Source organism: Siphateles boraxobius, unplaced genomic scaffold, assembly GCF_051911475.1.
Source record: "Siphateles boraxobius isolate OS27281-9 unplaced genomic scaffold, OSU_SipBor_1 20, whole genome shotgun sequence".
Lineage (NCBI taxonomy): Eukaryota > Metazoa > Chordata > Actinopteri > Cypriniformes > Leuciscidae > Siphateles > Siphateles boraxobius.
This window is the reverse complement of record NW_027508811.1, coordinates 333,236-477,414: the sequence shown is the minus strand read 5'-3', so window position 1 is coordinate 477,414 and position 144,179 is coordinate 333,236. Positions and strand designations below refer to the sequence as shown.

Below are 144,179 nucleotides of genomic sequence, written 5' to 3'. Positions count from 1 at the left end.
GGCAAACGCAGCGTCTCGTTCCCTATCAGGGAACCTGGGTTACATACGTAACCGAGACGTTCCCTTTCAAGGGAACTCGAGCTGCGTCAAACGCTGTGGGAACGCTAATACCCACGTCGCCATAGGACCAAGTGACCGCCATGTGAGAACTAGCGCACAGAGGACGAGAGCACGTGTGCCCCAGGGGTAGAACTTAAGTCTAGGTCGTAGAACTTAATGAAAGTATGCGTTGAAGACCATCCAGCCGCATCACAAACGTCACTGAGGGAAACTCCTGACAATAAGGCTTTAGAAGCCGCCATACTCCTGGTAGAGTGGGCTCGTACAGCCAAAGGTGAAGGCTGACCAGCCGACTCATAGGCAAGTGAGATAGCCTCGACCACCCACTTGCTCATTCTCTGTTTAGACGCGGGACACCCCTTTTTGGGTGGCCCAAAGCACACAAATAGTTGTTCTGACTTCCTCCACAGGGCAGTTCTGTGGATATAGGCGTCTAACGCCCTAACAGGGCAGAGTAAATTAAGTTTCTCCTGGTCAGACGACAGAAATGGAGGAGGACAAAAGGCCTGCAGAACTGTAGGTCTAACAACATTAGTAGGGACCTTGGGAACGTAACCTGGTCTAGGATGCAGAAAAGCCTTAACCATGACAGGCGAAAATTCCAGGCACGAGGGTGAAACCTACAGAACCTGCAAATCTCCGATTCTCTTTAGTGTCGAGAGCTGACTGGGCATGCTGCACTCCCAAACAAACAACACAAAGAACGTGTGTATCCCCACTCGTAAAATAACGCGAGCAGGGAGGGACACACTTCCTAAACTGCTGTTCGTTCGCCATATCTCTCTTAATATATATATATATAAATTGTTTGTGTGGTGCAGAGTATGTAAAGACAGACAATATTCACACAGCGACAGATTCACATATAGCGCGACTGAAGGCACAGAAAGCTGTTGCGCTTGTGTTTATGGGGTGCTTTATAGTTTCCTGGTCGATGACGTCACCCGCCTATGACGTTCCATCTCTTCATTGGGCTGATTCCATACGTGCTTCATGACGCACAACGCAGGGGCGTTCCCACAGCGTTTGACGCAGCTCGAGTTCCCTTGAAAGGGAACTTTCACAGGTCAGTTTGGGTCAGTTAACCCTTCCCTTAGAGTTTAACTAGGTCAATCTGATTTGTGAAAACTACCGTAGGTCAGTTTGGTCCAGTTAACCCTTCCCTGAGGGGTTAACTAGGTCATTCTTATTTGTGAAAACTTTCACAGATCAGTTTGGGTCAGTTAACCCTTCCCTGAGTGGTTAACTAGGTCAATCCGATTTGTGAAAACTTTCACAGATCAGTTTGGGTCAGTTAACCCTTTCCTGAGTGGCTAACTAGGTCAATCTGATTTGTGGAAACTTTCACAGATCAGTTTAGGTCAGTTAACCCTTCCCTGAGTGGTTAACTAGGTCAATCTGATTTGTGAAAACTTTCACAGGTCAGTTTGGGTCAGTTAACCGTTTCCCTGAGAGGTTAACTTGGTCATTCTGATTTGTGAAAACTAGGTCAATCTGATTTGTGAAAACTTTCACAGATCAGTTTGGGTCAGTTAACCCTTCCCTGAGTGGTTAACTTGGTCATTCTGATTTGTGAAATCTTGCACAGGTCAGTTTGAGTCAGTTAACCCTTTCCTGAGTGTTTAACTATGTCAATCTGATTTGTGAAAACTACCGTAGGTCAGTTTGGGTCAGTTTACCCTTCCCTGAGTGCTTAACTAGGTCATTCTGATTTGTGAAAACTTTCACAGATCAGTTTGGGTCAGTTAACCCTTCCCTGAGTGGTTAACTAGGTCAATCTGATTTGTGAAAATGTCTCAGGTTACGTATGTAACCCTGGTTTCCTGATAGGGAACGAGACGCTGCGTTTGAGACGCGGTGGGAACGCTCTGCGTGATTACGTCGTGAAGCACGTGTAAAATCAGTCCAATGGAAGCCCGCTACGACATAGGTGACGTCATAGACCAGGAAACTATAAAGCAACCCAGAAATCAGACCGCGACAGCTTCTGAAAAACCTGAAGCAAGTCGATCAGGGCATGCAGGAAGTATGGCAGGCAAACGCAGCGTCTCGTTCCCTATCAGGGAACCTGGGTTACATACGTAACCTGAGACGTTCCCTTTCAAGGGAACTCAAGCTGCGTTTGAGACGCTGTGGGAACCCCATACCCACTACGCCATAGTGACAAATGCCTGTTCTGTGTGAAAGTCCTGCGCACACTAGGAAGCAAGCAACCTCGCCCCCGGAGTGGAGAGGTCAAGGTCATAAAACCTGACAAATGTATGCGGAAAACAGCACTCTTGCTGATGTGATATTCTAATATAAGAACATAATATGATATATATATAAGACATAAACTAATTTGGGGACATAGCCTACCTATGAACCGCACACAGCAGTGAAAGGACGAGAGACAAATGCGATGTCAGCTTACCTCGTATACAGTTAAAACATTGATTACAATATCATAATAGACAGTACACATCGCACACCCGATACGCACATAAAGAATGAACTTGCAACTGAACTGACATTTATCAGCTTTTTCCTCTCCTCTCTCGCGTGCAGGAGACAGGCGTTATTCTGCCGCGATTCCCGCGAATGTGATGCGAATTGTCACGTTAACAAGCAAATCCACAAAGATAGAATACTAAAAAAAAATAATACGTGTACAACGATAACAACGATAGCAAAAAAACAGTTTTGTAAAAATTATTTCACACTCCACATTTAGGGGGGCCACAAGGGGGGCCAAGCTTGTTGTCACAGGGGCACGGGCCCCCCTGGCCCCCGCTCTAGAACCGCCACTGGCCATACTCCGAGTAGAATGGGCCTGCACAACCGTATGTGAAGGCTGTCCGCACGCTTCATAAGCCAATGAAATAGCCTCGACTATCCATTTACTCATAACCTGTTTAGATGCAGGGCATCCTCTCTTGAGTGACCCAAAACAGACAAATAGTTGCTCAGATTTAGGCCACAGGGCAGCTCTGTGAACGTAGGCATCTAAAGCCCGGACTGGACATAACAGGTTAAGCTGTTCCTGGTCTGGGGTAATAAAGGGTGGAGGATAGAAGGCCTGCAGCACTATTGGGCCCCCAACATTCAGTGAGACCTTAGGAATATAACCTCGGGTAGAGAAATGCTTTCACCATACCAGGTGCAAATTCCAGACATGAAGGAGCAACCGACAGAGCATGTAAATCACCAATTCTCTTGATAGATGAAATAGCAAGGATAAATAAAGTCTTTAGAGTGAGGAATTTCTCTGAAACCTCTTCGATGGGCTCAAAGGGAGCCAAAGCCAGACCCTCAAGTACAATGGCCAAGTCCCAAGCCGGTGCTCTAGAGTGCAGTGCAGGTCTCAACCTCAGTGTACCACGGAGAAAGCGAGTAATCAAAGGGTTTCTCCCGATAGAAGCACCCCCCAGAGGGGTGTGGTAGGCCTATATAGCCGCCACGTAAACCTTTAGGGTAGAAGGAGATAACCTAGCAGAGAAACGGTCTTGCAGAAAATCAAGAACTGAACCAACAGGGCAGTTAACAGGATCTATCTGACGTTCAACACACCAAGTGGTGAAAAGTTCCCATTTTAACGCATACAGCCTTCTTGTGGAAGGAGCTCTGGATTGAAGAATGGTTTCTACAACATCGGTCGAGAGACCGGTTTCCCTGAGCCGGGCCCCCTCAGAGGCCAGGCCCACAGTTTCCACAACTCTGGCCGAGGGTGAAATATCGTGCCCCCTGCCTGGGACAGCAGGTCCCTCCTGAGTGGAATCTCCATTGGAGAGCCGTCCAGAAGAGATACTAAGTCCGAGAACCAAACTCGGGTCGCACAGTAAGGGGCTACAAGTAGCAGACGAGCCCCCTCTCGGTGAACCCTCACCAGAACCCCCGGAAGCATAGATATCGGGGGAAAGGCGTACAGGTGGAGCCTCGGCCACACCTGCACCATCGCATCCAGACCGAGAGGAGCTGGGTGCTTTAAAGAGAACCACATGGAAAAATGGGTTGAATCTGACGATGCGAAAAGGTCTACCTGAGCACGACCGCACTCTTCCCACAGGAGCTCCACCACTTCGGGGTGAAGTCTCCACTCTCCTGGCCTCAGCCCCTGTCTCGACAGAATATCTGCTCCCACATTCTGACGCTCCGGGATATATACCGCCCTGAGCGACAATAACTTCCCCTTGGCCAATAGGAGGATCTGATGGGCCAATTTGCAAAGATGACGTGACCTCAGACCCCCCTGATGGTTGATATAGGAGACCACTGAAGTGTTGTCTGTGCGGACCAACACATGATGGCCTCCCAGGTCTGGCAAGAAATATTTGAGAGCCCGAAATACCGCCATCAACTCCAGATGATTTATGTGCCAGGAACGTTGGTGGTCCTGCCAAAGACCTTGCGCCGAGCGGCCACTCATGACCGCCCCCCAACCCGTGAGGGAAGCATCCGTCGAAAGCGTGACGGGTCGACAAGAAGTCCCCAAGTGAGGGCCCTGGGCGAGGAACCAAGGTTTCTTCCACATGACCAAGGCACGAAGGCCGCGTGACCTTGATCTTGCGGAACGGATTTCCCCTAGGAGAAAACCCCTTGGTTCTGAGCCACCACTGCAAGGGTCTCATGTACAGAAGGCCAAAAGTGATAACGTTGGACGCAGCTGCCATGAGACCCAACAGTCTCTGAAACTGTTTTACAGTGAGTGACTAGCCTAGTTTCACATTCTTTGCGGCTGTGAGAATCGCAGAAATACGAGCAGGAGACAGACGTGCCTGCATTGTGATCGAATCCCAAATCACACCTAGAAAAGTGGTCCTCTGACAGGGGAGGAGCACACTCTTTTTGGTGTTGAGCCGCAACCCCAAACTCCTTATGTGGGACAAAACAACATCTCGATGCTGAACTGCCAACTGCTCTGACTGAGCTAAAATCAATCAATCGTCGATGTAATTTAATACGTGGATGCCCTGGAGTCTCAACGGAGCCAGAGAAGCATCCACGCATTTCGTAAAGGTGCGGGGAGATAAACCTAGGCCAAATGGAAGAACCCGATATTGGTATGCTTCGCCCCCCGAAAGCGAAGCTCAGGAACCTCCTGTGATGAGGATGGATAGATCCATGGAAGTACGCGTCCTTCAAGTCTATTGTGACAAACCAGTCCTCGGACTGAATCTGTGATACAATCTGTTTGAGTGTAAGCATTCTGAACTTGAGTTTCTGAACTCTGCTGTTTAACTGGCGCAGATCTAGAATAGGACGCAACCTTCCATCCTTCTTTGGAACAACGAAGTAAAGGCTGTAAAACCATGACTCTCTGCTGGGAGGAGAAACCCTTTCTATAGCCCCTTTTCGAAGAAGTGTCAGTACTTCCTGTTCCATAACCAGAGCCTGCTGTGAGTCCACTACCGTGAGGAGGACCCCTAGAAATCTGGGCGGACGAGAACCGAACTGAATTCTGTAACCCTATTCTTTTATGTGCAGGACCCATAAGAAATATTTGGCAGAAGTTTCCACGCTGCCAGAAATTCCGATAAGGGAACCAGTCTCTTGAGACTGGCCTCTGGATTTGATTGAACAATAATTTCGGCGCCCTGAACCGGCGAACCGGCAGGGAACAACCGAACTGACCGTTCTACAACCCTCCTCAGAGGATTGCACGGGGACGCTGACACCTCGGCGCCCCCTGAAGCGGCGAACCGGCAGGGAACAACCGAAGTGGCAACGCTGCGGCTCTCCTCGGAGAGTCGCCCCCTGGAGGGTGCCAAGGAGGGACGGTTCCTCGGGAATCATTCCTTCCTGGAGGGGACCACCCTCAGAAGCCTGATAGTCTTGGCGTCAGGACTTCTTCTTCTTAGACCAAGCTCTCTTAGAGATAACAGCCCTCAGATCTTGTCTATCTCTAACAGGCCTGGGCTGCGACCGCCACTCCGGAACCTCAGATTGAGGAGGTGCCCGAGCGGCGACGCTCTGCTTTCGCTGGACTCTGTGAACGGAGCTCGTAGACGGACGAGGCTGCTCAGACTGTACACTACGAGCAGCCACTGGGACATTAGACCGGCGAGGAAGAAACCTCTGAAACGCAGCCGCTTGTTTCTTATTTTCTTGAAACCTATCGACTACACAATTTATAGCGTCGCCGAACAGACTTGTAGGTGACAGTGGTGCGTCCAGAAGAACAGATCTATCTTTATCCTTTATTTCTGATAAATTCAACCATAAGTGACGTTCCGTGGCCGGAGAGATAGATCTGTCGTATGAAGCAATTCTCGAGTTGCGTCTGCACTAACTTCCTCACAATCGTCTATGTCCCTCAGCAGGTCAGCCTGGTATGCTTGGAGAATTGACATAGTGTGCAAGCACGCCGCGGCCTGACCTGCTGCCGAATACGCTTTACCCACCAATAAAGATGTATTTTGTAAAGGTTTGGTGGGTAACGTCGGGGCTTTCAGAGGCGAAGATGACTCAGGGGAAAGATAACTCGCTAGTGTGTCTTCCGCGCGAGGCATAGATAAATAACCATAGTGCTCAATACCTTGAATTTTACTATAATTACTGGTCTGAGGGTTATGTACTCTGAAAGACGCCGGTTTAATCCATGATCTCGACACCTCAGTGTGGAGATCGGGAAAGAACGGGAGTTCCCGACGAGGAGGTCGTGATCTAGATGGTAGATAACGGTCATCTAACAGATTTTTTCTAGATACAACATCGACATCATCGGCTGGCCACTCAATATTTAATTTAGCTACAGCACGAGATAAAACCTCCATAAGCTCCTCATCAGCAGGGGTTTGAGCTGGCGAACACTCAAAATCCCCCATCACGCGACATCCAGATCCTCAGAACTGGATAGCCGCAATATTGGTGCCCCAGCCCGGGGAGGAGAAGCCGCAGAGCGGGCTCCTTCCTGGGTAGAGACACCGGATCCAGCATGTAAGGGCTGAGGAAGGGCAGGGCCCGTCTCAAACCCCGCTACTAGATCCATCTGCGAACCCCAAGATGAAAGTCGACGCTGAGCCTAAGCAGCAGCGGGACCCGCAACCCGGGAGCGCGAACCGAACCGTCCTCCTCGAAGAACGATCGGCGAGAGCGGAGCGTCCTCATAGATAAACTCATACAATGCTCACAATCAGCCCCCTCGAGGACTGACTGGGCATGCTCCACTCCCAAAAAAACAATACCCAGCTGATGTGTGTCCCCACCCATAATATAACGAGGGCAGGGAACAACACACCGTCTATAATCTTGCTTGCTCGCCATAGTGATAGATATATGTATATATATTGGGCTTGACAGACAACGATAAATAGACAAGGACAGATATACAGAGAGCGCTTGCTGAAGGTACAGAAGCTGTCGTGGTCTGATTTCTGGGTTGCTTTATAGTTTCCTGGTCTATGACGTCACCTTATGTCGTAGCGGGCTTCCATTGGACTGATTTTACACGTGCTTCACGACGTAATCACACAGAGCGTTCCCACCGTGTCTCAAACGCAGCTCGAGTTCCCTTGAAAGGGAACTTTCACGGATCAGTTTGGGTCAGTGAACCCTTCCCTGAGTGGTTAACTAGGTCAATCTGATTTGTGAAACCTTTCACACATCAGTTTGGGTCAGTTAACCCATCCCTGAGTGGTTAACTTGGTCATTTTGATTTGTGAAAACTTTCACAGGTCAGTTTGGGTCAGTTAACCCTTCCCTGAGTGTTTAACTAGGTCAATCTGATTTGTGAAAACTACCGTAGGTCAGTTTGGGTCAGTTAACCCTTCCCTGAGTGCTTAACTAGATCATTCTGATTTGTGAAAACTTTCACAGATCAGTTTGGGTCAGTTAACCCTTCCCTGAGTGGTTAACTAGGTCAATCTGATTTGTGAAACCTTTCACAGATTAGTTTGGGTCAGTTAACCCTTCCCTGAGTGGTTAACTAGGTCAATCTGATTTGTGAAAACTTTCACAGATCAGTTTGGGTCAGTTCCCTTTCAAGGGAACTCGAGCTGCGTCAAACGCTGTGGGAACGCCCCTGCGTTGTGCGTCATGAAGCACGTATGGAATCAGCCCAATGGAGAGATGGAACGTCATAGGCGGGTGACGTCATCGACCAGGAAACTATAAAGCACCCCATAAACACAAGCGCAACAGCTTTTTGTGCCTTCAGTCGCGCTATATGTGAATTTGTCCCTGTGTGAATATTGTCTGTCTTTACATACTCTGCACCACACAAACAATTTATTTATATATATATATATATATATATATATATATATATACACATTAAGAGAGATATGGCGAACGAACAGCAGTTTAGGAAGTCTGTCCCTCCCTGCTCGCGTTATTTTACGAGTGGGGATACACACGTTCTTTGTGTTGTTTGTTTGGGAGTGCAGCATGCCCAGTCAGCTCTCGAGGGAGCTGATTGTGAGCATTGCGAGCGTCTGCCATTAAGGACGCTCCGCTCCCGCCGGGCGCTCTTCGAGGAGAGCGGTTCGGTGCGCGCTCCCCCGCGGTTCGGGTCCCGCTCTTGCCGAGGCAGAGCGACGACGCGTATCGTGGGGATCGCAGATGGATCTCTCAGCGGGGTTAGAGACGGGCTCTGCCTTATCTCTCCCTTCACCTGTGAGATCCAGTGCCTCAGTCCCGTGTTCAGAAGCGCGCGCTGCGGTTTCTTCCGCTCGGGCTGAGGCACCAGTTATAAATGAGGGAGATGTAGAGGATTCGCCACCTTACACTCCCGAAAGTGATGAGCTAGTGGAGGTTTTAACAAGAGCTGTAGAAAAACTCAGCATTGTATGGCCAGTGACTAGACAGGAGTCTGTTTCTAAATCAAAATTAGATGAGAGATTTTTGCCGTCTCGAGTGCAACCTCCACGCCGGTGCTTGCCGTTTTTTCCCGATCCCCACACTGCGGTCTCGAAATCGTGGAAAAAAACCGGTGTCATATAGAGTGTTTAGTCCCCAGACTTTAACATTCTAATATTGTGGGGGCAAAATCATATGGTTATTCGGCTATGCATCGAGTGGAAGAGACGCTTGCGAGTTTTCTCTCCCTCGAGGCTGCGTCATCTGTTTAGGCACCGGCATTACCCACCAAGCCTCTTAGAAATATTTCGGTTTTTGTGGGTAAAGCGTATTCGACGTCAGGCTGCGTCATGTCTGCATACTATGTCTATTTTGCAGGCATACCAGGCTGACCTGCTGAGGGACGTGAGTGAGAGTGAGGAGGTCAGTGCTGACGTGGTTCGCGAACTGCGTCAGGCTGCTGATTTATCCCTGCGCGCAACCAAGCTCTGGTGGCCGCAGAAAGACATCTGTGGTTAAATCAGACAAATATAAAAGAAAAAGAAAAAGCTTTCCTTTTAGACACTCCTCTCTCCCCCCTGGGTTTATTTGGCGATGCTGTAAATTCTGTCATCGATAAATTCCAGAAGGAAAAGCAAACAACAGCTTTTAAGAAATTTCTCCCTTTAAAAATTCATGTCCCTGGGGCTGCCGGGCGGGAGCAGCCCCTGCCGTCTGCGAGCTCATCATATAGGGCGCTGAAGCAGAGTGTCGCGTCTCGTGCTCCCCCTGCTGGACAGTGGGCTCAGCCGCGGCAGTCTCAGCCGAAATCTCCCAGTAATAAAACTGATCTGAGGACAGTTATATTAGCTAAGAAGGCTTCGGCTAAGAAGAAGTCCTGGCGCCACGGCGCGCAGGACACTGAGGGTGGTCCCCACCGAGGCGGAAAGGTGTTCACCTCTTTCTACGGTGCCCATTCTTCCTCGGTGCCCTCAGGGGCCCGTTCTGCCAACCCCGCCTTCATGCCGGGGCGCAGGCGGTCCCAGCGAGCGATTTCCCGATTTCCCTCCCTCTGAGGAGGGTTTCAGAGCGGTTAGACCAGTTGTTCCCTGCCGGTGTGCCGTTACAGGGCGCTGTGTTTGCTGCTCAAGTTACACCAGAGGCCAGTCTCGAGAGACTGGTACCCTTAGTAGAATTTCTGGCAGAGTGGAAAAGCCTTCCAAAAATATCTCATTGGGTCCTGCAGACAATAGAAAGGGATTATGCTATCCAATTCAGGTGTCGTCCACCAAGATTCAGAGGGGTTCTGCCTACAGTGGTGGGCCCCGAGCAGGCTCTGGTTATGGAACAAGAGGTGAAAGCACTCCTTCAAAAGGAGGCTATAGAACGGGTTCCTCCTCCCAGTATGGAGTCAGGCTATTACAGCCGATATTTCATCGTTCCAAAATAGGATGGGGGGGTTGCGCCCAATTTTAGACCTGCGCCTATTGAATCGCTCGGTAGGGAAGCCAAAAATCAAGATGCTCACTATCAAGCAGATCGTGTCACAAATCAGATCCGAGGACTGGTCTGTCATGATAGATCAAAGGGACGCGTACTTCAGCATTTCCATCCTTCCACAACACAGGAAGTTCCTGAGGTTCGCCTTCGGGGCGAGGTGTACCAGCACAGGGTTCTTCCGTTTGGCCTAGCTTTATCTCCCCGCACTTTCACGAAATGCATGGACGCAGCACTAGTGCCCCTGAGGCTTCAGGGTGTTCGTGTCCTCAATTACATCAACGATTGGTTGTTTTTAGCTCAGACAGAGCAGATGACGGTTCGACATTGAGATGTCGTTCTCGTTCATATCAGGAAGTTGGGGTTGAGGCTGAACGCAAAGAAAAGTGTATTATCTCCTCAGAAGACCACTTTTCTGGGTGTCGTTTGGGTTTCGGTTTCGATGCAGGCGTGACTCGCTCCGACCCGCATCGTTTCGATTCTGTGAAACAAGTAAAGCTAGGCCAGCTACTTACTGTAAAACAGTTTTAGAGGCTGTCGGGTCTGATGGCAGCAGCGCCCGACGTTATACCTTCCGGCCTGTTGTACAAGAGATCGCTACAGTGGTGGCTCAGGACCAAGGGATTCTCCCCGAGGGGAAATCCGCTCCGCACAGTCAAAGTCACGCGGCGCTGCCTTCGTGCTCTGGTCATGTGGAAAGAAACTTGGTTCCTATTCAAAGGGCCTGTGTAGGGGGCTCTTTGTCGTCGCGTAACGCTAACGACGGATGCTTCCCTCACAGGGTGGGGGGCGGTCACGATTGGTCGTCCAGCCCAAGGGCTGTCGCAGGACCATCATCTATCACGGCTTATAAATTGTCTAGAGATGTTGGCGGCGTTCCAGGCTCTGAAACACTTCCTAGCAGACCTGAGAGGTCATCATGTGCTAGTTTAGTCAGACAACACGTCGGTGGTCTCTTATATAAATCATCAGGGGGGCCTTCGGTTTCGCCGGCTTTACAAGTTGGCCCGTCAGATCCTCCTGTGGTCCCAAGGGAGGTTACTATTTCTGAGAGCAATGTATCTTCCTGGGTATTTGAATGTGGTAGCAGACTCCCTGTCGAGACAGGGGCCGAGGCAACGGGGGATTGGTGACTCCATCCCGAGGTGGTGGATCTCCTTTGGTTGAGTTTCGGTCGCGCCGAGGTGGACCTATTCACTTCCAAGGAGACCACGCATTGTCATCTGTGGTTTTCCATCAGCCATCCAGTCCCTCTGGGGTTGGACGCTATGGTGCAGCCGTGGCCGAGGTCACGTCTGTTCGCCTTTCCCCCGATTGCTCTGCTACCTGGAGTTCTGGAGAGGGTTCGCCGGGACGGGGTCAGCCTACTATTAGTAGCCCCGTTCTGGCCGGCCCGAGTATGGTTTGCGGACCTGATTTCTCTCCTGGATGGCTCTCCCTTGGAGCTCCCGGTAAGGAGGGATCTACTCTCTCAGGCGGGCAGCATGATATTTCACCCCCGCCCAGTATTGTGGGCTTGGCCTCTGAGGAGGCCCAGCTCATGAACTCTGGTCTCTCAACCGAGGTTGTTGAGACCATTCTTCACTCCAGAGCTCCATCCACGAGGAAGCTTTATGCCTTGAAGTGGAAACTCTTCACTTCTTGGTGTGGAGAGCACCTGCAGGACCCAGTTAACTGCCCAGTGGGTGCAGTGCTGGAATTCCTGCAGGAGCGCTTCTCCACAGGGCTATTCCCCTCCACACTAAAGGTGTATGTGGCGGCACTGGCTGCTTACCACGTCCCTTTCAGTGGAGTTTCTCTTGGGAGACACCCGCTTATAACTCGTTTCCTTCGTGGCACACTGAGGCTGAGGCCAGCAGTTCGTACGAGGGTGCCGGCCTGGGATCTGGCCATCGTATTAGAAGGTCTTTCCCTAGCTCCTCTTGAACCTATCGAAGAAGTTCCTGAGAAGTTTCTCACGTTTAAGACTATCTTTCTTCTTGCTATCTCCTCACTTAAGAGAATCGGAGATTTGCAGGCTCTGTCGGTTTCACCCTCGTGCCTGGAATTTTCGCCTGGCATGGTTAAGGCTTTTCTGCATCCTAGACCAGGTTACGTTCCCAAGGTCCCTACTAATGTTGTTAAACCTACAGTTCTGCAGACCTATTTGTCCTCCTCCATTTCTGCCGTCTGACCAGGAGAAACTTAATTTACTCTGCCGTTAGGGCGTTAGACGCCTATGTCCACAGAACTGCCCAGTGGAGGAAATTTGGGCCACCCAAGAAGGGGTGTCCCGCGTCTAAACAGAGAATTAGCAAGTGGGTGGTCGAGGCTATCTCACTTGCCTATGAGTCGGCTGGTCAGCCTTCACCTTTGGCTGTACGAGCCCACTCTACCAGGAGTATGGCGGCTTCTAAAGCCTTACTGTCAGGAGTTTCCCTCAGTGACGTTTGTGATGCGGCTGGATGGTCTTCACCGCATACTTTCATTAAGTTCTACGACCTAGACTTAAGTTCTACCCCTGGGGCACAGGTGCTCTCGTCCTCTGTGTGCTAGTTCTCACATGGCGGTCACTTTGTCATATGGCGACATGGGTATTAGCGTTCCCACAGCGTTTGACGCAGCTCGAGTTCCCTTGAAAGGGAACGTCTCGGTTACGTATGTAACCCTAGTTCCCTGATAGGGAACGAGACGCTGCGTCATTCCGCCATACTTCCGGCAAACCCGCTAACTCTTCCTTCAGGCCTATCAGAAGCTGTTGCGCTTGTGTTTATGGGGTGCTTTATAGTTTCCTGGTCGATGACGTCACCCGCCTATGACGTTCCATCTCTCCATTGGGCTGATTCCATACGTGCTTCATGACACACAACGCAGGGGCGTTCCCACAGCGTTTGACGCAGCGTCTCGTTCCCTATCAGGGAAATAGGGTTACATACGTAACCGAGACGTTTTCACAAATCAGATTGACCTAGTTAAACACTCAGGGAAGGGTTAACTGACCCAAACTGACCTGTGGAAGTTTTCACAAATCAGATTGACCTAGTTAACCACTCAGGGAAGGGTTAACTGACCCAAACTGATATGTGAAAGTTTTCACAAATCAGAATGACCTAGTTAACCACTCAGGGAAGGGTTAACTGACCCAAACTGATCTGTGAAAGGTTTCACAAATCAGATTGACCAATTTAACCACTCAGGGAAGGGTTAACTGACCCAAACTGATCTGTGAAAGTTTTCACAAATCAGATTGATCAAGTTAACCACTCAGGGAAGGGTTAACTGACCCAAACTGACCTACGGTAGTTTTCACAAGTCAGAATGACCAAGTTAAACACTCATGGAAGGGTTAACTGACCTAAACTGACCTATGAAAGTTTTCACAAATCAGAATGACCAAGTTAACCTCTTAGGGAAACGGTTAACTGACCCAAACTGACCTGTGAAAGTTTTCACAAATCAGATTGACCTAGTTAACCACTCAGGGAAGGGTTAACTGACCCAAACTGATCTGTGAAAGTTTTCACAAATCAGAATTACCAAGTTAACCACTCAGGGAAACGGTTAACTGACCCAACCCTGACCTATGGTTGTTTTCACAAATCAGATTGACCTAGTTAAACACCCAGGGAAGGGTTAACTGACCCAAACTGACCTGTGAAAGTTTTCACAAATCAGAATGACCAAGTTAACCACTCAGGGAAGGGTTAACTGACCCAAACTGATCTGTGAAAGTTTTCACAAATCGGATTGACCTAGTTAACCACTCAGGGAAGGGTTAACTGACCCAAACTGATCTGTGAAAGGTTTCACAAATCAGATTGACCTAGTTAACCACTCAGGGTAGGGTTAACTGACCCAAACTGATCTGTGAAAGTTTGCACAAATCAGAATCACCAAGTTAACCACTCAGGGAAGGGTTAACTGACCCAAACTGATCTGTGAAAGTTTTCACAAATCAGGCTCAATCTAAAACAAGTGTTTTTGTAAACCAGCCGTTATTTTGTTTATTATAAATTGTTATTATATATTGTTAAACATTAAAAACGCCTATTTTCCACATTCCTGTCTAACCGGACTTAGCGACCGGTTTACAGACAAGAGCTTTGCTGTGAAAAAATTCACAAATCTAGCATGTCAAGATGACACTGGGTTCAGACTTCTAAGTGACCGACTTTTGGAGCTATACCCAATTTAAAATTAAAATTCAACAAAAAAAAATGATTTCGGACCGGAGTAACACCGTTACACGAATTCACAAATCATAAATAACGACATGAGATATTGTTTGCATGTCTACGACACCGCACTGCGGGACCACAGCGCAACGAAATCTGAAGATCAAACCGCAAACTATCTTTACTCCAAAAGCCTACCGAACAGCGCCTGGTTACTGGACTAAGTTATCTTTCGAGTCTTATTTCGCTAATACTCTCAAATACACACAAGGTTACACACAAATACATAAGGAAAGTTGGTTATGTCTAAACTGAAAGCAAACCGAGGAAACTGAGAGAAATCTGTCAAATGCGGGTATATTAGACGCGTCGCGTACAGGTCTTAAAGAGACAGTAGCCCTAATAATAAACATGCAGCCGCTTGTCCTTAAAGGGATAGTTCACCCAAAAATAAAAATTCTGTCATTATTTATTCACTGTAATGTTGTTCCAAACCTATATTAATTTATTTCTTGTGCTGAACTCAAAAGAAGATATTTTGAAGAATGTGGGTAACCAGACAGTTGCTGGTCCCCATTGACTTCTATAGCAAAAAATATACTATGGAAATCACTGGGGTACATCAACTGTTTGGTTACCCACATTCTTCCAAAGAAGAAGAAAGAAACTTATTCTGGTTTAAAACAACTTGAGAGAGTAAATGACGACAATTAAAATTTTTGGGAGAACTATCTTTTTTAATGTTAATAAAACAACATGATTTCCATTACACGAGAGTAGATGTTAAAACTTCATGCTGATTTGTACTCTGCTTTCGCCAAGATAATCACCAACTAAGACGTAGCTTTACAGTAACCTATGCTTCTCCATCCATTTACGCTTCTTTCCATCTGGTGACGTGAATCTTCTGTCTGGTGTTAATGCAGTGTATTGTGTAAAAGCCAGTGGAGAAATGGTGCATCCTGCCATTATTCCAACCTCTAAGCATTGCCATGTAGTGCTGAATTCTGGAGTTGAGAAACTAAATTGCAAATCTCCAAAATAGGCTTTCACTAAATTTGTTATCGACATCTGTACCCTGAAAAAATCAAATGATGCCCAAAGAAGCTCATGTGGCACTGAACCATATGCATTAGCCAAATCCAGGAATGTCACGTGGAGCTCCTTCCTCTCCTTTTTAGCTGATTGAATTCGTTGCCAGATAACACTGATGTGTTCTAAGCATCCTGAGAATCCTGGTATTGCCCGCTTTTTGAACTGAAGTGTCAATGAAGCCATTCTTTAATAGGTAGGTTGACAATCTCTGAGCAATAATGCTGAAGAAAATCTTTCCTTCGACGTTTAATAGTGAAATAGGGCGAAACTGACTGATGCTTGTAGCATCTTTTTCTTTGGGTATAAAGACTCCCCCTGCTCTGCGCCATGCTCTAGGTACAACCTGCTTTTCCCAAGCCACTTTTATCAATTTCCACAGAATTCGTAGAACTCCTGAAGCACTCTTGTACACTCTGTACGGAACTCCATTAGGCCCTGGAGATGATGAAGCCCTTGCCTTTCTCACAACCTGCTCTATCTCTTTCCACTTAGGTGCACAGACCTCAGTAGTTATATGATTCGGCTTATGTCAAAATGATTTATGACCCTATGATTGACAGGTGGGCGGGGCTAACCTTTGACCTTCCGGAGGATGTTCCGGAGGTCCTTTGATGTAGGGATTAACCTTTGACCTTCCGGAGGGGTTGTTCCGGAGGTCGCTTAATTTAGGGATTAACCTTTGACCTATCGATCGATCAAGTTGACAGTTGTCTTTACCCTATTGACCTTTGTATGATATATGAAGTTGCCAGTTGTCTTTGCCAGTTGTCTTTGCCCCATTGATTTTGACCTATTGACCCCGGGGGGAAATAACTTCTTGGTGTGGGAAATCCCCTCCGTGTCGGGGTGAGAAAATAATTTTTCTAATGTCGCATATAGATTAGAATAGATTAGAATTACAAAAGTAAAATCATTTTACCGTTTCACTATGGTGAAGAATTGGATTAAAGTTGACAGTCTCCGCACTGTGTGTGTGTGTACGTCTGTCTGTGAGTGTGTGCGTGTCATCCGATATCCTGGCATTCCTGAGCACGCTATATAAATGGGGATAGTGAGAAAATATCTTCCAGTAACTAAAGTTGAAACACATTCTGTTCTTTAAAAGTATATAAATGAAATGTACATTTAGTCATTTACAAATACCTTACACTAAAGTAGATTTGAAAAACATTCATTCCTTTAAAATAAATATCTTACTGATCCAAGTATTTAAAAAATAAAATCATCTCACCATTTCACTATGGTGAAAAAAGCCCCCATGTGCGTTTCTCTCACACCCCTTGCATTTTGACAGTCTTTGAGTTAAATGTGTGTCTGTGTGACACCTGATATCCTGGCATTCCTGAGCACGCTATATAAATGGGTATAGTGAGAAAAATATATTTTTTCTAATAATGCCAAATACCTTACACTAAAGTTGAAAAACATGTAGCCTACATTTAGAAATATAATATTTTTCATAACTAAAGTTGAAAAATCATACTGTTCTTTAAAAGTATATAAATGAAATGTACATTTAGTCATTTACAAATACCTTACACTAAAGTAGATTTGAAAAACATTCATTCCTTTAAAATAAATATCTTACTGATCCAAGTATTTAAAAAATAAAATCATCTCACCATTTCACTATGGTGAAAAAAGCCCCCATGTGCGTTTCTCTCACACCCCTTGCATTTTGACAGTCTTTGAGTTAAATGTGTGTCTGTGTGACACCTGATATCCTGGCATTCCTGAGCACGCTATATATATGGGTATAGTGAGAAAAATATATTTTTTCTAATAATGCCAAATACCTTACACTAAAGTTGAAAAACATGTAGCCTACATTTACAAATATTTTTTCATACTAACTAAAGTTGAAAAATCATACTGTTCTTTAAAAGTATATAAATGAAATGTACATTTAGTCATTCACAAATATCTTACACTAAAGTTGAAACACATTCTATTCTTTAAAAGTATAGAAAATATTTTTTTTTCAAAATAAAAATCATCCTCCATGTTTTTTAGAGATACATACAGGTTATGAATGGGTTTACAAAAATAAAATCATCTTACTGTTTCAGAGAATTGGGTTAAAGTTGAAAAGTTGAAAAGTTCCCCGAGTGATTCCCTCTCACACCCCTTGCATTTTGACAGTCTTTGAGTTAAATGTGTGTCTGTGTGACACCGGATATCCTGGCATTCCTGAGCACGCTATATAAATGGGTATAGTGAGAAAAAGTTTTTCTAATAATTTCACATATTTTACACTAGAGTTGAAAAACATTGATCTTTAAAATGGTTATAAATTTTAGTCATTTACAAATATCTTACACTAAAGTTGAACACATTCTGTTCTTTAAAAAGTATATAAATGATTATAAAAAATCTTTTAAAAACAAAAATAAAATCATCTTACATTTTAGAGAGTTGAAGAAGTAAATCCCAACACATCATTGTCCATATAACGTATGAATGTATTTACAAAGATGCAATAAGTTTAAAGTTTTGATACAAAATATCCCCGAGTGTTTTTCTCCCACACCAGCGTTTTGACACACTGTGATTCAGAGTGGAGGAGGAATGTGTGTGTGTGTGTGTGTGTGTGTGTGTGTGTGCGTGTGCGTGTGCGTGTGCGTGTGTGTGTGTGTGTGTGTGTGTGTGTGTGTGTGTGTGTGTGTGTGTGTGCGTGTGCGTGTGCGTGTGTGTGTGTGTGTGCGTGTGTGTGTGTGTGTGTGTGTCAGGCCAGCAGCAGTATGAGACGTTGAGGATGTTTTGTTAGTATTAATCTTAAAAGTTAATCTTAAAAGTTTAAAAATAAAAGATAATTTAAATTCAATTCAATTAATTATTTAAAGTCTTAATAAAAACGTTTTAATACAGTCGAATCTTCTATTTATCTTTTGAAGATTACTGTAATGATTTTGTTTAACGGAGACCTAAAGTATAATGTTTATTAATTTAGTCATAGCCATAATGATTTTTGTACTGTAACAGCATATTCTATCCCGTACACCTAAACACGACCATCAAAGAAAATTGTATCTTTACATTGTTTTTTACATACTGTTTTACTCACACACACACACACACACACACACTAACCCGGCTCCATAAAATTAACCAATCTCTATTTTTAAATTAAATGATTATAAATAAAGTATATAACTCAATGAATATTAACAAGTATGTTACTAAAATGAATTCAAACAATTTAAACATAGTTTTAGCTAAATTAATTTATATATAAATACAAAAGTATATAAATATAAAAATACCTTACATTTCCACAGTGCTTAAGATGTAGTTCTTTATGCAATGATAAAAACAGTCCAAAGTCATAAACAAAATTGTATTCCTTTTTTATTCCTTCAGTGATAAACTACAGGGTGAAATGAATGCATGACCCCCTCACAGAGACAAGAGGAGTTACAGGACAGATGAGCCTCTGGGATGTGCCAATGTCATAGCATATGTAAAGTTAGTCTGCTTTCCAGAGTTTTATTCATACTAAATTCATTTGAAATATTAAAAGTTTAAATTAGATCTTTTAAAATTAAAAGACTGTTTAAATCAAAGCTTTAACGTTTTTTTTAAAGTCGTATCTTCTATTTATCTTCTTAGAAGACTTCTGTATGATATAAATGATTTTACATAAATTTAACCTAAGGTATTATTTTTACTAAAGCGTCTGTTCAAAAAATAAAGCAAAAACTGTACTTTGGTATCTTAGATATTATACAAATTATTTCAAACAGTATTTTTGTCCATGCCGCATGAAATATGTTGTCAAAGTTTGTCACAATGTTTTTTTTTGTAGTTGTTGTTTTTTTGTTTTTAAGAAATCCCAGGACTCTACATTGCTCTTATTTAGATTAAGTTGTATCATTTAGAAAACCACCGTACATTTTCAGAGACGCGATGTACCTTTTTGGTCCATCACACAGCATATTTAATTTTACTCCTCTTAATTCAAAGCATGATCTTACTTTTTCTATGGTAGCTACATGATCTATTGCACGTATAAGGTGTATATCATTTTTTACTTTTCTTGTATCTCCCAAACTATCCTTAATCAGTGTGGAAACACACAGGCTGAAACCCTTTACTGAGAATATACTATCGGTTATCTACTCAAAATATATGTAGAACTTTAAAATGTTAGCATTTGTTGATGCGACAGTTTGTCTGTAGGCTGCATGAACAGCCTTTGGGAGAGCAGCTGATGATACTATATAGCAGGAAAACATGCCCTTTGACCTCCTCCATTTTGGAGGGTTTTTGTTAAAGACCCAACAATTTAGTCCTTAAGCGGCTATAGTAATTTATTGGCATGTGTAACCTGAAAAAAAAAAAAAAAAAACTGAAAGAACATTGTGGACACGCAGCTCTGACGTTTTCCAAGAGTATTTTGCCCAGCCTCTTCTTTATAAAAAGTCAAGACAAATCATTTCTGGACCAAAAACTTTTGCACCCTCACTCCTCTTACCACCTCATCAAAAGACATGTCTAAAAGTGAGTATTGTCTCTATAATTCATTTATGCTACGGTGTTTTATTTAAAAAGATTGTTTATACATAAGGAAAAGACGGTATAATTCATTAGTGTTTTAAACGTACTATTGCTGTTTAGCTTACCCTCTAGCATGCTTTGTTGCTCTTACACATTGTTATATGTTCTATATCAAATGTTTTTGGCATCATATATGTTTCAGAAATATATATATATATATATATATATATATATATATATATATATATATATATTTCCCCCCCATCCAAGCACATTTTACTGTAGTTGGCCGCTGCGGGGTTTCCATAAAGGACTTTTAAAATAAATGTTTTGGTTTTTATTCAGTTTTAAATCTTATTTAGATTATTTGAGTCAAACATGGTTATATGTGCATAGGCCTATTTAATTATTTAATCTGTATTTTATTCCTCTTCAGTTACTTACTTTTTAAATTTCGGTAGGCTACTTTTTAATTCTTCCTTTACTTTGTCTTTGATTTTAACTTTTAGCACTTTGCATGATAAAATTGTTTAAAATGTAAGCTGTAAATATGAATGGCACAATGTGATAACCAAAATATATAAAAGTTAAGTCAAAGCTATTTATATAGCCTAGCGTTTTTCACATTCTCATAATTTAGTTATACATTCTGACGCTGGGACACTGTCAAGCGTCTTCTTTCAGATGGTTCAATATTTATGATATTATGCTCCCCTGAATGGAAAAGAACTGTAAACTTCATCATTGTACTGTAATGAACTGCGTTACTGCCTATAGGATGATTGCATGATTTTTTCCATTTAAAATAACATGGTCTTTCCTTTTCTCTCTCTCTCTAGAGACAGCAAACACTGCAGGACAACCGGACATCCAAGTAACATGTTAGTGTGGTTTATATTTATTTTTAATGAGAAACATTATAGAGTGCAACAGGCGTTTTCTGGAAGTAAAAACACTTCCGGTAACCAGCGACTGTGAAAAAGGGGGCAGGTACTCTATTGGGTGTATAATGAACAATTAACAGATGAAATGACAGATATTTTATGTAAACAGGCAAAATCTCTTCATCTGATGGTGGCCATGTGTTTTCGCCTATCATAACTGGTTTAACTCATGGCTCCTCCTTTGAGATCAACATAACTTCTGACGAATCAAGTGTACCGGCACATTGTAAGTGTAATAAAACAGTTTCGCCTATGTATTAAATTAATCTTAATTAAGCAGTCCGAGTTAACTATTTGGGACCAATTGGAAATTTACATTCTGATCTAACAGCGTCATGTACAAATTTGTCATGCTCCTGGATTATTTTACTATACTACATTAGCCTTTTATTTACTGATGATTTTATCAAAGCGACGAATTAACTCAATTCATGGTTGCAATAATAAAATAAATGAACAATTGACAGATGAACTGACAGATATTTTATGTAAACAGGCAAAATCTCTTCATCTGATGGCGGCCATGTGTTTTCGCCTATCATAACTGATTTAACTCATGGCTCCCCCTTTGAGATCAACATAACTTCTGACGAATCAAATGTACCGGCAAATTGTAAGTGTGATGCATGAAAAACTATTAAAACAGTTTTTCGCCTATGTAATGTATAAAATTAATCTTAATTAAGCAGTCCGAGTTAACTATTAAGTTGAATCAGCGGTACAATCTTTTATTTCAACAGTATTTTTCTTTACAAAATGATGATAGACCGACATTAAATATACATAAAGTAGACAATAACTCCATTTACTTAAGTAATTTTTTTTGGTTTACTTAACTGAAACAGGTTCTTTCAACATGACTTTGAATGAGAAATAAAATATAACGGTGTTCAATGAAAAATATTTTTTAAATAAACTGAATAGTATCGTAAAATAATTTTCGGCTGAATTCTCTCGGACGATATGCAGGACATGGTTATTTACGGTGTCCTGATGACGACCCCCACCGTACACACCAGGGGTGCGAGGGCGGACCACAATCGCAGGGCTGATAAACTCTACACAGAGTTTCGACGTTTTCGACGAAACCCCGTTTCAACGCTACGGACGGATGCTTCAACGACGTCGGATTCGATATCGTAAAAAACGCGACTGCGGGGGTACTACAACATCTCATTGATCAAAAGTGGAAGGAATTGATCAGATGTTCCTGTTTGTCTGAGCATTTGGCATTTGTCAAAAACACAAGCTTCCGAGCGTTAAAGCACTAGGCCTGGACGATTGTGCTGCAAGGACTCGCTCAAGAGATTCCGGGGACTTTCACCATCAAACAGTTTCCTATTTGAAAATCTAAAAACCTCTGAGATGGCGACGCAAAAGCTGACGGAGAACAACTGCCCGTCGAGTTCCGGCGATGCGGGACACAAGTATCATCCGGTGTGTGAGTGCTCCACGGGGAAAGAGTGTCGTTTAAGGGCCACGTTAGACTCTATGTTTAAAGATCATTTTAGAGACCAGATGGTTTACTTGATGGACAGTATCATCGATGCTGCGTGCGATAGGAAAACCGATTGTGAGCGGGACACCAAACGTGTCACAAATCTCAAAAAAGAAATGGATGTCATAAGAGGGTTGGTGGGGACATGGACCGATGTGACGCCCATGTTTTTTAACACCCTAGAGCCGACAGGCGTAATCCTCAGAAAAGTTCTGGATGTGATGTATGCATCTAGTCACGAATTCGCGGTCGATGAACTACTCGTTATGTTTACGTTTGTAACAGATCTCTGTGCGTCACTGGCATCAAAAAATGCCAAAACAGATCTTGGCGAAATAGTTGAAGGCCTCGTCAACTATACCCTAGACCAAGACATGGTAGCGTGCCGAGACTTTCTATTCTGGTTGGATCATAAATAAATGGAGTTATTGTCTACTTTATGTATATTTAATGTCGGTCTATCATCATTTTGTAAAGAAAAATACTGTTGAAATAAAAGATTGTACCGCTTAACTCATCATTCTTTGCGACCGTGTCGGAGCTTTGGAGTTTCACAATTTTATAATAAAATGGTATTATAAGTCTTGATTCTTGCGCATTAATAATTTAATGAATAAATACTAGATGAGAATATTTCAGAGATTAAATATTTCAGTGAGCCTGTGGATTTCCCCATCCCATCATGCTGTATAGGGGTGTACATTTGAAATAAAACGTTATTTATGTGTTTTAACAGCAAGATAAAAACATGTTAATGTTTATATTTAAAAGAGTTTCTGATATGTTAGTGTTTTACCATAAAGTGTAGACCATGATAATAATAATGAAAGCGGTTTTAATCATTATAAAAACAACTACTTTGGGGATGCATTGGATGCGACAAAACCAATAAGAGTCTTTACCGAGTAAAGATTTTGTAAAAGGTTATCTTATTAGATATATTTGTAAAGGTTGTTGAACACTATCCCTAAATAAACGAAACAATTGGATTATTTGAACTTAATAGTTTTGGACTAAATTAAGAATGTTAACCTGATTCAACTAAACTCATTCTTTGTTTCGGTGTATTTTTAAAAACATAGATAGATCTACATAGATGTTTTACACAAAAAACATTTCAGAGATCCTTGTGCGGTGTTCTGTAGCCGCATAAAGGGGTAAAATATACATTTAAGCGCTATTTAAAACTAGGATGGTATAATATACTGTAAAATACTGTAAAATATACTGTAAACCATAAAATATAATGTAAATGTCTCAAGCGAAGATGATGGTTTAAACCGTCATTTTATTAAATCACGCCAATTCATGCGAATACTGTCAAATATGAACAAAGAGAAGACATAGAGTTGACTAACATTACCGCTAACTGTAGGAACCAGATATCCAGGAGAAAGTGTAAAGAAAAACACCATACAAAACATTACAATCACACCCGGCGATACGATAAGTGTTACGATAGTGTTGTTCAAAATGAAACCGCGGTAAACAATTTAAGAACCCTAGAGCTGTTAAACATGCGGTTCAATATAAACAAGAATCCATCTCTAATGCGACTGAGCTCGTTTCACATATAACTGCTGATAGATAGGTATAATCGTTAGATAATTTATCAAACAATTGAAATTTACGATATGTTAAAACATTTTGATGATGGGCTTGCACAAAGCATTGACCAGCTCCTTGGCAATGCTTTCACAATTCACACAGTCAAGCAGTTCCCTCATCTTCATCACACAGTCCAGCAGTTCCCTCATCTTCATCCGGCGTGTTGGATTCGCTCACACATTTGCAACTGATTCATTGTGCAAGTCAAGATCGTCAATGATTGGATCAATGTTCTTCATATTTTCAACCAACTGACTGGTGTTTGCTTTCAGAAACCCTTGATGATCTGAGAATATAAAAATAGAAAAATTAAAACAGGAAAAGGAAAATGAAGGCAAAATGGGGAAAGAATATAAAGATTGAATCTAACCTTGTATTGACCTGTTTCTCTTCTTTCCCAGTCGCCCCTTTTGGACAGTATTTGGCTTTGATAAAATCTGTAGTAAAATAAATAAGTGCCGTAAAATAAAAGGCTATAGTTACAATTCTGAATAATCCAGGAGCATGACACCAGATAAGATAAATTCATCATGACTTAACTTGATTCAATAGTACCAAAATATTTCAAATTTGTACATGATACTGTTAGATCAGAATGTAACTTTCCTTAAAATTGGTCCCAAATAGTTAACTCGGACTGCTTAATTAAGATTAATTTTATACATTATATAGGCGAAAAACTGTTTTAATAGTTTTTCATGCATCACACTTACAATTTGCCGGTACATTTGATTCGTCAGAAGTTATGTTGATCTCAAAGGGGGAGCCATGAGTTAAATCAGTTATGATAGGCGAAAACACATGGCCGCCATTAGATGAAGAGATTTTGCCTGTTTACATAAAATATCTGTCAGTTCATCTGTCAATTGTTCATTTATTTTATTATTGCAACCATGAATTGAGTTAATTCGTCGCTTTGATAAAATCATCAGTAAATAAAAGGCTAATGTAGTATAGTAAAATAATCCAGGAGCATGACAAATTTGTACATGACGCTGTTAGATCAGAATGTAAATTTCCAATTGGTCCCAAATAGTTAACTCGGACTGCTTAATTAAGATTAATTTAATACATAGGCGAAACTGTTTTATTACACTTACAATGTGCCGGTACACTTGATTCGTCAGAAGTTATGTTGATCTCAAAGGAGGAGCCATGAGTTAAACCAGTTATGATAGGCGAAAACACATGGCCACCATCAGATGAAGAGATTTTGCCTGTTTACATAAAATATCTGTCATTTCATCTGTTAATTGTTCATTATACACCCAATAGAGTACCTGCCCCCTTTTTCACAGTCGCTGGTTACCGGAAGTGTTTTTACTTCCAGAAAACGCCTGTTGCACTCTATAATGTTTCTCATTAAAAATAAATATAAACCACACTAACATGTTACTTGGATGTCCGGTTGTCCTGCAGTGTTTGCTGTCTCTAGAGAGAGAGAGAAAAGGAAAGACCATGTTATTTTAAATGGAAAAAATCATGCAATCATCCTATAGGCAGTAACGCAGTTCATTACAGTACAATGATGAAGTTTACAGTTCTTTTCCATTCAGGGGAGCATAATATCATAAATATTGAACCATCTGAAAGAAGACGCTTGACAGTGTCCCAGCGTCAGAATGTATAACTAAATTATGAGAATGTGAAAAACGCTAGGCTATATAAATAGCTTTGACTTAACTTTTATATATTTTGGTTATCACATTGTGCCATTCATATTTACAGCTTACATTTTAAACAATTTTATCATGCAAAGTGCTAAAAGTTAAAATCAAAGACAAAGTAAAGGAAGAATTAAAAAGTAGCCTACCGAAATTTAAAAAGTAAGTAACTGAAGTGGAATAAAATACAGATTAAATAATTAAATAGGCCTATGCACATATAACCATGTTTGACTCAAATAATCTAAATAAGATTTAAAACTGAATAAAAACCAAAACATTTATTTTAAAAGTCCTTTATGGAAACCCCGCAGCGGCCAACTACAGTAAAATGTGCTTGGATGGGGGGGAAATATATATATATATTTCTGAAACATATATGATGCCAAAAACATTTGATATAGAACATATAACAATGTGTAAGAGCAACAAAGCATGCTAGAGGGTAAGCTAAACAGCAATAGTACGTTTAAAACACTAATGAATTATACCGTCTTTTCCTTATGTATAAACAATCTTTTTAAATAAAACACCGTAGCATAAATGAATTATAGAGACAATACTCACTTTTAGACATGTCTTTTGATGACGTGGTAAGAGGAGTGAGGGTGCAAAAGTTTTTGGTCCAGAAATGATTTGTCTTGGCTGTTTATAAAGAAGAGGCTGGGCAAAATACTCTTGGAAAACGTCAGAGCTGTGTGTCCACAATGTTCTTTCAGTAGGGAATGGAGTCCTCTCACAGCCGTAGCCATGAGGTCATCGTTAACATTTTTTATCACCTCTTGTTTTTTCAGGTTACACATGGCAATAAATTACTGTAGCCGCTTAAGGACTAAATTGTTGGGTCTTTAACAAAAACCCTCCAAAATGGAGGAGGTCAAAGGGCATGCCTCCTACTATATAGATAACCGATAGTATATTCTCAGTAAAGGGTTTCAGCCTGTGTGTTTCCACACTGATTAAGGATAGTTTGGGAGATACAAGAAAAGTAAAAAATGATATACACCTTATACGTGCAATAGATCATGTAGCTACCATAGAAAAAGTAAGATCATGCTTTGAATTAAGAGGAGTAAAATTAAATATGCTGTGTGATGGACCAAAAAGGTACATCGCGTCTCTGAAAATGTACGGTGGTTTTCTAAATGATACAACTTAATCTAAATAAGAGCAATGTAGAGTCCTGGGATTTCTTAAAAACAAAAAAACAACAACTACAAAAAAAACATTGTGACAAACTTTGACAACATATTTCATGCGGCATGGACAAAAATACTGTTTGAAATAATTTGTATAATATCTAAGATACCAAAGTACAGTTTTTGCTTTATTTTTTGAACAGACGCTTTAGTAAAAATAATACCTTAGGTTAAATTTATGTAAAATCATTTATATCATACAGAAGTCTTCTAAGAAGATAAATAGAAGATACGACTTTAAAAAAAACGTTAAAGCTTTGATTTAAACAGTCTTTTAATTTTAAAAGATCTAATTTAAACTTTTAATATTTCAAATGAATTTAGTATGAATAAAACTCTGGAAAGCAGACTAACTTTACATATGCTATGACATTGGCACATCCCAGAGGCTCATCTGTCCTGTAACTCCTCTTGTCTCTGTGAGGGGGTCATGCATTCATTTCACCCTGTAGTTTATCACTGAAGGAATAAAAAAGGAATACAATTTTGTTTATGACTTTGGACTGTTTTTATCATTGCATAAAGAACTACATCTTAAGCACTGTGGAAATGTAAGGTATTTTTATATTTATATACTTTTGTATTTATATATAAATTAATTTAGCTAAAACTATGTTTAAATTGTTTGAATTCATTTTAGTAACATACTTGTTAATATTCATTGAGTTATATACTTTATTTATAATCATTTAATTTAAAAATAGAGATTGGTTAATTTTATGGAGCCGGGTTAGTGTGTGTGTGTGTGTGTGTGAGTAAAACAGTATGTAAAAAACAATGTAAAGATACAATTTTCTTTGATGGTCGTGTTTAGGTGTACGGGATAGAATATGCTGTTACAGTACAAAAATCATTATGGCTATGACTAAATTAATAAACATTATACTTTAGGTCTCCGTTAAACAAAATCATTACAGTAATCTTCAAAAGATAAATAGAAGATTCGACTGTATTAAAACGTTTTTATTAAGACTTTAAATAATTAATTGAATTGAATTTAAATTATCTTTTATTTTTAAACTTTTAAGATTAACTTTTAAGATTAATACTAACAAAACATCCTCAACGTCTCATACTGCTGCTGGCCTGACACACACACACACACACACACGCACACACACACACACACGCACACGCACACGCACACGCACACACACACACACACACACACACACACACACACGCACACGCACACGCACACGCACACGCACACACACACACACACACACACACACACACACACACACACATTCCTCCTCCACTCTGAATCACAGTGTGTCAAAACGCTGGTGTGGGAGAAAAACACTCGGGGATATTTTGTATCAAAACTTTAAACTTATTGCATCTTTGTAAATACATTCATACGTTATATGGACAATGATGTGTTGGGATTTACTTCTTCAACTCTCTAAAATGTAAGATGATTTTATTTTTGTTTTTAAAAGATTTTTTATAATCATTTATATACTTTTTAAAGAACAGAATGTGTTCAACTTTAGTGTAAGATATTTGTAAATGACTAAAATTTATAACCATTTTAAAGATCAATGTTTTTCAACTCTAGTGTAAAATATGTGAAATTATTAGAAAAACTTTTTCTCACTATACCCATTTATATAGCGTGCTCAGGAATGCCAGGATATCCGGTGTCACACAGACACACATTTAACTCAAAGACTGTCAAAATGCAAGGGGTGTGAGAGGGAATCACTCGGGGAACTTTTCAACTTTTCAACTTTAACCCAATTCTCTGAAACAGTAAGATGATTTTATTTTTGTAAACCCATTCATAACCTGTATGTATCTCTAAAAAACATGGAGGATGATTTTTATTTTGATAAAAAAATATTTTCTATACTTTTAAAGAATAGAATGTGTTTCAACTTTAGTGTAAGATATTTGTGAATGACTAAATGTACATTTCATTTATATACTTTTAAAGAACAGTATGATTTTTCAACTTTAGTTAGTATGAAAAAATATTTGTAAATGTAGGCTACATGTTTTTCAACTTTAGTGTAAGGTATTTGGCATTATTAGAAAAAATATATTTTTCTCACTATACCCATTTATATAGCATACCCAGGAATGCCAGGATATCATGTGTCACACAGACACACATTTAGCTCAAAGACTGTCAAAATGCAAGGAGTGTGAGAGAAACGCACATGGGGGCTTTTTTCACCATAGTGAAACGGTGAGATGATTTTATTTTTTAAATACTTGGATCAGTAAGATATTTATTTTAAAGGAATGAATGTTTTTCAAATCTACTTTAGTGTAAGGTATTTGTAAATGACTAAATGTACATTTCATTTATATACTTTTAAAGAACAGAATGTGTTTCAACTTTAGTTACTGGAAGATATTTTCTCACTATCCCCATTTATATAGCGTGCTCAGGAATGCCAGGATATCGGATGACACGCACACACTCACAGACAGACGTACACACACACACAGTGCGGAGACTGTCAACTTTAATCCAATTCTTCACCATAGTGAAACGGTAAGATGATTTTACTTTTGTAATTCTAATCTATTCTAATCTATATGCGACATTAGAAAAATTATTTTCTCACCCCGACACGGAGGGGATTTCCCACACCAAGAAGTTATTTCCCCCCGGGGTCAATAGGTCAAAATCAATGGGGCAAAGACAACTGGCAAAGACAACTGGCAACTTCATATATCATACAAAAGTCAATAGGGCAAAGACAACTGTCAACTTGATCGATCGATAGGTCAAAGGTTAATCCCTACATTAAAGGACCTCCGGAACATCCTCCGGAATGTACTGTCAACTTGATCGATCGATAGGTCAAAGGTTAATCCCTAAATTAAGCGACCTCCGGAACAACCCCTCCGGAAGGTCAAAGGTTAATCCCTACATCAAAGGACCTCCGGAACATCCTCCGGAAGGTCAAAGGTTAGCCCCGCCCACCTGTCAATCATAGGGTCATAAATCATTTTGACATAAGCCGAATCGTAATACTACTACTGACCTCCATTTGGTATTCTGGTGGATTGACTGGTGGGATGTCTGACGGAATAGACATAGGCTTATGCCTTTTTGCATCTGTATGTGTTTCCTCCAAATATCTCTCTAGCTCAACCCTAGATGCTTTTAAAGTGCCGTTCTTCTCACTGGTGAATAACTTCTTTGCGAATTTGAATGGATCTTTATAGAAATTAGCCCTCGCACGCTCCTTTTTGTAGCGTTTCCGTAGGCGCTCAGCTCTGCGTAATGTTGCAAGCTTATCTTTTATGGCCCTTTGTAAGAGATTGAGTCCCTCCTTCTGACTTTGTTCCGCTCTTTTCCATTGCTTCCCCAAATGTATGTCCGTAAATGATGTCCCCAAATTTATCCAGCTTCTTTTCAACTGTACCAGTTAATCTTTCTAATGCAAAGCATAGATCTGTGTTTACCGTGTCCCATGCAGTTTTCTCACAAGCTCTTGGCCATCTAACTCCAGGCCTATGCCCGTTGAGGTTCTTTTCTCTCTTATGCTGGTTAGTCTGACCGGGTTCACAAGAATCAATGTGTTCATCACTAACTGTGCAAACCCTCCTCTCCTCTATGACAGGGGTGCTGATATCCTGCGAACTGTGGTTTGCTTCCTGTCGCTGGATTTCATTCGACTGACTTGACTGACTTCGTAAGAAGTACTGATCAATGCGAGGCCCTTGTCCCTTCTCCCTCAAGCATTTCATTTTCCCTTGATGAATCTTCAAACCCCTGACCGTTGTCGCCTTGCTCCAGCCACAGACACAAGCTTGGAGTTCAATGGCTTTGCTAACTGCAGAACCTGAACTAGTCTTTTGTGAAGTACTCTCTATACTCATATCCGTTTCCATTCCAAAGTCGTTAACCATGTTGTCCACCATTGAGTCATCTTCCGCCCCTGCTCTCGCAGACTCTAGGGGTATTTTCCTCTTTAATTTTTCAGAAGCCTTGGGCGGGTGTCTCCAGCATCCTGTAAACACAGAGCTGGATACTGCCGACAAGGGTAGCAAACCCTTACCAGCCCCATTGGGGTCTCTTTCCTCCTGTCAGCTGTCTCTCCAGGCTGTCACAAGGTCTTTCCCTTGTTGCCAGCAGCACTATTCACCGCAGTCACTGGACGTATCCAGATCTTCATGATTTCCATTACACGAGAGTAGATGTTAAAACTTCATGCTGATTTGTTCTCGGCTTTCGCCAAGATAATCACCAACTAAGACGTAGCTTTACAGTAACCTATGCTTCTCCATCCATTTACGCTTCTTTCCATCTGGTGACGTGAATCTTCTGTCTGGTGTTAATACAGTGTATTGCGCGTCAGCACACACAACGGCTGCAACCACAGTCCGGTCCCCCATAACAACCCTCTGGATTGAGCGGAGTAGGGAACATCTCTAGGGTCTTCAAGTGGGCACCTTCCGTCCTCAGTGTTTCGTCGACTAGCCCACGACACCTCAAGAGGGCTCGACAGTGACTCTGGCGTCCCAGAGTCACCCCCCTCCGTCCCCCACTCAACTCAGCCCAGCTTACTGACCTCTACTTCCCTCTTGCTGCTGAGACCTAACCACAATCTCTCCGCAACCCAACCATACGCGCCAACCCGTTTGACTAAGGCTGTCGAGCCCCACTGGTGCGTTAATATGCAGTTTCAGTGGCAACGATTCCGTATGGCATACCACCTACCACAAAACAAAATATCTGCCCAACCACCCGTCATTCACGCAATATACACAGGAACGTAATGACTGTAAATACTATACAACCTATACAAATAAACCAACAGTTGCTGCTGAGACCTAACCACAATCTCACCGCAACCCAACCATACGCGCCAACCCGTTTGACTAAGGCTGTCGAGCCCCACTGGTGCGTTAATATGCAGTTTCAGTGGCAACGGTTCCGTATGGCATACCACCTACCACAAAACACAATATCTGCCCAACCACCCGTCATTCACGCAATATATACAGGAACGTAATGACTAAATACTATACAACCTATACAAATAAACCAACAGTTGCTGCTGAGACCTAACCACAATCTCACAATCTCTCCGCAACCCAACCATACGTGCCAACCCGTTTGACTAAGGCTGTCGAGCCCCACTGGTGCGTTAATATGCAGTTTCAGTGGCAACGGTTCCGTATGGCATACCACCTACCGCAAAACACAATATCTGCCCAACCACCCGTCATTCACGCAATATACACAGGAACATAATGACTGTAAATACTATACAACCTATACAAATAAACCAACAGACCTTTCAAGTTTTCAAGAATTCTACGAAACCGTAGCATGGCGGCCTGTACACAGCCAGCTAGAATCTTTCCGTCTCAACCACAGCCATTTGCTGCTCCTTTCTGCTGCTTCAGATAAGTTCTTTACTGTACGACGCAACTCTTGGCCACTGAATCCGACGTCTCTGAGGAACCGGGTTGTAGAGTGTGCCACAAAACCACGACAACCCACTTCCACTGGATAAACCTGGACTCTCCATCCTCGCTGTTCTGCTTCAGTGGCCAGATGAGCATACCGCAGTTTCTTCCTCTCATATGCCTCATCTACCGCATCCTCCCATGGCACTGTTAACTCTATCAGTTGAACAATGCGTGCTGATCCAGACCACAAAACAATATCTGGTCGTAGGTTAGTGGTGGCAATCTCAGGTGGAAAAATAAGCCGTTGATCAAGATCAACCAGCATCTTCCAGTCCCTAGCAGCTTCCAGTTGTCCTGGGCGAGAATTGGTGTTAGCACCTTTTCTTGGTGGTTGCTCGCCTGGGCGGAGGAATATTGTCTTCTGCGTGTAATGTTTTGCTAGAACAGGCGGCAATTTATTGGTCATACTACGCTTGCCTTCCAATGCTAAAGCCAAACATCGCAATACTTGATCATGGCGCCAAGTAAACCGACCCTGGCTAAGAGCCACCTTACATCCTGTCAAAATGTGCCTTAATGTGGCAGGTGATGAACACAAAGGACAAGATGGATCCTCTCCTACCCAGAGGTTTAGGTTCTGCGGTGATGGGAGAACATCATATGTTGACCTAATAAGGAAACTGATCCTACTCTCTTCCATTGACCAAAGGTCTTGCCAGCCCATTTTGCGTTGTTCCACACTCTCCCATCTCATCCACTCTCCCTGCTTGGCCTGGGAAATGGCCTTTATACATCTCATCCTCTCCTCCTGCTTTCGCACCTCGTTGACTACACGCTTCCTCCTTTGGGCTGGGCCTGCCTTGTGCCATTTAGGAGGAGCTAAACTGAGCCCAAAACCCCCTCTTCCATGCTGTACCTGTCCCACGATATCCCCAATTTGAAGGTCAGCCTTTGCCTCTACTACAGATTTCTTTGCTGAACACTTTCTACCAGTTTTTACCACAGGGGCTGTCTCCCTTACACATTTGTCACGTGACTCTGCTAAAGTCATTTCCAGTCTGACCTTGGCACACTTAAACTCCTCGGTTAAAGCAGAGACTGGCAGCTGCAATACTCCTTTACTATAAAGTCCCACTCTGCTGAGGCAGCGTGGAACTCCCAACCATTTCCTGATGTATGAACTTATTAACGCTTCCAGCTTATCCACTGTTGTCAAAGAAACCTCATACACAGTCAGTGGCCACAGCAACCTTGGCAGTAGACCAAACTGAAAGCACCAGAGTTTCAGTTTGCCTGGTAGAGCACAGCTGTTTATGCTCTTCAACCCTTCCACTGCTTGTCGTCTAACTTCTCCCACTCGAACTGTGTCCTTTAGATCCCCATCGTACCATCTCCCTAGACTCTTCACTGGCTTCTGAGAAACTGTTGGTATTGCCTCACCATTAATGAAGAATGTTTTATCTACTACCTTGCCTTTAATTATGGAGATGTTCCTTGATTTAGAGGGCTTAAATTGCATTCGTGCCCATTCAATATTATCTGTTAACTTCCCCAATAACCGATTAGTGCAGGCTACCGTTGTAGTCATGGTTGTCATGTCATCCATGTATGCTCTGATTGATGGTAGTCGCATCCCAGAAGCCAAGCGCTCTCCTCCTACTACCCATTTTGATGCCCTAATGATTATTTCCATTGCCATGGTAAAAGCCAGTGGAGAAATGGTGCATCCTGCCATTATTCCAACCTCTAAGCATTGCCATGTAGTGCTGAATTCTGGAGTTGAGAAACTAAATTGCAAATCTCCAAAATAGGCTTTCACTAAATTTGTTATCGACATCGGTACCCTGAAAAAATCAAATGATGCCCAAAGAAGCTCATGTGGCACTGAACCATATGCATTAGCCAAATCCAGGAATGTCACGTGGAGCTCCTTCCTCTCCTTTTTAGCTGATTGAATTCGTTGCCAGATAACACTGATGTGTTCTAAGCATCCTGAGAATCCTGGAATGCCCGCTTTTTGAACTGAAGTGTCAATGAAGCCATTCTTTAATAGGTAGGTTGACAATCTCTGAGCAATAATGCTGAAGAAAATCTTTCCTTCGACGTTTAATAGTGAAATAGGGCGAAACTGACTGATGCTTGTAGCATCTTTTTCTTTGGGTATAAAGACTCCCCCTGCTCTGCGCCATGCTCTAGGTACAACCTGCTTTTCCCAAGACACTTTTATCAATTTCCACAGAATTCGTAGAACTCCTGAAGCACTCTTGTACACTCTGTACGGAACTCCATTAGGCCCTGGAGATGATGAAGCCCTTGCCTTTCTCACAACCTGCTCTATCTCTTTCCACTTAGGTGCACAGACCTCCATTTGGTATTCTGGTGGATTGACTGGTGGGATGTCTGACGGAATAGACATAGGCTTATGCCTTTTTGCATCTGTATGTGTTTCCTCCAAATATCTCTCTAGCTCAACCCTAGATGCTTTTAAAGTGCCGTTCTTCTCACTGGCGAATAACTTCTTTGCGAATTTGAATGGATCTTTATAGAAATTAGCCCTCGCACGCTCCTTTTTGTAGCGTTTCCGTAGGCGCTCAGCTCTGCGTAATGTTGCAAGCTTATCTTTTATGGCCCTTTGTAAGAGATTGAGTCCCTCCTTCTGACTTTGTTCCGCTCTTTTCCATTGCTTCCTCAGCTGTCTCCTTTCTCTAACTAACCCTTCAATTTTCTGCTGCCGTCTAGACAATCCAGGAGTAGTTTGTACTTTTTCCTTCCTTTTTTCCACACCAAACCTCTCACTTCCATATGCGTAAATGATGTCCCCAAATTTATCCAGCTTCTTTTCAACTGTACCAGTTAATCTTTCTAATGCAAAGCATAGATCTGTGTTTACCGTGTCCCATGCAGTTTTCTCACAAGCTCTTGGCCATCTAACTCCAGGCCTATGCCCGTTGAGGTTCTTTTCTCTCTTATGCTGGTTAGTCTGACCGGGTTCACAAGAATCAATGTGTTCATCACTAACTGTGCAAACCCTCCTCTCCTCTATGACAGGGGTGCTGATATCCTGCGAACTGTGGTTTGCTTCCTGTCGCTGGATTTCATTCGACTGACTTGACTGACTTCGTAAGAAGTACTGATCAATGCGAGGCCCTTGTCCCTTCTCCCTCAAGCTTTTCATTTTCCCTTGATGAATCTTCAAACCCCTGTCCATTGTCGCCTTGCTCCAGCCACAGACACAAGCTTGGAGTTCAATGGCTTTGCTAACTGCAGAACCTGAACTAGTCTTTTGTGAAGTACTCTCTATACTCATATCCGTTTCCATTCCAAAGTCTTTAACCATGTTGTCCACCATTGAGTCATCTTCCGCCCCTGCTCTCGCAGACTCTAGGGGTATTTTCCTCTTTAATTTTTCAGAAGCCTTGGGCGGGTGTCTCCAGCATCCTGTAAACACAGAGCTGGATACTGCCGACAAGGGTAGCTAACCCTTACCAGCCCCATCAGTATTTTTTCCTGCTTTTTTGTCCTTAGCCAATCACATGCCTAATTCTTCTGGATGTGTAGTAAATCGGTCAGCATCAGCCCGCCCCTTTTCCCTAATATGGTGTCTGTGTATATCAAATCAGCGCTCTAGAATCTTTGCAGTGTATGTTCAAGCAACTCACTCGTATCGCACGTTGAGCTGGCAATGTTTTACAGATGGTCTTGAAGTGGTTAGTGGGCAAAGCAACAAATCGGCATTGAATTAGTTATCGGATGATATTAAAAGGTAGTGGGATTATTTGTGGTTGACCTGGAAATTTTAAATTGATCAAAAAGTTATGGATTTGATATTAGCTGCGAATTCAGAGCATTAACTTAAGTTGTGTCAGTGTAACGTTATCGATAGCTAGCCTAGTCTAACCGTCAGAAAACAATTGCCTCAGATTGTGCCCCCCCAGAATTTTGGCTTGCATGACGCCCCTGGAAATGTTCACCGGTTTACATCAATAGACCATGAATGGGCCAGTTCGCCTCGCCTGACATTAGTCAAAGACTGTAAATCGGTGTTTACAAGGCAATACAAATTTTGATATGCATCTTATCAGCCTTCTCTAAAACTTAACCAAATTCTACCTTGACATGGTTGTAAAATAGGCTTCATAAAACACAATTTTAGATATCATCCTCAGATTTGAAATGAAGCATGACCACAATTGTGGCTACACTTTAGTTGTGCTTATAAGTTGCAATCTTACATTCACATACTATTTCAATACATTTAATAAATATATTATTAATTTTTGTCGTTTTTGTTTTTATGTTTGAGCTTATATATCTCAATATTAATAACAGTCTGTTTAATTTTGAGTCTTGAACTGGAAACTATCAAGGGTTGGCTTTCTAAATATATGAGTGTTATGTGTCTATTCAGAATGACTTATGAGCAGAAACCTTTTTATTTTGGGTATGTCATGAATTCATCACTTGCCAAAATTGGGGCTGATTTGTAAGGGGCTTTAAAAAAACATGCATACAATACAGTTTTGTGAGAATCACCCTTCACTCTGATGGTTTACTTTGTTGGATATAGCAATGATGACAAAGTGATTTTTTTAATCAAGACAAATGGTGTATGCTTAATTTCACGATAAGTGTGAGATTAATCGCGATTAAAAAAAAAAAAATCTATTGACAGTCCTATTTGGTTCATTGATTTGTAGTAGTGGGTAGGCTTATCTTAGGCCCAAAATCAAAACTATTTTTATTCACATATGTCAGGTCTTCAATGTCTAATGGTAAAGCCCTTTATTCTGAGTCATTTAAATGCAAATGTGCATTATTTATATCACATAAAAACCTGTAAAACAATGGTCTCTACATTGAAATCCAGGTTTATGCTGCAGTGTCCGCAATGAAAGGTTACTGCTGTGTAAACATGGATTTCAACCTCACAGTCACATACTGCATACATGAGCACCACCCCTATTACTCATTAACTCAAAGGTTTGTCATAAATTCTCTGATGTAGTGATTCACTGCTCAAAAAGTTGCTGCCTACCCAGACAGATTAATTCAAGCATCTCGCTGCATTCCCAAATTAGAGAGAAAGATGACCAACCAATCTCTTCATGTAAACATTGACAAGTGGATTGCTGAGAATGAAAGTTCATTTTCACCACCTGTTTGCAACAAATTAATGTAAGTTTAAATGATATTTGATCAACAAACAAAAAATCTGTTTTTATATATTTACATTTACAAACAATAACCCCTATCTTTACATGGTTCTTTAGGTTCTTTTATCAGCTGAATATTATGTATGTTGGTGGTCCAAACGTGAGAAAGGATTACCACATTGAGGAAGGGGAAGAGGTAAGGTGCTATTCATGTACTACCGAATAAGATTAAATTACAAATTTACATGACATGACACGACAAGACTAGCTGGCTTGATTTTCTCTTGATTAACTGATCTGCATTTTGGGAATCAGACTGCACCAAGAATGTTAACAGTTGATTAGAACAGAATTAGTCATGAGATATACAAAAGGTTAGTGCTTGAGACTCAGAAGAGAAAATGGACAAGGGGGCAAAACTCACAACAAAAGATGATCTGAATATTGATAGTGTTTTTTTGCAGATTTTCTACAATTGTTTACAAAGAGTTTGACTGCTCTCCACTTTTTAATTATTGCTAGTCAGTATTTACAGCACAAACGTGCACTACATTGCAGCACTTCTACTACTACTCTTCCAGACTGGAATAGTTTTCCAAATACAATTTGCATTTTTTTAATGGGGAAAGAGTCTATGTGAAGATGCAATCACCTGCTTTTAGAGCATGTTTGTATCTGATATATTTTAGTGTCACTCACACTTTATTGTCTTTCTCGATTTTACCATTTTTGGCTACAACACCCAGTTAACTATAATTTTTATTTAGTTGCGAGTTTTAGTTAACGCCACTAAAGTAAAGTACATAACAACCAGCTTAATAATAACATTAAGGCACTGAAAGTGCAATATAATAAATCACTATGTGTGCTATTATGTTGGTGTTGTGAGCAATTATAGGAATTTAGTTTGAAAAAATTATAATTTATTTTTATCTTTAACTATTTTTCTGTCTTCACCCACTCATCACCTCTCCAAAGCCCCACCCTTCAAAGAAATGTCAGCCAACCTTATGTCAGCATTTCCAAACACACAAAATGATTTACAAGCATTTCTGATTGGCTAGTTTTAAGGGTGGCAAAAAGAGCACCTGACTTGTATATTATTACTGTTATTTTTTATTTTATTTTTTTTGACAAATCTCAAGACAATCCTGTCTCAACTATTTCTATAGAAAAATGAAACTCATTATTTCACTAATGTCTCAAACCTTCCTTTTATCTTTCACCTTGTCAGGATTCCACCAGCTTCATCCACTCCTTCCACTCATTCACTCACTCCTCCCTCTCGTTCATTATCACCGGAGTACTTGATCACCATCACCTGGACATCATCATTACACCTCCCTTTATATTCAGCTCCCCTTCACACACTCATTTGTCTGGTCTCCTCGATACATGACTCACAGACTCTCTCATGCTACTTACCCGCTACTTACCTGCCTTCTACTGGACTTCATGCAACCCTCGCCCTCAGAACTCTTCCTATGTCTTCAGCGAACCGTCTGCATCCGTCCCAGGGATCTATCACCTGCATCTGCAAAAGAGACTCTAGTTATTCACCAGCTAAGTTACCATTCAAGTATCATCTCTCTATATACTCACCATATCTCCGACTGCTTCTGCAAAACCTGTAAAGTAAACTATATCACTTACCACCAGTCTGACTCCTGTTCCATCCTTGACAGAAGAGCAGACCAAACATGCAGAAATCAGCGGAGCCCGTGGAGAATCCATCACGCGATTCATTCACCGAACTAGTTCTGGCTGTTCGCCAATCGCTACTTTCTTCACCAATCCACCCTCCGTTCCCGAAGATATCATCCACTCTGCACGTCAGTGCTCACTTCCGCAAACATCCACTGCTTCGTCAGCTGCCTCTGCGAGTCCCATGGCCCGACCAGCGACGTTCACCGGTGAGGCGGAGGACTGCAGCGGGTTTCTACTTCAAACCTCACTGTACTTCCAGATACAAGCACACCAGTTTTCAAATGATTCAGCCCGAGTGGCCTTTGTTGTCTCCCTGTTATCCGGTCGTGCGCTCCAATGGGCACAATCTTTATGGAACTCTAGTTCTCCTGTGGTAAAATCTCTCTCGAACTTTTTGCAACATTTCAAGGAAGTGTTTGGTCAGACAGTATCCGATCTCTCCGTTCACGATCAGCTGTTCAACCTCCATCAGGGTCACTCATCGGTGAGCAATTATCCACTTCAATTTCGCACATTAGCGGTTTCGAGTGGCTGGAATGAAACCGCCCTGATTACTGCCTTTCGACATGGTCTCAACCCCGACATCCGTCCGCTGATTGTACTATTTGAGGACTCGCTAGGAATCGAGAGCCTCATTCAGAGAACCATTCGGGTGTCACAACCCTTATCTGCCTGCAACAACCCTGCTTCCGCTGTATGTCCTCCATGCTTCACCTCTGCTTGTACTGTGGGGGTGATGAACACCTCATTAGCACCTGCCCCGTTCGACCTCAACGTCCAGCGGTAAGCACAATTCAAATTCCTCCCAAGATTGCACCATTGAATCGTACTACTGTCCATGTGTTAACCTATCATGTATGTGTCTCAGCACAACCCCTCTGCTCGACTCTGCTTCCCCAGGGAACTTCATTTCCACGCAACTCCTACAGAAGCTGAACATCCGTAAACGCCGAAACGTTCAAGACCTCCGAGTTCAAACTATTCAGGGCAAACCGCTGGGTCGAGGTCGAATTCGCTGCGTCACCCCCACACTGAAGCTCTGCGTCGGCTGCCTACACACTGAGGAGATTTCCTTTATGGTGCTGGAGGTGTCCACTGCTGAGCTCATCCTGGGACGCCCTTGGATGGTCCAACACCAGCCCACCTTCGACTGGATGTCCGGGGAGCTCCTTCGTTGGGGTGAGAACTGTTTCCCCTCCTGTCTATTGGCGGTTAAAAAGATTCTTAAAATGTCCTCGTCTAGTTCTTCATCTTCAGAGGGAAGCTCAGAGTTTCCCGTTTGTTCTACGTCCATTGAGAGTCCTGAGGTCGAACTCCAGGTGGAGATCCCAGCAGAGTACAGGGCGTTCCAGGATGTGTTCAGCAAGCAGCTAGCAACCAAACTACCACCTCATCGGCCATGGGACTGCGCTATCGACCTGCTACCTGGAACCACTTTGTCTAAGGGCCGCGTCTATCCTCTGTCAGTCCCGGAGCAGAAGACCATGGAGGAGTATGTGGAGGAAGCCCTTAAGCAAGAATACATTCGTCCATCCACATCCCCTGCCGCTTCTAGCTTCTTCGTGGCTAAGAAGGACGGAGGCTTGAGGTCGTGCATAGATTATCGTCACCTCAACTCTCAAACTGTGAAGTTTAGCTATCCCATTCTTGTGGTCCCAGCAGCTTTGGAACAGTTGCGTGGAGCCCGCATCTTCTCAACTTGATTTACACAGTGCGTATAACCTGATCCGAATTCGTCGAGGCGATGAGTGGAAGACGGCTTTCATCACGCCCTCCGGCCATTATGAGTACCGAGTCATGCCCTTCGGATTGTCCAACGCTCCAGCCGTCTTCCAGGGTTACATGAACGAGGTTTTCAGAGAGTATCTCAACAAATTTGTGGTCGCCTACATTGACGATATTCTCATCTACTCTTCTTCTCTCGCTGAACATCATTGTCACGTCTCTCTTGTCCTGGAGAAACTGAGAGCCCATCAACTCTACCTCAAGCTGGAAAAATGTGAGTTTCAGACCACCTCAGTTCAATTTCTGGGCTACATCATTGACCAACTTGGAGTTCAGATGGACCAGAGGAAGGTGGAAACTATCCGGAACTGGCCCCAGCCAACAACCGTAAAAGATCTTCAGCGATTCCTAGTATTCGCCAACTTATATAGAAGATTCATCAAGAACTACAGTCAAATCAGTGCTCCTTTAACATCTTCTCTCCAGGGTTGGCCCAAGTCTCTGTCCTTATCTCCCGAAGCTACCACCGCCTTTCAACACCTCAAGGAGACCTTCCAAACCGCTCCAATCTTGGTTCATCCTGAGATTCCATTTGTCGTCGAGGTGGACGCATCCTCTACCTGGGTTGGAGCGGTACTCTCCCTGCGGCACGGTGATCCTCCCAAACTCCATCCACCTGCCTTCTCTAAGAAGCTATCCCCGGTGGAGCGGAACTACGATATCGGCAATCGTGAGCTGCTTGCCATCAAGTTGGCTTTAGAGGAGTGTAGGCATTGGCTGGAGGGAGCTAACCACCAGTTTCATGTCATTACAGATCATCGCAACTTAGAGTACCTCAGAGAGGCTAAGAGACTTAACCCACGCCAAGCTCGGTGGGCCCTCTTCTTTACTCGCTTTGATTTCCTTGTGTCTTACCGACCTGGCAGTAAGAATTGTAGAGCTGATGCTCTCTCCCGTATTCATAGTCCTCCCAGTGAAGATTCATCACCTGAACCCATTCTCCCTCCAGCAATGTTCGTCATCCCTATCGTCTGGAACATTGACGAGCAGCTGGCCGAAGAGAACCGTCGTCATCCAGCTCCGCCGGGAGGTCCAGAGGGGCGTGTCTTCGTACCTCACCACCTTCGCACCACCCTTCTGGACTCCGCTCATTCCACTCCGGGCTCTGGACATCCAGGTAGCAGGCGTACCCTCTCGCTCCTCAGTAACCGGTACTGGTCGCCATCCATCTCCCAGGATGTATCCAGGTACGTCAAAGGATGCTCAGTCTGCGCAGTTACCAACACTCCCAGAAGACTCCCGTAGGGCAAGCTCGTGCCACCTCCAATCCCTCAGCGACCGTGGTCTCATATTGGAGTGGACTTCATGACTGACCTGCCCCGATCCATCGACCACACGTGCATCTTCGTTGTTGTGGATCGGTTTTCGAAAGCCTGCAAGCTGATTCCATTACCAGGACTACCAACTGCTTTTGAGGCCGCGGAGGCCCTCTTCAATCATGTGTTTCGGAACTTTGGTATTCCCGAAGATATTGTCTCGGACAGAGGTCCGCAATTCATCTCTAGAGTGTGGCAAGCGTTCTTCAGACTCCTAGGGGTTACGCTCAGCTTGTCTTCTGGATACCACCCTCAGACTAACGGCCAGACTGAGCGGAAGATCCAGGAGATCGGACGGTACCTGAGGACCTACTGCCACCAGTACCAGAACAGCTGGAGTCCAGTGTTTCCCCTAGAAATTTTTCCAGCAGCGGTGCTGTTACGTGCCCGAGGTTGTTACCAAGCCGCGCGTGGTGGGGTCCGGGGGCATGCACCCTGGAAGATTTTTTTTTTTAAAAACCCTTAAACCATGACTTCTGGCAAGTTTTGTGGATAGAAATGGACATTTTAAGAAAAACAAATATGACATACCATCAACTGATTCAAGGCATGATTATTGCAGCACGTACCTTGAACTGCAGTCACAAACAGAAACCTTAATTTTATAATTTTAGACAGGATTATTCATGTTTTTCTTTTGTGTTCATTTTCAGCTTGGTAGAAATTGTTTAGGGGAAAAATGAAACAGCACAACCCAGAAAAAGATTATTTACAATTTATTGAAAATTTTATGTTAATGGAAAGGCCACACCCAATCTGTGAGCACTTAATTTTTCTGGGCTTTTCATAGAAGATCTCTAAGGCTCTTTGGTAATTGAATGATTGTGGGGGTATTTTTTGTTTTTGCAAGAAGTCTTATGCTCATCTAGCCTGCATTTATTTAATAAAAAAAAAAACAGAAAAAACAGTAGCCTAATATTGTGAAATATTATTACATGATGTTCTTTTTAACTTTTTATTAATCAAAGAATCTTTGAAAAAAAAAGAAAAGAGCATCACATATCATGTTAGAATGATTTCTGAAGGACACCAACAAGTTTAGTAGACTCATCTGAAAAATTAAATATGATTTAACGTTAACTATTAGGACTATGAGCAGTAGGTGATACTTCCTCGTCCTCATGGAGAGCGCAGTTCGTACCGCTTTCTCCTTTCCATAAGCGCTTGCTCTCCCTTGGCGTCTGTCGTTGCTATGCAACCATGAACAGAGGCGCGCTTGGGAAAAAGAGCGCCCCGGCCGCATTTGAAATAATGAATTTGCACGCGCAAAAAATGCGCTATGTGAACGGCCCCTTATGGCAACGTGACATTAGCCTAATCGAAAATATTTCCATATGTGGCTCTTTCCTCCTTGTTTACAAGTGGATTCAGAGCCACCGCATGCAGCGCCGCCGGTCGCCATGTCTGAGTGTTTTTAGGTGTGTACGTGAATGAAGAGAATGTCGTGATATTACTGATCATGGAAAGATTTTACAGCGGCACTGAAAATCCAGCGGCGGCGCTGCGCCGCTGCTGAATACATTGTAGGGGAAACACTGGGAGTCAGTTCCTTCCCTGGGCTGAATACGCCCAGAACTCCCTTTGGCAGTCTACCACTGGGCTAACCCCCTTCCAGTGTGTCCTGGGTTTTCAACCTCCTCTCTTCCCTTGGTCGGGTGAGCCCTTAGAGGTTCCAGCTGTCGATTACTGGTTCCATCAGAGCGAGAGGGTATGGGACTCGGCTCACGTGCATCTCCAGCAGGCAGTGCGGAGGCACAAAGACCAAGCAGATCGTCGTACGCGGAACCTCCGCAGTATCAGCCAGGACAGAAGGTGTGGCTGTCGACCCGGGACATTCGCCTCCAACTGCCTTGCCGTAAGCTGGCATCCTCGATACATTGGTCCATTCACCGTACAGAGGCAGCTGAACGAGGTCACCTACCTCCTCCTTCCACAGAATCTGTTCCAGCCGACGTACCTCCTCCTCCGGTTCCCATCGTGGAAGAGCCCATCTACCAGGTCCGCACCATCTTGGACTCATGGCGGCGAGGTCCAAGGCTGGAGTACCTGGTCGACTGGGAGGACTATGGCCCAGAGGAGCGGTCGTGGGTCCCTCGTGAAGACATCTTGGATCCAGCCTTACTCACCCAGTTCCACGCCGACCATCCTGATCGCCCGGCTCCCAGGCCCCGGGGTAGGCCTCGTCACCGTCCTCGCCCCTCTTCTCAGTCGTCAAGAGCCGCCTCGGAGGAGGGGGGAACTGTCAGGATTCCACCAGCTTCATTCGCTCACTCCTCCCACTCATTCACTCACTCCTCCCTCTCGTTCATTATCACCGGAGTACTGATCACCATCACCTGCACATCATCATTACACCTCCCTTTATATTCAGCTCCCCTTCACACATTCATTTTCTGGTCTCGTTGATACATGACTCACAGACTTACCTGTCTTCTACTTACCTGCCTTCTACTGGACTTCATGCAACCCTCGCCCTCAGAACTCTTGCTCTGTCTTCAGCCATCCGTCTGCATCCATCCCAGGGATCTATCACCTGCATCTGCAAAAGAGACTCTAGTTATTCATCAGCTAAGTTACCATTCAAGTATCATCTGTCTATATACTCACCATATCGCCGACTGCTTCTGAAAAACCTGTAAAATAAACTATATCACTTACCACCAGTCTGACTCCTGTTCCATCCGTGACATACCTCTGCTCTGGTCTACTTTGAGCAATTTTGAAACTTTAAATTGCAGCATTTCTTATGTTCCGTAGGATAAATATCTAATGGATTTCTCATCTGTAAGTCACTTTGGATAAAAGCATCTGCTAAGTGAATAGATTTAAATGTGTAAATGACACCTAATAATAATAATACTAATAATAATAAATTTTATTTGTAAAAGCACTTTACATTTTAAGAAAAAACCTCAAAGTGCTACAGGTCTGATTCTAAGAACAATATCTAGACATTGTTAAAATCCATAAGATCTGCTAAAAAGTAATGTCTTTAGTCCCTTTTTAAAAGTCTTGGTGGTCTGTGGTTACCTCAGATGGTCCGGGAGGGCATTCCACATCCGGGGAGCGGCAGAGCAAAAAGCACGATCGCCCATTGTGCAGAGTTTAGTTTTTGGTATTAAAAGGCGGTTTGAGTTTTGTGATCGGAGGGATCGTGCTGTAGAAACAGGGGTAAGTAGTTCTTTCAGGTAGGGGGGTGCGTTTCCATAGATGCATTGGTGAGTGAGAAGTGAAACCTTATATTCGATCCTAGCAGACACGGGAAGCCAGTGAAGTGTGTGGAGGATGGGAGTGATGTGTTCATACTTTCGCACTCTCATCAGAAAACCTAATTCCTTAGTATCTTTCAGGAAGTAGAGAAATTTTCTCAATCGCAATTTTTTTACAGCACCTTTACAGTGGCCAGCTGTCAAATCAAATTTTAACAGGAATTGAATAGAGTTCTGTCTCTTGCTGAGTCCCTGTCCCTTTCAAAAAATGACCTAGTTTAGTGAGCAAGTCAGTACTCTGTTCTTTAGTTAATGTTTTAATTTTGATCACCAGAGGTCAGTGCAAATCATCCAACTGAGCCATGGCTATATTTTCTCTAAATATTACAGACATGATAAGAGTGCACTTTACCCCTTTCTTTCAAATAAAGGCATACAGGCTAAAAGATTTGTTATCCACAGTTCACAGAACACTAATATTCCTCTCACTTCCTGTTTCACTTGTTTTTGTGTCTCAGCTCTTTTATCAGGTGAGGGGTGACATGGTTTTGAAAGTGGTAGAGAATGGCAAGCATAAAGAAGTACATATTCGAGAAGGAGAGGTGAGAATAATCCAGATTTGTGTGAGCTTCCTCTTAAATGGCTTTGCTATTGTTATTGTCTGACAGGCTGAATTAATGTAGCAAAAGCCAATTTAGTCTATAAACACATTTTATAGACTAGCTCAAAAGCCTGCTTATTGCTGCTGTATTCAGATGTTCCTGCTTCCAGCACGGATTCCCCACTCCCCTCAGAGACAGGCAAACACAGTAGGGCTGGTGGTGGAGAGGAGGAGGCTTCCTTCAGAGACAGATGGCCTCAGGTACCATGGGATACTTCTCCCAGTCACATCCATTCTATATTACGTCTTCCATTCTCTTGTGACCTTATCTGAACCATGATACTATTGGATGCTAGATCAGGGAATAAAAGATAAAAAATGTGTGTAATATTTGGTTCCCTTTTACTTTACTCTAGGTACTTTGTGGTTAATAGTACAGATGTCTTGTTTGAACGTTGGTTCTACTGTGAGAACCTTGGAACCCAACTAGTTCCCACCATTAAAGAGTAAGTCACCAGTGTTTCTCTCTCTCTGTTTATATATGTAATAAAAAAATAATTAAAAAAAGATATATAACATATGTAACTATATATTAAAATATAACAGTATCTGCAATCTAAAGAAATGGCAAAATGATTTGTTTAAATTACATGGAAAACGTCCCAGGTTACGAATGTAACCCTGGTTCCCTGAGAGCAGGGAACGAAGCACTGCGTCCTGAGACACTATTGGGGAACAACTCTTCAACAATAAAACTATGAAGCTACAGGGAACTGAGATCTCACTACTGGGTAAAATGACTCTCACTACTGGGAAGAGATCTAACAAAGCTCACACCTGTTGTTTGGAGAGCGGAAGCTGAAGACATGTCAAATCTGGACTAAAAACACATATCTTTGGCTTAGCATACACATAACACATTATAGACTTCTATAATTCAATGTTAGGCTGCATAGTTTAGATCAGCCGGAACCGGGAACACTTCCCATACATCCTGATGTAAAAGGGGTCTTAAAGCCAGAAGAGCACTGGCTGCTGGACCAGAAGCGCACTTCTTAAAGCGCTTGTCACTTACCATATTCAGTACTCAGCAAAACAGTCCCTGAAGACGAAGAAGAGGATGACATGTTCTCTAGGCAACCCTTTTAAACTTCCTGATCACACTAGTAGTAAAGTCATGGCTGTCGCTGGCTAATACAATTGTCATAATTTTCGAAGTGCTTCATTCATCAGTCACGCTGAGGCGTTCCCCAATAGTGTCTCATGATGCAGTGCGAGGTCCCTTTCGAAAGGGAACTCATTTTAAATGTTATTCTGTATTTTAATATAGTAATTTGCCAAAAGGTGTCACTGTTGTATTATTGTCATCTGTCACTACAGTTCTGTTTTCATTCTTTTTCGTAGTATGTAATAAAAAGCATGTCAAAACTCAATATTCTGTTCCTTAGTTACAGAAAATATACACACATATAACAAATATACCTTGCATATAGGGATGTACCAAATACCTTATAATTACATATGCATGTAAGCACAAATAATGACTTGCTTTTGTATATATCAGGTTTATGGATTCCAAACAGCATAAAACAGGAAACCCTGATCCAGGTAAATAGAGCAGTTCCCTTTACTGTTTGTTGTGTGTCATGCACGATGAGACAATGTGAAATATATTTACATTTAACATGCCATTATTGTATAGTGCTATTGTTCAGGGGTCTCCTGATGACTTGTTCTTCTCTATTTCTGAAGATTTTGTGTAATATTAAAGGGTTGGTTCACCACAAAATGAACATTCTGTCATTAAGTATTTCATGTCATTCCAAACCTGTTAGACCTTCATTCATCTTCTCTTCCGTGTCAGTCTCTGACGCTGTTCTCATTGCAAACACAGTGCAGCGCTTCCGGATTCATGTCAGAATGCCGGCTCAGTATTGACATTCGTCGTGGTGCTCACGTGAACAGTGTTGGAGACTCACTTGGAAGAGAAGAAATTGTTGAATAAAGTTGTTATTTTTGTTTGTTTGTTTTTTGCGCACAAAAAGTATTCTTGTCGCTTCATAAAATTAAGTTTGAACCACTGTAGTCACATGGACTATTTTAATACTGTCTTTACTACCTTTCTGGTCCTTGAAAGAGGTGCAGTCTTTGGGGGGGGGGGGGGTTGGGGGTAAACTCCTGTTACTGTTTGATTTGTTTTGGTTTGTTATTTTAAACTCTATTAATTTATTTTTAAGTTTTTAGTCTTGTCTTTAGTGCTGTAACGATTGCGATGTGGCGGTGCCATCTTATATACTTTGGATCGTATTTTTAAGTTCTGTGCTCCACCTGGAATAACCTGCAGTGTGTCTCCGGATCGCTTCGGTTCAGCTGTTTGTGTGGATTGTATGACTTTGTGCTCGCAATTTGCTTTGTGCTTGCAGTGTGCTGCGGAGTTTCATTCACTCTGGCCTTGCGAGTGTGCGCCACTGACCATGGCACTAAGGTACACTAAACGCATGATGTTGAATTTAAAACAGAACTGTTATTGCTTAGCTAAAGACTCCTACAATCTCTATCGAGATGCTGGACTGCTACGCCCTAAGCGATATATTCATTGGGGTTTGAGCCTTGCTGTCTCATTCTTTTCTAACATCTATGTCCCTAGCTGTCGACGTAAGACCAACAAACTGCTCCATACTGGTGTTGTTCACAGTGATTTAATATCGGTTCCCCGGATGGAGATTAAACCTCTGTCATCTCTGTCTCAGAGCCAGGCTTATGTCGCTTTATTTAATGCGCGGTCTGTGAACAACAAAGCGCTGCTTTTATCGGACTTTCTTATAGATAAAAAGCTGGACTTGTTGTTCTTAACTGAAACCTGGCACAAAGAAAATGATGGGCTCCTGTTTATTAGATAATAACATTAGATCTCCCGAGGCTATCTGGCAGAGGTGGAGGTATTATTGTGGTTTACAACCTGAAGTTGCACACAAGCTCTGTGACTCTGTTCCCCAGTTTTCTCCTTTTGAATGTCTGGTCATGAGTATTTCCGCTCCTGTGTCCACCATCATCGCTACAGTCTATAAACCACCTAAGGCTAAGACACATGCAGCTTTTTTGTCTGAGTTTGCGGACTTCTTGTCAATGCTGACTATGAAGTTTGAAAGAATTATAATTGTGGGAGACTTCAACTTTCATGTTGCCAGAGTGAGTCAGTTGCGGCAAACAAATTTTTGTTGTTAATTGATTGTTTTAGCTTCACACAGTTTGTAACTGACACAACCAATAATAAGGGTCATACGCTGGATCTTGGGATCGCTAATGGCTCATTTGTATCAGCGTTTTCATCTATTGACATTGGACTGTCTGATCACTCAGCTGTCTTTTTTAAGCTCGAACTGTATCATTCAAATGAGCCTACCATCCGAACAGTAACCTTCCGGAAGTGAAAGTCTATCGATCAGACAGCTTTCTCCAATTCTGTGGTTTCCATCCTAAGCGATCTTCATCCCTTATCACTGGAGGACAAAGTTTTGCAGCTAAATTCCACTCATGCTGCTAATCTTGACACTTTTGATCCTCTAAGGTCACGTAAGGTCACATTCGCCCACTCTGCTCCCTGGTATAATGACAATCTGCGCTGTACCAATGGTACGCCTGTACCAAAGAAAGATAATGTTTCTGTGGATGATTTTAACAATTTTCGTCCCATTTCTAATCTTCCCTTTTTGGCAAAAAGACTTTAGCATGTTGTTGCCTCTCAACTCTGTAATCATCTTACAACCAAAAACCTTTTTGAACCCCTTCAGTCAGGTTTTCGTAAATTTCACAGCACTGAAACGGCGTTGGTCCAAGTAACCAATGACTTGTTGATGGCCTCTAATTCTGGAGCAACCTCACTTCTCATTCTCCTTGACCTTAGAGCTGCCTTCGATACTGTGGATCATGGTCTATTACTTATCCGTCTTGAAAGTGTTTTTGGTGTGTCCGGGACAGTTTTAAACTGGTTTAAATCCTATTTTACTGATCGTTCCCATTTTATTTCTGTGTGGCTTTAGGTCTGGCACTTGCGCAGTGCTCACTGGTGTTCCTCAGGGATCAGTTCTGGGCCCTCTACTCTTCAATATTTATCTATCTCCACTTAGGCACCGGCTGCGATCGCTTGGCCTCCACTATCACTTTTATGCTGAAGATACCCAAATCTAAATCCATTCTACATCTGGTGAAGACATCGATGCTTGTTATCTTTCTGGCTGTATCTCTGAGATAAAAGCATGGTGAACAATAACTTTCTTTGCCTGAACAGCGGGAAAACTGAGGTTATGCTTATAGGTTCCCATCATCGAATTCGCAAAGCAGCTCCACTGTCCCTGTCTGTTGATGGCTCTGTTTTAGAGACCCAAAGTAAGATGAGGAACCTTGGTGTAATTTTTGACACGCACCTCACTTTTGATTTTTTTGTTCAGAGCACTGTGAAGGCATCCTTTTTCCATCTCAGAAATATTGCCAGACTATGCCCAATGCTAAACTTATCTGTCACCGAAAAGCTGATAAATTAATTTGTGTTCTCACCGCTGGATTATTGTAATACGGTTCTAGCTGGAGTTTCTAAAACCATAATTAACAAATTGCAATATGTCCAGAACTCTGGAACCATATTACTCCAGTTTTGAAGTCCTTACACTGGCTCCCGGTCAGGTTCTGTGTTGATTTTAAGATCATGATGCTGACATACAAGGTTTCACACGGCTTAGCTCTGCAGTACTTATCTGGCTTATTAACCAGTTATACTCCAAATCACAGACTCCGTTCCTCACAGTGTAATCTATTAACTGTTCCACAAACTCATCTAAAATCTACAGGTGACAGGGCTTTTTCTGTTAATGCTCCTAACTCTCTCCCTCCTGAACTAAGGGAAGCACAGACTCTTGGCATTTTTAAAGCTCTTCTCAAGACACATTTTTTTAAACTTACATTTGATTGCTGATGTCTCTTCGTGATTACTTTACAGCTATTTTTTATTATTAATGCTGCTGCTTTTGTTTTTATTAATTTTTATTTGCATCTTTTCCAGTGGATTGTGATTTTATGTACAGCGCTTTGAGAAGCTGCTATTAAAGGTGCTCTATAAAATAAAGTTAATTACTATTATTATTTAATCAAAATATTTTAATTTGTGTTTCGAAGTCTCACAGGTTTGGAACAAGTGATGTGTGTTCCAGGCCTGACTCACATGGTACCTCAAACAAAATCAGACAAAAACAAAACAAAATTAAAGCTGCAAGCAGCATTCAGCAGTGTTCAAGCAGTTAAGCCCTTTAAGGCCGTTAAGCACAAAAGCATCAAAAGACATTAAGTTTTATTTAGCATAAATTTAACCACTGACAAATTAGATGGAAAAGACCATTTACAGCCAATACAGTCAATTAAACCATAGGAAATGTATGGTTTTAAAGCTTTTTAACAGTTATAGCGCCACCTATGGTCCGATCTCTATAGAATTTTGCATGCTTCTTCACCATGTTATGTCACATATGCTCACCAATTTTTGTGAAGTTCTGAGTTGTTATTTAGGATTTACAGGCTTTTGAGTTTATTTAGCCTCACCCATTTTCTAAATGACCCGGTTATAGTGAACCAAAGGGCAAAGTTCAACTTTTTTTGATAATTATTGATCTAGAGAGTCCAGAGAATTGTCCTGGACGGGTCTGGTTCCGATCGGGTGAAAAACCAGGAAATAGTTTGCAAAAGTACGTTTTTAACATATTTGTGAATATTTAATGAACGATTTGATTCACAGCAATGGTTCTAGAGGCAAAGTTGTTCAGCATGAGGAGATCTATCAAATGATATGCATATTGTGATTACAAAGCCGTAAAAAACTCGTTAGCGCCAACTAGTGGCCCTCCGCCCACAACATTCATTCTGCACCCCCTAGCGACCCTGAATCAAAATTTCAACTTTTTTTGCTAATTATTGATATTCAGACTCCAGAGAACATTTCTGCACTGGTTTGGTTCCGATTGGGCGTAAAACCAGGGACTAGTTTGCAAAAGTAGTTTTTTGACAAAATTCAAAATGGCGGAAAATCTATCATGGCAGAAATGAAACCGGAGATATACGTTTTATTCGTCAGGCGTCCAGCTTTCCAATGATATAAGACACTTGAGTCTACGACATACGGTCTAGGAGTTATGAGCAGTTTTGCGCTTTTGGTTCTTATAGCGCCACCTATGGGCCAATCGGGCTCATAATTTGATAACCTCTCCTCGATTTTTGTACTACCATCTGACAAAGTTTCAAGTCTCTAGCACTTATGGTTTGGCCTGCACGATGCGTTTTACTGCAGAAGAATAATAATAATTAAAGCTGCAAGCAGCATTTATCGGGTTCTAGCAGTTAAGGCCTTTATGTGCTAATGTGCTAATAAGCATGTAAGACATTAAGTTTTATTTAACATACATTTAACCACTGGCATAATAGATGGAAAAGACCATTTACAGCCAATACAGGCATTTTATCATAGGAAATTCAACAGAGTCCAGAGAATTGTCCTAGACTGGTTTGGTTACGATCGAGCGAAAAAGGTAGGACTAGTTCGCAAAAGTAGGTTTTTAACATTTTCGTTAATAACTAGATCTATCAAACGATATGCATATTGTGTGGATGTGTGCTTCACCACGTGATTACAGAGCTGTAAAACTCGTTAGCGCCAACTAGTGGCCGATTTCTTTCAAAATTCTTACAGACCTCTAGGGCCACGAGTTGAACATGCCCATCGAGTTTCGTTCTGATCGGCCTCCGTTAACCTTGGTGCTCAAACTTCAGTGGTCAATCGCGGCCATGTTTTTTTTAGATACGCCATTATCCTTTTACACATACATGGTACCATGTACACTGCACACCAAATTTCAGGTCAATCGGACTAACGGTCAAGTGGTCATTGGCATTTTTATGTTTTTTCCATGTTATAGCGCCACCTACTGTTCAATCATCGCATTTTTTTTACTGTGACCTCAGATTAAACTCATTCACATGTGTACCAAGTTTGGTGAAGATATCATTTACTTCGAGTTATAGCCATTTTAGAAAAATAGGCTCCTCCCAAAACGTTCATTTTGCGCCTCTTGACCCTAACCAGTGACATAATAGATGGAAACAACAATTTACAGCCAATACAGGCAATTTACCATAGGAAATATATGGTTTTAAAGCTTTTGAACAGTTATAGCGCCACCTATGGTCCGATCTCCATAAAAATGTTGCGTGTTTGTTAACGTCTCAGGTTACGTATGTAACCCTGGTTCCCTGATAGGGAACGAGATGCTGCGTTTGAGACGCGGTGGGAACGCTCTGCATGATTACGTGTGAAGCACGTGTAAAATCAGTCCAATGGAAGCCCGCTACGACATAGGTGACGTCATAGACCAGGAAACTATAAAGCAACCCTGAAATCGCGACAGCTTCTGAAAAACCTGAAGCAAGTCGATCAGGGCATGCAGGAAGTATGGCAGGCAAACGCAGCGTCTCGTTCCCTATCAGGGAATCAGGGTTACATACGTAACCTGAGACGTTCCCTTTCAAGGGAACTCGAGCTGCGTTTGAGACGCGGTGGGAACCCTATACCCACTACGCCATAGTGACAAATGCCCGTTCTGTGTGAGGTCCTGCGCACACTAAGAAGCAAGCAACCTCGCCCCAGGAGTGGAGAGGTCAAGGTCTTAAAACCTGACAAATGTATGCGGAGAGGACCATCCTGCCGCATTACACACGTCAAGAAGGGAAACTCCCGAAATTAAGGCCATAGAGGCCGCCATACTCCGAGTAGAATGGGCCTGCACAGCCATAGGTGAAGGCTGTCTGGCCGCTTCATAAGCCAATGAAATAGCCTCGACTATCCATTTACTCACAACCTGCTTAGATGCAGGGCATCCTCTCTTGAGTGACCCAAAACAAACAAATAGTTGCTCAGATTTACACCACAGGGCAGCTCTGTGAACGTAGGCATCTAAAGCCCGGACAGGACATAACAGGTTAAGCTGTTCCTGGTCAGGGGTATTAAAGGGTGGAGGATAGAAGGCCTGCAGCACTATTGGGCCCCCAACATTCAGTGGGACCTTAGGAATATAACCCGGCCTGTGGTAGAGAAATGCCTTCACCATACCAGGTGCAAATTCCAGACATGAAGGAGCAACCGACAAAGCATGTAAATCACCAATTCTCTTGATAGATGAGATAGCAAGGAGAAATAAAGTCTTTAGAGTGAGGAACTTTTCAGAAACCTCCTCGATGGGCTCGAAGGGAGCTAAAGCCAGACCCTCGAGTACAATGGCCAAGTCCCAAGCCGGTGCTCTAGCGTGCAGTGCAGGTCTCAACCTCAATGTACCACGGAGAAAGCGAGTAATTAGAGGGTTTCTCCCAATAGAAGTACCCCCCAGAGAGGTGTGGTAGGCAGATATAGCCGCCACGTAAACCTTTAGGGTGGAAGGAGATAACCTCGCCGAGAAACGGTCTTGCAGAAAATCAAGAACTGAACCAACAGGGCAGTTAACAGGATCTAACTGACGTTCAACACACCACGTGGTGAAAAGTTTCCATTTTAGCGCATACAGCCTTCTCGTGGAAGGAGCTCTGGATTGAAGAATGGTTTCTACAACATCGGTCGAAAGACCGGTCTCCCTGAGCCTGGACCCCACAGAGGCCAGGCCCACAGTTTCCACAACTCCGGCCGAGGGTGAAATATTGCCTGAGACAGGAGGTCCACCCTGATTGAGATCTCCAAGGGGGAGCCGTCCAGAAGAGACACCAAGTCCGAGAACCAAACTCGGGTCGGCCAATAAGGGGCTACTAGAAGCAGACGAGCCCCTTCTCGGCGAACCCTCTCCAGAACCCCCGGAAGCAAAGATATCGGGGGAAAGCGGTACAGGTGCAGCCTCGGCCACACCTGCACCATAGCATCCAGACCGAGAGGAGCTGGGTGCGTTAGAGAGAACCACACGGGACAATGGGTTGAATCTGATGATGCGAAAAGGTCTACCTGAGCACGACCGAACTTTTCCCACAGGAACTCCATCACTTCTGGGTGAAGTCTCCACTCCCCGGGCCTCAGCCCCTGTCTCGACAGAATATCTGCTCCCACATTCTGACGCCCCGGAATATATACCGCCTTGAGCGACAGTAACTTCCCCTGGGCCCATAGGAGGATCTGATGGGCCAATTTGCAAAGGTGACGTGACCTCCGACCCCCCTGATGGTTGATATAGGAGACCACCGAAGTGTTGTCTGTGCGGACCAACACGTGATGGCCTCTCAGGTCTGGCAGGAAATATTTGAGTGCTAGAAATACCGCCATCAACTCTAAACAATTTATGTGCCAGGAACATTGATGGTCCTGCCACAGACCTTGCGCCGAGCGGCCACTCATGACCGCCCCCCATCCCGTGAGGGAAATATCCGTCGAAAGCGTGACGAGTCGACAAGGAGCCCCCAACACTGGGCCCTGGGCGAGGAACCAAGGTTTCTTCCACAAGGCCAAGGCACGAAGGCATAGCCGCGTGACATTGATGTTGCGGAACGGATTTCCCCTCGGAGAAAACCCCTTGGTCCTGAGCCACCACTGCAGGGGTCTCATGTACAGAAGGCCAAAAGTAATAACGTTGGACGCAGCTGCCATGAGACCCAACAGTCTCTGAAACTGTTTCACAGTGAGTGACTGGCCTAGTTTCACATTCTTTGCGGCTGTGAGAATCGCAGAAATACGAGCAGGAGACAGGCGTGCCTGCATTGTGGTCGAATCCCAAATTACACCTAGAAAAGTGGTCCTATGAGCAGGGAGGAGCACACTCTTTTTGGTGTTTAGCCGCAACCCCAAACTCTTTATGTGGGACAGAACAGCATCTCGATGCTGAACTGCCACCTGCTCTGACTGAGCTAAAATCAACCAATCGTCGATGTAATTTAATACGCGGATGCCCTGGAGTCTCAACGGAGCCAGAGCTGCATCCACGCATATTGTAAAAGTGCGGGGAGATAAACCTAGGCCAAATGGAAGAACCCGATATTGGTATGCTTCGCCCCCGAAAGCGAACCTCAGGAACCTCCTGTGATGAGGATGGATAGATACATGGAAGTACGCGTCCTTCAAGTCTATTGTGACAAACCAGTCCTCGGACTGAATCTGTGATACAATCTGTTTGAGTGTAAGCATTCTGAACTTGAGTTTCTGAACCCTGCTGTTTAACTGGCGCAGGTCTAGAATAGGACGCAGCCCTCCATCCTTCTTTGGAACAATGAAGTAACGGCTGTAAAACCCTGACTCTCTGCTGGGAGGAGAAACCCTTTCTATAGCTCCCTTTCGAAGAAGTGTCAGTACTTCTTGCTCCATTACCAGAGCCTGCTGTGAGTCCACCACCGTGGGGAGGACTCCTTGAAATCTGGGCGGACGAGAACCGAGCTGAATTCTGTAACCCTTTTCTATTATGTGCAGGACCCATAGAGAAATATTTGGCAGAAGTTTCCACGCTGCCAGAAATTCCGATAAGGGAACCAGTCTCTCGAGACTGGCCTCTGGATTTGATTGAACAACCATTTCGGTGCCCTGAAGCGGCGAACCGGCAGGGAACAACCGAACTGACCATTCTACAACCCTCCTCAGAGGATTGCACGGGGACGCTGACACCTCGGCGCCCTGAAGCGGCGAACCGGCAGGGAACAACCGAACTGGCAGCGCTGCGACCCTCCTCAGAGAGTCGCACCCCAGAGGGCGCCGTTAGGAGAAACGATTTCTCAAAACCGTCCCTCTTTTTTTTTTTTTTTTTCATTCGACAGGACTTCTTGTCTAAGCTTTATTAGAGATGACGACAGTCCTCAGATCTTGCCTACCTCTAACTAGCTTAGTTCCTACGACCCTCCTCGGAGGATCCTAGGAAAAAGCAGGCACCTCGGCACCCTGAAACGGCGAACCGGCAGGGAGACCGAACTGACTGCTCTACGACCCTCCTCGGAGGATCGTATGGGGACGCTGACACCTCGGTGCCCTGAACGGCGAACCGGCAGGGAACAACCGAACTGGCAGCGCTGCGACCCTCCTCAGAGAGTCGCACCCCAGAGGGCGCCGAGGAGAAACGATTTCTCAAAACCGTCCCTACCCCGGAGGGGACCACCCTTAGAAGCCTGATAGCCTCGGCATCAGGTCTTCTTCTTTGTACTCTATGCCAGTTTCAGGAACATAGATTGGTGAGGAAGAAACCTCTGGAACGCCGCTGAAAGGTTTAGTTTTCTTGAAAGCGGAGCGTCCAGAAGAACAGACATTTTCATCTTTCTTTTTCTTTATTTTTATATCAGAAAAACGTATACATATAAACATATATATATATATATATATTCTCGAATAGAGTCAATGCTGACATCCTCACATTCATCTATGTCCTTAAATACTTTACCCACCAGTACTGCCTAATAAAATTTATTTATTATTAAAGATGGCTGGTGGGTAACGTCGGGGTTAAAAATGATGACGCCGACTCGGGAGAGAGAAAGCTCGCAAGCGTCTCTATAATCCAAGGCACTGTCATACCATGATACTTAATACCCATAACATTACTCTAGTTAGACGTTTGGGTATTAAACACATAAAATAGAAACCGGTTTATTCCACGATCTCGACACCTCAGTGTGGAGATAGGGAAAAACCAGTAGTCCCCGACGAGGAGGCTGAGATACAGAGTTTTCCTGTTTTTTTAGATATATTTCATCTAATAAACTCTTTTTATTTTCACTCTCATAATGTTCAGCTGTCCAGTAAATATTTAACTAGCAACAGCATTAGAAAAGCCTCCTTTTAAAAGCTCCTCTTTATTCAACAGAGTTATGAGCTGCCTATTTATTGAAAAATCAAACATCTGCCTTTTTCTTAATATTTTTATTTGTTTTGTTCACTTTTTCTTAACAAAACCCTAACGATACCAATTCCTCAGAACTGGAAATCGCAGCACACTGGATCTGCAGGTGAAAGCTGAGATAGGGCGGGGCCCGTCCCAACCCACGCTGTCAGATCCGATTTCGAACCCCAAAATGCGAGTCGCCGCCGTGTCTAGGCAACAGCGGGACCCGCGCGGGGAGCGCAAACCGTACCGTCCTCCTCAAAGAACGATCGGCGAGAGCGGAGCGTCTTCATAGATAGACTCATACAATGCTCACAATCAGCCCCCTCGAGGACTGACTGAGCATGCTCCACTCCCAAACAAGCAACACAAAGCTGATGTGTGTGTCCCCACCCGTATATAACGAGGGCAGGGAACAACACACCGTCTATAATCTTGCTTGCTCGCCATAATAATGATAGATATATTGGGCTTGACAGACAACAATAAATAGACAAGGACAGATATACAGAGAGCGCTTGCTGAAGGTGCAGAAGCTGTCGCGGTCTGATTTCAGGGTTGCATTATAGTTTCCTGGTCTATGACGTCACCTATGTCGTAGCGGGCTTCCATTGGACTGATTTTACACGTGCTTCACGACGTAATCACGCAGAGCGTTCCCACCGCGTCTCAAACGCAGCTCGAGTTCCCTTGAAAGGGAACTATGTTGTCACATGCTCACCAATTTGTGAAGTTCTGAATTTTTATTTATGATGATTTATAGGCTTTTGATTTATTGCCACTCCCCTTTTCTAAATCATCCTGTTATAACAGCATATGAAAAATACAAAAGTTCAACTTTTTTGATAATTATTGACCTAGAGAGTCCAGAGAATTGTCTTAGACTGGTCTGGTCCCGTTTGGGCAAAAAACCAGGGACTAGTTCGCAAAATATATGAAATTGACTTTTACTCTTATTTTGTACATAAGGTGCGGTGTGGTTCGGACATGGTGTTTGTCGAATATTCCCTAGGCGCCTATCTTTAGGGAAGCGGCGTGGAGAGACGCTTCTGAAATCAAATGCTGCGTTGTGGAACATTGCGCTCCCCAACTCGCGAAAGGTCGGATTTGCTCCATGTTTTGATAATGTTTGTTTAGAAAACCATGAATCCATGTAAGACACAAATGTCATTAGACACAATCCATGTCATTACAATCAATGAATCCATGTTATTCGACACAATGTTAACATGTAAAGGTTTTTTTTGTTTTGTTTTTTGCAGTGATGACAGTGACGAGCTCAGACCTGTGGTAGGCGTCATGTGACAGTGGTATTGCTATCAAATAGAAAATTATATTTATTTCCTTATAAAAATGAAATAGTTCTCTTTGTAGTTTGTTTCAGAAAGATGAGTGACAAATATAAACAATTTATAACAGTCAATAAATCAAAACAGACATCACTGACTAGTAGGGCTGTCAACTTTAGTCGTTTAGTCGACTAATCAGTTGATGCCGTCTTTGTTGACATTCTCATTGGTCGAACAGTTGCATATTATTTTACCAACAGAAATAAATTAATTGATTTACTATTTGATGTTTATTCCTTTATACGCAGTTATATATTACTGTATTTTTAATATAATTAGCCTATGTTTTATCCCCAAATTTAAATGTTTTAATTTAGGCTATTTTGCACCAGTTTGGCGCACCACGTAGAACACTCGGGAACCACACCTGCGGCTGGAACGCCGCTGAAAGGTTTAGTTTTCTTTAAAGCGGAGCGTCCAGAAGAACAGACATTTTCATCTTTCTTTTTCTTTATTTTTATATCAGAAAAACGTATACATATAAACATATATATATATATATATATATATATATATATATATATATATATATATATATATATATATATATTCTCGAATAGAGTCAATGCTGACATCCTCACATTCATCTATGTCCTTAAATACTTTACCCACCAGTACTGCCTAATAAAATTTATTTATTATTAAAGATGGCTGGTGGGTAACGTCGGGGTTAAAAATGATGACGCCGACTCGGGAGAGAGAAAGCTCGCAAGCGTCTCTATAATCCAAGGCACTGTCATACCATGATACTTAATACCCATAACATTACTCTAGTTAGACGTTTGGGTATTAAACACATAAAATAGAAACCGGTTTATTCCACGATCTCGACACCTCAGTGTGGAGATAGGGAAAAACCAGTAGTCCCCGACGAGGAGGCTGAGATACAGAGTTTTCCTGTTTTTTTAGATATATTTCATCTAATAAACTCTTTTTATTTTCACTCTCATAATGTTCAGCTGTCCAGTAAATATTTAACTAGCAACAGCATTAGAAAAGCCTCCTTTTAAAAGCTCCTCTTTATTCAACAGAGTTATGAGCTGCCTATTTATTGAAAAATCAAACATCTGCCTTTTTCTTAATATTTTTATTTGTTTTGTTCACTTTTTCTTAACAAAACACTAACGATACCAATTCCTCAGAACTGGAAATCGCAGCACACTGGATCTGCAGGTGAAAGCTGAGATAGGGTGGGGCCCGTCCCAACCCACGCTGTCAGATCCGATTTCGAACCCCAAAATGCGAGTCGCCGCCGTGTCTAGGCAACAGCGGGACCCGCGCGGGGAGCGCAAACCATACCGTCCTCCTCAAAGAACGATCGGCGAGAGCGGAGCGTCTTCATAGATAGACTCATACAATGCTAACAATCAGCCCCCTCGAGGACTGACTGAGCATGCTCCACTCCCAAACAAGCAACACAAAGCTGATGTGTGTGTCCCCACCCGTATATAACGAGGGCAGGGAACAACACACCGTCTATAATCTTGCTTGCTCGCCATAATAATGATAGATATATTGGGCTTGACAGACAACAATAAATAGACAAGGACAGATATACAGAGAGCGCTTGCTGAAGGTGCAGAAGCTGTCGCGGTCTGATTTCAGGGTTGCTTTATAGTTTCCTGGTCTATGACGTCACCTATGTCGTAGCGGGCTGATTTTACACGTGCTTCACGACATAATCACGCAGAGCGTTCCCACCGCGTCTCAAACGCAGCTCGAGTTCCCTTGAAAGGGAACTATGTTGTCACATGCTCACCAATTTGTGAAGTTCTGAATTTTTATTTATGATGATTTATAGGCTTTTGATTTATTGCCACTCCCCTTTTCTAAATCATCCTGTTATAACAGCATATGAAAAATGCAAAAGTTCAACTTTTTTGATAATTATTGACCTAGAGAGTCCAGAGAATTGTCTTAGACTGGTCTGGTCCCGTTTGGGCAAAAAACCAGGGACTAGTTCGCAAAATATATGAAATTGACTTTTACTCTTATTTGTACATAAGGTGCGGTGTGGTTCGGACATGGTGTTTGTCGAATATTCCCTAGGCGCCTATCTTTAGGGAAGCGGCGTGGAGAGACGCTTCTGAAATCAAATGCTGCGTTGTGGAACATTGCGCTCCCCAACTCGCGAAAGGTCGGATTTGCTCCATGTTTTGATAATGTTTGTTTAGAAAACCATGAATCCATGTAAGACACAAATGTCATTAAACTGAATCCATGTTATTCGACAAAATGTTAACATGTAAAGGTTTTTTTTGTTTTGTTTTTTGCAGTGATGACAGTGACGAGCTCAGACCTGTGGTAGGCGTCATGTGACAGTGGTATTGCTATCAAATAGAAAATTATATTTATTTCCTTATAAAAATGAAATAGTTCTCTTTGTAGTTTGTTTCAGAAAGATGAGTGACAAATATAAACAATTTATAACAGTCAATAAATCAAAACAGACATCACTGACTAGTAGGGCTGTCAACTTTAGTCGTTTAGTCGACTAATCAGTTGATGCCGTCTTTGTTGACATTCTCATTGGTCGAACAGTTGCATATTATTTTACCAACAGAAATAAATTAATTGATTTACTATTTGATGTTTATTCCTTTATACGCAGTTATATATTACTGTATTTTAAATATAATTAGCCTATGTTTTATCCCCAAATTTAAATGTTTTAATTTAGGCTATTTTGCACCAGTTTGGCGCACCACGTAGAACACTCGGGAACCACACCTGCGGCTGGCTGCACTGCTGCTTCGCGCTCAGTAAGGAATATAGGTAGTTTGGCTGTATTCATTCAGTTAGAATGCTATTTGTTTTGGCTTTTGTCGACAAAATCTCCAAGAAATATAAATCTTTTGTCTGGCTGCATTTTACAAAAAAAGACAAGACTGCGGAGAGCAAGCTGTGCTGCTGCGCCATTCACATATAGGCGTAGAAAACGCTAGTCGCGCCGCGTTCTCCTTTTTCCAAAGCGCTAGGGCGGTTGCGCTCCGGAGGAGTCTGTCGTTTCTAAGCTTGTTGTTTCTGTTAAGGTTCTTGTCACGTGACCTACGGTGCGCTTGCAGCATTCTGAAAAGTTGAGATGTTTTTATCTCGATGCGGCGCGGACGCGCTTGGAAAAAATGAGCATGTGGCACCGCGACCGCGTCGCTTCCATTAAGAGCTTGCATGCCGCACGCCTACATTTGAAATGACAAACTTGAGCACGCGAAAGACGCCTGCTCTGTATCCCTGCAACCTCTACTCCTGCAGAGCACATATTTTCCAAAGCAGGATTTATTGTTAAGTCGAGGAGCTGTCTTTTACCCAAGAATGTGGACATGTTAGTGTTTTTGGCCCACAACATAAAAAAGGTGGACTAGGCCTGGAAATCTGTAAGAAGCCTTAACGGCTTTATTAGACTGACTCAATAGATTGTGTTTTATGTTTTTGTTTTTATTTGTACACTTGACGCGTTCGAAAATAGCCTAAATAATGTAACAAAACGAAAATAAACCTATATGCCTTCCTACTATACAGCCTATAATTATTAGGATTGTTTTTTAGGCTATTTGGGTTTGTGTGTTTTAAAATGCCTTGATCGGCTGAACAAAAGTTAACCCAAAGCTTTGAAAGTAAAGAAGAATATACACCAGTATAAACGAGAGCTTTTGTTATGATTTTTCATTATTTGGCAGTTTTAGCAGTTATATTTTTTGTAGCGTGTGGTGTGGTCAGGTGCAGGATTGTGATGGTCACTATAGATCTAGGACAGAGCTTCTCACTTTGCAGTTAAAAAAAAATCACTTATTTTTCAACTAATTTTATTATTATAGTTTTATGTAGTATTGATTTTTTTGTTGTTGTTTTATAAATGCTCTATGACAATTGTTTAATAAATGTTCAATAAAAATGCAAAACATCGCTTTTTTTTTTTTTGACTGATCGTTGTGCAGGACAGGACTTTGGACGACTATGGATTTATCTGGTTGACTAACGTTACAGCCTTAACGACTAGTCATTTCTTTTGGGATGAATGAATGATGAAATGTACAAAAAGAAATGTAATCAGATATTGGATTCAACTCAAAACACAATGATTCAGAATTCCTTCCAATAAACACATTTACTGCCAATAGTAGACAGTATGTTCAACAATATGAATTGGAAATGCTGGAAAGATGAAAAGATTCAGTTGAACAAAGTTTATGAATAAAACGACTCAGTTGAACAAAGTTCGTGAATCAAAGGATTCAGTTTAAAGAGTTGTTCAAACTTCTCCGATCAGTTCAAGTACAAAAAACAAAGTCTGTCCATTTCAGAAGCAAAAATAAACCAATGAATCACTAAATCCCATGAATCAAAGTCTTTTGAGTCCGAAAAACAAAAGAAAATTGTAAACATCTTACCAGTTGATAGGCCTAGTTTCAAAACAGGATACTTGCGGATCACGTTCACATATGAAACAACTGAGAACAAGGAAACACAGCGTTGCAAAACACAAGACAAACGTACAATAATTAAGTATGCGCATCTCAAATGACACATTAATCTAACTTCTCGACATTTATAGAACAGATCAACACTCATAAATCACTCAGTCTCAACTCATGATACAATAAGCATCGTTACACCTGGTAGCTTTAGCTAACTTTAGTGCGGCCTACTCATATCAAATCAATTCTGAAATTGACATATCTATATCTTTCATATGTCTTTTTATATTCAGATTTAATAATTTAAAAAAATCACTCACCAAAACCAAATTCAATACAGATTTCCACTTCACTTTTCTCTCTATGACAACACACCAGCCTGACGCATCCAAAGTTTCCAAGTGCACTCATTCATAGTTCCCGTTCGATTATGATTTTGTGAAAGAAGTTTGTGGAGAAATGCTCCGTGTGCTGCTGCCTGTCTGACCTGTTCTCATCTGATTCCGTCTGTTGAATGCTGACTGACGACGGCGCCGACGCGAACTGTGGGCGGGCCTAATGAATATGCCGCTACTGTTGGTTCTCAGGGCTGTCAGTCACTGCAGCACAATCAGTGATTGGATGAATCGCGTTTCTTTGTAGAACACTTTAATTCTTGATATTTCTTAACTTTTTCCAACTCTCAAGTCATTTACTTGTGGCCTGGGTTACCCGGGTTACAACTGTATTTCTAAAACAATGGTTCTAGCTTAGATTATTGCAGTTGTTTGGTCGAGTGCATATAGACAAAAAATGTACAGGCGAAAGATTGTCTCTGCTTTGTTTTATAAGAAATATTTCTGTGTCTAGAATTCCTAATTTCCTGTACTCTCAATTTTTGTACAGTAGTGCTAGTAGGGGTGGGAATCTCTAGGCACCTCACGATTCGATTCGATTACGATTCAGAGGCCTGCGATTCGATTCAAAAGCGATTATCGATTATCTGAATCTTTTGTGTGTGTGTGTGTGTGTGTGTGTGTGAATATAAATACTTTGCTTTAAAAGTACAAAGTAATGACCCATAAAGAATTAACGTACAATATATTTTATTAACATTGCAAAGAACCAACAGGAAAATAAATGTGTGCCTGAACTAGCAGCATACTTGTAGTAAATTAATAATATAACAACAACAGGTGTTCTGACGATTCATGCTACCCATCGAGATGTGCTACTTACTGGTGCATGTGCAGACTCATTTTTCTTCTGCTTACCACGCACATAAATCTATGCATCCTTGCTGTGGATACTTGTAGGAAACTTTGACAGGTCAAAGATGAATATTTGATGATAATTTTTACTTTTCACACCGTTTTAAAAATAAAAACAGTAGGCCTACATTATACTGTACTCTTAACTTCGAATTTTATTATAATTTTATTTCATATAATAATATCATTTTTACTTGTTATATCAAATGTGATAATTGCTAGTTCATTTAAAATATCCAAATATGCTCCCCATACACTTACCCTGATTAAAATGAAATAACGATGTTATAATATTGTGAGATTTACACCATTATGGAAACAATAGAGAATGAATCAACATTATCTATGATCGATTTGCGTTTGGGTAGCATTTTTCGACAAGGCAGCAGAAATCGTCTGAACACCGGTACAGCCCAGAGCCATAGAGAGAAACGGCTCTGGTACAGCCGAGTGTTTTTCCTCCTCTGGGTGGAAACGTGTCATATGGCTTCTCATATTTGTCGTGTTGCCGAAATATTTTAGTTTTATTCTACAAAGCTTACAACTAGTGTGGCTCTTGTCCAGCTCCTTTCCCCCTTCAACTTCATAGAAGCCAAAATATTTCCACACGTCAGCTTTTAACGAGGAGGGTGTTTGGATTTCGCGCTCAGCCATCGCGTCTCTGTTATGTGCACACGCCACAGACAGACGGTCCGGGCACTGCACTTCCGCGCTTCAGAGTTCCGTCTTTTGCGTTCCGTCAATATTACGTCATTATAAATAGGCTACATATCTAAAAAAAAAAATTTTTTTTTTTTGAAAATCGATTTTTGACATTTGTGAATCGATTCAGAATCGTCCACGTCCGCATCGCGATGCATCTAAGAATCGATTTTTTCCCCCACCCCTAAGTGCTAGTCATGATTTTAACAGCGGGCATGCATAAAAGGGATTTTTATTTTATTTCGAAAACCACTGCAAAACATCGGACTGTATAATGTAAAGAAGAATGAAACTATGGAAGGATTTATCCATTGATATTACACATTTTGGCAAGAAGCACTCTACACAAGAAAAATTAGTTTTAAAAAATATTTTAAGGAACATTTAATTGCACTATATATAGTAAATTGTTGATTTGGATATTTGGAATGAATGTTATAGGTTCATTGACTTAACTTTTTATTTTTTTGATTAAATGTAGTATTTGTATTTAATTGTTGGGACCTCAGGAAGAGAAGTCTCTGCCTCTGTACTGGCTAATGGGGATCCAAATAAATAAATAAATAATCTTAGATCATAGGAAAGACCATTTACAGCCAATACAGGCAATTTACTAAGGAACAATATATTTTTTAAGTTTTTTTTGACAGCTATAGCAGCTTGACCTGCCTGATCTCCACCACTTTTATTAGTAGTCCTCAAAGTGTGCCCATATACATGTCTCAAATTTGTTGTAAATATCTAATTTTGTTTTGAAGTTGAGACACTTTTATTTATGAGAGCATTAAAATGATGCATGGGTGATATTGATTGGATTTTTTTTCAGTTCCTATCATAATTTGACAATTGGGCATTATTGTTTAGCTATTTACTTATGTTTTTTGTTTTTTTTTTGTCTCAATCGGACTAACGAAGATTAACAGTAATTTTTTTTTAAGCTCTAAATGACACGTTACAAAACCAAAAGGCATAACCTGGCATGTTTGGTATTGTTGGACTCGGCAAGGATTCAGGAGTATAAGGAGGTCACTCCCGTGAAAAAAACGTTGGCTTGAAAAGTTTCAGGCTCCTTCAGGGCATTATGCTGATGACGTAGACTGAGTTTTTTGAGATACACCAATGTTCTCATAGACTATCAAGGTACCCTGGACAAAGACACTGCATGCCATCTTTCATTAGACTAACGTTTGGATGCGGTTATAACCATTGTCATGAATGTTTTCCTTGTTATAGCGCCACCAAGTGGCCAATCATCGCAATTTTTTTCATGTGACCTCAAATTGAGCTCATGAACATGTGTCCCAAGTTTAGTGAAAATATCTCTTTCCGTTCACAAGTTATAGCCGTTTTAGTAAAAGTGGCTCTGGTCCCATCAAACTTTTGGTTCCCCTTAGTGACGACAATTGAAATTTAGAATTTAGTTTTATTGATTGTTGGCCGTCAGACTCCAGAGAATATTTCTGCAGTGGTTTGGTTCTGATCAGGCCAAAAACCTAAGAGTTGTGCGCAAAAGTAGGTTTTACACAAAAACGCGATTTACTCAAAATTGGAGCCCGAAGGGCAAGCCAATCCGAGGCATCTTGTCCGGCTTGAGCCAAGGATTCCAACGATGTAAGAAACTTGAGCCTACGCCTAACGGTTGAGGAGTTATGAGCCGTTTTGTGCTTTTGGCCGCTGTAGCGCCACCTATGGGCCAATCGGGGCATGCCTTGGTGACGTTGTAGGCGGTGTGAGTACTACCAGCCCCCAAAGAGACGCTTCTGAAATCAAATGCTGCGTTGTGGAACATTGCGCTCCCCAACTCGCGAAAGGTCGGATTTGCTCCATGTTTTGATAATGTTTGTTTAGAAAACCATGAATCCATGTAAGACACAAATGTCATTAGACACAATCCATGTCATTACAATCAATGAATCCATGTTATTCGACACAATGTTAACATGTAAAGGTTTTTTTTGTTTTGTTTTTTGCAGTGATGACAGTGACGAGCTAAGACCTGTGGTAGGCGTCATGTGACAGTGGTATTGCTATCAAATAGAAAATTATATTTATTTCCTTATAAAAATGAAATAGTTCTCTTTGTAGTTTGTTTCAGAAAGATGAGTGACAAATATAAACAATTTATAACAGTCAATAAATCAAAACAGACATCACTGACTAGTAGGGCTGTCAACTTTAGTCGTTTAGTCGACTAATCAGTTGATGCCGTCTTTGTTGACATTCTCATTGGTCGAACAGTTGCATATTATTTTACCAACAGAAATAAATTAATTGATTTACTATTTGATGTTTATTCCTTTATACGCAGTTATATATTACTGTATTTTAAATATAATTAGCCTATGTTTTATCCCCAAATTTAAATGTTTTAATTTAGGCTATTTTGCACCAGTTTGGCGCACCACGTAGAACACTCGGGAACCACACCTGCGGCTGGCTGCACTGCTGCTTCGCGCTCAGTAAGGAATATAGGTAGTTTGGCTGTATTCATTCAGTTAGAATGCTATTTGTTTTGGCTTTTGTCGACAAAATCTCCAAGAAATATAAATCTTTTGTCTGGCTGCATTTTACAAAAAAAGACAAGACTGCGGAGAGCAAGCTGTGCTGCTGCGCCATTCACATATAGGCGTAGAAAACGCTAGTCGCGCCGCGTTCTCCTTTTTCCAAAGCGCTAGGGCGGTTGCGCTCCGGAGGAGTCTGTCGTTTCTAAGCTTGTTGTTTCTGTTAAGGTTCTTGTCACGTGACCTACGGTGCGCTTGCAGCATTCTGAAAAGTTGAGATGTTTTTATCTCGATGCGGCGCGGACGCGCTTGGAAAAAATGAGCATGTGGCACCGCGACCGCGTCGCTTCCATTTAGAGCTTGCATGCCGCACGCCTACATTTGAAATGACAAACTTGAGCACGCAAAAGACGCCTGCTCTGTATCCCTGCAACCTCTACTCCTGCAGAGCACATATTTTCCAAAGCAGGATTTATTGTTAAGTCGAGGAGCTGTCTTTTACCGAAGAATGTGGACATGTTAGTGTTTTTGGCCCACAACATAAAAAAGGTGGACTAGGCCTGCAAATCTGTAAGAAGCCTTAACGGCTTTATTAGACTGACTCAATAGATTGTGTTTTATGTTTTTGTTTTTATTTGTACACTTGACGCGTTCGAAAATAGCCTAAATAATGTAACAAAACGAAAATAAACCTATATGCCTTCCTACTATACAGCCTATAATTATTAGGATTGTTTTTTAGGCTATTTGGGTTTGTGTGTTTTAAAATGCCTTGATCGGCTGAACAAAAGTTAACCCAAAGCTTTGAAAGTAAAGAAGAATATACACCAGTATAAACGAGAGCTTTTGTTATGATTTTTCATTATTTGGCAGTTTTAGCAGTTATATTTTTTGTAGCGTGTGGTGTGGTCAGGTGCAGGATTGTGATGGTCACTATAGATCTAGGACAGAACTTATCACTTTGCAGTTAAAAAAAAATCACTTATTTTTCAACTAATTTTATTATTATAGTTTTATGTAGTATTGATTTTTTGTTGTTGTTTTATAAATGCTCTATGACAATTGTTTAATAAATGTTCAATAAAAATGCAAAACATCGCTTTTTTTTTTTTTTTGACTGATCGTTGTGCAGGACAGGACTTTGGACGACTATGGATTTATCTGGTTGACTAACGTTACAGCCTTAACGACTAGTCATTTCTTTTGGGATGAATGAATGATGAAATGTACAAAAAGAAATGTAATCAGATATTGGATTCAACTCAAAACACAATGATTCAGAATTCCTTCCAATAAACACATTTACTGCCAATAGTAGACAGTATGTTCAACAATATGAATTGGAAATGCTGGAAAGATGAAAAGATTCAGTTGAACAAAGTTTATGAATAAAACGACTCAGTTGAACAAAGTTCGTGAATCAAAGGATTCAGTTTAAAGAGTTGTTCAAACTTCTCCGATCAGTTCAAGTACAAAAAACAAAGTCTGTCCATTTCAGAAGCAAAAATAAACCAATGAATCACTAAATCCCATGAATCAAAGTCCTTTGAGTCCGAAAAACAAAAGAAAATTGTAAACATCTTACCAGTTGATAGGCCTAGTTTCAAAACAGGATACTTGCGGATCACGTTCACATATGAAACAACTGAGAACAAGGAAACACAGCGTTGCAAAACACAAGACAAACGTACAATAATTAAGTATGCGCATCTCAAATGACACATTAATCTAACTTCTCGACATTTATAGAACAGATCAACACTCATAAATCACTCAGTCTCAACTCATGATACAATAAGCATCGTTATACGTGGTAGCTTTAGCTAACTTTAGTGTGGCCTACTCATATCAAATCAATTCTGAAATTGACATATCTATATCTTTCATATGTCTTTTTATATTCAGATTTAATAATTTAAAAAAATCACTCACCAAAACCAAATTCAATACAGATTTCCACTTCACTTTTCTCTCTATGACAACACACCAGCCTGACGCATCCAAAGTTTCCAAGTGCACTCATTCATAGTTCCCGTTCGATTATGATTTTGTGAAAGAAGTTTGTGGAGAAATGCTCCGTGTGCTGCTGCCTGTCTGACCTGTTCTCATCTGATTCCGTCTGTTGAATGCTGACTGACGACGGCGCCGACGCGAACTGTGGGCGGGCCTAATGAATATGCCGCTACTGTTGGTTCTCAGGGCTGTCAGTCACTGCAGCACAATCAGTGATTGGATGAATCGCGTTTCTTTGTAGAACACTTTAATTCTTGATATTTCTTAACTTTTTCCAACTCTCAAGTCATTTACTTGTGGCCTGGGTTACCCGGGTTACAACTGTATTTCTAAAACAATGGTTCTAGCTTAGATTATTGCAGTTGTTTGGTCGAGTGCATATAGACAAAAAATGTACAGGCGAAAGATTGTCTCTGCTTTGTTTTATAAGAAATATTTCTGTGTCTAGAATTCCTAATTTCCTGTACTCTCAATTTTTGTACAGTAGTGCTAGTGTCACCGGGCGACGAACCAAAAGGAACTATTATTCCCGGAAATGTTTCCTAGTGGGAGCGGATTTAGTGAGACACCAAGCCGGTTCCGGGGTTTTCCCCATGTATTGCGTCCGGGCGTAACTTCTAAATGACGAGACAAGCGTCAGCTGTGCGGGAGGAGGAAAGCGGACAGCGATTGGGACACGTATCTATTACAGGGATTATAAAAAGGCCAATCTGGCGTGAAGGAAGTGTAACAGAGCGGGAGAGAGTAACAGAGCGGGAAGGCAGTCCTTAATGTTCGGCATTCCGGGGAATTGGAATAATGGATTCATAACGTGAGAGTGACAAGGATTAACGAGTGGCTGAGCATCCACACGGCCCAAGCAGCAGTTAAGTGTCTCTCAGATATTCTTTTGTGAAGTCCCTGTATCTTCAATCTTCGTTTGGGTGTATCAACCAGTGGACAGTGGCTCTAAATTAGTCAAGATATTGACCGTAATGGCTGTGCAGTTGTAATCCTAACTGTGCTGTGTATTAGATCCATCAATGGGAGAGGACGCCGGCCGGGGCCGCGAGTGGGAGCCTTATTCACTGTGAGTTGATGTGAACTGCAGTGCTTAGTGTGAAGTGAACACGTGTGATTCTTTGAAGTGACTTACTGCATGCACAAGTGTGGGTGTATAATTCTGCTTCCACCCGTTAGCCCCAGTGGGCAGGTTTGTGAGGTTTGAGCTGGAGAAACCCATCTAACCATTGTTGATACAGCGTGTGTTGTGTAGGAACTATTGTGAAGATCTCTTACCAACGTCTGTTCCATTATCCGCTAACTGCTCCACTGTCTGCCCTGAAGTTAAGCGGTTGTATGAACGTTTCTTACCACAGTTTGTTGCTGTCTGCTTTGAAGAGGAGCCGCTGGGTGAAGATCTCTTAATAACATCTGTCCCATCGTCCGCTGACTGCTCCACTGCCTGCTTTGAAGTTAAGCTGTTGTGTGAAGGTGTCTAACCACAGTCTCTACTGCCTGCTCTGAAGTTAAGCTGCTGTATAAACGTTCTTACCACGGTCTGTTGCTGTCTGTTCTGAAGAGTCGCTGGGCGAAGATCTCTTACCAACGTCTGTTCCATTATCCGCTAACTGCTCCACTGTCTGCTCTGAAGTTAAGCGGTTGTATGAGCGTTTCTTACCACAGTTTGTTGCTGTCTGCTTTGAAGAGGAGCCGCTGGGTGAAGATCTCTTAATAACATCTGTCCCATCGTCCGCTGACTGCTCCACTGCCTGCTTTGAAGTTAAGCTGTTGTGTGAAGGTGACTAACCACAGTCTCTACTGCCTGCTCTGAAGTTAAGCTGCTGTATAAACGTTCTTACCACGGTCTGTTGCTGTCTGTTCTGAAGAGTCGCTGGGCGAAGATCTCTTACCAACGTCTGTTCCATTATCCGCTAACTGCTCCACTGTCTGCTCTGAAGTTAAGCGGTTGTATGAGCGTTTCTTACCACAGTTTGTTGCTGTCTGCTTTGAAGAGGAGCCGCTGGGTGAAGATCTCTTAATAACATCTGTCCCATCGTCCGCTGACTGCTCCACTGCCTGCTTTGAAGTTAAGCTGTTGTGTGAAGGTGTCTAACCACAGTCTCTACTGCCTGCTCTGAAGTTAAGCTGCTGTATAAACGTTCTTACCACGGTCTGTTGCTGTCTGTTCTGAAGAGTCGCTGGGCGAAGATCTCTTACCAACGTCTGTTCCATTATCCGCTAACTGCTCCACTGTCTGCTCTGAAGTTAAGCGGTTGTATGAGCGTTTCTTACCACAGTTTGTTGCTGTCTGCTTTGAAGAGGAGCCGCTGGGTGAAGATCCCTTAATAACATCTGTCCCATCGTCCGCTGACGTCTCCACTGCCTGCTCTGAAGTTAAGCTGCTGTGTGAAAGTGTCTTACCACAGTCTCCAATGCCTGCTCTGAAGTTAAGCTGCTATGTGAAAGTGTCTTACCACAGTCTCCATTGCCTGCTCTGAAGTTAAGCGGTTGTATAAACGTTCTCACCACAGTCTGTTGCTGTCTGTTCTGAAGAGTCGCTGGGTGAAGATCTCTTACCAACGTCTGTTCCGTTATCTGTTGTCTGCTGCTGTCTGCTCCGAAGAGAAGCCGCTGTACGAAAGTCGCTTGCCACAGCCTGTTGCATTGTCTGCCGTGCTCATTCGGAGAAGGACCGTTGTGAACTCTGGTGTGGCTACTTACCAGTATTGACCGCAGAAGAACAATCGAGTCGACGTCCCGGCTCCGTTACCCGTTGGGTTGCGACTGTTGCGCCAAGTCCTCCCCACCTTTGCTGGATAGAGGAAAGCATAGCTGGAATTCTTCCACCAAGTGTTTTAGTACATAGGATTTTAATTCAATAAAATTGAACTTTTGTTACTTACCCTGTTGTCCGTCTGTGGTGTCTCTGGATAAACTCCTCGAGGTGGTACGTTAACAAGGGGCCCGTTCCGGCCCGGTGACACTAGTCATGATTTTAACAGCAGGCATGCATAAAAGGGATTTTTATTTTATTTCGAAAACCACTGCAAAACATCGGACTGTATAATGTAAAGAAGAATGAAACTATGGAAGGATTTACCATTGATATTACACATTTTGGCAAGAAGCACTCTACACAAGAAAAATGAGTTTTAAAAAATATTTTAAGGAACATTTAATTGCACTATATATAGTAAATTGTTGATTTGGATATTTGGAATGAATGTTATAGGTTCATTGACTTAACTTTTTATTTTTTTGATTAAATGTAGTATTTGTATTTAATTGTTGGGACCTCAGGAAGAGAAGTCTCTGCCTCTGTACTGGCTAATGGGGATCCAAATAAATAAATAAATAATCTTAGATCATAGGAAAGACCATTTACAGCCAATACAGGCAATTAACTAAGGAACAATATATTTTTTAAGTTTTTTTTGACAGCTATAGCAGCTTGACCTGCCTGATCTCCACCACTTTTATTAGTAGTCCTCAAAGTGTGCCCATATACATGTCTCAAATTTGTTGTAAATATCTAATTTTGTTTTGAAGTTGAGACACTTTTATTTATGAGAGCATTAAAATGATGCATGGGTGATATTGATTGGATTTTTTTTTCAGTTCCTATCATAATTTGACAATTGGGCTTTATTGTTTAGCTATTTACTTATGTTTTCAAATTGCCTGTTTTTTTTTTTTTTTGTCTCAATCGGACTAACGAAGATAACAGTAATTTTTTTTTTAAGCTCTAAATGACACGTTACAAAACCAAAAGGCATAACCTGGCATGTTTGGTATTGTTGGACTCGGCAAGGATTCAGGAGTATAAGGAGGTCACTCCCGTGAAAAAAACGTTGGCTTGAAAAGTTTCAGGCTCCTTCAGGGCATTATGCTGATGACGTAGACTGAGTTTTTTGAGATACACCAATGTTCTCATAGACTATCAAGGTACCCTGGACAAAGACACTGCATGCCATCTTTCATTAGACTAACGTTTGGATGCGGTTATAACCATTGTCATGAATGTTTTCCTTGTTATAGCGCCACCAAGTGGCCAATCATCGCAATTTTTTTCATGTGACCTCAAATTGAGCTCATGAACATGTGTCCCAAGTTTAGTGAAAATATCTCTTTCCGTTCACAAGTTAAAGCCGTTTTAGTAAAAGTGGCTCTGGTCCCATCAAACTTTTGGTTCCCCTTAGTGACGACAATTGAAATTTAGAATTTAGTTTTATTGATTGTTGACCGTCAGACTCCAGAGAATATTTCTGCAGTGGTTTGGTTCTGATCAGGCCAAAAACCTAAGAGTTGTGCGCAAAAGTAGGTTTTACACAAAAACGCGATTTACTCAAAATTGGAGCCCGAAGGGCAAGCCAATCCGAGGCATCTTGTCCGGCTTGTCCGGATTCCAAAGATGTAAGAAACTTGAGCCTACGCCTAACGGTTGAGGAGTTATGAGCCGTTTTGTGCTTTTGGCCGCTGTAGCGCCACCTATGGGCCAATCGGGGCATGCCTTGGTGACGTTGTAGGCGGTGTGAGTACTACCAGCCCCCAAAGTTTCAAAGCTCTACGACTTACGGTTCGTTCTGCCCGATCAGTTACCTTTCAAGGGAACTCGAGCTGCGTTGAGACGCAGTGGGAACGCTCTGCGTGATTGCGTCGTGAAGCACGTGTATAATCAGTCCAATGGAAGAGCGAGACGTCATAGGCGGTGACGTCATAGACCAGGAAGCTATAAAGCACACCAGAAAACAGACCGCGACTGCTTCTGTTGCCTTCAGCAAGCGATCTGTGTATTCTGTCCTTGTCATATTTATTGTTGTCTGTCAAGTTGCAATATATATATATATTATGGCAAAAGAGAGCAAGCAGCTTTTGTGTTGTTCCCTGCCCACGTTATATCACGGGTGGGGACACACACATCAGCTTTTTGTTACTATTTGGGAGTGGAGCATGCCACAGTCAGTTCTCGAGGGGGCTGACTGTGAGCATTGCGAGAAGCTGTCCGTGAGGACGCTCCGCTCCCGCCGGGCGTTCTTCGAGGAGGACGGTTCGGTTCGCGCTCCCCGCGCGGGTCCCGCTGTTGCCGATGCACGGCGGCGACTCGCATTTTGGGGTTCGCAAACGGATCTGACAGCGGGGGTTGGGACGGGCTCTGCCCTATCTCAGCTTTCACCTGCCAGATCCAGTGCTGGCGATTTCCAGTTCCGAGGAATTGGTATCGTTAGTGTTTTGTTTAGAAAAAGAGAACAAAACAAATAAAGATATTAAGAAAAGGCAGATGTTTGAGTTTTCAATAAATGAATAAATAAGTCAGCTCATAACTCTGTTGAATAAAGAGGAGCTTTAAAAGGAGGTTTATTTAGTGTTGTTGCTAGTTAAATATTTTCTGGCCAGCTGAACTTTATGAGAGTGAAAATAAGGAGTTTATTAGATGAAATAAATCTAAAAACAGAAAAACTCTGTATCTCAGCCTCCTCGTCGGGGACTGCCGTTTTTCCCTATCTCCACACCACACTGAGGTGTCAAGATCGTGGAATAACTCGGTTTCTATTTTATGTGTTTAAAGCCCTACGTCTAACTATAGTAATGCTATGGGTATTAAGTATCATGGTATGACAGTGCCTCGGGTTAAAGAGACGCTTGCTAGCTTTCTCTCTCCCGAGTCGGCGTCATAATTTTTAACCCCGACGTTACCCACCAGCCATCTAAATAAAAAATTTTTTTAGGCAACGCTGGTGGGTAAATTATAAAGACATGGATGAATGTGAGGTTGTCAGCACTGACGCTATTCGAGAATTGCGTCGTGCAAAAACAGATAAACTATACTGGGGAGGGACGGTTTCGAGAAATCGTTTCTCCTCTGCGTCCTCTGGGTGGCGACTCTCTGAGGAGGGTCGCACACGGCCAGTTCGGTTGTTTTCCTGCTGGTGGCCACGGACTGATATATATATATATATATATATATATATATATATATATATATATATATATATACGTTTTTCTGATTTAAAAGTAAAGGAAAATAAGATAAAATTATGTCTGTTCTTCTGGATGCTCCGCTTTCAAGAAACTAAGAATAAACCGTTCATCGGCGTTCCAGAGGTTTCTTCCTCACCAATCTATGTTCCTGAGACTGCTGGGCGGAGCAGTCTCAGTCTACTAAGCTCCTCGCAGCACAGCGAGCATCGCCATTTGGGCTCCTCCACAATCAAAGGGGACTTGGGTGGCGGTAGCAGTCTAGCCAGTTAGAGATATGCAAGATCTGAGGACTATTTTATCTCTAAAAAAGCTTGGACAATAGGAAGCCCTGATGCCGAGGCTATCAGGCTTCTAAAGGGTGGTCCCCTCCGGGGTAGGGATGGTTTTTGAGAAAATCGTTTCTCCTCGGCGCCCTCTGGGGTGCGACTCTCTGAGGAGGGTCGCAGCGCTGCCAGTTCGGTTTTCCTGCCGGTTCGCCGTTCAGGACACCAAGGTGTCAGTGTCCCCAAACGATCCTCCGAGGGGGGTCGTAGAGCAGTCAGTTCGGTTTCCCTGCCGGTTCGCCGTTTCAGGGTGCCGAGGTGCCTGCTTTTTCCAATGATCCTCCGAGGAGGGTCATTGGAACGAAGTTATTTAAAGGGAGGCAAGATCTGAGGACCGTCATCTCTAATAAAGCTTCTGAGGGCTCCTCCGGGGCAGGGACGGTTTTGAGAAATCGTTTCTCCTCGGCGCCCTCTGGGGTGCGACTCTCTGAGGAGGGTCGCAGCGCTGCCAGTTCGGTTGTTCCCTGCCGGTTCGCCGTTCAGGGCACCGAGGTGTCAGCGTCCCCATACGATCCTCCGAGGAGGGTCGTAGAACGGTCAGTTCGGTTGTTCCCTGCCGGTTCGCCGCTTCAGGGCACCGTACTGACTGTTCAACCAAATCCAGAGGCCAGTCTTGTGAGACTGGTTCCCCTAGTAGAATTTCTGGCAGCGTGGAAACTACTGCCACATATTTCTCGGTGGGTCCTGCACACTATAGGAAAGGGTTCAGAATTCGGTTCTTGTCCGCCCAGATTTCTAGGGGTCCTCCCCACTGTGGTTGACCCCGAGCAGGCTTTGGTTATGGAGCAGGAAGTACTGACACTTCTGCAAAAGGAGCTGTAGAAGGGGTTCCTCCTCCCGGCAGACAGTCAGGGTTTTACTGCCATTACTTCATTGTTCCGAAAGAGGATGAGGGGTTGCGTCCTACTCTAGACCTGCGTCAATTAAACAGCATATTATGCTTACGCTAAATATGATTGTGTCACAGATTCAGTCCGAGGACTGGTTTGTCACAATAGACTTAAAGGACGCTTACTTATCTATCCATCCTCATCACAGGAGGTTCCTGAGGTTTGCTTTCAGGGGCGAAGCATACCAGTATCGGGTTCTTCCATTCGGCCTAGGTTATCACCCCACACCTTTTACAATATGCGTGGATGCAGCTCTGGCTTCTCTGAGATTCCAGGGCATTCGCGTATTAAATTATATCGACGATTGGTTGATTTTTAGCTCAGTCCGAGCTTTTGGCAGTTCAACATCGAGATGTCGTTCTGTCCCACATAAGGAGGTTGGGGTTGCGGCTCAACACCAAAAGAGTGTACTCCTTCCAGCTTGAGGACCACTTTCTATGTGTATTATGGGATTCGACAACAATGCAAGCACGTCTGTCTCCTGCACGTATTTCTGCGATTCTCACAGCCGTAAAGAATGTAAAACTAGGTCAGTCACTCACTGCAAACAGTCTCTGAGACTGTTGGGGCTCATGGTAGTTGCGTCTAACGTAGTTACTTTTGGCCTTCTGTACATGAGACCCCTGCAGTGGTGGCTCGGGACCAAGGGGTTTTCTCCGAGGGGAAATCCGTTTTTCGCATGATCAAGGTCACGCGGCTATGCCTTCGTGCCTCGGTCATGTGGAAGAAACCTTGGTTCCTCACCCAGGGCCCAGTGCTGGGTGCTTCTTGTCGACGCGTCACGCTATCGACGGATGCTTTCCTAACAGGATGGGGGGCGGTCATGAGTGGCCGCTCGGTAAACGGTCTTTGGCTGGGGCTCATGGCAGTTGCGTCCAACGTAGTTACTTTTGGCCTTCTGTACATGAGACCCCTGCAGTGGTGGCTCGGGACCAAGGGGTTTTTCTCCGAGGGGAAATCCGTTTTCGCATGATCAAGGTCACGCGGCTATGCCTTCGTGCCTCGGTCATGTGGAAGAACCTTGGTTCCTCGCCCAGGCCCAGTGTTGGGGGCTTCTTGTCGACGCATAATGCTATCGACGGATGTTTCCCTCACAAGTCGGGGGCAATCATGAGTGGTTGGTCGGCGAAGGGTCCGGACAACACACTGATGGTCTCGTATATCAGAGTAGATATCCTGTTGAGGCAGGGGCTGTGGCCCGGGGAATGGAGACTTCACCCCGAGGTGGTGGAGCTTCTTAGGGAGAACTTCGGTCAAACTACAAGTCGACCTTTCGCATCGCTTGTACAATGCATTGCCCTTGTGTTTCTCCCTCACGCATCCAGCTCCGCTTGGACTGGATGTAATATAATAGGTGTGGTTGCCACTACACCTATACGCTTTTCCTGATATCTTTGCTCCTGGGAGCTCTGGAGTTGTGGATACTGTGGGCTCGGCCTCTGAGGGGGCCCAGCTCATAGATTCAGGTTTCTCGACCGAGGTCGTGGAGACCATACTCCAGTCTAGAGCTCCCTCCACGAGAAGACTAATATGCTGTTCTCTGCCTGGTGCAGAGAACGCCTTCTGAATCTCGTTTCTGCCCTTTTGGTACAGTACTTGATTTCTGTAATGAATGTTTCTTTGCTGGGCTATCTCTGAGGAGAGATCCTTAATTTCGTCTTCTCCGTGGTACATGAGGCTGAGGCCTGCACGTACTTGGATTTGCACCTGGTTGGTGGTAGTATTTCTTCACCCCAGATCGGGTTGTATTTCTAGGTCCCTACTAAATGTGCGGGTCATTTGTGCTCCAGGCCTTCTGTCCTCCACCTTTAATACCCCAGATCAGGAAAATCTTAAATCTGTTATGCCCTGTCCGGGCTTTGGATGCTTAGGTCCACAGAGCTGCTCAGTGGCGTTTATCAGAACAATTATTTGTCTGCTTCGGGTAACCTAAGATAGGTTGCCCTGCATCTAAACAGATAATGAGCAAGTGGGTAGTTGAGGCTATCTCACTTGCTTATGAAGCGGCCAGACAGCGTTCACCTGTGGCTGTTCAGGCCCATTCTACTAGGAGTATGGCTGCCTCTAGGCTTTAATTTCGGGTGTTTCCCTTCAGGATATTTGTAATGCGGCAGGCTGGTCCTCACCTCATACATTTGTCAGATTTTATGACCTACACCTCTCCACTCCCGGGGCTAGGTTGCTTGCTTCTAGTGTGCGCAAGGACTTCACACAGAACGGGCATTTGTCTTATGGCGTAGTGGGTATGGGGTTCCCACCGCGTCTCAACGCAGCTCGAGTTCGCTTGAAAGGGAACGTCTCAGGTTACGTATGTAACCCTGGTTCCCTGAGAGGGAACGAGACGCTGCGTTCTCCCGCCATACTTCCTGCATGCCCTGATCGACTTGCTTCAGGCTTTTTCAGAAGCTGTTGCGGTCTGTTTTCTGGTGTGCTTTATAGCTTCCTGGTCTATGACGTCACCGCCTATGACGTCTCGCTCTTCCATTGGACTGATTATACACGTGCTTCACGACGCAATCACACAGAGCGTTCCCACCGCGTCTCAACGCAGCGTCTCGTTCCCTCTCAGGGAACCAGGGTTACATACGTAACCTGAGACGTTTTATGTCTGAATGTTCTATCATGGGAAAATTAACAATAACAATAGGGTTTCAGCACTGAAGTGCTTGAACCCCTAATAAGGGCCTAAAAAAGGGCCACAAAAAGGCCTCTAAAAAAAACCATAGGTTCTAGGCACTTGCCGCTTGCGCTGCCTTGCTCCAAAAACTTTATCAAGCCTTTTAACATGTGCCTCGGAGAGGAGAAAGTACGTTTTTTGCCCTTTTAGCTCATTTATCATGGAAATGTGGTGAATTTTTTTTTTACCTTTTAAACTGTGACACCTCCACTGATGGCCCGATCTCCATAAAAGTTTGCATGCTTCTTTAGAATAATATGGCGCACGTGCTCAGCTCATTTGGTGAAGTTCTGAGCAGAGCAGACCATTTTTCAGTCATTTAAATGTCATTTTGCATAGGATATTATAGAGCATTTTTCACCTTTATAGCAGTTAAAGCGCCACCGATGGCCCGACGTCCATAAAAGTTTCCAAGCCTCTTTAGGATCAGGTGACGCATGTGCACGCCCGGTTTTGTGAGGTTGTATGCAAATCAGGCAGGAAGAGGGCCGCTTTTAGCCATTTCATGGGATTTGCCATAGAAAAACATCATTTTGACACCTTTTTAACAGTTATAGCGCCACCAAGTGGCCAGTCGCCGCGTCCTTTTTCAGGCGACCACAGAATGAGCTCTTACACAGGTGCGCTGAGTTTGGTGAAAATATCTCGTTCCATTCACGAGTTATAGCCAATTTAGTAAAAGGGGCTCCTCCCACTTGGAACGTTTTGGCGGCCCTTAGGGACCGTGAACCCAAATTTCCACTTTTTTTTTGATAATTATTGACATTCAGACTCCATAGAATCTTGCTGCACTGGTTTGGTTCTGGGCGGGCCAAAAACCTAGGACTAGTTCGCAAAAGTAGGTTTTTGGAAAAACCCAAAATACCTAAAAAAATGTACCCAGGGTGACGAGCCAATCCGAGGCATGCATCTTGTCCGGCTTGAGCCAAGGATTCCAACGATGTAAGACATTTGAGCCTACGCCTAACGGTTGAGGAGTTATGAGCCGTTTCGTACTTTTGGCCGCTGTAGCGCCACCTATGGGCCAATCGGGGCGTGCCTTGGTGACGTTGTAGGCGGTGTGAGTACTACCAGGCCCCAAAGTTTCAAAGCTCTACGACTTACGGTTCGTTCTGCCCGATCAGTTTTATGTCTGAATGTTGCATCATGGGAAAATTAACAATAACAATAGGGTTTCAGCACTGAAGTGCTTGAACCCCTAATAAGGGCCTAAAAAAGGGCCACAAAAACCTCTAAAAAAAAAAATAGGTTCTAGGCACTTGCTGCTTGCGCTGCCTTGCTCCAAAAACTTTATCAAGCCTTTTAACATGTGCCTCGGAGAGGAGAAAGTACGTTTTTTGCCCTTTTAGCTCATTTATCATGGAAATATGGTGAATTTTTTTTTTTACCTTTTAAACTGTGACACCTCCACTGATGGCCCGATCTCCATAAAAGTTTGCATGCTTCTTTAGAATAATATGGCGCACGTGCTCAGCTCATTTGGTGAAGTTCATAGCAGAGCAGACCATTTTTCAGTCATTTAAATGCCATTTTGCATAGGATATTATAGAGCATTTTTCACCTTTATAGCAGTTAAAGCGCCACCGATGGCTCGAGGCCCATAAACGTTTCCAAGCCTCTTTAGGATCAGGTGACGCATATGCACGCCCGGTTTTGTGAGGTTGTATGCAAATCAGGCAGGAAGAGGGCCGCTTTTAGCCATTTCATGGGATTTGCCATAGAAAAACATCATTTTGACACCTTTTTAACAGTTATAGCGCCACCAAGTGGCCAGTCGCCGCATCCTTTTTCAGGTGACCACAGAATGAGCTCTTACACAGGTGCGCTGAGTTTGGTGAAAATATCTCGTTCCGTTCATGAGTTATAGCCAATTTAGTAAAAGGGGCTCCTCCCACTTGGAACGTTTTGGCGGCCCTTAGGGACCGTGAACCCAAATTTCCACTTCTTTTTGATAATTATTGACTGTCAGACTCCATAGAATCTTGCTGCACTGGTTTGGTTCTGGCCGGGCCAAAAACCTAGGACTAGTTCGCAAAAGTAGGTTTTTGGAAAAACCCAAAATACCCGATAATGTACCCAGGTTGACGAGCCAATCCGAGGCGTGCATCTTGTCCGGCTTGAGCCAAGGATTCCAACGATGTAAGACACTTGAGCCTACGCCTAACGGTTGATGAGTTATGAGCCGTTTCGTTCTTTTGGCCGCTGTAGCGCCACCTATGGGCCAATCGGGGCGTGCCTTGGTGACGTTGTAGGCGGTGTGAGTACTACCAGCCCCCAAAGTTTCAAAGCCCTACGACTTACGGTTCGTTCTGCCCGATCAGTTTTATGTCTGAATGTTGCATCATGGGAAAATTAACAATAACAATAGAGTTTCAGCACTGAAGTGCTTGAACCCCTAATAAGGGCCTAAAAAAGGGCCACAAAAAGGCCTCTAAAAAAAAAAAACAGTAGGTTCTAGGCACTTGCTGCTTGCGCTGCCTTGCTCCAAAAACTTTATCAAGCCTTTTAACATGTGCCTCGGGGAGGACAAAGTACGTTTTTTGCCCTTTTAGCTCATTTATCATGGAAATGTGGTGAATTTTTTTTTACCTTTTAAACTGTGACACCTCCACTGATGGCCCGATCTCCATAAAAGTTTGCATGCTCCTTTAGAATAATATGGCGCACGTGCTCAGCTCATTTGGTGAAGTTCTGAGCAGAGCAGACCATTTTTCAGTCATTTAAATGTCATTTTGCATAGGATATTATAGAGCATTTTTCACCTTTATAGCAGTTAAAGCGCCACCGATGGCCCGACGTCCATAAAAGTTTCCAAGCCTCTTTAGGATCAGGTGACGCATGTGCACGCCCGGTTTTGTGAGGTTGTATGCAAATCAGGCAGGAAGAGGGCCGCTTTTAGCCATTTCATGGGATTTGCCATAGAAAAACATCATTTTGACACCTTTTTAACAGTTATAGCGCCACCAAGTGGCCAGTCGCCGCGTCCTTTTTCAGGCGACCACAGAATGAGCTCTTACACAGGTGCGCTGAGTTTGGTGAAAATATCTCGTTCCGTTCACGAGTTATAGCCAATTTAGTAAAAGGGGCTCCTCCCACTTGGAACGTTTTGGCGGCCCTTAGGGACCGTGAACCCAAATTTCCACTTTTTTTTGATAATTATTGACATTCAGACTCCATAGAATCTTGCTGCACTGGTTTGGTTCTGGGCGGGCCAAAAACCTAGGACTAGTTCGCAAAAGTAGGTTTTTGGAAAAACCCAAAATACCTAAAAAAATGTACCCAGGGTGACGAGCCAATCCTAGGCATGCATCTTGTCCGGCTTGAGCCAAGGATTCCAACGATGTAAGACATTTGAGCCTACGCCTAACGGTTGAGGAGTTATGAGCCGTTTCGTACTTTTGGCTGCTGTAGCGCCACCTATGGGCCAATCGGGGCGTGCCTTGGTGACGTTGTAGGCGGTGTGAGTACTACCAGGCCCCAAAGTTTCAAAGCTCTACGACTTACGGTTCGTTCTGCCCGATCATATGTCTGAATGTTGCATCATGGGAAAATTAACAATAACAATAGGGTTTCAGCACTGAAGTGCTTGAACCCCTAATAAGGGCCTAAAAAAGGGCCACAAAAACCTCTAAAAAAAAAAAAAATAGGTTCTAGGCACTTGCTGCTTGCGCTGCCTTGCTCCAAAAACTTTATCAAGCCTTTTAACATGTGCCTCGGAGAGGAGAAAGTACGTTTTTTGCCCTTTTAGCTCATTTATCATGGAAATGTGGTGAATTTTTTTTTTTACCTTTTAAACTGTGACACCTCCACTGATGGCCCGATCTCCATAAAAGTTTGCATGCTTCTTTAGAATAATATGGCGCACGTACTCAGCTCATTTGGTGAAGTTCTGAGCAGAGCAGACCATTTTTCAGTCATTTAAATGTCATTTTGCATAGGATATTATAGAGCATTTTTCACCTTTATAGCAGTTAAAGCGCCACCGATGGCCCGACGTCCATAAAAGTTTCCAAGCCTCTTTAGGATCAGGTGACGCATGTGCACGCCCAGTTTTGTGAGGTTGTATGCAATCAGGCAGGAAGAGGGACGCTTTTAGCCATTTCATGGGATTTGCCATAGAAAAACATCATTTTGACACCTTTTTAACAGTTATAGCGCCACAAAGTGGCCAGTCGCCGCGTCCTTTTTCAGGCGACCACAAAACGAGCTCTTACACAGGTGCGCTGAGTTTGGTGAAAATATCTCGTTCCGTTCACGAGTTATAGCCAATTTAGTAAAAGGGGCTCCTCCCACTTGGAACGTTTTGGCGGCCCTTAGGGACCGTGAACCCAAATTTCCACTTTTTTTTGATAATTATTGACATTCAGACTCCATAGAATCTTGCTGCACTGGTTTGGTTCTGGCCGGGCCAAAAACCTAGGACTAGTTCGCAAAAGTAGGTTTTTGGAACAACCCAAAATACCCGAAAATGTACCCAGGGTGACGAGCCAATTCGAGGCGTGCATCTTGTCTGGCTTGAGCCAAGGATTCCAACGATGTAAGACACTTGAGCCTACGCCTAACGGTTGAGGAGTTATGAGCAGTTTTGTATTTTTGGCCGCTGTAGCGCCACCTATGGGCCAATCGGGGCGTGCCTTGGTGATGTTGTAGGCGGTGTGAGTACTACCAGCCCCCAAAGTTTCAAAGCTCTACGACTTACCGTTCGTTCTGCCCGATCAGTTTTATGTCTGAATGTTGCATCAAGGGGAAAATTAACAATAACAATAGGGTTTCAGCACTGAAGTGCTTGAACCCCTAAAAATCAGTACAAAAACCATAGGTTTTCAGCACTTCGTGCTTGAACACCTAATAATTAAAGCTGCAAGCAGCATTTAGCGGTATTCAAGCAGTTAAGGCAGTTAAGGCAGTTAAGCTCAAAATCATCAAAAGACATTAAGTTTCATGTAGCAAGCATTTAACCACTGACATCATAGATGGAATAGATCTTATTTTAGCATGATTTACCATGATATACCAAGTTCTAGTATGATTTAATATGATTCTAGCATGATTTATCATAGTTTACCATGATTTACCATGTTATAGAATGATTTACCATGATTTACCATGTTATAGAATGATTTACCATGATATACCACATTCTAGAATGATTTACCAGGATTGTAGCATGATTTACCATGATTCATCACATTGCTAGCATGATTTGCCATGATACACCATGTAATAGTATTATTTACTATGATTTACCATGTTTCTATCGTGATTTACCATGATTTACCACATTGCTAGCATTGATGTGAAGTGTCAATAGCAATGCAGTGATAAACTGACAAAAAATGATTGTCTTATAATAGTTAACACGGAAAAACAGGTTTGCTTTAGTGCTGAATAGTGTTGAAAATCAAGTCTGTCACAATGAAACTGAGCCAATAAGTGGTCTTCTACTGCCCTCTGCTGGCCATTATACTTATTAGTAAAGTGTTTTCACAGGTTTCTTATTTAGACATATGCTTACACACACACACACACACACACACACACACACACACACACACACACACACACACACACACACACAAAGACAAATGTTGTTGTTGATTTTTTCAATGCTATTGGGATGTGTCATTGTGAAAATATACTTTAATGGTCTATAAGCATTTCACATAATGTCTTTGTAATCCATTAATCCGATTATTCAGCATTTATTCAGAAATATAGGACTACACACACACACACACATTCTGTTGTAGATACAGACATTTGAACTATGTGATGGAAAAAAATGTTTACTGCAAGTCTCCTTCAGGATTCACATTTCTCAATGTGCCACAATAGTCAGTAGCAATACTTCAACAGATGAATATTGACTAAATGTGAGTGTAAATGTTAAAATAGTGATTTTATAAAGTCTAAATAAGAATTATAGAATTATATTAGTTAGTAGCATGACAAAATGACTATTTTAAACAGCAGGGGGCAGTAGAATACCACTTATTGGCTTAATATGCCATTATGTTCATATCATTTTCACCTTTTTAACTTATTTAAAAGGCATATTTTCTCCAATTTGTCTGAAAATTGTCATGCTTATTTAGAGTTACATGTTCTGACTTGTTTTTTAAGAAGATGCGAGCATTAATTGAAGAGATATAGGCTTTCATGGACACTTGGTCAAGGCCACATTTTGAAGTGACCCTATTAAAGTCATCCAAATGCAGAAGTTCAACTTTTTCTGATAATTATTGATCTAGAGAGTCCAGAGTATTGCACTGCACTGATTTTGAACATTATGATATGAACATTATATGATCATAGATGGAAAAAAACATTTACAGCCAATACAGGCAATTTACCATAGGAAATACATGGTTTTGAAGTTTTTTAACAGTTATAGTGCCACCTATGGTCCGATTTCCATGAAACTTTGCATGCTTCTTCACCATGTTATGACGCATATGCTCAACAATTTTTGTGAAGTTCTGAGTTTTTATTTATGATTTATAGGCTTTTGAGTGTGTTTTGACACGCCCCTTTTTATTAATGATCCTGTTATAGCAAACCAAAGGGCAAAGTTCAACTTTTTTTCGATAATTATTGATCTAGAGAGTCCAGACAATAGGCCTAGACTGGTTTGGCTCCGATCTGGCCAAAAAAAAAGGGACTATTTCGCAAAAGTAGGGTTCGGACAAAATTCGACATAGCGGAACATTTTTGCCTAATTCGAAATTGGAGATATACATTGTGTCCGTCTTGAGCCAAGGATCAGAGTTGTGTAAAAAGGGGCTAGGACCAACAGTCGAGGAGTTATGAGCAATTTAGTACTTTTGGTTGCTGTAGCGCCACCTATGGGCCAATCGGAGTCATACTCTGACAGGTTGTCCCCAAACGTGTGGCCTACCATCTGGCCGAGTTTCAAGTCTCTGGGCCTTACGGTTTGGGCTGCACGATGCGTTTTAGGGGAATTTCTTTTTTCAAATAGCAATTACAATAGGTTTTCAGCACTTCGTGCTTGAACACCTAAAAACACCAAACTGATGTTGTTAATATCAAGTATCCTATGTACACTGTGGTAACTTTTTTCTTGTACTTAATAATTTGGTTTATCCAGTAACTGTTTATTTTCTGCAGCTGAACCCATCAAGCCAGCCCCATACCCACTTAACACTATGGATGTGATGAAACCATTCTGCTTCAGAGACTGGGTGGAAAAGCAGAAGCCTGCCTTGGCCTATGGTCAACCAGTTGATATGTTTGGAGCAAAGTTTGAGACTGAGGTGAGGAGAAGGCGGCTAGCTAAACCAATCAGTCCTACTTCCTGCGGGAGTCATTCAGATGAGATCCTAATCATTAATCAGAGGTCTGACTATGAGCAATTTCTCATCAGAAAGGTATCGACATAAACGAAAGGTAGAGTCAAGTCAAGTCACATTTATTTATATAGTGCTTTTTACACTACAGATTGTTTCAAAGCAGCTTTACAGAGATAACAGGAAAATAATGCTAAAAAGTTTGTTTCCAGAAGAAAATAGCGTCACAGTTCAGCTTAAGTAAGTTCAGTGATGTTTAATTTTTGTTTTTAAAAAAGTTATTAATTTAGTTAATTTCTATCTATATATAGCCAACTACATCATGCGTTGTGATCGTGTCTAGGCGCAGGTCCACCATCTGATCTGGATACGGCCTGGATCCAGCTGATTACAGTACACTTTGGATTAAGCAGAAAGACTAACATTAGCATAGATGCCATTCTTCTAATGATGTAATGGGTACATCGGGTGTTATAGGAAGTGTTCCCGGTTCCAGCTGACCTAATTTATGCAGCCTAATAATCATTTAACTGATTTGAATAATAGGAATGTATAATTTTCTATGTGTATGCCAGGTTAAAGAGATGTGTTTTTAGTCTAGACTGCTTCCCGGACAATGTTAGGAAGATTGTTCCAGAGTTTAGGTGCTAAATAGGAAAATAATCTACCGCCAGCAGTCGATTTTGATATTCTAGGTATTATCAACTGGCCAGAGTTTTGAGATCGCAATAGACGTGAAGCACCAAAATGCGTTAAGAGCTCTCTCAAATACTGGGGAGCTAAACCATTTAGTACTTTGTAAGTAATCAGCAGTATTTTAAATTTATACGATGTTTAATAGGGAGACAATGCAGTGTTGACAGAACCGGGCTAATATGGTCATACTTCCTGGTTCTAGAAAGAACTCTAGCAGCTGCGTTTTGGACCAGCTCTAGTTTGTTTATTATGTGTGCACCACACATAAGAGCATTACAATAATCCAGCCTTGAGACTAGCCTTCATGAACGCATGAACTAACTGTTCTGCATTTTTTATTGAAAGCATATGTTGTAATTTAGATATATTTTTAAGATGGAAGAATGTGGTTTTGCAGATGCTAGATACATGGCTTTCAAATTAAAGATTGGTATCAAAGAGCACACCCAGGTTCCTAACCGACGACGAAGACTTGACAGAGCAGCCATCAATTGTTCGACAGTATTCTAGGTTAGTACGTGTGAGGTTTTTGGTCTAATCATTAAAAACTCTGTTTATTTCAGAATTAAGTAATAGGAAATGACTAGTCATCTAAATTTTTATATCAGCTATGCATTCCTTTTATTTCTTGAATTGGTAAGTTTCATTAGGGAGTGAAGAGATATGGAGCTGAGTATCATCGGCATAACAGTGAAAACTAATCACATGCTTCCTAATGATATCTCACAAGGAGTGAACAGCAACGGTCCTTGTACTGTGCCTTGTGGTAATTCATACTGAACTTGTGATCGATAAAACATTTCTTCATTTACTGCTACAAACTGATAACAGTCAGATAAGTATGATTTAAACCATGCTAATGCAATTCCACTAATGCCAACATAATTTTCGGGTCTATTTAAAAGAATGTTGTGGTCAATGGTATCAAATGCAGCACAAAGATCAAGTAACACTAATAGAGAGATACAACCATGATCGGATGATAAGAGCAAATTATTTGTAACTATAATGAGAGCAGTACTGACTGGAAATCATTGTAGAATCAAAATCCTGACTGGAAATAATTGTAGATACCATTCCTTTCTAAAAAGGAGCATAGTTGTGAGTATACTGCTTTTTCTATTATCTTTGACAAAAAGGGTAGATTTGAGATCGGCCTGTAATTGACTAATTCTCTCGGAACAAGTTGGGGTTTTTGTATAAGAGGTTTAATAATAGCCATCTTAAAAGTTTTTGGTACATATCCTAGTAACAAAGATGAATTAATGATATTAAGAAGAGGATCTATGACCTCTGGAAGCATTTCTTTCAGTTGGTTAGTCAGTATAGGGTCTAACACACATGTTGTTGATGTAGATGATTTAACAAGTTTAGACAATTCTTCCTTTCCTATTGTAATGAATGAATGGAATTTTTCCTCAGGGATACTGCATTGGTCTTCCTGATGCGTTACTGTAGTAGATGATTGCATAGTTATACTTTTCTCTCTAATATTATCAATCTTGTAAGTAAAGAAGTTTGTAACGTCATTACTGCTATGCTCTTTATAAATTTCAGAAGTAGAAGCTTTATTTCTTGTTAATTTAGTCACTGTGTCAAATAAATACCTAGGGTTGTGATTGTTCTCTTCTAAGAGAGTCAAAAAAAGCAGATCTAGCAGTTTTTAAGGCTTTTCTGTACGCAATCTTGCTGTCTCTCCACGAAATTCGGGAAAACGTCTAGTTTTGTTTTCTTCCAGTTGCGCTCCATTTTTCTGGCTGCTCTCTTAAGTGCTCACACTTCGGGCCAAGTGTGCTTGTTGTACCACGGCATTGGACTATTTTCTTTAATCTCTTTAAGCGCAAAGGAGCAACTGTGGCTAAAGTGCTGGAAAAGAGAGGTCAAAAGTTTCTGTCACAATATCGAGTTCTTCTAAGCTATCTGGGATACTGAGGAGATGAAACTGATCAGGAATAGTATTAATAAAGCAATCTTAAGTGGCAGAAGTGATAGTTCTAACATATTTGTAACACGGAGTCGGCTTTTTAACTTTGGCTAAATGGAGTATACACAAGACTAGATAATGATCTGAGATGTCATCGCTCTGCTGCAGAATTTCAACGGCATTAACATTGATTCCATGTGACAATATTAGATCTAAAGTATGATTATGACAATAAGTGGGTCCTGACAGGTGTTGTCTAACTCCAATAGAGTTCAGAATGTCTCTAAATGTCAATCCCAGCGCGTCTTTTACGTCATATATATGTATATTAAAATCACCAACAATTAGGACTTTTTCTGCAGCCAGAACTAACTCTGATAAAAAATCAGCAAATTATTTGATAAAATCTGTATGGTGCCCTGGTGGCCTTTATACAGTAGCTAGCAGAAATGTCAAGTGCAATTTATCATTTACACCAACTCTTCAAAAGAATTATATTTGAAACTAGACATCTCAGTAATTCTGAAGATATTCCTATAGATTACAGCAACACACATACAACCATTAATTTGTCTTTGTCTCTAGGATACGTACCAAAAACCTTTAAGCTGGCTATGATTAAATCGCTTGTTAAAAAAACGCAACTTGATCCTACAGAATTAGTCAATTACAGGCCGATCTCAAATCTACCTTTTCTGTCAAAGATACTAGAAAAGGCAGTATCCTCACAACTATGTTCCTTTCTTGAAAGAAATGGTATCTGCGAGGATTTCCAGTCAGGATTTAGACCGCACCATAGCACTGAGACAGCTCTCATTAGAGTCACAAATGATTTGCTCTTATCATCTGATCGTGGTTGTATCTCTCTATTAGTGTTACTTGATGCTGGATTTGACCAATTGACCACAACATTCTCTTAAATAGACTATGAAAACTATCTTGGCATTAGTGGAATTGCATTAGCATGGTTTAAATCATATTTATCTGACCGCTATCAGTTTGTAGCAGTAAATCAAGAGATGTCTTATCGATCACAAATTCAGTATGGCGTACCACAAGGCTCAGTACTAGAACCGCTACTGTTCACTCTGTACATGCTACCTTTAGGAGATATCATTAGGAAACATGGAATTAGCTTTCACTGTTATGCTGATGATACTCAGGTCTATATTTCTTCCAAACCTAACGGAACTCACCAATTCACAAAATTATCGGAATGCATAGTATATATCAAAAATTGGATGACTAGTAATTTCCCACTACTAAATTCTGAAAAAACAGAGATTCTAATTATTGGACAAAAAACTCCCACACGTAATAACTTAGAATACCATCTAACACTTGATGGCTGCTCTGTTAAGTCTTCGTCGTCAGTTAGGAACCTGGGTGTGCTCTTTGATACCAATCTTTCATTTGAAAGTCAAGTGCCTAGTGTCTGTAAAACCGCATTTTTCCATCTTAAAAATATATCTAAATTATCATATGCTCTCATTGACAAATGCGGCACAACTAGTTCATGCGTTCATGACATCAAGGCTAGATTATTGTAATGCTCTACTGGGTGGTTGCCCTGCACGCTTAATAAACAAACTACAGCTAATTCAAAACGCAGCCGCTAGAGTTCTTATCAGAACCAGGAAGAACGACCATATTAGCCCGGTTCTGTCAACACTGCATTGGCTCCCTATTAAACATTTTGTATAAATTTTAAAATATTGCTGATTACTTACAAAGCACTAAATGGTTTAGCTCCCCAGTGCTTGAGCGAGCTCTTAACGCATTATAGTCCTTCACGTCTATTGCGATCTCAAAGTTCTGGCCAGTTGATAATACCTAGAATATCTAAATCGACTGCTGGCGGTAGATCCTTTTCCTATTTAGCACCAAAACTTTGGAACAATCTTCCAAACATTGTCCGGGAAGCAGACACAGTCTGTCAGTGTAAAGCTAGACTAACAACACATCTCTTTGACCTAGCATTTACATAACACTCTATAGACTTCTAGAATTCAATATTAGGCTGCTTAGATTAGGTCAGCCGGAACTGGGAACACTTCCCTTAAATAATGATGTACTCGTTACATCATAAGAAGAATGGCATCTACGCTAATTTTAGTGTCTTTGTTTAGCCCGAGGTTTTCCCGCAGCCTGCCGGATCCAGGCCGTTTCCAGATCTGACGAAGGACTTTCGCCTGGACCTGATGACAATGCAGTGCTGAAGTGCCATCTAGCCTCTCCCTATGGAGGATCCCTATACCACTCTACAGATAAAGCGTTGTGGAATTTTTCGGTTCGCGTACCTACCCAAAGTGATAAGATAAAATAAAATTCTGCATCAAATTTTATAGACAAGACAAGTAGTTTGTTTAGGCATGTGTGGTGGATTGGGAATTTCCCCGATAACTCCCCCTGGTGGAGAACTGGAATTATCTGCCCAGTAGATTTAGCTGGCTGGTTGATCATTACCATGATTGCGCTTCTAAATAAAAGCACAGCGTTCAAATGGCTGGGTGTGCACGTTGCTTTTGGCATCCTGTTTGCCTTTTCCTAGTGGAGTCGTGTGGTCCGGGGCATTTATTCCGTTCATTGTTCGATCAGGTATGTGAATCTATGAGACGTGGAATGTGATTTCCTAATATTGGTGTGTAATTTAAAGCCTATGTTCTGCAGTCACTACATAGTCCGAGTGCAGCGAGAGCCTGTATAGTCGTTTTAAAATCATTGTTAACGCAGTGAGTATGATCTCTTTTCCGGTGGACCGTTTCATGTTTGTATAAAGAAAAACTTAAAACTCACGGCTGTGTGTGTGTGCGTGCAGGTCGGAGGGACGTAACAGGCTTGCTTCCAGCTCTGAGCGGTGTAAGCGTATCTGTAATGCCAGGACACATGGACCCGGATTACGCTGCTGTTTTGTTTCCATTGTGAATTGTGTTTTATTTTGACTAATTTGTTTTGTGGTATTTTCTTTATTAGTATTGATCTTCCTCTTTTATTTATGTATATATATATATATATATATATAATTGTATTTTGTAGACGAAGTGCTTCCTGTTGGGGAAGTTTACTGAAGGACAAGCAATTGTTTGTACAATAATTTAGGGTATCTACATTTGCCTTTGGGGTTTATTTATAAATTTTTCTTTTTCTTTTTGGTAAGCGCTTGGGGGTCACCGGTGGCCATTGGTAGAGGGGTATGTTCCCACCTCTCTATTGGGGTTGTAGCGACAATGAGTCTTACATTAAATTAGCTCAAATTATATATAGGGAATTTAATAATTAATCATGAATGATTAATATATTGCATATTACAGTTAAATTATCGAAGCTGAAAATAGATCGATTGTATATATGAATGATCACCATAATGGGTTATGGTTCGTCATTAATATATCAATAGTCTTATTACAGATCGATTATATGAGATAACCTTAAATGGAATTAATTTAGTTATCGAACAATCTGTTTGTCCAGCAAACGGCCGTAAGATTAATTTATCAATTTTCAACAAAAATTATCTCTTTCTTATAATTCCAAAAAAGCTATTTTCTGGCCATGAAAAATCACCTTCTTGTTATTATAAAATTTAGGTTACTGAAATAGTAACGAATTGTAAAGCTTTGTAGCAAAAGGGGTCGAACACTTCATTGACTTTGTAAAAATGAGAACTTTAGACAATTAGCAATCAAGAATATAATGGTTTTAATAAAATGAAACTACGGATACAGAATTCTACATTTAAACCCGGGATACATGTATGTACAATAAACAGTAAAACTAACGAGACAAACGAATAACAACGGGAGTGAGAGAGAGAGAGATTGAGTGAGAGAGAGAGAGAGAGTGAAATATATATATATGTGACCCGTCACAGAAACCAGGGACACAAGTCGGCAGCACAACTTTCGAGCAAAATGAGAAAGAAGAGTTTTTTTTCAAAATTGGTGATTTTCAATTTTTTGGAGAATCTGTTAATTGAAATCACGAAGAAGCCTCTCCATGTTTGAGATAGCAGTATTGGTATATTTAAAAGCTTACATTTTGAGGTTGAAATCGGCTTGTTTTCGGAGATTCTAGCATGCAGTAGGGGCGTGGCGTGTCATTGTCTGTGTGTATTTCCATACTGAATAACCCGGCGCTTTTGCCCCCGCCCTCCAAGTCAACCACATGGCTACTTATTATGCTGTGCTCTGGCCAGCTCTCTCTGATATCAAAATTCAATGAAGATGGATGCCGCAAAGATTGTCGCAGACGAGATGAACCGTCTGGCAGTTACACCGAAAATGTTTTCGCCGCACTTCGTGGGCTCGGGAAACTGAACCGGAGGTATGGGCGCAGCGCGCTCGCCCTCAGTGCTTCAATACGGCGGCTCGGCTCGCTGACAGCGGTGGCTGGCTGTTTCATATGTGACGGAGAATCGAAATAGAGGATGCAGTTAAGACCTTTGCTGCTGCGATGAAGGCCTGCCGTGCGTGTTTCTGAAATGTAAGTTAAGCTTCATTTGCTCTTTAGTCGTTATTTAAGATGCTGAACCTGCTGATGATATAATGTGCTTGCGGACATTTCATTTGTGTGTGTATACGCACATAAGAAAGTGGTGTAAAGAGATTTGCAACAGTAATTTGAGGAGGTGAAATGTGATTATTTGGAAAATTGCAGAAATGACTGCTTAAAGAAAAATGCCAGCAGGTTGACATTTTGGGCACACGAGCGTTGCGTACTATTTGCGCTATATGTAGGCCTATGGCTTATTGGTCTTTGTTTGTTGTTGTTGGTTTTGCGTTATATGTATATGGCATATTGGTCTTTGTGTGTTGTTGCTGGTTTTGCGTTATACTGTATGTATATGGCATATTGGCCTTTGTGTGTTGTTGCTGGTTTTGCGTTATATGCAGGCTATATGGCATATTGGTCTTTGTGTGTTGTTGCTGGTTTTGCGTTATATGTATATGGCATATTGGTCTTTATGTGTTGTTGCTGGTTTCGCGTTATATGCAGGCTATATGGCATTATTGGTCTTTGTGTGTTGTTGCTGGTACTTTGCAAATAGAGGGGCAGCACAATTGTTTTTCGCCTAGTGCGGCAGAAGTGCACTCATTCGAAGTGTAAAAAAAGCTGTAAAGCACATGGAGGAGCTTTACAGGGGGTATGGCTTATCTAAATGAGATGTAAATGAGCCCTATTGTCACCCCCAGCAGCAGAGACAGGTGAGAACTGCACAATCTTTAGCTCGTTTTCTCCTCTTTGAGCTTTTTTAAGTGCCTACTTTAAAATGGCCACAACTTCTCCAAATATTATCAGATTTCCACATGTTACACATCGTTGGAAAGCTTGGATATTACACTCTCAGAATCTATGAATAACTCAAAATGCCCCAGAACCGACTTGTGTCCCTAGTTTCCGTGACTGGTCACATATATATACATATATATATATATATATATATATAGAGAGAGAGAGATAGAGGATGAGAAAGTAAAACTAACAGTCAGGATGAGAGAGATCACCGGGGTGATCGCAGCATGGCAAAAATCACAGACAATAACCCTTAGAGAGGCAACAAGAAATCACATCAATCAAATCAAATCAAATCAATAACCTATACTTGCGTATATGGTTCTCTTTGTGTGAGCTGAAGAACGCAGAGTCGTGTGCGTGTTTGTCCTTCGGCGCTATAGGCTTGTTCTCTCGTGTCTTCCGGGGCGAGCAGACTCGCGGGAAGTTTTAAAGGTTCACCGAACGTGAAGTTACCAAGGAAATAGTTCAGAGTTCATCTCCCTCGGGAGGGAGAGGCGAAGAATGAAAATAAAACTTAGTAAAGAAAGGAAAAGAAAAGAAACGCGGTGTAATGCTCCCTAAGGAGCCATGGGACCGGACACCTCTCACAGGGAAAGTGCTCTCTTCTGAGAAACTCCTGTGTCAGTTTCTTATAGAGAGGAGGGGTTCACGCCTGCTTCGCGTATGTGAACCAATCATCTTAGAGCATCTCGAGCGGGAAAAGTTCTTCTTTGTCTTGTCAGGATAATTGATGATGCTATAAAATTTTGTCATTTCTAGCCAGAAAGATTGTACACACAGAACAATACATTTTACTGTAATATCCTATGTATGACTGGTTTAGTCAAAACAAGACGGTCAAACAGGTACCAAGAATGGCCGGAAAGATTAGAAGAAACATAAAGTTACATTCATATGCAGAATTACACACATTTAAACACACTCACACGACTATAAAGCCATAATACCGGCTACCATGACCTAGGAAAGATCAAATTCATGTTTATACATTTCTTAAGTGGTTATACTTATAGAAAATATATAATTGCAGAGTCTATTCCTCTTTCTTTATCAGAATTCAAGTGGGAGCTGTGATTCCCCTGGAATTCCTTTTGGGGGTCATAAAGTTTTATGACCTAGCAAGAGGGCGAGTTACAGAAGATGATACTGTTAGGTAATCTTTCTTTAGAAATACACTTAAGATTTGAAGTTACAGACCAGTCTCCAATTACATCTATAGAATAAGAATATAGAATAAGACAAAACTAATTAGATATGCATGCATACAGGAAGGTTAGATACAATTCTGTGTTATATACATTAGGGACATTCCTATCCTAAGTTGCACACAAAGGACGTTTGTGTGCGGGTATGTGTGGTGTGTGTGTGTGTATCCTTAGGGCATATTGTCCATCCGTGGTGTGCACCACGTGAGGGTTTCGAGAACAACGGGGACCTGTTTCATGATTGCGCAATGCGTCATAAATGGAGTTAATCAATGACCGGCTGGCAGACATTGGGGCACCATTTCACATGATTCAAGGTTTTGTGAATTAAACATATATGTGTTCATATTTGTTCAGTAGTGAAAGGAAAACAGGATTCGGTCAGTCGCTACAGGGTGTAGTGTTTAACACATGAGTGTGTTTCTCATTTCCTTTCTAGTGTGCAACACCAATGTGTGTGTGTGGTTGTAGTGAGTGATTACTGGTTGGGGTGGGGCCGGATTATTTTTCCCTGTTAGTGTCTCTGATGATCCGAGTGCTGCCCTCTGTGTTGAATCTTTATTTTCCTTCTTTTCTTTATTTTAAGTACCTTTTTTTCGTATGTGTGGGTAATGTAAAAGGTAAATGTATTGAGGGTAATTATTAGTGATTGTCATGTGAATTATATTTTACCATAATAAAAATTTGTTTTAACTGGCAGAACTGTCTCAGTCCTCTCTGGGGAGAACGAACCTGGGGTTTTTGATTGATTCTGATTATTGGTATATCCTGGGGTGGAAGTCCCTAGGTGGCGTAGTTGGCTACAGTGAAGACATTGAGTACCTTAATGTGAGTTTTTTTCTGCTTATCGTAGTTATCATCTTGCTCTCCGCCTTACCATCACGCCACACATGGTTTGTAAGGAATTACAAACCTGCGCACATATATTCAATCGCACATAACTATAGAATCTATTCTTAATGCGCATGTGAACGCCATCAGCGTCTATCACAGGTTCACGTTTAAAGTCTGTTTAGAGAGAACGGTGTCGTCTTAGCGGCCCCTAATTTAATAACAAATGATCATTTAGACGGAAGTGAATCAATCAAAACTAACTTTAGCTGGAAAAAACATTTTTCAAGAACCACTATAAAACCAAATCAATCTCTGTTACCTTAAATTATATGTTTATCTCTGTAAAGCTGCTTTGAAAAAATCTACATTGTTAAAAGCGCTATATAAATGAGGATGACTTGACTTGACTAAGGGATTGAATATTCAGCAACACAAGCTTTATCATTTGTTATTTCTTTGCTATTTATTATTATTTATTACAGTCTTTGCTATTTGTGCTATTTGTGTTTAGGCTGTAATGTGTGTTTATATATATATATATATATATGATAAATATTCATGAACACAGTGACAGGGTGAAATGGGCTGTGATGCATGGGGCACCAGGTAAAATCTTGCCTAAGGCTGGAGATTGGCCAGGGTTGGCCCTGATGTTAGTGTTTTTGTCTTCGGATGGACAACGCAGACCACCCAACCCGAGCATACAACACACAATGATGAGTGAGGGTTTTAAGATTTGTTGTAAACCTCAGTGCACCATGATAAACTGTCTAAAGCATGTAAACACTGTGAAGATCCATGCATATATATATATAACATCACCATAGTCCAGTACAGACATAAATGTGTGAGGGTTTTGTAAGGAGGAACCCAATTGCAGAGAGTTTGCGAAAACACACGTTTATTTAACAAAAAGGGAAAACAAAACCCACGATGGGGTAAAACAAGACTGAAGGGCAAAAACAAAGACTAACAACACTAGACTATGACTTGACAGGTAACTAGACAAATAACTAATAACAGCAACAGGATCAGGATCAGGATCAGGATCAGGATCAGGATCGTACAAGACAGAGTTCTTCACTGGATACTCACACTGGGAATCACACAACGAGAAACAATGAACCGGCACAAGACAGCAAACACAAGGGGATTAAATAGAGAGACGAAATGATAACAACAGGTGACACAGGTAAAGCAATAATGACAAAACGAGGATAACAAGGGGGAGGGGCCAGAGGACGAGACAACAAGCACATGGCCCAAACCAAAGGCCACGTGCTTGCACACAAAACATGGTTCTGTCATGATCCTGCCTCAAGAATTAAACAACAACAAGAACTAGATGGCAGAATCATGACATAAATGTGGCTGCAACAAGCCTCTTTTTTGCCTCGAAGGAAAGACAGGATTTGATTCAAAAGTAAAAACCCAATTTCACTTTCAATCTTTTCACCAGTTGTTGAACATGAGGACCAAAGGAGAGAGCGTCATCAATTAAAATCCCAAGATATACATACTGAGACACAAACTCAATCTCCGAGCCTTGGGACGTAGTAATAGGCAGAAGATTTTGAGGGATTGATTTTGATTTAGATTTAGAAAACATCTATTTTGTTTTATCAACATTTAAAACTAGTTTTAATTCAACTAAGTTACGCTGAACAATGTTAACCTGACCTCAGATTAAACCTGAGTTAGTTATTGGTTCTCTTATTAGTCTAGGTTAAATGCTGTATAGTCTGTTTGATGCTGGTCTGCCTGGGTATTCCTGAGTTTCTTGGTTTTGAATTTAAAATAAAAGTTTTTCCTCGATTCTACACTCCTTCATCGAGAGAGTCTTTAAGGGGGCTTTCACACTGGCAGTTTAGTTCGGAACGGGGCACGGTTCGCATGAAAAATCGCTAATGTGAACCCTGTCATGGGACCCGGGTGCGCACTGGGGTACCGAACCCGAGACTACCTGGAGGAGGTGGTCTGAGTTCGGTTGCTCCCGAACCGTGCTGCGATTCGCGTGTATGTGAAAACTACACGGACTCGGGTGCCCACTTGTTCAGGAAGTAAAGTATCCTGCGCATGCGTTTTAGTCGATTATGATGTATTTAGTTAAATAAAACACACGTAAGGGATGAAGATTTACCCTGGATACGAGCAAGAGTGAGTCTGCAGTGTATTCGCGCATAGTGCGTGCAATCAGGCCAACAAATTAATGGAAATCCACTGTCTCCTCAAAAGAGTCCATTTGCAAGCAGCGGAAAAACAGCTTATGCGAAACACACACACACACACAGTTAACCTGGGTTGTTTACTCAGCTATGAATAATGGCACCAAATTAATAAAAAACACAATATATTGACCCGCGTCGTGTTTTCTATCATGCGCCGTGCACGTTTGCAATGACGTAAGATGCACGCAAACGCACCAGAGTTCGATAGAATCAAGTTGAGTGTGAAACCAGACCAACGCTGCGGGGGGCGCCGGGAACAAACGCACTCGGGCTCGGACCGCAGCAAACGAGCCCAGTGGAAAAGCCCCCTAAGATTCAACGTGAAAATGGCAATATAAAGATTTGGTCAAGAATAAAGCTATGGTAGTGATGCATATGCCGACTTAGATGTTCTCTCTGTTAGACTCTACTCTTTGGTCCTGGGATATCTAAATCCTCTAGAAGACGAACTGATGGCTGGATTTGGCAGCTGGTAACATCTATTCTTTATATTTTTACATATATTCTTTATATTGTCACTGTTTTTTGTTTACTCTTTATGTGCCCTCTTTTATATTTATTTTAGCTTTATACTTTCCTTCTCTTTTCCTACTTTTGATTGTGTTTTATTTAGGAGGGGTCCTCCAATGTCTTCATGGATGGCAAGAAGTACATCCTGTCTACAGGGGATTGTCTTCTTATTTTTGGAGAGACAGAGTAAGTGTGATGAGCATTTGTGTTACTAATGTATTAAAGAGGTCATGAAATGCAGTTCCAGATTTTGCACCAAAAGCGGTCCATTATTTGTAAAAAAAAAATTACTTACCTTATTTACACTTTCTGGGAAAGGGGCTTTACCTCAGCAGAAATGGAAGTAAATGCCCACTGCTGTGATTGCATCATATCCATGCCAAAAGACAATAGAACCCATTATAATCTGTGATGCTGTCAACACTGGATGCACTCGACAGTAAACTGATGCCTCGTTCTGTTTCTGACGTACTCCAAGCTGACAGAACAATGACTGAGTTTGATGGTCTTATTCCAAAGCTGACATAATAATAATAAATAAATACATAAATAAATAAATATATGAAGAAATGTTAAAAAAACTTAAATATATACATAAATAAATATACAAAGAAATGCATAAATAAATGAATACATTTTTTTTCTAAAGTATTTAAACTTTTATTTTCTTTTATGTATAATTGTATTTATTTATTTTTTAATTTATTTATTTTCTCTTTTAATTATTTCCACATTTATTTATGTATATTTGCATTTGTCTACATTTTATTTATTTATTTATACATTTCTTTGTCCTTATGGTAATGAGTGGTTTACCACTATGTCTGAGGTTCCCTTTCATAGTCACTACGAGTTACGTCGTGACGACGAATGGGGTTTGGCTTAGAAAGCCTATCAACTTCAAGTATAACAAAACGAGCCAATGGCAAAGAAATGCCATGGGTCTGTGGAATTTGCATAGCGTAACTCCTTTCCTGGTCTCCTCTGACAGGACGCGGCTTAAGACCGTGCCCCCACACCGGGACGTTATGCCTCCCACGTCTGGGGCGGTCATTCTGCCTCGCTGCCCCACCGAGGGTACGTCTGTGGTTCTCATGACCCCGCTGGTTCAGTTCTTGGAAGCCTGGCCAGAGCTTCCCAACCTGTCCCGCTGGGTCGCCAGAACCATCAGGCTCGGCTATGCAATTCAGTTCGCACGATTTCCTCCCCGCTTTCCGGGAGTCCGTTACACTATGGTCGGTGGCAATGCCCCTGTCATGCGTATGGAGGTCGCTACCCTACTGGCGAAGGGTGTGGTCGAGATTGTCCCTCCAGCCGAAATGAAGTCCGGCTTCTACAGTCCTTAGTTCATTGTACCAAAGAAAACCGGTGGGTTACGACCAATCCTGGACCTGCGCGTTTTGAACCGATCCCTTCACAGGCTCCCATTTAAGATGCTAACGGCTAAACGCAGTTTTGAATATGTTCAGCCACAGGATTGGTTTGCAGCGATCGACCTGAAGGACGCATACTTTCATGTATCCATTCTTCCTCGACACAGACCGTTCCTACAGTTTGCTTTCAAGGGGCGGGCATACCAGTACACGGTTCTCCCATTCAGCTCTGTCTCCTCGCGTCTGCACGAAAGTCATTGAGGCAGCCCTTGTGCCCCTACGGCTACACGGGGTTCGCATTCTGAACCATCTCAATGACTGGCTGATCATTGCTCACTCTCGAGACCAGGTTTGCGAACACAGGGACCTAGTGCTTAGCCCGCTTGGGCCTTCGGGTCAACTGGGAAAAGAGCAAACTCTCCCCCATGCAGAGGATCTCTTTTCTCTGTATGGAAATCGACTTGGTAGCCATGTGCGCGCAGCTTACGAGCAAACACACACAGTCACTGCTGACTTGCCTGAGACAATTCAAAGGTAAGAGTGCGGTTCCACTGAAGTTATTTCAGAGACTCCTGGGGCATATGGCATCTGCAGCGGCAGCTACACCGCTCGGATTGCTTCATATGAGACCGCTTCAGCACTGGCTTCACGATCGAGTCCCAAGATGGGCATGGCAACAAGGCACGCTTCCGGATACCAGTTACTCGGGCCTGGTGTCAGACCTTCACCTCATGGACAAACCTTAGGTTTCTACGGGCCGGAGTGCCCTTAGAACAAGTTTCCAGACATATTGTTGTGTCAACAGATGCCTCTGCCACGGGCTGGGGTGCCATGTGCAAAGGACATGCTGCCGCGGGCTCCTGGACAGGACCTGTCCCGTCGAGAAGCCACACATGTAGTTTCCATAGACTGGGACGAGGCAGGTTTGAGTACCCTATCACCTCAAAAAGGTGGTGGCTACCGTCACTTCCGCTGGGCCCTGTCTATCGACACGCTTATGCGTTGAAGTGGAAACCCCTTTGTCACCAGGCGCTCTTCTCCCCGAGAAGACCCCAGTTATGCCGATCACTGTTGTGCTTCCTCTTGCAGCATGGGTTGGAGCAAAGGCTGTCTCCCTCCTCCCTCTAACTATTTGTTGCTGCTTTCGCTGCACATTACTATGCAGTTGAAGGTAAGTCCTTGGGGAATTATGACCTGGCCCTGCGAGAGCTCCCCTTGAGCCTTTGTAGTACGCCTGTCTATGTGGCAGCGTTCTGGTTGCATTGGCCCCCATCAAGAGGCTAGGGGACCTGTAGGCATTTTGGTTGACGAAGTGTGCCTGGAATTCGGGTCGGCTATTCTCACGTGTTCCTGAGGTGCTGAACAAGTGCTGCCCTCAGAGGAAGCAGACCCAGCTTGACCTTACTCTGTTCAGTACGTACCTCTGTGCTTACGTAGACACAACACAGTGTTCATTACCTCAGACCAGCTCTTCGTCTGTTATGTTGAGGAGCTGAAGGGAAAGGCTCTCTCCAAGCAAGGGTTGTCTCACTGGACAGTGGATGCCGTTGCTTGGGTTACCACCTGGACCTCCACCTGGAGTGTAGTCAACTCTTGGGCTTTGGCCTCTTGGCCTCGCTAAACAGACATCTGCAGAGCTGTAGGCTGGGCGACAACCACGCATTCGTGAGATTCTACAATCTCCGAGTCAAGCCAGTGACCTCTCAGTACTCGCCCCCAGTGCCCGGTCATAGGACCCGCTCGGTGTCATCTCTTGCTCGCCATTCCATTCCTCGGACTGGATACATGCGATATTCACCACAAGTGAGTTTCCACGAGAAACCCTGAGTTCCTCCAGCGCTGTTGACGTCAATGCCAGAGTCTATGCCTGCGGCAGCTTTCACGTTAGCTAGGTGCCTCCTTGTGCATGCGCTCCCTTGGGCGACCCCTACGTGTGTATTTCCACTGTTAGCCTTTCTGAGCATGTGTCTTTCCCTTGGCAAGCCACCTTGCCCCCCCTGGGGTTGAAAGATTCCACCCTGCGGGCTGGATACCCCAGTGTTCTCCATATGCATCCCGCTCGCGGGTCATACGTGCATTCCGGAAATCCTCCCTTCGGGCAGGCATTGTTTGCATATTTCCACTGAGATACACGTGTTGCCAGCGTACTCCCTTATATACCCACGAGTTAGGGCGGTGTTATGCTATGCAAATTCCACAGACCCATGGCATTTCTTTGCCATTGGCTCATTTTGTAATACTCGAATTTAATAGGCTTTCTAAGCGAAACCCCATTCGCCGTCACAACGTAACGTCTCCGTTCCCTACTCAGGGAACGAGGGTTACAAACGAAACGAGACGTTTTACCTCATACTGAGCAATTGAGCTCAGAGTGGCAGTGCTGAAGCATTGAGGCCACAGTGACACCTTGGGTGTGACCAAGCTAAACGCAAGCCTTTACAAGTCACGCAGGGAATGAATGACTTCAGGATGGCCAATATGGCCAAAATCTTATATCACGGTTTAAGTCATTTAATATAGCCCTAACTGTATATATATATTGTGTGACCATATATACTCTTTATCCTGGACATGGCCATGAAACATTGTTCGTTGAAACGTTGATCTGATCAGATCGTTTGACATGGATTTGGCTTAAAGGGGACCTATTATGCAAAATTCACTTTGCATGGTGTTTGGATATAAATGTGTGATGGCAGTGTGTGTACATAACCACCCTGCAGTGATAAAAATCCACCCACTTCTTTTTTTTAAATCCCCATAAATCATAAGCAGTGTCTCCCAACGACCTGTTTTCAGAATGCGGCTTTAGTGACGTTACTACAGAAACAGGCCCCGCCCACGATTGTTGACAGATACCGCCACATAGAACCGCCCTGATCGAGTTCACAGCGAGTTGAGAGTTGTACACATCCGCCATTGCTGCACTGACGAGAATGTCTCCCAAGCGTTGTCGGTGGTGTGTAGCTGGATGTATTAATCCATATAGCTCTACTTATTTACTGAAGTGATAGGCCTAACGTTATTGATCATGGCAGTAATGAAAGTGAGGGCGCACTTTATTACAGTTCATAGGAGTGGTTTTACGGATATACAGTTTATCAGTTTATTAAGCACCCCCTGAAAAGGTGTGTATTTGTTTACTGTGTATGTTGATGATAATGAAAGGGAGAGGTAGAGAGTTTATGGATAAGACTTGGCGGGCGATAGACAAGGACCACCTGGAGCTGTGCAGGCCCAGCCAATGTGAAACAGAGACACTCAAATGAGGTGATATTAGGCACTGTAAGTTATTTCACAGGGATGTCAGCTCGATGTATAACAGCCAGACCACCACCACGGCCTGTAGAGAGAGGCTTCTGTATATACACATAGCCTGATGGGGTGGCTTGGTTGAGTGTCATGAAATCCTGCTGATTTTGCCAAGTTTCTGATAAGCAAAGAAAATCCATTTTCCTGTCAGTAATGACGTCATGTATGAGTAGTGCTTTATTGTTTAGGGAAAGAGTGTTCAATAACATGAACATTGCAGGCCTGTTAGTAGGTGATAAGGCAGGCAGTGTAGAATAAACAACATCACCCAGTCCAGGAACCTTAGATTGACAGAACGCGCATGTGTTTTGTTGTGATGACGTCATTTCACTGCGACAGAGCGTCTGTCCGTCAGAATGGTGGGAATAGCATGGTCCAGGTAAATAAACTTACATCGGGAGCCCCTATGTACATAGCGGGGGCGACACAGGAGTTTGAGTGATTTGATGGTATCAAGACAGTTTGGTAAAATGTGACAGAAGAAGTTCCATTCAGCGCATTTACATTAATAGTGAGTGGATCATTTAAAGGGGACATATTATGCCCCTTTTCACAAGATGTAAAATAAGTCTCTTTTGTCCCCAGAGTGTGTATGTGTAGTTTTAGCTCAAAAGACCCAACAGATAATTTTTTACAGCATGTTTAAATTGTCACTTTTTGAGGTTCAGAAAAACACACCGTTTTAGTGTGTATCCATGCGATGCGTGAGGACGCTGGCGTGTGTGTCGCCGCTTCACAAATTGCCAAAACTTCCACAAAACTTGAGTCATTAGGCTTCTTTGAGCTTAACGACCAAGCATCTAGGATGAGGTGCGTTTTTGGAGCTGCAAATATCTGTTTTGCCAACTGTTTACTCGGTGCAACTGCGGCTTTGTATCCGAACTTTACTCACTCATGCCGGTTGGCCATTGGGTGTTTGCCCTGGCTAGTGATCCACCAAGGACAAACAATTTTGGATTGTTTTTTTCCGGTACCATCGACTGGGTAACTTTGTGCTGCGAGGCCTGGACTGTTGACTGTTCTGTCTCGTCTTCACTGTAATACTGCTGACGTGGTCGAAGTTGGATGCATCCTCTCTAGCCCCTGTCTTTGGTAGCTAAGCTAGCTGTTGCTTCCTCGTACCATCATGTCGCTAATCAAATACTCCTCCACAGAACTTCGGAACTGATAAGAGCTTGCGTTTACTGTCGATGAGGCTCGCACACCAGCTCAGAACGTGGAAAGGAACCAGCACACTTTACAATGAAATCTAAAATAAGTCTGTGTAAATAGCTATACCTCATCTTTATGCCACTTCAGAGTCAGCTTCTGTACGTCCCCCATCTACAGTGCAAAGACTGCTTCCCTTTCAAGGGAACTCGAGCTGCGTCGAGACGCGATGGGAAGGCCCTGCGTGATTGCGTCGTGAAGCATGTGTATAATCAGTCCAATGGAAAAGTGAGACGTCATAGGCGGGTGACGTCATCGACCAGGAAGCTATAAAGCACCCCTGAAAACAGGCCGCGACAGCTTCTGTGCCCTCAGCAAGCGCTCTCTGTATACTGTCCCTGTCTATTTATTGTTGTCTGTCACAAGCACAATATTTCACAGTATTTATATATATATATATATATATATATATATATATATATATATATGCCGAGGCACAGCGTCGACTCTCATCTTGGGGTTCGCAAATGGATATGACAGCGGGGTTTGAGACGGGCTCTGCCCTATATCAGCCTTCACCTGTTAGCCAGTGCCTTATCTCAGGGAGAAGCACGCGCTGCGCTTTCTTCTCCTCGAGATGAGGCACCAATGCTGCGACTATCCAGTTCTGAGGAATTGGATGTTGCCAGCATTGATGCAGGGGATTATGAGAGTTCGCCGCCTCATACCTCTGTTGATGAGGAGCTTTTGAAGGTTATAACTCGTGCTGTGTCTAAATTAAATATTGAGTGGCCAGCCGCGGAATATGATGATGTTAATAAAAAGAGTTTATTAGATGAGAGATTCCTTCCATCAAGATCACAACCTCCTGGTCGGGGCTTACCGTTTTTTCCCTATCTCCATACTGAGGTGTCGAGATCGTGGAATAAACCGGTCTCATCTCGTATTTTTAAATCCTCAGACATCTAACTACAGTAATGTTATGGGGATTAAGCATTATGGTTATATGACAATGCCTCCGGCTGATGAGACGCTTGCGAGCTATCTCTCTCCCGAGTCAGCGTCATCTCTTAAAGCCCCGACGTTACCCACTAAGCCATTAAAAGCCACTTCAGCGCTGGTGGGTAAATCATATATGGCAGCAGGTCAAGCCGCAGCATGTTTACACACAATGTCAATTTTACAAGCATATCAGGCTGACCTGCTTAGGGATATGGATGATTGCGAGGAATTCAGCGCTGACGCAATTCGAGAATTGCGTCGCGCAACAGATCTGTCTCTCTGTGCCACCAAGGAGACGGCCAAGTCAATAGGCCATTCTATGGCAGCCCTGGTGGCCACGGAGCGTCATTTATGGTTAAATCTTTCTGATATCAAAGACAGAGACAGGTCTGTTTTTCTGGACGCTCCGCTTTCTCCTGGAAGTCTGTTCGGCGACGCTATAAATACAGCTCCAGAGGTTTCTTCCTCGCCGATCTAATATCCCTGAGACTGCTTGGCAGGGGCAGTCTCGGCCATCTACTGGCTCCTCACAGCACCGTGTGCAACAGAAACAGCGTCGCCACTCGGGCTCCTCCTCAATTCGAGGCGCCTGGGTGGCGTTTTCGCAGTCAAAGCCGGTTAGAGGCAGTCAAGATCTGAGGACTGTCATCGTCTCTAAAAAGGCTGTGACAAAGAAGAAGTCCTTACGCCGAGGCTATCAGGCTTCTGAGGGTGATCCCTTCAGGGGAGGGACGGTTTCGAGAAATCGTTCCTCCTCGGCATCCTCTGGGGGGCGATTCTCTGAGGAGAGTCGCATCGCTGCCAGTTCGGTTGTTCCCTGCCGGTTTGCCGTTTCAGGGCACAGAGGTGTCAGTGTCCCCATGCGATCCTCCGAGGAGGGTCGTAAAGCAGCCAGTTCGGTTGTTCCCTGCCGGTTCGCCGTTACAGGGCACCGAAGTGGCTGTTCGACAAAATCCAGAGGTCAGTCTCGAGAGACTGGTACCCTTAGTTGATTTTCTGGCAGCGTGGAAACTACTGCCAAATATTTCTTGTTGGGTCCTGCATATAATAGAGGGGGGTTACAGAATTCAGTTTGGTTCTCGTCCGCCCAGATTTATGGGGATCCTCCCAACCGTGGTGGACCCCGAGCAGGCTCTGGTTATGGAGCAGGAAGTGCTGACTCTTCTACGAAAGGGGGCTATAGAAAGGGTTCCTCCTCCCAGCAGGGAGTCAGGGTTTTACAACCGGTACTTCATTGTTCCAAAAAAGGATGGGGGGTTGCGTCCTATTCTAGATCTGCGGCAACTAAACCGCAGGGTTCAGAAACTCAAGTTCAAAATGCTTACACTCAAACAGATCGTGTCACAGATTCAGTCCGAGGACTGGTTTGTAACGATAGACTTGAAGGACGCGTATTTCCATATTTCCATCCATCCTCATCACAGGAAGTTCCTGAGCTTTGCTTTCGGAGGAGAAGTATACCAATATCGGGTTCTTCCGTTTGGCCTAGGTTTATCACCCCGCACTTTCACGAAATGCGTGGATGCAGCTATGGCTCCCTTGAGACTCCAGGGCATCCGCGTGTTGAACTATATCGACGATTGGTTGATTTTTGCTCTGCCCGAGCAGATGGCAGTTCGGCATCGAGATGTCGTTCTGTCCCATATGAAGCTGGGGTTAAGGCTCAACATCAAAAAGAGTGTGCTCCTCCCTTCTCAGAGGACCACCTTCCTAGGTGTAGTTTGGGATTCGACAACAATGCGAGCACAATTGTCACCAATTCGTATTACTTCGATTCACACAGCCGTAAAGAATGTAAAACTAGGCCAGTCACTCACTGTGAAACAGTTTCAGAGACTGTTGGGTCTCATGGCAGCTGCGTCTAATGTAGTAACTTTTGGCCTTCTGTACATGAGACCCCTGCATTGGTGGCTCAGGACCAAGGGGTTTTCTCCGAGGGGAAATCCGTTTCGCATGATCAAGATCACGCGGCGATGCCTACGTGCCTTGATCATGTGGAACAAACCTTGGTTCCTCGCCTAAGGGCCAGTGTTGGGGGCTTCTTGTCGACCCATAACGCTATCGACGGATGCTTCCCTCACAGGTTGGGGGGCGGTCATGAGTGGTCTCTCGGCGAATGGTCTTTGGCAGGACCATTTTCATTCCGGGCACATAAATCGTCTAGAAATGATGGCGGTGTTTCAAGCACTCAAACACTTCCTGCCAGACCTGAGAGGTCACCACGTGCTTGTTCGTACGGACAACACATCGGTGGTCTCATATATCAACCATCAGGGGAGTCTGAGGTCACGACATCTCTGCAAACTGGCTCATCACATCCTCCTATGGGCCCAAGGGAAATTACTGTCTCTCAGGGCAATTTATATCCCAGGGCATTTAAATCAGGGAGCAGATATCCTGTCGATGCAGGGGCTGAGGCCGGGGGAATGGAGACTTCACCCTGAGGTGGTGAAGCTCCTTTGGGAGAATTTCGGTCAGGCTCAGGTCGACCTTTTCGCATCGTCAGATTCAACACACTGTCCCATGTGGTTCTCCCTCACGCACCCAGCTCCCCTTGGGCCGATATCTTTGCTTCCGGGACTCCTGGAGAGGGTTCGCCGAGAAGGGGCCCGTCTATTGTTACTAGCACCGTACTGGACGGCCAGAGTTTGGTTCTCGGACCTAGTGTCCCTTCTAGACGGCTCTCCGATGGAGATTCCGATCAGGAGGGACCTTCTGACCCAAGCAGGGGGCACGATTTTTCACCCTTGCCCGGAGCTGTGGAAACTGTGGGCCTGGCCCCTCAGGGGGCTCAGCTCATAGAATCAGGTCTCTCGACTGAGTTCGTGGAGACCATACTCCAGTCTAGAGCTCCCTCCACGAGAAAACTCTATGCTTTTAAATGGAAACTGTTCTCTGCCTGGTGCGAAGAACACCTTACGAATCCTGTTATCTGCCCTGTTGGTACAGTACTTGATTTTCTGCAAGAATGTTTTTCTGCTGCATTATCTACTTTCACCTTGAAGGTGTATGTGGCGACTATATCTGCTTACCACACTCCTTTGAGTGGTGCTTCATTAGGGAGAGATCCCCTTATTCTTTGTTTTCTCCGTGGTACCCTGAGGCTGTGGCCTGCATTGCGCAATAGAGCACCAGCCTGGGATCTGGCCATTGTATTGGAAGGCTTGGCTTTTGCTCCCTTCGAGCCCATTGAAGAGGTTTCAGAGAAGTTCCTTACTCTAAAAAATTTCTCATTGCTATTTCTTCAAGCGTATATTTTCAAGCATTTGAACTGTCACATGTTGTGCATGCAAAATTAGGAAATGCAAATGTAAACTGAATTTTCTCCTTGGTTACATACGACAATGACACATTTTCCAATGACACAGACTCCCTTAATGGAAAAGTTTGTTTCTGTCGCTGTCAATGTTGCTTCTGGAAGTTGCTTTAAAAATGCAGTTGGCTAAAAAAATTGGAGGGGGCACGGCAGGTACTGTTTGAGTGGCCATGATGCTTCTGTGTATGTACAATGTATGGCGTGAGATGCGTGTTTCACTAACTGTGTTTACATGAGCACCTTTTGTTTGATTTGATCCTGAATAATTTCAGTTGATGTTGTAATCGGGGTTGTAATTAATCACATTTTTTTAAGAGCAGCATCTTTTAATTGTGTTATATTTTCAAGCATTTGAACTGTCACATGTTGTGCATGCAAAATTCTCACGATTTCAAATCATGCCATTCAGAAGGGTATCCATAATAGATGGATTCCATAACTGGAGAGTTCGTTTTGAGTTCTGAAACTTGCAGTAAGTTCTCTTTCGAGAATGGCCATGATGCTTCGGGAACACCTCCGCGTGATTGCGTCTGAAGCAGGTATGTCAACAGTCCAATGGCGAGAGGGAACGTCCATGGCGGGTGACGTCATGACCAGGAAAGGATAAAAGCACATCCAGAATGACCGGCGTTAGCTTCTGTGCCTCAGCAAGCGTTCAGACAACAATAAATAAGACACACAGTTTGACAGTTTGGAAATAGTGCAGTCACTATGTCACAATTATGATGAACCAAACATTCAAGCAGTTTGCTTCTCCCTGCCCGCACTTCCTAATGGGTGGGGATTCACATGTCAAGTCAAGTCACCTTTATTTATATAGCACTTTTACAATACAAATTGTTTCAAAGCAGCTTTACAGAGATAACAGGAAAGTAAAGTTGTAATAGTATTGTTAAATTCAGAACCCAGGCTCAGTCGGGGGGCCAGTCCTCCTTTGGCCAACAAACGAACAGTGTATGATTATGATTTAGGCGGCATAATAGGTCAGAAGTCAGATTGGATCAGAACTTTCACAATATTTATCCAGTTCATCTGGTTAGGGGTCGGAGTCATCACGCAGGTATGGAGATGAGTTTGTTGAGGTTTCCATGAGGCCTTCACAGTGTTGATGAGGCTGGCACTTCAGGGATGCGTTGTCGTCGTGTCCATGTGATGGTCCTTCATCAGACCTGGATATGGCCTTGATCCGGCGGGCTGCGGTAAACCTCGGGATAAACAGAGAGACTAATATTAGCGTAGACACCATCCTTCTTATGATGTACAAAGTACATCAGGATTTATGGGAAGTGTTCCCGGTTCTGGCTGATCTAAACTAGGCAGCCTAACATTGAATTATAGCAATCTATAATGTGTTATATGTATGCTAAGCCAAAGAGATGTGTTTTTGGTCTAGATATGAACTGACACACTGTGTCTGCTTCCCGGACAATGTTAGGAAGATTGTTCCAAAGTTTTGGTGCCAAGTAGGAAAAGGATCTACCGGCAGCAGTTGATTTTGATATTCTAGGTATTATCAACTGGCCAGAGTTTTGAGATCGCAATAGACGTGAAGGACTATAATGGGTTAAGAGCTCGCTCAAGTACTGCAGAGCTAAACCATTTAGTGCTTTGTAAGTAATCAGCAATATTTTAAAATGTACACGATGTTTAATAGGGAGCTAATGCAGTGTTGACAGAACCTGGCTAATATGTTCATACTTCCTGGTTCTGGTAAGAACTCTATCGGCTGCGTTTTGGACCAGCTGTAGTTTGTTTATTAAGTGTGCAGGGCAACCACCCAGTAGAACATTACAATAATCTAGCCTTGAGGTCATGAAGACATGAACTAATTGTCCCGCATTTGTCAATGAGAGCATATGACGTAATTTAGATATATTTTTAAGATGGAAAAAAGATAAACATTTTGACATTTAAAGCAGATTGTGAATCAAATCAGATCTGAGGACTGGTTTGTCACAATAGATCTAAAGGATGCATACTTCCATGTCTCCATCCTTCCACATTTATGCTTCGCTTTCGGGGGCAAAACATACCAATATCGGGTACTCCCGTTTGGTCTAGCTCTGTCACCCCGCACGTTCACGAAAAGTATGGATGCAGCTCTGGCCCCACTCAGGCTGTAGGGAATACGCATTCTGAACTACATAGAAGACTGGCTTATTCTAGTCGGAGAATAGTCGGAAAAAGCTGGGGATGAGACTGAATGCCAAAAAGAGTGTGCTTTCTCCATTACAGAAGACCTTTTTTCTTGATGTGGTGTGGGATTCAGTGATGATGCTGAACATTCTATCACCCACTCGTGAGACTGCTATCCTCACCGCCGTTCAAATGATAAAGCTAGGCCAGTCACTCACTGTGAAACCGTTTCAGAGACTGTTGGGTCTGAAGGCAGCTGCATCAAAAGTGATTCTTTTTGGCCTGCTGTACATGAGACCTGTGCAGTAGTGGCTCAGGACCAAAGGGTTTTGCCAGAGGGGGAACCCACTTCGTTTGATCAGGATCACGTGGCGTGTCTCCATATGTTATATGGAGGAATATAACGAGGATACCTTGGTTCCTGTCCCAGGGTCCTAGGTAAGGAGTTCATTGTCATCGAGTCACTCTCATGACAGACACCTCTCTCAGAAGCTTGGGAGCAGTAATGGAAGGCCGCATAGCTCAGGGTTTATGGAGGAGTCATCATCTTTCGAGGCACATAAACTGCCTGGAGATGATGGCTGTCTTCGTGGCATTGGAACACTTCCTCCCAGACCTATGAGACCATTATGTGGAGGTCCGTTCAGACAACACGTCGGTGGTCTCTTATATAAATCACCAGGAGGTCTGCATTCACGTCCACTATTCAAACTGGCACACCAGAACCTCCTGTGGTCCCTTGGGAAGATTCTCGCCCTGAGAGGAGTATACATCCCGGGGTACCAAAACATAGGACCAGACATCCTGTCGAGACAGGGGCTGAAGTTGGTTCAGTGCTTGAGTTTCTACAATATCGCTTTTCGGCAGGGCTATCCCCTTCTACCTTAAAGGTTTGTGTGACTCCCATAGCGGTTTACCATGCCCCTGTGGATAAGGCATCTTTGGGGAGGAACCCTCTAATAACTCGTTTCCTTCGTGGTACTTTGACGCTGAGGCCTGCGATTTGAACCAGGGTTCCTGCTTGGGACCTGGATGTTGTTTTAGAAGGCTTATCTGTGGCTCCCTTCGAGCCCCTTGAAACGGTTTCAGAAAAGTTTCTGACGTAAAAAACAGTCTTCCTTCAAGCTATTTCTTCTCTTAAATGAGTAGGAGACCTTCAGGCCTTATTAGTATCCGCCACTTGCCTTGAGTTCGCATCGGGATGGTCAAGCCATTTCTTTACCCTAAAACGGGCTATGTCCCTAAGGTGCCGACAATGGCAATGTACCATGGCCTATCGTTTTGCAAGCCTTTTGCCCTCCTCCTTTCAGAGATCAGGACTAGGAAAAGCTGATCCTCCTCTATCCAGGAAGAGCGCTGGATACAAATGATACAGCTTCCCTGTGGAGGAAATCGGATCAGCTGTTTGTCTGTTTTGGATCACCTAAGAAAAGTATTCCTGCTTTTAAGCAGACAGTCAGCAAGTGGATAGTCGAGGCTATCTCTTCAGGCTATAAAACCTCACGAATGTGATTGGGGAAGACCAACCCCCCGCTTACAAAGGTGAAGGTCACCTGTAAAGCTGTAAAGTTGGTCTTCACCAATCACATTCGTGAGGTTTTATAGCCTGGACCTGGACACTGCCCCAGGTTCTCAGGTCCCTATGTCTTAGTTGTGCCACAGTTTCACATAGACAGGCACTTGTAAGTAAGACATTTGGGTATTATCGTTCCCAAAGCGTCATTGACAGTGTGAGTTCCCTTGAAAGGGAAAGTCTCAGGTTACGACTGTAACCTTAGTTTCCTGAGAAGGGAAGGAGACGCTACGTCGCCCTGCCATACTTCCTTCATCGCTGTGATCGACTTGCTTTGGCTAATGGAGGCTAACACCGGTCATTCCGGATGTGCTTTTATTCTTTCCTGGTTGTGAAATCACCCGCCCATGATGTTCCCTCTCGCCATTGGACTAGTTGACATTCATGCTTCAGGCGCAATCACGTGGAGGCGTGCCCAAAGCTTCATTGACGCAGCGTATCGTTCCCTTCTCAGGGAACTAGGGTCACAGTTGTAACCTAAAACATTTTTACTCTAGCGTAACCTCTTATGTGTAAATATCAAGATTCTTCATTTCATGACCCCTTTAAGTGAAATAAACGTTTGTAAGGGATGGGAAATTTCAGTGAAAGGAAACCAAATGAACAAGTATTTATGTCAGTGTGAATGATAACAACTGTTTGGTTAACACCACTGTGTTTGTGTGTGGGCTTCTTTAGGTATCAGTGGAAACGGTCACAGGATTGTGTTGCTTTGTATGTTGCCCAAGACCCAGACAGGAAGAGACCTTTCCGAGACACACAAAGAAATTAGATCATTTGTTTAGGGCAAAATGTATGAACTTTAAAACTTCATATTCCTTCCAATGTATAGCATTTATTGTAAACACTTATGTATCCACCACAGTTTCATATTCACAATAATCATCATGTTCAGACATTAGACAAATAAACATTCCTTGTATTAAGCCTTAAATAATAAAAAATATATACATATCTTAAGAAACTCTCTTATATATATATATATATATATATATATATCTTAAGAAATCTCTCAAATCTTCTAATCAATTTAAACACTCTATATGTGCAAAGGTGCAAGTTTCTTGAATATAGTTTTTGTAATTAAGTCTCCATCATAATCCGCATAATTCTTTCATTTAAAATTTCCAACACCTATGGACCTAAAAATACCAACTGCATAATATATTTCCTATTCTATCAATCCAATATTTATTTTATGAATGTAAGAATTTGATAAGACTGATTGACTGAAATGTAATTAGGTTGAGCTGATATTGTCTCATCCTTAGGAAAAGACAGGGAAGAAAGAAATTAGGGAATATGAGCTATTGTCATCGTCCTTTAAAGGGATAGTTCACCCAAAAATGAAAATTCTGTCAGTATTTACTCACCCTCATGTTGTTCCAAACTCGTAAGACCTTCATTGATCTTCGGAACACGAATTATGATATTTTTGATTAAATCTGAGGGCTGGATCACTCCTCCATAGGCTTCTTAAGGGATTGAAGCTTGCCAGCCCCTAAAAGTCATTAAAGCTATCGTTAAAATAGTCCAAGTGACTACAGTGACTCAATCTTTTTTATGTAAAAGTTTATGAAAAAGTTTATGAAACGACGAGAATACTTTTTCTGCGCAAAAAATAAAGAAATAACGACTTTATTTCAACTATTCGTTTCCTTCTCTGTGGGCCTCGAGTCAGTTCACTAGTGATATAGCGCAGTTCTTCTGTTGTTGTACGTCACACGCATCACACACGACCAGCGTCGGCCAATAGTGAACCTACGTGTGACGTAGCTCTACGCTATCACAATAAGTTAACTGACTAGAGGCCTACAGAGAAGGAAATGAATAGTTGAAATAAAGTCGTTATTTTTTTTTTTTTTGCACACAAAAAGTATTCTTGTTGCTTGATAAATTTAAGATTGAGCCACTGTAGTCACTTGGACTATTTTAACGATATCTTTAATAACTTTTCGGGGCTGGCAAGTTTCAATCCCTTAAGAAGCCTATGGAGGAGTGATCCAGCTCTCAGATTTCACCAAAAATATCTTAATTCGTGTTCCGAAGATGAACGAAGGTCTTACGAGGTTGGAACAACATGAGGGTGAGTAAATACTGACAGAATTTTCATTTTTGGGTGAACTAACCCTTTAAGGATATATCAGTCCACACCTATTTTGGGTGAAATGACCAATAGTAGTTAGGAACTTTTAGCGGAAGAGAGTTTTTTTTGTCTCCTTCTAATATACTAATTTGCATGTTTTATGATGGTGTCAGAATTGGTAAATTTTACTCCAAAGGATGGTAAAAGTAGTATAACACATTTTATCGTAACATACTATACATCAGTAGAGCTTAACAAGAGGAATATGTCTATACCAAGGAAGATATGGCTGGAAGATATTAACGTTGAGATACATTCTTACACTTGATTATAGCCGGAACATGTTCCGGCACCTCCGACGTTGGATCCAGAACCTTTTTTATTGGATCGGGCACCTCCTGTGTCACAATAGAAAAAAAAACAGCATAACAAACCAAACGCAAAAAAGTGAAGATGTAGACCTGACAGTTTTATTTCAATGGTTGTGTGAGGCTGTTTATTTGTTCCCTAAAGTAACAATGCTGATGTATCAGAGCAGGTTTCATTCCAAATCCAGAATTTTTGTATTGAGCCAACCATTATTCCCTATATTATTATTATACATATACACTATTATTATTTTTATTATTATTTGCAACTTCCTGGCATTCAAATTGAGCTTTATCTTTTTATCTTTATGGAGTGCAATAGTTCTCAAAACAGTGTATTTTTTTTTTTTGCAGTCTTTATATTTTTTCCGATTCAGTTTTCCATTGGAAATTTTAAAAAGTCTTCATTAAAGAGTTTTAAGCCATGAACCAAACCAAACTGCCACAAAATAACAACACTACAAACTTTAATTTGAAGCCAAAAAAAGTATATAATAAAAAGGGTAAAATCTACATGCATCTCAAGAATTGCAAATTACATAATGAAATTAAAAATAACATAAATATAAAACGATATTCGGTTACTGACGTAACCTCGGTTCTCTAGAAGAGGGAACGAGTATTGCGTAAGCTAGCTTACGCTACGGGTAAAGTCATCTTTGCTCGAGATATTGAAGCCAAAAATCATCCTTAATTTTGTATTTATTGTCAAGGCAGTGCAGCAGCCAGCAGACCTAGAGCAGGCCATCTTGCATGCTCATTGGCTGCCCTGCGGCAACTGCTGCAGCCTACCACTAAGCCTCGCGCGTGACGTCATGTCCAATGAGGGCGCTTCGTGCCCTTACACGTAATAGCCGGCCAAAATGGGGGTGGCTTAAGGTATAAAAGTCAGGCTCGTAGGCTGCGTCACTGGTTTCATCAGCTGAAGCGAAAAACGCTCGTGACGCCTGCACGATCAAATCAAATCAAATCAAATCAAATCCTTTTATTGTCACACAACCATATACACAAGTGCAACAGTGGGTGAAATTCTTAGGTGCAGTTCCGAGCAACATAGCAGTATGACACGATGTGACGAAAACAATTACAGCAAACATCAGATTTACATAGATTACACATCTAATGTGCGCACAATTACTCACAGTACCGTATACACTAACAGAACAATAAATAATATACAATGTACAATATACAACAGTTTACAATATACAACAATTTACAATATACAACAGTATACAAAAATACAAAAAGAGGTAATTATACATAGAATAGATACTCGTAAGGTGCAAATATATATATATATATATATATATATTATGTAAATGCAGTAGGTTATGTTGTGCTGTGTTGACAGTTAGAATGTTTATGGTTATTGATCATGAGGGATCAAGAGTTTAGAAATCTAATTGCTTGTGGGAAGAAGCTGTCATGGAGTCGGCTGGTGTGTGTCCTGATGCTGCGGTACCGCCGGCCTGAGGGTAGCAGTGAGAGCAGCCCATGGCTCGGGTGGCTAGAGTCTCTGATGATCCTCCGAGCTTTCTTCACACACCGCCTGGCATAAATATCCTGGAGGGAGGGAAGCTCACCTCCGATGATACGGCTGGCAGTGCGCACCACCCTTCGCAAGGCTTTGCGGTTACGGCTGGTGGTGTTGCCGTACCAGGCAGTGATGCAGCCAGTCAGGATGCTCTCGACGGTGCTGGTGTAGAACTGTGTGAGGATGTGGCGGTTCATTCCAAACTTCCTCAGCCGTCTCAGGAAGAAGAGGCGCTGATGAGCCTTCTTCACGACGGCCTCAGTGTGGACGGACCATGTGAGTTCCTCTGTGATGTGGACACCGAGGAACTTGAAGCTGCTGACTCTCTCCACCGGTGCTCCATTGATGGTGATGGGGCTGTGTTCTCTGTCGTTCTTCCTGAAGTCGACCACTAGCTCCTTGGTTTTGCTGATGTTGAGGGAGAGGTTGTTCCTCTGACACCAGTGCGTCAGAGTGAGCACCTCCTCTCTGTAGGCCGTTTCATCGTTGTCGGTGATCAGACCTACGACCGTAGTATCATCAGCAAACTTGATGATGGAATTAGAGCTGTGAGTTGCCACGCAGTCATATGTGTACAAGGAGTACAAGAGTGGGCTGAGAACACAGCCCTGTGGGGCTCCAGTGTTGAGGGTCAGTGATGAGGAGATGTTGCTGCCTATTCTAACCACCTGGCGTCTGTTTGACAGGAAGTCCAGGATCCAGCTGCACAGCAAGCTGTTTAAGCCCAGAGCCCGGAGTTTCACATCAAGCAAGGAGGGCACTATGGTATTGAATGCTGAGCTGTAGTCTACAAATAGCATTCTCACATAAGTGTTCCTCTTTTCCAGGTGGGAGAGAGCAGTGTGTATTGTAGATGCAATAGCATCATCAGTGGAGCGGTTATTGCGGTATGCAAACTGCAGTGGGTCCAGTGAGGAAGGTAGAACAGAGCAGATGTAATCTCTGACTAGTCTCTCAAAGCATTTACTGATGATGGGGGTCAGAGCAACAGGGCGCCAGTCATTTAAGCAGGTGATGTTGGTTTGCTTCGGTACAGGTACGATGATGGACGTTTTGAAGCATGTGGGGACTACAGACAAGGAGAGGGACCAATTGAAAATGTCCGTAAAAACACCAGCTAGTTGGTTCGCGCACTTTCTGATGACGCGGCCCGGAATACCGTCTGGACCCGCGGCTTTACGGATGTTCACCCGACGGAAAGATCGGGTTACATCCGCTACAGAGACGGAGAGTGTACTAACCTCTGTAGCTTCAGCCGCGAGAACTCTCTCCGCGAGGGGGATGTTAGTTCCCTCAAATCGAGCATAAAAAGTGTTCAGCTCATCTGGGAGAGAGGCAGTGTTGTTCACTGTGGAGTTTATGTTTCCTTTATAGTCCGTAATGCTATTAATTCCCTTCCACATGCTTCTAGAGTCGGTGGTGTTGAACTGTCCTTCAATCTTGTCCCTGAATTGGCGTTTTGCTGCTCTGATAGTTTTTCGGAGGGCATAACTTGCTTGTTTTTGCTCCTCCGCACTCCCGGAGTTAAAAGCGGAGGTCCGCAGAAGGAGAACGGAAGAGTGATCCGATTTGCCAAAAGGTGGGCGGGGGAGGGATTTGTAGCCATCCCGGAAAGGGGAGTAGCAATGATCCAAAACCCGGTCCCCTCGTGTGTTAAAGTTTATGTGTTGGTGGTATTTAGGTGCTATTTTCTTAAAGTTGGCTTTGTTAAAGTCCCCGGACACAATGAACGCGGCCTCAGGGTGCGCGGTTTCCTGCTCGCTTATTTCCCCATACAGTTCCTTTAGTGCCCGGTCTGTGTCGGCTTGTGGGGGAATGTACACAGCCGTGATAATGACCGCTGTGAATTCCCTCGGTAGCCAGAATGGTCGACACAGAAGCATGAGAAATTCCAGATCAGGAGAGCAGAAAGACTTGATAGAATGTACGTGCCTCTGATCACACCAGGATTTGTTGATCATAAAACATACACCCCCACCTCTGCTTTTACCTGAGAGGTCTTTAACTCTATCCGCTCGGTGCACTGAGAACCCCGCGGTTTCGATGGCCGAGTCTGGAATCTCAGCAGACATCCAAGTTTCTGTAAGGCAGATAATGCAGCAGTCCCTCGTCTCCCGTTGGAAAGAGATCCGCGCTCTCAACTCACAGAGCTTGTTGTCTAGAGACTGAACGTTTGCTAGCAGAATACTGGGAAGCGGGGGTCGATTTGCACGCCGTCTTACTCTGACGAGAACGCCGGCTCTTCTTCCCCTTCTCCGGCTGCGTTTCCGCGGCCAAGCTGCCCAGACAAAGGGCTCCGCTGCCGTGTTTGTAAACAGCGGGGCATCACTGAAGAAATGAAAGTCCGGTTTTCGGTGTTCGATTGCGGAACCAATGTCCAAAAGTGTTTGTATGTCGTACTGAATAAGACAGACAACATCCGAGACAAAAAACAAAAGAACTGTAAACAGAACAAACAAAAAACTACCATGTTGTGACGGAGCTCGCAACGCAGCAGCCATACTCGGCGCCATCTTGAACTCTAAAATAAGAGTATAGTGAAGGTTACACAATACTCGTTCCCTCTTCTAGAGAGAACCGAGGTTACGTTAGTAACCGAGTATCGTTCTCTTACAAGAGGTTCTCTCGTATTGCGTAAGCTATCTTACGCTACGGGAACCCACGGTCAACGCTGTGTGCGCCCAGCCTCCACTTCATAAGTCCCAGGGTTTCCCGGGGAACATAGATAAGTGGGAACAGGTGGCCGGCAAGGTGGGCGGGTTATAAGCACATAGAGGGTATACAGAGCGGCGTTGCCGGTCCATATAACTATTCACCATAATGTGCAGCTTAACCAGGAGAGCTATCATCGCATGAGAGAAGTTTGCACATGATAATCTGGGCAGGACAAACACACTGCTCACACTGACAGAAGTCTAGCCTGCAAGGTGGGAACTTCCAGGTTATAAAACCTAACAAATGTGGACGGAGAGGCCCAGCCTGCCGCCTCACAAATGTCATGAATGGAAATTCCGCTGGACCAAGCCCACGACGAGGCCAAGCCTCTGGTGGAATGCGCCCTGATGCCCAGGGGGCATTGCAGACCTTTAGACTTATAAGCAGAAGTGATAGCTTCCCCTATCCATCTGGACAGGCTCTGTTTCGCGGCGGCGAGACCCCTGGTGCGCTCACCGAACGAGACAAAGAGCTGTTCTGAACGCCTGAAAGAGGCGGAGCGCGTAATTTAAACCCTCAGCGCCCTGACGGGGCAGAGGAGATTCACATCACCCTCACTATCAGATGCTGGCAGAGCCGAAAGAGAAATGACCTGTGCTCTGAAGGGGGTGCCCAACACTTTAGGGACATAACCATGTCTTGGCTTGAGGATGACTTTAGAGTCATTCGGCCCGAACTCAAGACACGCTGCGCTAACAGATAGTGCGTGTAAATCCCCCACACGTTTAACTGATGACAGAGCTGTCAGAAAAACGGTTTTGAGCGAGAGGTACTTTAGATCCACGGAGTCTAATGGTTCAAAGGGGAAAGCTTTCAGGGCCTCTAGTACCAGTGAAAGATCCCACATGGGAACCGACGGGGGTCACGGGGGATTCATCCGTCTAGCTACTCTAAGGAAGCGAATGATGAGCTCGTTCCTTCCTATTGACTGGCCGCGCGTCGACTCAGCGAACGCTGCGACGGCCGCCACATAGACTTTAAGCGTGGATGGGGCCCTGCCCTTATCCAACAGCTTTTGAAGTAAGCTAAGCAACCCCGGGACCCCACACATTCGTGGGTCTAGATCTTTATCAGAACACCATTTGGAGAACACCAACCATTTAGATGCGTAAAGCCGCCTTGTAAAGGGAGCTCTGGATTGCGTAATCATGTTCATCACTCCTTCTGGCAGTACAACGGGTATCCGTTGATTAACCATACATGCAGAGACCAGCGCTCTGGATGGGGATGCCAGATTGAGCCGCGGGCTTGAGAGAGCAGATCTCTCCTCAGCGGAATCGGCCAAGGGGCTGTGTGGGACAGCCGCATCAGCTAAAGGCTACATCCGCTTTCACTTTCGTCTCGGTCCGCGCTCCCAATCGAGGCCGAGTTGGTCAACGGCCTTGGAAAGGAGGCGCATGAGTTCGGCGTCCACGCCGGCCCGAGTCCTGCTGGATTCCTGGACGGAGGAAGAGGCGGAGTGATGTGAACTTGCCACTCCTCGCTGTCCGATGCCAGGATGGAACAGCTGTCCACTGTGTGGTCTCCTTCAGCTTCGTCCCCTGAGGCCGACAGCTGCGCGTCCGGGAGGGGCGGAGAAGGAGAGAGTGAGGCCGGCGGGAAACGTCTGTGGCCACAGGCTCCGGCATCCTCTGAGCACGGCACTTCTTCCTGAGCTGTCCAGTGGGTGGAGTGACAGCGTTCGGTGTGAAGGCTTCGAGTCGAGCCCGCAGGGTCGACAGCGGAAGCGCTTCACAATGCTCGCAGCCGCCCGCATCCAGGGCGAGGGCTGCGTGGTCCGGTCCCAGGCAGAGAGCGCAAATCATGTGGCGGTCTCCTGCGCTGAGCGGGGTTCTACACGAGCCGCAAGAAAGGCGAGGCATTTTGTATCAAACGCTCGCGCTCTTTTAGTGAGTGAGAGTGAGTGTCGCAGCGGCGAACAAACAGTTTTCAAAGCACAAAAAAGGATACACGCCGGATGGCGTAGCAGCCACGGATGGCTGAAGGTGGCGAAGTACTGAAGGCTTCTTCAGGCACTTTCCTCTGCTTGCTTGTCGCTAGATTCGATGGCGGAAGGCTTCTCTCAGAGTCAGCGATGCGGAGAGCTTCGCTGAAGATGATGAAATCAGTGACGCAGCCTACGAGCCTGGCTTTTATACGCTAAGCCACCCACATTTTTGCGGGCTATGATGCGTAAGCGTTGACCGTGGGTTGCCGTAGCGTAAGATAGCTTACGCAATACGAGAGAACCTCTTGTAAGAGAACGATACTCGGTTACTAACGTAACCTCGGTTCTCTCTAGAAGAGGGAACGAGTATTGTGTAACCTGATCGTGCAGGCGTCACGAGCGTTTTTCGCTTCAGCTGATGAAACCAGTGACGCAGCCTACGAGCCTGACTTTTATACCTTAAGCCACCCCCATTTTGGCCGGCTATTACGCGTAAGGGCACGAAGCGCCCTCATTGGACGTGACGTCACGCGCGAGGCTCAGTGGTAGGCTGCAGCAGTTGCCGCAGGGCAGCCAATGAGCACGCAAGATGGCCTGCTCTAGGTCTGCTGGCTGCTGCAATGCGTTGACAATAAATACAAAATTAAGGATAATTTTTGGCTTCAATATCTCGAGCAAAGATGACTTTACCCGTAGCGTAAGCTAGCTTACGCAATGCGAGAGAACCTCTCGTAAGAGAACTATTAATTAAAAGATGTTGATGGTATATATATAAATAAGATATTGCATTACAAAATATGCATATACAAATGGTTAAGCAGAGTGTACATCGTGTCTTTCACACTGCTTTATGTGAGTGGGTGGGCACTAAAGAGATCTTTTACTACAATTACATTATTTCAGTTCTTCTGTGAAAGAATTCCGCTGTTAAAGATTATATAAAAAAATAAGTTGAAATAATGCGAACTAACCGCTTCAACAAAACCATATAACAGTGCTCACAGGTCTGTCTCAAAAGATTCACAAGTTGTTGTTTTTTTATTCCCTATGGACAGAATAAATGGGATTTTTGCTTCAGGAACCCGACTGTTGCACTCTATCCGGTGGTTAAGTCGTGATGAAACCACTCTCCGATAATACTGTTTCCGGGTCCAAAGGCCGGGTCCTCTCTACCTACCTTCGACTTTCGCTTGTGTTTTTGACCATGCCACAGTGCTGTGTCCCGTGTTGTTCAGATCAGAGTTAAAAAAAGAAAGTGACATTCAGCTGTCATTTTACCCCTTTCCCTGTGACGAGAAAGAGAAGAGGAAATGGCTGCAGGTGATAAGTTAAGTTAAGTTAAGTTAGTTAACTTAACGTTACAAATCTTAAACGAATGAAGAAACTTTGGGGCCATAACAAAAACAGCCCTTTTGAGAAAAAGGACATGTAGTCTATCGGTTTTATAGGTTGTTTGTTGCTAAAACCCCAAATCCTGCATCATGTTTTGGTTGTCAGGGATTTTTATGTGCCGCCTAGTTAAAATGAAACTAGCTTGCCGTAGCTAACGTTAGCTTTGGACAAGCTGAAGCACGAAGGTGTGTGTACGTAGCAAGAAAAACATTGGACGAGTTAAAGCATGGAAATCTGTTTCTCATTTCTATAATACATCCAGGACATTTTTTTATATAACTTCGATTTTGTCCGTCTGAAAGAAGAATGTCATACAATTGTAGGCTACATATACACCACAGGATGGTTTCGGGGTGAGTAAATCATGGGCTAATTTTTTTTTAAGTGAACTATTTCTTGAACTGTTTTGTACATACATGAATTTCTGCTTATTTGTTTGCAGAAATCAGATTAAAAGGTAAAAAAAAGTGTGGTGTAATGGGTTTAACGTTAATGAGAAACGTTAGCAGCTTATCACACTTTACCTGGTCTAATGTTTTTTTCTTGCTATAATAGAGTATTGTTGGAAGGAGACAGATATAAGATCAGAATCATGATTAATGACCTATGTGTCATGAGTCTGGTATCCTTCTCTGTCTCCCTCTTCTGGTTACACACACACATTACCTTACGCACCTTCACTCACCCTCAGCTGTTTCTAGTTACACTCTCATCACACCCATTCTCTCACACCTGTTCTCTCTCTCCTCTAATTGTTTGTGCTATTTCATGCTCTCCCTTTCCCTGTTTCTTTGCCAGATTATTTCGTACCCGACACATGCAAGAGGCTTCTTCCGTCCTGCTGTATCTGTCCTGTCCGAGTTCTGTCCTATCTGAGTTCGATCCGTCTGCCAGCCTGGCTCAGGTCAATCTCTATTTGTTCTATTCTAACCTTTGCTCTACACTCTGTCCAGCCCGCCTGCTGCTGACGAACGCCAGAGCATCCAACCATAAGAACGCTCATTCTCCAAGGGATCAGTAAACAGAGCCTGCCGTATCCTGTTCTCAGACTGTTTGCCGCTGTCAACTTGAAAGAGAGACTTTTTCCTTTTATGTTATTGGAGCGTCAGCATTTACGGCTGCTTTTTCTGTTATTTATCTAGAGACATATTTTCGTTGGACTGTGTACACTCTCTTAATTAAAGACACTGTTATTTGCATTTCGCTTTTGGGTCTTACCTTTCCTCACAACAGAATAATCTGGCCATAAATGGACCCAGCGAACACGAGCCCGATTCACACAGCTGTTGAACTGCAAGGTGCTATGCTCGGCAAGATGATGAGGAGATTACCGCTGCATGATACGCTGTTCAGACGCTGTAAGCCCAACTCACTGATCTGTCTCTACAGGTCCACCAGCTCAGGAGGGATCCACCTGTCCCTCCAAGATCGTCGGAAGTCCCAGAGCCCAGAATAAACAACCCCCCGTGCTATGCCGGTGAGCCCACTCAGTGTCGCTCATTTCTCACGCAGTGTGAGGTTGTTTTCTCCCTTCAGCCGACTACTTATTCGAGGGAGCGAGCCCGGGTGGCTTACGTCATCTCTCTCTTGACCGGACGTGCTCGTGAGTGGGGCACCGCCACCTGGGAGGCTGAGGTAGACTTCACCACCTGTTTTGATTTATTAAAGGAAGAGATGATGCGTGTGTTCGACCGTTCTGCTCATGGAGAGGAGGCGTCTCGCATACTTTCATCTCTTCGCCAGGTAAGACGGACTGTTGTGGATTATTCCATTGAGTCCCGACCCTGTCAACCACCTGTGGATGGAATGAGCCTGCTCTTGTCGCACGTTTCTTAGAGGGGCTGAGTGCAAACGTCAAGGATGAGGTAATCGCCCGCGAACTACCCACCCGTCTTAACCCTCTCATCGAGTTAGCCATTCGTATAGAGAAGCGGTTTGACCTCCGCCGTCGCTCCAGAGGATTGGATTCCTTCTCTCAACCAGCTGTTTCAACCATCTACGCTCCTCTTTCCACCAACCCTGAGCCAGAGCCTATGCAACTTGGTGGTCTCCGCATTTCTGCTAAGGAGAGGGAACGTATCATCAATCGACTTAACTTGTTTTGCGGGGTGGCCAACCATTATGTATCTGCATGTCCAGTAAAAGCCAACGCTTGCCAGTAGAGGAGGGATTACTGGCGAGCGCTACCTCTCTGATCTCTCCATCGAAGTCATGCACCATCATCCCTGTAACCCTGCACTGGTCTGGTTCTTCGGTAACACTTTATTTTGATAGTCCGTTTGTTGAGACTCTACTAGTAGTCATTCAGTAGCTTGTCAACAGTGCATCAGTTGACATTCAACTACACGGTTTCAACAGACAAGTAACATACATTCAACTAACTGCCTATAGACTATAAGGTACATTTCAAGTGTTAATATCAGTTGACATTCAACAACACTGTTTCAACAGACAAGTAACACACGTTCAACTAACTGCCTATAGACTATAAGGTATTTTTCAAGTGTTAATCTACAGATTTTACAAAAAGTGCCTGTTGACTTTCAATGTTATTTTGCAACAAGTTATTAGCCAATTGTCAACTAACTTTCTGTAGATTGAGTGACCATCTTCTAACCTGTCTACCAACAACTCAAAATCAATCTGTCAGTTGAAAGTCAACTGTCATGTTAGCATATGATCTGTATATGATACTGTATAGGGGTCCCAAATGCATCACATTAATGATTATTTCAACTGAATAAAAACTGTTTACATTTATTTTTTTACCATTTGTTGACAATCGGTTGATAGTCAACTAAAGATTAGTTGCTTATCTGTTTCTTGTCAACAAATATATTGTTTATGATCAGTAGACTATTAATAGACATTCTCCACTAAGCCTTAGTAGATATAATTTAGGACTATCTAATTAAAGTGAAAAACAGTTGATATCAGTAGAAAGTCTATAACCTATCAACAGATTGCGTACAGGTTTCCATTAATTATATGCAACATAATTACGATTTAAAACGAGAACAGTTTTACATACCTGACTGAAGTAGAACAAACACCATAGGCAGCACATCAGAGAAAAAAATGCACTTTTATTAAATTAAAAAAACACTCCAAATAATGCAACCCATTCTTTACTAGGGTATCAGGATCATATCTGATTATGTGACATTATATTGAGCATTTCAAAACGAGAAAATTCTCTCAATACTTGTCTACAACAACATTTCAAATGCCCGAGGCCAAGATCAAAAGTTATAAACTACAAACAATAATTAATTAATACATTTTGCCTTTCATGACAGTAAGGTTTACAGAAAATTCCTAAACTTATCTGCGGTTACCATTCCTTATGTCCTTGAGAAGTCTTCCAAGTATTCCATGTTTATATCTTCTGTCTAACCAGTAGGTCCACTCTATGAAGCAGAGCTGTTTTTTTAAGGCCTTCTCAGAACGATTCCCCCCCATACGCCAAACTTCCCTCTTGTAAGTCTGCCACGCTCTCTCAATGTTTTGAGTATGTAGTCCTGTTTGTGGATCTACATAATTCTGGCTGTGGTTGACTCTGACATGCTTGTAGCCCTCCTGGGAAAGAGTGGTATATGCTCTCCACTCATCACTCACAACTAGACTTTGACGTTTGACATGTTTCCTGATGATGGGAACAAGGGTATCCTTGTTTCTTTTCTCCACAAGGCGAAGAATGGGGCGTCTGCTTGCAGCTTTGATCTCAAGTATACCAAACACCCACGTTCGCTTTCTTTTCCAGGTGTTGCCAAACCGTCCTCTTGCATACTACAAAAAAAAAGCATGAACAGTATTACTAAAGAAAAAAAATACTAAAGAAAATCTCTGTATCAGCCATGTATCAATTTATTTCTAATCAGGTGTTCTCATCTAAAACCTCCATTTTTTTTAAATTCCATATAACACAATAACTATGCTTACATAATAAGAAAATCTTTAAATGGTCAGTTCACCCAAAAAATGAATAAAGTGGTAAATTATGTGTGTTTTTTGTGGAAACAAAACACTTGCGTCATTTTATAAAATTGAGATTAAACCACTGGAATCACATGGTTTAGTTTTATGATTTCTTCATGAATTTGTTTAAGTGGTAGTTGCGTAGCTGTCAATGGAGGGACAGGAATCGCTCATATTTTATAATTAAGATCTTCATTTGTGTTATGAAGATAAAAGAAAGTCTTGCAGGTTTAGAACAATCATGAGGGTGAGGATATAAAGACAGAATTTTCATTTTTGTGTGAACTAACACACCTTTAATAAAATGTATTGTAAACAAGTAACAAAATATTGAATTAAACATTGAATATTAATTAAATGTTTGTGTTAAGAACACATTCCTGTTTTATTGTACAAAGCATGAGATAACCCTTCTTTAGGTTAAAGAATATAAATAAAATGTCAGTGAAAGTCAAATTGCATTTTGAGATTACACTACCTTGCGTTTGTGGCAAAACTTGCTTTCATCAATGTGAACAAGGACATTAACTCCACCAACTTTCTGTCTCTTTTTTTCCCGGTGCTTCTCCAGGCTTTGTACACAAATTCTTCTGAGTTTCTTTGACATCATGGAAAGTGTCGCTGTGCTCTTTGCAATGCCATCTTGAAGCATGTCTACTTGCCGTAGATATAAACCCTGAGCAAATCTACAAAGATTAACAAAAAATATTATCATTAAATCAGAACATTGCATTTTCACACAAAGAGAATGTGCGCTTTATCAACCTCCAGGCCACAAAGCATAATTTGTACCTGGTATCCTGTATTTTGAAAACTAGTTTTTTTTTTTTTTTTTTTTTTACTATTGACTCTAAGTATAAAAAAACAACATATTAATACATTCTGTCAAACAATTGTAGAACAATTGCCACCAATGGTCTCTACGATCAACTTAGGCTTACGATGCTTTTGGGAAACGCAGCCCTGTACAACATACTGTAGTGCTGTAACAGAAACTGACTAAACTTGAAAGCATCACAGTGAAAACATAGATAATCACCACCATAATTTTCTGTTAGAAGCTTATGTTAGATGTTTTATAAGACATCCTAAATACTAATTCAAAGAATTGTCCAAATATAGTCAACTTTATACAATTTTAAAAATAGTTGGTTTTAGAGTTTTTAGGTTACTGTAAGATATCTGGCAAAGTATGGTGGGGTATATTACAGGAAATGCTTTTGCAATATGCTATAGATTGACCATAATATTTGTGTATGCCACCATAAAGTATTATAACATGCTGTAATGCAATTTTGCTCTATGGACTCAAAATACACCATAGAAATAGTGTAAAATGTCAAATTCTGTAGTAATGTAATATATTTGCATTGCTTACCTATGTATATACTTCATCCATGTGAACAGACTGCAGTGTGATTGTGAGAAAAGTGAGTTTGTCCGAACACTTCTTCTCAACTGTCCACATCTTTTACGTCGACACTCCCTGGAAGTTTCAGGAGATAAGACTGTATGATAAGTTGACATTTTTAACATATGTCTTGGAACACACACACGATAGTTGTATATATAATTAATATAACAACACTGAAAAAAATGTTATGTTGATTTTACTTAATTTTATTATGTCAAGGGGTTGCACGAAATAAAATTATCTAAATCCAGATATATTTTTTAAGTTAAGTGTACTTATATTTTGTAAATTGGTTTTACTTATATTTTATAAGTAATTTCAAATTAATTATATTCATACATTTAGCTAAATTATTATGAGTTGAATTTACTACATTTTTTCAAGAATCAGCCTGTGAATCTCCATAATGGTGACATTTATAAAGCATGCTGCAGTTAAAATAAAATTCAGTGATTCAAGTTAAATGATTGTGAATTAATGGTTGTTAAATAACAACCAACGACCAATCAGTCTCTCTGTTTACTCATTTGAAAATGGTTAACTTTTAAGGAATTATTTTGATTAATTATTACTCAATTCTAATGTGTTAAATTTAAATAATAATATTGCTTGTAATCTTTTGCCACAATTTTAAATTAAACATATTTTTTTCTAATTACTTTTAATTTAATAAAATTAACTTGTTTTAAACAAGGGCAGTGAATTTGGAAATTACTAATAAAAAATAAGTAGGATTAAATAACACATTAAAATCAGTGAAATTAACCAGATAAAAACATGTATCATTTACAAGGGGTCAGAATCATTTTTTTCAGTGAAAAGCTTATGTAAAAATCATGTTGTTTAGTACCAATATGTCGATACAGATGTTGAGCAACTGATTATTTTGCTGAATCTGATACTAGTAAAATCTATTTACTTGAAATATCTGTTTCTTACTACTTCCAGCCTACTTCCAGCTGCTTATTCAAACTGATTAGATAAAATACTGTAGAAATAATCATCATAAATTGGCACTCTTACAACGATCTACATTTAAATTACAACATAAATACAATAATAGCTATACATTGCTTATGATCCTCTGTTAATGAACTATGACAATCACTTGACATAGGTGTGCAGTATTCATTGCCAACTGCATGCTATAGTGACTATAGAGCCCGCAACCGCACCATATTTTTGTTACTTTGAAACTTGTACCTCTCACATTTATTTAAATAGCCTTTTGAAGTTTAACACATTATGTCATTATTTCTTGTATAACCCCTAAACACATCTTAAAATAACAACTAACACTATTTTATAGGCTACCATTTAAGATTGTTATATTATCTTAAATCATACAAACAGAGCATTTATTCTTACCAGATGTAATGGTCCTTGGACTGGGAGGCAACCATGTTCATTTTATGCCCGCAGTTATTGCATTTAATTTTGCGTTTCAACAAGCCAATCTTTTGCAACCATTTTATTAGCTTTAAAGACGATTTTTTGGTTTCTCTAACATAAACTTTTTTCAAAAGTTTGATCTTCAGTGAATACATCAAGACAGTGGCTCGAGCCTCGAGCTAGTAACAACACAAAAATTAAAAATTGGCGCACTTTCCTTTTATTGGCTTACGGGCTCTGATCGGAATCAGAGAGTTGACACGTGACCGAATACTTCTTCAATCTGATAGGCTAAGGACTGCCTACAGTTACAGGTTGCTCTGCAGTTTGCTCCGAGTCCCTGAACATTTGATTCTAGAGATGGTAAGTGGGCCTATCAAATCCCTTGGGAAATATTGTAATTTATTATTTTCATTCTTGTGAAACAATATCTTTATCTCACTTTTTTTTCAGCATCAAGATGATCAAGCGCCTTCAGTACACTGCCCCTCAGCTGGCACTGGCAGTGGGGGGAGTGCAGGTACCATGCATTTTACCCACGCAAAGGCACAGAGAGGAAATACCAAGGGAAAAGAAGAAAAAGTTTCCATCCACAAAAAAAGTGGTAAGTTGTGTTTATAAATGTGACAACTGTTGGTGTTAGTGTGCGACCAAACACAAAGCTGATATTTCTGGTGACGCGATTGCATACAAGTCAACACAAATTCGCTCTGGGCGACGCGACAACGTTAACGTGTCTGGGCAAATTGAATGTGATTTAGCTTGAGCGAATGATTCACACAATGCGATAATTCATTAGTCTGAATGCTGGATTGAAGTTGGTATGACGATGGACGTTCGACATTCGCGTATTTAGGGACTGTCTCTAAAGTTACATGCGACATAGGTGTCTAGCATTCGAAGACAATGACTTAACGTTACAGACATAAAAACCAACTGTAAAGAGTTCATCTAACGTTAGGTGTCAAGTATGATGCACACCTTTTAGATTTTTGATATTAATGACAATAAACTGTTAAATCATAACCTATGTAATTGCTATGTATTTCACTAACGTTACTGTATAGGGTCTTACACAAAATATGCCATAATTTAAAGCTCAATGACATTTGAAGACAATGACTTACAGTCATAAAACCATATGTAAAGTGTTCATCGTTTTATGACTGTAAGTCATTGTTTTCAAATGCTATTGAAGTTAGAAACGCAACCAACTTTAGAGACGCAACCAACTGCATGCCATCTGAACTACCTTACCTAATGGTTAGGGCTTTCTGGTCCTGAGAAGAATTCATTGGTTTCTATGCTAGGATGCACTTTTTGTTAGAATGCTACAGTTAACTATTGTAAGGTGTTAAAATTTGGTAATTTTATTTTTTAACCTTGGATTTAGGAAGTAATCAATGCAATACTTTTCAGAGGGAATAATTAGTAAATTTATCTAATTACACTTTTGAAGATGTAATTAGTAGTAATCATTTTTTAGAGTAATTTGCCCAACACTAGGGATATGTGGTGGTTATTGTAAAAAACTGTTGTGCAGCTAACTATTGCTTAACCATGTTCAAACCAAGCTAAAAAAAAAAGTTTCTTACCCTCTGCCCTAAGTTATCTTCTGAAAGATGTATATAATTACATAATACAAAACACTTTTTACTATGTGCTTACAAGGTTTGACCACTCTACCCCACTGCCAATTACTTCTATTTTTTCATGTCATATTTTGCAGTTAGTAGGATGGACAGTCTCAAGCCTGTCAAACAGCATATTCTCTGGGAAAAGAAGGCTGAGATGCTCCAGTCTCGGGTAAATGAGCTGGAGGAGGAAAATGACTTCCTCAAGAGGCAACTTGAAGAGAAGTCTGCACAAGAACAAGGTTTGTACAGGTAGAGCAGATCGCTCTCCAGAACTTGGATGGGCTTTAGACGAATAATGCTACAGCATAACTGTACATATTTTAGCTATGTTTGACAATATTGTTGCTGGCCTTTAAGTATTATTTTGTACCTGCTTTAGAATTTGGCTTAAAATTTATATTTAGGTGGACAATGTATAGGATCTCTAAAGCAGATAACCCTCAATGTGGACTTAAAAATAGAGACATAAAGATTTATATGTGAAAACATTTGCATTTAAAACGAAATGCTGCTGCTTTTTGTGCACCTGTTAAATTGCAGCTAAAAAGGATTTCCTACACTAGCTATATAGTTTTTCCATTTATAGGTATCCACACAGTGTTTTATTTTGCTACGGTTTGGAGTTTTTGTTATTGATATTAAATTGTTTGTTTTTATTTTTTATATATATATTTAAATTATAAATCAGATCAAAAATATATATTTAAAAAATTGCTCCCACTTTATATTAAGTGTCTCTAACTACTATGTACTTACATTTTAATTAATAATTCGACGCAATGCATTTATTGTGTACATACATGCTTTTACATTGTAATTAAAATATATATATATATATATATATATATATATATATATATATATATATATATATATATATATATATATATATATATATCTGCATGTATTTGCAGCTGTAATTAATTTCTGTAATTACATTCTGTAATGTACTACACTTTTCAATTAATTTGAGTATATTTAGGTTTATAACGGGTCTGGTTCTCACCTGATTGATGAACAGGAATTGTAGTTTGCAAGTAAAGCTGCAAGTTCCTCCATCAAAGTCAATCGAGCTGGGCTTGGTACAAGCCAATGCCTTAAACCTACCTATACCATCACATCTGTCTCTAACCTTACCCGTACCCACCTCAAAATCAGCAGTATTTTGCAATACAATATGAACAAAAAAGTGCATTGTACTATTTTTTATGTAAGTACATCATAGTTAAGGACTTCTAATTTAAAGTGTGACCAAAAATGTACATAGTGAAAATAAAATAGTCTCTTATTTGGGTGACAAAATTTAGTGCTTTAGCTGTTAAGTCATTTGTAAGGATTGAACTGACTTCACTTGTGTATAGCCTGTAGACTACTGCCTTGCCATAGCATATTTGCTTTCCATTTACAGCAGAAGTTGCTCAGACAACATTAGCACTAATTTGGTAGAAATCACTGAAATACTCAACTAGTTACAGTGAAGTTCTACAAGCAGCTAAATTATACAGTGCTAAATTATACAGTGGGTGTAGGTTTACATTATAAGTTTATATTACAGGTGGGAACTTGGAGATAATGGCCACTGGAGATGAGGAGACACGGGTCATGATTTTGGACTCCAGCACTGACACTACCACTGATTCCGACACTGACTCCAGCACTGACTCCAGCTCCAGCTCTATCTCTGACTCTTCAGATGAGGGAAAGAAGAAAAAGAAGCGCAAAAAGAAGAATGGCAAGAAGAAAAGCAAAAAAAGAAAGAAGGAAACCAAAAAGGTGAAGAGGTCAAACGGAAAAGGAGAGCGAGGTATGGACACACTGTATTTAGTTAGTTATGAAGTATTTAGGTGATTATTTTTATTTTAGTGCTTTATACTTGATTTGTTGCATGCACACTATCCCACAACCCAGTCATCATTACTCTTGTCATCTCTTTTTTTGAATGACATGAAATCCACGTCAAAAGCTTAACTGTTCTGTTACGGCCAGTGTCCCTGAATTCTCAGTGAATATCAGTGATGATCTGTATCTAACTTGTATTTTTGCTATAGCTTTCTTACAAAGATTATGTACGGAATGAAGTAAATAAAAACACAACACATGCTTACCTATTATGGTAATCAATAATTCAATATAAAGAATGTTCTCAACAGTGTTTACCTGTGTTTTTATAGCAATACTCATCAAATAGTCTTTATTGGCGCACTGCCCTCACACTACTGACTATTAAATGTTCTAAATAAAAGATAATCCACACCTTAATCCAAGTTGTAGCCTTCCTTTTAAAGAGAAAACATGTGGGTAACACTGTGGCTCACCCTGCGACTAAGAAATCGCACAAGACACAACACAACAGTCCTTGGTGATTTATTCACATTATTGTATTGTTTTTTTCAGTTGCCTCAATCGCAGATGTGGTGAAAAGATATCGGCGTGTCCTCCAACTTGTGCAAAGAGGCTTCAGGATGACTGCAGCTTTCAAGAAAGCTTGTTCTAGAAATGCTGTGAAAGACACGGCAGCAATTGCAGAGATTTACATGGTAGACAAAAGTGTCCTAGAACAGTTCAAGAGTAAATACACACTTTTGCAACTAGCACAACTCTGTCAGAAAAAAATTGTTGGTGAACTGGCAGAAAAGATAATTGAAATGAAAAACAACATCCCCTTTTCTGTCAAGAAAGACTGAATGAGTTAAGTAGGTTGTTGTTAACTAAATGCAAGTTTTTTTTGTTTTTGTTTTTTGTGGTTCTACTCTTTAAAACTTGACCACCAAGCTAGACCAACTAGGCCAGTGCAGCATTTTTTTTCAAGTATTGAGAGAGTTTTCTCGTTTTGAAATGCTCAATATAATGTCACATAATCAGATATGATCCTGATACCCTAGTAAAGAATGGGTTGTATTATTTGGAGTTTTTTTTTTAATTTAATAAAAGTGCATTTTTTCTCTGATGTGCTGCCTATGGTGTTTGTTCTACTTCAGTCAGGTATGCAAAACTGTTCTCGTTTTTAATCGTAATTATGTTGCATATAATTAATGGAAACCAGTACGCAATCTGTTGATAGGTTATAGACTTTCTACTGATATCACCTTTTTTTTTACTTTAATTAGATAGTCCTAAATTATATCCACTAAGGCTTAGTGGAGAATGTCTATTAATAGTCTACTGATCATAAACAATATATTTGTTGACAAGAAACAGATAAGCAACTAATCTTTAGTTGACTATCAACCGATTATCAACAAATGGTAAAAAAAAAATGTAAACAGTTTTTATTCAGTTGAAATAATCATTAATGTGATGCATTTGGGACCCCTATACAGTATCATATCATATGCTGACATGAAGTTGACTTTCAACTGACAGATTGATTTTGAGTTGTTGGTAGACAGCTTAGAAGATGGTCACTCAATCTACAGAAAGTTAGTTGACAATTGGCTAATAACTTGTTGCAAAATAACATTGAAAGTCAACAGGCAATTTTTGTAAAATCTGTAGATTAACACTTGAAATGTACCTTATAGTCTATAGGCAGTTAGTTGAACGTGTGTTACTTGTCTGTTGAAACATTGTTGTTGAATGTCAACTGATATTAACACTTGAAATGTACCTTATATGTACCTTATAGTCTATAGGCAGTTAGTTGAATGTATGTTACTTGTCTGTTGAAACAGTGTTGTTGAATGTCAACTGATGCACTGTTGACAAGCTACTGAATCGCTACTAATAAGTAGTAGAGTCTCAACGAACGGACTATCAAAATAAAGTGTTACCAAACAGGGTATTCCCCTGAAGAGACGTGAGGAGACCACTCCCCTTTTTGCCTTCCCTTCCTGAAGTTCATCTGCGGTCCGTCCCCTTATCTCTCACTGTGTCAGGCAACCACCACGAGACTCTTTCTTTTTTAGTTTTTCACTCCCCTTATTCCCCAGTAGTACTAGGACACCCATGGCTTGTAAAACACAACCCTCACATTAATTGGTCGAATAAAAGTATCCTCTCAGGGAACCTGTCTTGTCACGTCGAATGTTTATTGTCTGCTAATCCTCCTGTTTCCCCCGTCTGTGTTTCAGGAAGAGCCGGGTGATTTGACTGGGGTCCCGGAGGAGTATCATGATTTTCGGGCGGTCTTCAGTCGTTCCATGGGCCACTTCTCTCCCTCCTCACCGTCCCTATGATTGCAGTATTGATCTTCTTCCTAATACCACGCCACTTGAAAAGCTTTTTTCCTTGTCTGCCCCCGAGCGCGACGCGTTAGAGAAATATCTTTCTGAGTCCCTCCGCGCCGGCACTATAGTCGCTTCCTCCTCTCCACCTGGCACAGGTTTTTTCTTTGTTAAGAAGAAGGATGGCTCTTTGCGCCCCTGTATTGACTATAGGGGTCTCAATGACATTACCTGTAAGAATCGCTATCCCTTGCTGCTAATGTCATCTGCCTTTGAGTTGTTACAGGGGGCAAAGGTCTTCACTAAATTGGATTTGCGCAACGCGTACCACCTTTTTCGCATTAAAGAGGGAGACGAGTGGAAGACTGCGTTTAATACTCCGTTAGGTCACTTTGAATATCAGGTTCTTCCGTTCGGGCTGGTAAACGATCCCGCTGTTTTCCAAGCTCTAATTAATGACATCCTAAGAGATATGCTTAATGTCTTCGTCTTTGTGTACCTTGACGACATTTTGATCTTCTCCTCCTCTCTCCAGGTTCACGTACAACACGTACGCCGAGTCCTCCAGCGTCTTTTTTGTTAAGGCAGAGAAATGTACCTTTCACGCACGATCTGTCACCTTTCTCGGTTCCGTTATTTCGGCAGAGGGCATTGGTATGGACCCCACTAAGGTTCAGGCAGTCACAGATTGGCCAATTCCTGACTCTCATGTTGCGCTTCAGCGCTTTCTTGGCTTTGCAAATTTATATCGCCATTTCATACGTAACTTTAGTCAAGTAGCTGCGCCCCTTACAGCCCTCACTTCTTTCAAGTCGCGCTTTAAATGGTCAGAGTCTGCTCAAGAGGCTTTCAATCATTTAAAGTCTCTATTTACTTCCGCCCCCATTCTTGTGACACCAGATGTTACTAGACAATTCATAGTCGAGGTTGACGCTTGTTGAGCAAATTGTAAGATCAAACAGGACAACAAGCTGAATAAAAATACAAACTACAGTGTACAATACACACACCTGAAACAAAACATTTGTAGACAGCAATTATTGCCAATGACTGCTTTATTGTTATTGTAGTGCGTTCACATGACAAATAATTTAATTAATATTTAACTATCTTTTTTTTCTTGTTTTTTACAGACAACAAATTGTCCCTAGCAGTGGTGAGGATGAGGGAACAGATGCTGACATGGTAACTGCAGGGACCCCATGTTCTTCAAAAAGTATTGTGGCACTTGAGGTGAAGAATGACATGCTGAGGGAAGAGAATGAAAATTTGAAAAAACAATTGGAGAAACAGAAGCAAACCTTTTCCTTCAGTCAAATTTCTTCCAGCCCTGACAGAGTTCAGTATTTTACTGGATTGCCTGATGCTGCCACTGTCCTGTTTCTAGAAGCACTACTTTCTACATTTATTCATTTTCATTTTTCATTTTTTTTTAATTTACTTTCTAAATTTGAGCTACAATATCATTCTGATTGGACTGTCCAAATGATGCCTTTAGTTGATCAATTGCTCCTGACCTTAATGAAGCTTAGATTAAATTGCGGCCACGTAGACCTTGCAACAAGGTTTAATTGTAGCACAGCCACAGTAACCAACATCTTCATCACCATCATTAGTGCCCTGTATGACGTTTTGTATGTCGGTTTCCTTGAGAACAACATCCCCTCCACAGCTAAGAATCAAACATCACTGCCTGACTGCTTCCAGCCCTCCCCTAACTGTAGGATTGTACTCGACTGCATAGAGGTTGCCGTCTCTAACACAGAGAGGCTTGATGCACAGTGTACTTTGTACAGCCAGTATAAAGGACGAACCACACTTAAGGCTTTAATCGGTGTTTCTTGGTTTTCTTCCTATCTCTCTGAAAGACAATCTTCATTTCAGTTCATGATTTTCGTTCGTCTACTTTCCCCCTGAAGTTAAAAATAAGTAGAAATAAGTTAATGGGTGTAATACAATGTCTGTATATAAATAGCTGTATATATAGTTTTATTTGGTTACTCTTTATTTTAAAGGGGCGGTATAATGCCCTTTTCACAAGATGTAATATGTTTGTGTGTCCCTTTAAATGCAAATGAGCTCTAAAATAAAGTGTTACCTTTATAACTTCTTTGTATGTGCAGCATGAATGGCCTACAAACTTGTATAATAAATAAATTAGTGTGAAATGGCAAAATTTCATTTATTTTCAAGTTTAACAGTACTTACAACTGTGAGAGAATGTATGGTAGAAAACAATCTTTATAAAATGTTTCCAGAATGTCAATGTTAACAGCCCATGTAGGGTCTTTGAGCACTGGCAGAAAAACAAGGTCAAGAGGAGTCCACATAAGCAGGTGACAGCTGTTAGCTTCGGTCAGGTGCAGGTTTCCCTGGATCTGTTGCCAGTAGTTGTGAGTTTGTTTTAATGTCAAGGAATTAACGCCTTAATCAAATTCCAGGAAAAAGTCCCTGTTCCCTGCTGCCTGCAGGATAGTCTTGGTTCTGGCTGACCACGGACACTTGACTTCAATTACACAGTTTCCAAACACCGTCCCATCCGGAGATCCACCAAGTAGACTGCTATCAGATAGTTTCAGCGTGTTATACTCTCAGAACCACCAGAATTTTGTTTTTATTAATAAGCTTTCTTACCATGATGCATTCTTAGCCTGGCCAACGGTTGCTTCCTCAATCTGCTGCTTCTCCTGATCATTTACAGCAAGCATTGACAGCACATATAGAGCTTTGTCCTCACCTTGGACAAAACCTAGGCTTGTCACCAGCCCATCAAATGTCTTGATTGGGAGAGTCTAGATTTAAAGTTAGGCAAAAGTCAGTGAGGTGTCCACATACTTACCCACATAGTGTATACACAATACATTTGAAATGAAAGCAATGATTTACATACATACATACATGTGTGTAGTTTACCACATTTTTCATTAGCCTAAATTATGTAATGTTAATTTTTAACTATATTGCACAGTTTGAAACCTCTGGTTCAAATTTCGAAAAAAAAATATTAAACATACCATTTAATGTAGTGCAATTGTGATGTTTCTGCTAATTTTAAGGGAATATGAAAGTACAAAAGTAAAAAAAAAAATATCTCAGGTGTCTCTGGACTTTTTGATGCCAGCTGAAATAATGGAATAAAACAGGTTAGAAAAATGAGTTATAGTATTTAAAATCGTTTCAAGTGATGGAGTTTTCAATTCAAAAGCATTTGACTATAATCATTCAATAAGCACACAATCTAAGCTTTTAGAAAAAAATCACAGTGTACATCTCAACCTCACTGTCTTGAAACTATATTTCAATATGTCCATAAAGCCGATATAAAATGTCGATATGTCGTGATTTTTCAGATGCACTAAAACACACGGTGAGTGTATGTTAGAAGAGTTCCATAAATACGATTAATCTTATTAGCAATTAATTGTATTAGCAATTAACGTTGCATATTTAAGAAAATAATTAAAACCACGCAACATCAACAAACTTATTACAAACCTCGTGTTGTGGATGGTGTCATCTCAGACACTCTCTTGGATGCAATTTTGTCCCCCTTTGGAGTGTTGGCCTTCTTCCACACACATTCCACGTCGGTGCGGGACACATTTTTCTCTACCCAAATCAACAAAGCTGCCATATGATGGCACTTGTCTCTGCCGATTGGGCACTCGCATGTGCTGTACCTGACTGCCTGACCCTCAACGTGCACCTGTATTGAAAACAATTTAATCCGCACCCTAACACTTCTAAAACACACTGCTGCCAGCACTGTTTATAATAATACTTCTGTAGCTAACGTTAACCCGGGGCTGTCAGATTATACTACTAAATTGACTAGCCTAATTTCACTAACGTTAACCCTCTAAAACCTGGCTGTCACATATTTACCTTTTCATCTTCGTTTACATCCACAATTAGAGCAGTTCTATTCATTTTTTTTCTTTTGAAATACCTCATCCAGAACATGGAATATCAACTATGTCAACCAGCTAGCTAGCTTACAGCTAACTCACCTCAACCTCGTAAACCTTCTTTTTCAGTGATGCCTGGACTCTACCCTTAATTATGCCACCTGAATGATGAACTACACTAACTACTCTGTTGGAGTTAAAAGAATTTAAACCTTTTTTGACCGCCAAGGGTGCCTCACTAAAGAAGGACGTGATCGTAAATAAATTTACAGGTTCCGCCATTATTATTGAATCTGGACGAGCGGAGCGCTTGGACCCGGAAGACGCTAAACGTCACGCGTGACGTCAGACTTAACAACCGGATAAGCATTGTAGGATTTACAGGCCTGCTAAAAACTTTTCCCGATACAAAATCAAAGATTTGTAAGCGGTTTCTGTTCAACAGTTTATGTGTACAGTGGGTTATCTTATTATACAGTTAGTTTATAGCCGCATCTTCAGAGTGTTCCTAATAACGTGCTTTTTAGCTACAAGTGCCGCCAACGCCCAGGGAATGGCATATTCAAGTGTCACCAGGCCTATGAAGTTATACCTAAATTCTGAGTAGTCCCAAGGACATGCTCTGAAAAGCCTAAGCAGATACCCCCAGCTAAACTCCTATAGATAGATGAAGAGAGTGTAGACAGTCAGTCTGACTGGTAGTGGGTAGTGTTTCTTCTGCAGTATCACACTTAGACCTTCCATGTAGACGATGGCACAGCTGTATATAAGGAGCGCCCAAAGGCTTGTGTTGCCTGCTAGTCTGTGGTCATGGGTGTAGTACCAATCCCAGGATGCTGTGAATGCCACCTCACAGAGTCATCCATGTAGAGCGTAAATGTACAGTCGGGCGAGAGGGGAGAGGGGGGAGGGTGTGATCTGCTCAGAGACGTCTGTGTTGGCACCAGTGTCTGCAACAGAAAAAAGCCTATTCTCAGCACAAGTAGATGCCACCAAATTGATGGCTGGTCCACCCTATCAAAGGTGCCAGAATATGCTACTAATGGTTTGGAAATAAAACAGAACTGCAAAATAATCATATATGTTGTGAATATATTGTGGCGAGCATGATGAGGTCGAGGTGCCGTGGTGCCGTGATTACTGATGAGCGACAACTGCGCGATGCACAGGTCTCGTATCTCTCACGGAGGAGCGATGACAGTGGAGATCGATAGTGGGCAGGCCTGGAGTTGTGTTGTGTTTGTTTTATTATATGTGACAGCAGTAGTCCGTGAGGGGCTGCTGTCTATTACTTTCGTTTTGTATTTGTTTATTTTATTATTAAATTGTGTGTTGAATGTTCGCCGGTTCCCAACACCTTCCCGCAACATCTAACCTTGTTACATATATAATTTGTAAAGTGTAGCCTATTTGGAAAGAGGCTACACTTTGTTTAGCAGGGATTGCACACAGGATTGCTAGATTGCTCCTGTCTGCCTGTTGCTGTTTTTTTTTTGTTTGTTTTTCCTGCCTGCTGCTGTTGCTGAGTTGGTTTGAATCTGTAAGCTTCGTATATATGGAGGTAGTTTTGTTTCTTTATTATTCAATCAAAAAAAAAATTTCAATTAAAAAAAACCTTCACTTCAATAAAAGAAAAACTTTTCAATCAAAGAAAAAAAGTATTTGAATCCAAAAATATATTTGAGACTCAAAAAAATACATTTGAACACTGCTTTTCTTTGATTGAAAATGTTTTCTTTGATAGAAGTCCATTTTGTTTTGTTTAAAGCAACCTTTTTAATTGAAGTAACATTGTTTTTTGATTGGACCATATAATAGGTAGGACATTTGTGTCTTTATCATTCAATCAAAAAAGAAGTTGCTTCAAACAAACAAACAACAGAATCAATAAAAAAGTCACTTCAATGAAAAGATAAACATTTTCAAATATAGAAAATCGTTTATGAATGCAAATAAAATATTTGAGACTCCAAAAATTGCATTTGAACACTTTTTTTTTTATTGAAAATGTTCTCTTTGATTGAAGTAATCTTTTTTGTGCTTGGGCCATACATGGGTAGGACATTTGTGTCTTAATCATTCAATTCCAAAAAAGTTGTTTCAATCAAAGAAAGTATTATCAGAATAACAGTGAAAACTAATGCCATGCTTCCTAATGATATCTCCTAAGGGTATCAAATACAGAGTGAACAGCAACAGTCCTAGTACTGAGCTTTGTGGTACACCATACTGAACTTTTGATTGATAAGACATCTCTTCATTTACTGCTACAAATTGATAACGGTCAGATAAGTATGACTTAAACCATGCTTGTGCAACTCCACTAATGCCTACATAATCTTTGAGTCTATTTAAAAGAATTTTGTGGTCGATAGTGTCAAATGCAGCACTAAGATCAAGTAAGACTAATAGAGAGATACAACCACGATCGGATGATAAGAGCAAATCATTTGTGATTCTAATGAGAGCTGTCTCACTACTAGAGTTATTCCGATTCCGATACTAGTTTTGGAAATGCCGCCAATACCAATAAAAATTCATTCTGGTATCGCGAGTACCTCTACCCATGTACCGATCCAATACCATTTTCTTAATACCTAGTAATGCAAGCTAGCTTTGCTTTGCAAATCGGAGATCAATTCTTCTTCACTGCTCTAAACAGTGGTTGCTTGTGGCAACACAGCGAGTTGCTGTTCTTTGACATAGATCGTGAGCGCTGAGTGAGCAGCACAGTAGTAAGTTGTCGTTGAAACTCGATAAAGATGGATAAAGCAAAAAAACTGTTGGGGGCTAAAAATAGAAAAAGAAAGAGGGAAAAGGAGATGGCATGTCAAGGGATGCGACAGCAGCTAAATAAGTGGTGAAAGGCAACAGGTAGGATTTAAAGTGTGACGTCTGTGCTTGAGGGAGGCTTGAAAATATTCATGTTTACAGACTTGCGTTTACTAACACTGGGAATGTAGCTGCCAGAATATGTAGCTAGCTAGCTTAGAATATGTGAAACCGAGGTTGCTGAGCTGAAAATTTAAAAATATAAGGTAGCATGCACAATAAATGACAAAAATCTGGAAAACAACTAATGCAATATCTCTGGTTTACCATGGAATCATGCATAGATTTGCTACCAAACTTGGAGGCTTGCAAATATTAATGTTAACAGATTGGCAAGTGTTTGCTAACTTAATGCAAAATAATATTGCTGATATCTACATTTAGATTTTGGTTAAACCCTATGGTACCAATCCCATGCATGACATATCTCAATTTTATTAAAGTAAAATAACAACTGGTAAATACAAGGAAGCATGAACAATAAACGACTAGAAGCTGGAAAACATTACTTATGCCATAAGGCTGGTTTATCATGGAAGCAAATAGATTTTGTTTCACCATTAGCTGTTCATGTTAGCTGTGCTGTCAGACATACAGGCTACAGCGTTTTATTTCTTCAATAATTGAAATAATGAAATATTTAGTAATAAACTTTTATGGCAGAAAAATCATGTAGCTTAAATTATTTAATTCCTTCATTATCAACACTTTATCAGCCTAATGCTAATCTCTAGAATAGCGATTTAAGTGTGAATTGCGACTTCTCTTTGTTTTAAGTCAGTCTCAAATTTAGATAGCCTGTGGGGGGTAGGTTTGGAGGGACAGTTCAGTTGCTTTATCGTGTGTGCAGAACAATAGGTGTTAATGTTCCATCTTACATATGGAGAGTGTCGGATAGC

The 144,179-nt window shown here is 42.1% G+C and overlaps 2 protein-coding genes across 2 annotated transcripts; both read left to right on the top strand.

Annotated features, from left to right (window-relative positions):
- The first annotated feature begins 37,236 nt into the window (after positions 1-37,236).
- On the top strand, positions 37,237-114,857 carry haao (3-hydroxyanthranilate 3,4-dioxygenase). The gene is made up of 10 exons (XM_077236377.1): positions 37,237-37,530; positions 37,626-37,704; positions 46,044-46,127; positions 46,281-46,387; positions 46,543-46,632; positions 47,691-47,734; positions 87,200-87,345; positions 99,964-100,032; positions 100,174-100,256; positions 114,610-114,857. Exons 1-10 carry the CDS (start codon positions 37,442-37,444, stop codon positions 114,701-114,703), a joined length of 885 nt encoding a protein of 294 aa, XP_077092492.1. The 5' UTR covers positions 37,237-37,441; the 3' UTR covers positions 114,704-114,857.
- A 17,592-nt stretch (positions 114,858-132,449) lies between these two features.
- LOC143745364 (uncharacterized) lies at positions 132,450-138,457 on the top strand. The gene is made up of 5 exons (XM_077237477.1): positions 132,450-132,616; positions 133,933-134,181; positions 134,772-134,914; positions 136,827-136,921; positions 137,674-138,457. The coding sequence occupies exons 1-5, from the start codon at positions 132,454-132,456 to the stop codon at positions 138,455-138,457; spliced, it is 1,434 nt and encodes a 477-aa protein (XP_077093592.1). The 5' UTR covers positions 132,450-132,453.
- Positions 138,458-144,179: the final 5,722 nt, after the last annotated feature.

What these genes read in the sequence shown, in the direction of transcription:
- LOC143745364 (XM_077237477.1), top strand. Translation starts at nt 132,454, where the DNA reads ATGTCATATTTTGCAGTTAGTAGGATGGACAGTCTCAAGCCTGTCAAA. An exon ending in GAAGTCTGCACAAGAACAAG is followed by an intron (nt 132,617 to 133,932) that starts GTTTGTACAGGT and finishes TTTATATTACAG; the next exon opens with GTGGGAACTTGGAGATAATG. An exon ending in AAGACTGCGTTTAATACTCC is followed by an intron (nt 136,922 to 137,673) that starts GTTAGGTCACTT and finishes TGTTTTTTACAG; the next exon opens with ACAACAAATTGTCCCTAGCA.
- haao (XM_077236377.1), top strand. Translation starts at nt 37,442, where the DNA reads ATGACCAACCAATCTCTTCATGTAAACATTGACAAGTGGATTGCTGAG. An exon ending in TCAGAGACAGATGGCCTCAG is followed by an intron (nt 46,388 to 46,542) that starts GTACCATGGGAT and finishes ACTTTACTCTAG; the next exon opens with GTACTTTGTGGTTAATAGTA. An exon ending in ATGGCTGGATTTGGCAGCTG is followed by an intron (nt 100,033 to 100,173) that starts GTAACATCTATT and finishes TGTTTTATTTAG; the next exon opens with GAGGGGTCCTCCAATGTCTT.